Source organism: Schistocerca cancellata, chromosome 7, assembly GCF_023864275.1.
Source record: "Schistocerca cancellata isolate TAMUIC-IGC-003103 chromosome 7, iqSchCanc2.1, whole genome shotgun sequence".
Taxonomy (NCBI): Eukaryota; Metazoa; Arthropoda; class Insecta; order Orthoptera; family Acrididae; genus Schistocerca; species Schistocerca cancellata.
In genome coordinates, this window is record NC_064632.1 from 164,385,767 (window position 1) to 164,529,945 (window position 144,179).

Here is a 144,179-nt window from a genome sequence, read left to right on the forward strand (position 1 = left end):
TGCTGGCCACTATACGTCGCGGGTTGACAGCCAAAGAGCAACAGAAGATCCTGGAACCGAGATGTTGCGTCGTGCTTCTAAAAATTGATAAATGAAAATAAGTAATTTTTTTGTACAACAATGATATCATAGGAAGTTTAATCTTATTGAAAAAGTTAGTTTTTGTCTCATCAAGGCTCAGGTTCACGTCTGTATGTAGGAAGATAATAAACTGGTGGATGCTATTAAAGTTGAAATACGTGTTCTGAGGATTTATTTATGAAGAATTATGTGAATGAATTAATAATATATTTGACGAGATTATTGAATTTTGACAGTGTTCATCGCGACTTTGAATCTCAAAGTTTATTTAATGTGGTTCTAATATCGATTAAATCAAGATAAAGTGTATCAATATAATTTCTGAGGAAAAAAAAACGACATCTAAAATCGAAAAAGTTTATGCAAACCAATTGGCCCGAGTGACGTAATTCTGTGCATACGACTCAAATGATGTTTTACAGTTTCGTTCAAGAACCATTCTGAGACAATTTAAAAAGAATATAAATAATTTTGAAGTGGGTTGTAACTGACGTAGGTGTCGAAGTATACACATGGTCATATGTCGAAAGAAAATCATTTATAAGAAACTTACGTTGTTACACCACAGCAGGAACTGTCAATTAAGAATAGTTAATAAGGTAATTTAGGATATTATCAGCTTCACAGGTAAATTAAACCCCTCTGTATGATCATGTGATTCTGTTGCACTGAAGAGACTGTCAGTTTATACCTACAGTAATTTGGACTTCAAGAACAAATTGAGTAGCACTGGATGTCAGGAATAACGCAAATTGAGTAGGCATAACTTTCACACATTTATTTTTCTTACATTCCATACATACTGTACATTCACTTTTTCTTCTTCATGAGAAATTTTATCATAGATGTGATAATCATGATACAAAAATATAATGACAATATTACAAGTTGCAAAACATGAAACACTTTACTCATCTCACATAATATACAGTTTTTAAAATACCAGTATAAAGATACCACACAGACAATGGTTAAAAATTACTGAAAAAGGAAAACTCTTATTATCAAAGATAAAAATAGTCACTGTCTGCTTCTGACCAGTAGCACACTGCAACAAAAATTTTACAGACAGAAGCACACAATGACTTCTTACGAACAATTCGTTATCACTGCGAAACCACATTCAAAAACTGTTTTAAAAGTTAACCTAATATCAAGCATTTAAATGGTAATAAAGTTGCTGATATTAAAGACAATTAGCATACATTAATGGGAGCTTAAAATTTAAAGACAAAGTCTTCACACCCGTATATCACTTTACTACTTATTAGAAAAAAGTACACTTTTATTCACTCAAAAAATCTCTCTTTTCACTCACATTAAAAAGAATCACTTCATTGGATAATATCACAGTTATCTCATATACACATGGCAACTTTCTTATTTGTTTCAGGTAATTGGTATGTGAAAAGTTTCTGAATCACTTGAAATTTACACAAAATCTAAACTGCCAGTTAAGCTTAAAGAGCTATAGGTAGTGTCAGTTACGAGATATCTCTATGATTTATGAGCAATTTCATAGCCCTTTTCTAACAGAGCAATGGTGTTAACACACCTAACGGTACCGTGCATAAGATTTCACTTCCTTTTTGAGTCATCAGTCTTCTGACTGGTTTGATGCGACTTGCAACGAATTCTTCTCCTGACCTTTTCATCTCAGGGCAGCACTCACAACCTATGTCCTCAACTGTTTGTTGTACGTATCCCAATCTCTGTCTTTCTCTTACTGCTTTTACCCTCTACAGCTACCTGATGTCTAAACCCATGTCCTATCATCCTGTCCCTTATGCAAGGAACCACCTCATTCCTTACCTTATCAGTGCGCCTGATTTTTTTTCACTAACATGGCTTAATAAAATCTGACAAATAATAGAAGGATTAAGGGTTGACAAGGCTTTGTATGTACCTGCAAAACAGAACAAGCACCACAGATAGTATGTGGAAATCTACACAGTTACTTGTTGACATTATGTTCAGGTAGTGGGAGACACACACAGTATTCTCGGACTACTGGCTTTGACTGGTTTGCAACCCAGTAGTCAAATCTGTATGAATCTACATCAGTTTACTTCCTTGATGGACCAAGAACTCTTTGCCAGTGGTTGCATCAACCATGTAATCACCACAGTTTCCAAACACAACTACTATTTAGTGGGTGAAAATAGTTTTGGAAACAAAATAAATAAATAAAATGAAGAAAAAAGGGTCATAGGTGTCAGCAGAAGTCAAGTGAATGGGAGAACACTAAATCACAGCACTTTAATAGAGAATGTGGGGTTAATTCCATGTTTACAAAATCTTGAGTGTGTATCAAACGTTCTGTAGTTTTGACTTGATTGATGCCCTATAAGCAATTTTCTGGTTTGATTTTTAGGCAAAACAGAATTAAATAAGAAGTATCTGAGGAGATTCCAGTCTGAGCTGCCGGAGTTGACAGTCACGTGTGCATGAGGTGTGGTTGTTTGTGTGAATGAAAGTGTGGGTCAAGAAGGCTTTCGCCGAAATCTGAAAGTGTAACAGTCTTTTCGGTGTGCCTGTCCACAGTTCAAGGTATCACCTTTACAGTGAGTAGCAATCTATCCTTTTCCTTATATTGTTGACATTCCAACATGGAGTTTCCATTGTCTGAGTATTTGAGAACAGTGCTAAAAAGAAATAACTATGGTGGTCGTCTTCAATCACCTAGCATAATAACATGCCAAATATCTTGGTAGTCTAATGTATTCTGCAAACACTGAAAAATGCAAATTTGAACATGGTCTAATCGTGCAGAATTTCATTCATTAACATGACATTTAAAGAACGAAGTATCTCTGGCCCCTGAAATTTCTATCAGTAACAAACCGAGATCAAGGCAGTTAAGCTTACCGGAGGAAAACTGCATAATAATTTAGAAAAACTATCACAGTATCATTAAAGAATGAGTGTAACATAGTATAAGGTGACCACTTCTCCATCTCTGTCTTTGATCTAATAAGAAGCAAAGGTACCTTGGCACCTGTGAGGACACCACTGGTCAATCTCGTTCGATACAAGAACACGACGTCTGCGAGGCACAACAACACACAATCAAGCATCTCAGGGCCCAATAATGAATTTTACTGCTGCTTCTTTTTTATCACACATCAGCCATTATAGTGAAACCTTAGGTCATCAACTCCCAATCAGAAAAGAAAAGTAATGCCTTGGATTGTATGATAACGTGTAGCTGTAAAGTAATTCACATGTAGGGACTGTCATCAAAGACTGAAGTTTCATTTGAATGTCACAGCACGATTTTACTACTGCGATTCAGTAACACCTTTCGAGAACACATACAATAAATCAATAGTGGGTATCTCAATCCATCGTGCTTCATTAACTCCACCCAACTCTTCATAACAAGAAGTACTGCAACTATCAATGGAGTAAGATATTGCAAGCAGAAGCCTTACAATTGGCAACGTGTGTGTTGTACCGCGACTTCATCGCAATCAGAAGAAGTGCACAGCATTCCAGCATAGCAGTGCCTTGTTTTGCTACAGACGGCATTGGAAAGGAATGAAAATCTGAACTGTAAACTTTGAACAGGTGTGACTTTTAGAAATAATAGGCTATGAGCTAGTCTTAACAATGAATGCTAACAGTTCAGATATTGCCATGGGTGTAGTAGAAAGAGTATGCCGTACAATTCAGTTCTTAACACTGATTATGAAAACTGCAGAAAGTCTAGGATGGAATAACAAGGTTATTGAAGGGATAGAATGCTACTCACCACACAGAAAAGGCATTGGGTCACCAACATGCACAGCAAAAAAGAATGCATACTTACGCTTTCAGACAATTTTGTTGTTCCGAGGTGTATACGAATTTCCGCTCCCGGGATTGGAGTGACTCCTTACCCTCTCCCTTAAAACCCACATCCTCTCGTTTTTCCCTCTCCTTCCCTCTTTCCTGATGAAGCAACCTTGGGTTGTGAAAGCTTGAAATTTGTGTATGTTTTTTTTATTGTGTCTATCGACATATCAACGCTTTCTCGTTTGGTAAGTTACAGTATCTTTGTTTTTATATATATATATAGGCACGCGCACGCGCACGCGCACACACGCGCGCGCGCACGCACGCACGCACGCACACACACACGCACACACACACACACACACACACACACACACACACACACACACACACACACACACGCGCGCGCGCGCGACCACTGTGTCTGGCTACTGGGGTCTGATTGTGACTATGAAGATGATGGTGATATGGAGGAGGCCTGAGGTGGGGAGTGGGAGAGATGGCAGGGTAACAGGCGGGCGTGAGGGAAGATGCTACGCTGTTTGTGAGAACATGCAGGGACATGGTAGGGACAGGATAAGGCTGCTAAGTGCAATGTAAAGAAGCTCTTATGGGGGAGGGGGAGGGGAGAGGACAGAAGTACAGAAAGGGAAAAGACAAACACTGCGTTGGTGGGACAGAAAGCATGTGTAGTGCTGGAATGGGAGCAGGGTAGGCATAGGAAAGTCAAGACAGGGACTAGTGACCCCTGAAGCAGGGGGTAAGGGGTGCAAGGGGGGTTATGGGAACCGAAGAGGGAGATAGGCATATGGAAATTTTTAGCAGAATGAAATAATTTAGAGGTAAAGGAGCCCACACACAAAATAGCAGTTGTGTAGAGCTATCCAAAGACACATGCACACACCTGTGCCCCTGCACATATGCTGGGATTGTGAAGCAGCCACTGAACTCCCTCAAGTTGTGCTCAGCAGCATGTTATGCCACTGGGTGGTCAATTTTCTTCTTGGCCACAATTTGGGAATGACTTTTGAATAAACAGAGGTACTGTCATTGAGCATGATGGAAAATCACACAAACTTACAGAAGAAGAAGAAGAAGAAAATAAATTTGTGTGTGTGTGTGTGTGTGTGTGTGTGTGTGTGTGTGTGTGTGTGTGTGTGTGTGTGTTGGTCATGCGCGCGTGCATTCAGTCATTGTCACCTAGATGATATTGTAGGCTTGGAGCAAATTAGGCATCAACAGAAACCCAATTCAATGACAAAACAACCATTAACAATGGGAATCTGTGTGTCTTGAAGAGTTGGCATTGACATGGGAAGCAGAGCATTTGGTGTGAGAACTGAGCCGAGAAAGTGATTGACTATGAAGTCTTCCCATACCCCAAGGCCCATCCCCATGTTGCCCAAAATACTGAAGCCCAACCTTCTGGGATACACAATTGGTGTTCTCTCAATTCACAAGCACCTTTCTGATAACAATAACTGAGGATATCTTTTTCCATGACAACTGGGTTTCACGACAGTACTGCATACAAATTTTGATGCTGTCAGGAGCACTCATATGTGATTTCTATGCCAACCTGTTTGCAGGTGATCTAGAGGAGTCTTCTAAAGTGATCCACAATCCTGAACAGTGCACTTCATCTAAATTCACTAATGATAGCTCATGATTAAAAAAATAAATAAATAAAAACAAAGGGCAAAAAGTGGGTTAAAGTGACAACTCAACAATGAAAGTTCAGTGAAGACAGAGTGGAAGCTCACACTGGAAAAGGATGGGGAAAGAAATCAGCCACATTCTTTTCAAAGGAACCATCTGTCATTTACCTCAAATGATTTAGTACACAGATGGAAAACTTTTGGTGCTACCACATGCTGACAGTGTCTTCACCATTGCACACTCTTGCTTGATTTAGGATTTGGAATCAGTAATTTATACTGTATTAACATTGAAGTATATTACTACTAAACTGTTTAATGCAAGCAAGGTCCTTACACCCTTTCCTTCAGAATCTCACTGTCACCTCTTACATTTCTTCTACTGGGTTTTCCTCAGTTCCTGAATGTTGACCTCCATCTTGTTCATGACTGTTCCCATTAAATCCACCAATCACAAACAGGATTTCCATTTTGAGAGCTATCACAAATACCCTGTCATATGAATCAAATGTTCCTTTCTTGTGACAACCTTACACAATCACCTCCATAGTTACATTCAGTTGACAGTAAGCTTTTGCTCCTTATTATTTACTACATTGTTGTATGACAAGTCAATTCCTGTTAATCACTAATGAACTTACAGGGTGCTTGCAATCTGCTAAGACAGTCTAGGCAATAAAATTTATTTTTCAGTGTCAAACTTATGCCATTGCTAAACAACTTGAATTATCATGTATAACCATTCTTCTTCTCCGGATTCTTTGGCAAATATTTAGAACCCTTATCTATTGGTAGATTTAAAAATACATAATAAATTGAGAAGGGTTATACATTGTTATCCCCAGAAATTACGCATTTCATCATTATGTGAAAAAAACCTATTCTGTCATTTAAAGTGTTAATGAAGGTTACCACATATATGGATTACACTTTAGTCCTAGTTTAATAAATAGCAATAATTAGAGGAAAGTTCATATTTAAAACATAAGACTTTAAATTGATTTCAACGAAGCACCATGACACCATTAATTTAGTCAACAGATAAGAACTTCCCTCAATATTGCCTGAAAGTACCCATAACGTTAAGATGAAAATGAAGAAAAGCTCATCGTAGTTTGTGGAGCTCGATTTCAGACACAGACTTATCACACTGACAAGTAATCACACATTAGCACACTATAATTTATTGAACACCATTTTGAATCAGGCTGTAAAAGTTGCTCATAATAAGCAAGCAGAGTGGCAGTATATTTACCTTCACAATGTAAATTATCTATGAATTTAATCAAACTTTTGTCTACATATTATTTTATGAAATAGTGTTAAAAATATAAAAAGGAAGTATAATTAATTACTAATTCTGGTCATAGTAAAAGAGTCAGAAATAATTATAACTATGCTTATGACTCAAGTGCAAAGTGAATTGCTGCACAGCAGCAACACAATGTGAGGATTAAAAAAAAAAATTTAAACAAAAATCGCAAATATAAACACATGTAATGTACATCATTCCCACTATGACTGTACAACATAGTACTTACAATATAAACCAGTTAATTGTAAGCTATTTGATAAAAAGAACACTACCACCACTGCAATAAACAGTGGCACTCAACATACAAAATATTATAATGTAAAGATATCACAGCTACGGCTGGCATTAAAAAATACTACTCAACAACACATAAAATGAGAGGCAAGAATGGTAGGGTAGCCAACTCCTCCCCCCTTCTGTCCCCCCACCCACCAAACAAAAGTCAAACATACACACATACTGATCTCTGGCAATTTTTAGAGGAAAGCAGGAAGATTAACCTGTATAGTCTCACAGTGTGAAGTGAACTTTAATTATTCAAGCACCCCCTCCCCCAAAACACACACACACACACACACACACACACACACACACACACACACACACAAACACTATGCAACACTTAAAATATCACAAATGCTTCATTGTTATCAACACTTAACATTTCTACCTTAATCAAAGGGGAGTGCCATTTATAGCTTTCATTTTGGTTTCGTTGCAACTGAGACGCAGGCACTGTGACCCACATGAGATGGCCAAAACTGCTAACAACTAGAATACTTATTGTTCAGATATCCTAATAAGTGGTATGAAGTAATAAGAGCTTTTGCCTGTAATAATTTGTTGAGGTCTGTTGGTTTACGGTAAAAATGAAAGACGATCACCCAAATTTGCACTCTGGCGACACTGATGATAAATATAAATAAGCTTTTATGCAAGATGCAGCTCTCATCACATTCTGAAGCACTGGAAGGAAGCTGGCAGCGTATTTTTCTCCATTACTGAAAGAATAAGTTTGACCTTATTAAAGGTCATTTAATCAGACAAATTAATTGGAGTTGAATAACGAGAACTCCAGTCTCTTTCAAATATTGCCTGAAGCTGCCCACGGATGCTGCTCTTTGATTCAGGTGAAGAGGCTTCTGTGGCATTGTCTCTCACAACAAGCCCAACACCACCAGTTTTTGTGAAGTAATCCCCAGACCAGTTTGATGTACCTGCAAGCATAAAAAAGTTTCAAAATAAAAAAAAAGGCAGTACTATACAATATCAGCATTATTACATTTCCTTTATTTACAATGACAAATTACTTATATTTATACTCCACAATATATACATGTTGTTGCTCATTTTATTTAGGTTACTCATTTTATTTAGGTTGCTCAGTAGTGTGGTCACAGTACTAGTATTATTAGAACTGGCAAATAACAAACCTTAAACAGAAATCATTTCATAGAGTAGCCTGTTGGCTTTTGTCTTGGGATCTTCAGCAGACATTTGTGATGGTCCTGAGACAAAAGCCAACAGGCAACAAGTCAACAAGTGACCACAAAAGAACCAAGAATCCTGTGTAAAAAGATTGACCTCTGCTAATCAGTATTAAAAAGTGTGTGAACATTTTTGAATCCTGTAACTGAGATAGGGTGTGGATAGCAGCCCAGTACTCACCTAGGCAGGTGTCGAAACCAGCTAAAAACCACATCCAGGCTGGCTGGGACACCAGCCCTCATTGGTAATTCACTATGCAGATGCAATCTGGGGCCGACATGTCCCAGGTTCCCAGAAGTGTCATGCTAACATGCACACGCAAGTGACAAGTTGGCCATCTGGGTGACAAGGTGGCCAAATCATTTGCTCAAACTGTCCACAACATTCTTCAAACCAGTCACAAACAATTGTGGGCTAGTGACATGGCACATTGTTGTCTGTACAAATTCCACTGTTGTTAGGCTGCAAATGGTGTTTCAGTAGCCAAACATAACTGTTTCCAGTCAATGATCAATTCACTCAGACCAGAGGACCCACTCCATTCCATGTAAACACAGCCTACACCATTTTGGGGCCACCACCCGCTTGCACGGAGCCTTTGCAACAATTTGGGTCCATGGCTTTGTGGGATCTGTGCCACACTCAAACCTTACCATCAGCTCTCACCAACTGAAACTGGTACTCATCTGACCAGGCCACAGTTTCCCAGTTGTCCAGGGTCCAATGGATATGATCACAAGCCCAGGAAAGGCACTGCAGGTGGTGTCGTGCTGTTAACAACAGCATTCACATCAGTCGTCCACTGCCATAAGCCATTAAGACATATATCTGACATTTATTTCTACAATAATTTCATGCTGGCTTGTCTGTTAGTAATGATAACTCTACACAAACACTGCTACTCTTGGTTGTTAAGTGAAGGCTGTTGGCCACTTTGTTGTCTACGGTGAGGGGTAATGCCTGAAATTTTGTATGCTCGGCACGATCTTGACACTATGGATCTCAGATATTTAATTCTCTAATGATTTCTGAAATTAAAGTCCCACAATTTTAGTTCCAACTATCATTTCACATTCAAAGTCTGTTATTACCATCATGCGACCATAACAGCGTGTGAACCCTTTCCACATGAATCGCCTGAATAAAAATGACAGCTGTGCCAATGCCCTGCCCTTTTATAACTTGTGTACGCAATACTACCACCATCTGTATGTGCATATCACTATCCCATGACTTGTCACCTCAGTGTTCAGTATAACCTTGTCAGACGAGAAGCATGAGAAAGCGAAAGAACTGAGGTGCAAAGGGAGGGTGCAAAGTTGACAAAGGAGAGAGTGTTTCACCAGTAAAGGAAAGGAGTGGGGGAGATGGGAAAGCAAGACAACTGGGGATGAAGGGGTAGAGCAAGAGAGGTGGGGGAGGGGGCATGGAGGGGGGAGACAAGGTAGAGTGATGGTGGGGAGCTGGGTAGAGGGAGAAAACTAACTGTTGGCTCTTACCAATATAGGCTGTGTTGTCAGTCACCATATACTTATTGTGATTCACTCTTGCAAATGGTATTTTGGCCTGCTCAGCAGTGCTCGAAACCTTGAAGTGTTTCTGAAAAAAAATTAAAAATTCCAAATGTATCATCAACATACGGCAAAAACCTATAGCAGATGTCACACAAAATGGAATGTGATGTACACAGGTACTAATAGTGCAGTCATGGATCAAACAATTTCCAAAAAGAACAGTTTAAACATATTGGATAAACATAAATTATGCTGTTATGAACATATGAAAGTATAGAAATTATCTAAACCTCTATGAGGTACAAAATTCAGCAAAGACAATAGAAATTTTTTCTCTCAATGCTGTTATAACGGAACAATTTTTAACATAATTCTTATATTATGAATGTGATGTGCGTAAGTTAAAGCTCAAATATTGTGATTCCACTTACTGTTAAAGTAATAATGAAAACTCATAAAGGCTCTTGACAAGGAGAATGTATCACACGTAGAATTTTGTGAAGATACACGAACATTTGGAAGGAGATAATCCTTTGCCACATGTAATTTTTAATGACGAAGTAAGATTTCACTGAAGTCAATAAATGCAATTTACACATTTGTGGACTGCAAGATTACCATGAAACATGCTAACATAAACATGTATCTACCTAAAGTGAACAAGTTTTGAGTCATGCCACTAACTAATGTTTATGGCCCTTGTTTTTATTAAAAACACAGTTATTGGCATAACATATCTAACAGAGCTGTAAAACAGGCTTAATATCCAAGTCAATATGGATTCAATGCACTTTGGTTTAAAACATAGGCAGGCTTTGCCCCATTGACAGCAAAATGTTTGTTAAATTCTGAACAAATTTCTACCTCAACATGGAATATATTAGTTTGAATACAGGAAGCAGACTTAAAACACATATCCTGGTCACCTACCTCTTCTGCTATCTCATCTCACAATTAACTTGTGGGAGCTATTTATTTTTCACATCTAGCAACAACATTGGAAAACCTAATAATCTGTTTAAAAGTTGCTGCTTACTCAGTACTATTATATACTAGCCACTGAACATGGGATGAATCCAGCTACAATCAGGCTGTTACCAGTGCATCAAGAAGTGAGCATACTGAACATTTATAAACTTCCATGTCCCTATGATCAAATATAAGTTACAGCACTGGCATATGATGTACAGTTCATGAAATGCCAAAGCATAAAACTGAGTCCATCATTTTGAATTCTGTCACATACATGACAGTGTCCCACTCTCTCTCTCTCTTTCTCTCTCTCTCTCTCTCTCTCTCTCTCTCTCTCTCTCTCTCTCTCTCTCTCTCTCTCAATTTCCTTCCTACATAATTAACTTATAGAAAATTATATGCCACTTCCCTATCCCAATTTCAGTATATTTTGTTACGAGAGTTGTTCTTAAACTAAATTACAATGACGTCTGTTAGCTGGCGGTGTGTGGATAGTGGAGGGAGTTCAGCACCCCTGTGTAATTCAATTCAGTAATTGCTGACATTACTGAACTACCATTTGTGCGATAACTGTAAGCGAAACTGGCCACTGTCATCAAAAATTCACCTGTTAATTACAAGCTGTAATGTATCTTTTACATGCAAAAAACATGAAAGCCGTAGGAACTCATAGTGAACTTTGTGCAATGTGCAGACAGAACATTAAATGCGGTAGTGCTGTAAGAAAATGGTGCCACTTGTTAACTATTTGTTGCAACATATAAACTTCTTGCAAATGTTAATGGTAGATTTGGCAAAAATTGTTGAGTCAGAATTTTCAGTCATTTCTCTCAGATAGCATGGGCAGTATTGTATGAACTTACGACTGATAAGCTTGGTTACTACAAAGTCTGTCAACAGTGGGTCCCAATGCTTCTGACTGATGTTCACAAAAAGAAAAAGTTGGGAATTGCATTACTGTTTCTACTGCAGTACGATGCAGATGGCGACCAGTTCCTCAATCACTCTCTGACAGGGGATTAAACATGGATTACATGCATCAGTGTTGAAACAAAACACAAATCAATGGACTGGAGCTATACCAGCTTGCCACCTAAGCCTTTATAGTGCTGCCAAACTTTTATTTTTATTCACAAAAACTGATAATTATGTTTTAGGGCATAAAGGGAGTACTCATTGTTACCTTGTTAATTTTATGAAAAGGGGCAGAATAAAAAACTCAAATTTACTGCAAAACCCTAAACAAATCCTTGATAGCCATTAAGAACAGAAAGTGTATGGTGTTGAGTTCTGGCATCATTTTTGTGCACAACAACATTAGGCTGCACAAACACATATGTTGCTTAATAGTTTGAATTGGGCACTGTTTGATCATCCCCCATACATCCTTGACTTGTCAGTCAGTGATTTTCACCAGATGGGCTTGATAGCAACAAGTTAAAGGAAAATCTCCAAGCATTGCTTAGCTCACAAGTCTTAGAATTCTATGAGAGTATTGAGAGGTAGTTACAAAGAAATAGCCGACAGTTGTAGCTTTAAGTTGCACATAATAAAATTCATTTTAATGTACTGATATGTTATTTAAGAAAACAGAATCTTGTTTCTGAATAGTCCTCATATTTACATGCTGAAAAGGAAATTGTATCCATCACTATCCTGTGCCTTTTGTTGAACTATTACAAACAATTACATACCACTCTAACAGTAACACCATGGTAAGAGCCGCTAATGGCAGCCAGAGATCGCAGGAAGTAATCCATCGACGGCTTTGTGCTGTTCCACTCACTGATCAGCAACCTTATCTCCACACGGCGGTTGACTGCAGCTTCTCTCAGAGCGTCATCAATGACTTGCCACAGCCTGTAAGACACACAGGTACTCTACTGTACTTATCTGAGATACGAAACACAAAACAGCAGCAAATCCATAATTTATTTATTTTATTTACTCTTTCATTTATTTATTTAAGCTGACAACTTAGGGCTTACCTTATATGGGACAAGTGTTTCATGCATATAGCATTTGTTTTACATCACAGTCATCCACAAAATAACAATAATTTTAATATGGCAAATAGTAATGAAATGATTTGAGGGTCAGTACATATAGAGAATATGAATAGCAAGTACTGACTAAGAACTACTAAAGTTAATACTGTCAGTACTACTGCTACTGTTGTTGTTGCTGCTGCTGCTGCTCCTCGCACTAACAATAATAATAATATTGATGATGATGATTATGTTGTTGATGATGATAACAACAATAATAACAGTGTCACATTAAAAAAATTGTAGGTGTACAAAATAGTATTTTCTGATAGCGCAAGCTCTGGGGAAGGAAAATTTACAGAAATAGCACTATCTAAGAACACTGGGAAATAAGGAAAGTCTGGTTGGAAACAAGAATGTAAAGGGCTAACGAGTGTGTACAGGGACAACGGTTGTTGTTACTGTTGCTTCAGTGGTACATCATTAACTGCCGTTTGAAACTGGAGACATTATTCAGTTCTCGAATATAATCAGGGTGTTTCTGCCATGTTTTTCAGACAAGAGCCTTAAGATTGAGGAGAGATATGAGAGACAGTGTTCATTGATAAGGCAGTAGAGGAGACAGAGTGTATGGAAATCTATGCATTTGTCTGCATGCAGCCAGAACAATTGTGCATATAATTGTGAAATGTGAGAGTCAAACATCACATATATCTAAACAGGCATTCATAATCAGTTCCAGGTGCTGTGAGCTTTCCTGAGAAAGATCTTGCAGGATATCATCACTGTAATCAATAAACCAGTAATTGGTAGTTAAGTGTTTGTGCAAGTTTTTATATTTTTGTAGGGCATGGACAGATGTTGATGCCTTCTTGCATACTGCAGTTACACACTCAGTTAAGTTTAGATTTTCATCAGTTATCACTCCTGGACCATTTGATGTCACCACAGAAACAGTAACTGTTATGCATTTGATACCGATTGAGTCATATAATCTCAATGAAACCGTATTTAAATACCATACTGCTTGCTGTGAAATCATATTTAATATGTATCAGCTAGATTCATTATGGGGTACACAACCTCTAAATAGTATTCTAAAAGTAGGGCTACACCATATTATCTGCACTGCCACAGACTTTTACTACTACTTCCTTTGTGACTACATCTGATGTGATTGGATTAGCCTGTCATCTATAGCAATGGCAGAAGAAAGAACATTGCTGAAAACTTAAAATGCACAGCCACAGAGAATAAGGAAGGGGGAAAGAGGGAGGGGGGGAGGGGCGGGGGAGGGGCGGGGGAGGGGCGGGGGAGGGACGGGGGAGGGACGGGGGAGGGACGGGGGAGGGGTAGGGAGTGGGGGAGAATCTGAAACACACTGCTTATTCACTGTAGTCTTCTCATGCATTTCTTGAAATGGTTGTTTGTGACTAATAAACCACAGGTTAAATATATGCTGGATTTACATTATCGAATGTGATCAGGAATACTGAGGTGTGTGAAATCACTGCATAATTTAGGTTTGTCTGCTTGACAAATTGTTTGCAATAACTTGTACAGCATCTGTTATCTCCGTAGTGGTTTAGGTGCTGTCCTACAATGAAGGTGGAAGTGAACCATTGCTGAACAGTGTCAAAATAGCCCATCACATTGGCTCATGGACACACACACACACACACACACACACACACACACACACACACACACTATTTCCCTCCCTTCCCCAAAAGTACAACAGAATTTTGGATGTACCCTGCCTGACAAAAAATTCAAGCATTCAGAAGAGGAAAGAAAATCTAAACTTCATAGACAGAGGGTATGTGATGTTATCCAGTGATTACAAAGTCCGAGTCCGATCTGTCTGAGTATAGTGTCAAAGTGCTGACACAAGCTGACCCACTACTGATGTAATTTGAACTTGATAAACTGGCACTTGTAGGGAGTTGACACCCAAGCTGGTCCCACACATCTATCTCTACATCACGCTAGATGTACTGGGTGTTCAAGCATTGGCCTGCTGAAAACTGGCATCATGATATTGTCACATGAGAAGGAACACACAAGGACACAGGGTGTCTGTGATGAACCATTGTGCTGTCAGAGTTCCCTCAGTCATTATCAGCATTGGTCAGAAGCTATACCCAATGGCTGCCCACACCATGACAACATGTGGAAAATTCTTTGACTTTCCAAAACATTAGAAGAATGGGACCATTCTCCAGGACACCTTCATACTCACTACCAATGATCATCCAAGGTAGCAGAGAGCCACGATTCTTCACTGAACACTATCTATTGTTTCTTTATTATGGGACCTTCAGCATATATTGTTTAACAGGAGGACATTATGCAGAGAACTTTACTGCCTTCATCAGCACATGTTCTGATGATGTAGATGGAGATATTCCAGCTCTGAGTAAACCGTTACTGCTGTCTGTACTAATTGGTTGTAATGTATATCTGCTTCAGGACATGTACTGATGAAGGCACTAAAGTCAAAATAAGCTTATATGCTAAAATAAAATACACTCCTGGAAATGGAAAAAAGAACACATTGACACCGGTGTGTCAGAACCACCATACTTGCTCCGGACACTGCGAGAGGGCTGTACAAGCAATGATCACACGCACGGCACAGTGGACACACCAGGAACCGTGGTGTTGGCCGTCGAATGGCGCTAGCTGCGCAGCATTTGTGCACCGCCGCCGTCAGTGTCAGCCAGTTTGCCGTGGCATACGGAGCTCCATCGCAGTCTTTAACACTGGCAGCATGCCGCGACAGTGTAGACGTGAACCGTATGTGCAGTTGACGGACTTTGAGCGAGGGCGTATAGTGGGCATGCGGGAGGCCGGGTGGACGTACCGCCGAATTCCTCAACACGTGGGGCGTGAGGTCTCCACAGTACATCGATGTTGTCGCCAGTGGTCGGCGGAAGGTGCATGTGCCCGTCGACCTGGGACCGGACCGCAGTGACGCACGGATGCACGCCAAGACCGTAGGATCCTACGCAGTGCCGTAGGGGACCGCACCGCCACTTCCCAGCAAATTAGGGACACTGTTGCTCCTGGGGTATCGGCGAGGACCATTCGCAACCGTCTCCATGAAGCTGGGCTACGGTCCCGCACACCGTTAGGCCGTCTTCCGCTCACGCCCCAACATCGTGCAGCCCGCCTCCAGTGGTGTCGCGACAGGCGTGAATGGAGGGACGAATGGAGATGTGTCGTCTTCAGCGATGAGAGTCGCTTCTGCCTTGGTGCCAATGATGGTCGTATGCGTGTTTGGCGCCGTGCAGGTGAACGCCACAATGAGGACTGCATACGACCGAGGCACACAGGGCCAACACCCGGCATCATGGTGTGGGGAGCGATCTCCTACACTGGCCGTACACCACTGGTGATCGTCGAGGGGACACTGAATAGTGCACGGTACATCCAAACCGTCATCGAACCCATCGTTCTACCAATCCTAGACCGGCAAGGGAACTTGCTGTTCCAACAGGACAATGCACGTCCGCATGTATCCCGTGCCACCCAACGTGCTCTAGAAGGTGTAAGTCAACTACCCTGGCCAGCAAGATCTCCGGATCTGTCCCCCATTGAGCATGTTTGGGACTGGATGAAGCGTCGTCTTACGCGGTCTGCACGTCCAGCACAAACGCTGGTCCAACTAAGGCGCCAGGTGTAAATGGCATGGCAAGCCGTTCCACAGGACTACATCCAGCATCTCTACGATCGTCTCCATGGGAGAATAGCAGCCTGCATTGCTGCGAAAGGTGGATATACACTGTACTAGTGTCGACATTGTGCATGCTCTGTTGCCTGTGTCTATGTGCCTGTGGTTCTGTCAGTGTGATCATGTGATGTATCTGACCCCAGGAATGTGTCAATAAAGTTTCCCCTTCCTGGGACAATGAATTCACGGTGTTCTTATTTCAATTTCCAGGAGTGTATCAAGCAGCACACTGTTTTCCAATTCTCTGCACAATCGATGTCATCCATCAGCAGTCCATGCTTTCTGGCCATGGCACCACTACAAACACAGCCATTTGTGTTGTGCTGTTAATTGCAGCCTACTCGTGGGACAGTAATTCCTAAGTCTGGCTGCTGCTTGTCTCTGACCAATGGTACGGAATGACAGAATCTTGCAGAAATTCCATAACCTGTTCTCAGGTGGCCAGTGCAGCTGTCCTACAAAGTGCTTGTGTACAATACAGTGATACTTGTGGTAGTGAGACATTTGTATATCATTGATCGACAGTCCACAGGTGTAAAGTTGGTTCAATGTGTTCAACAAGTGCAATAGGTTGGCAACCAGACATGTTGCCATCAACAGGCTGACAAATTGAGTTTCTTGGGGTGTGCAGCTGACTGAGTCGTTCTCTATGCTGTTGCGCACCCGTGCCATGGAGGTGACGACATGGGCAATTGTGGCAATGCAGGTGTAGTTACTGTGTCTGCCCTGAGCACCAGACTGTTGTACTTGCAGGGTGCATCCTTAATTAAATCCAGTGTTGGTTGTCAAGCCTTGCCAAGATTATAGCCGCAGCCCCTAGAGCAAAGTTTGATGGCGTCTCTAACAACACTGCCCCAGCATTTTGAAGTCTGTGCTAAAATCCTGGTACATTTGTATTCCATCGCAAATCTCAGACAAACAGGGCTCTGTGACAGCTGACATGTTGGGATATGCCTAATCTGCCAGTATGAGTAACTGCTTTTTTTTATGGGACAGTGCTCTGAAGTGTTCCAGTTCCTAAAGCAAACAAGCTGTGTCTGAGGTGGAATCTGCCCTGTGCACTAGTGTGTTCAGTACCCCACTTCTCTAGGTAGAACGGTGGCAGCTGTCTGCAGGTAAATACAGGTCAGTGTGTATTTTCTTCCCATACACACTGCTATTCTCTTGGCCATGATGTTTAGGAATGGTACTCTTTTTTTTGCTCCTGTCTTTGTAGTGAATTTGATGTTGGGATATATGGATTTTAGATGTGCACGGCATTAAAAGAGTTTGTCCTGTACATTGTGCCAGATGACAAACTTGTCATCCAAGTAACTCAAAAGCAAGTGGATATCCATTTTTATGACTCCAAGGCTTCCTGCTCAAAGTGGTGCATACTCAAATTTGCAAGCAAGGTGAGATTGGGCAGCCCATTGTGACTCCTTCCATTTGTTCACAGTATTCTCTATTAAACAGAAAGTATGTGGAGGTCAGGACATGCCTGAAAATGTGGTGATCTTCCTGTCAAATTTCAGACCACCAGAATCAAGTGACACTCACTCACAGAGGTACCCTGGTGAATAACAAAATGTGAAAGCTCACCAGGATATCCGAGTCCCTCAGCCTGAAGTTGTTGAAGCAATTAACAAGATTCACACTGTCAATGTAATGTAGGCATTTACCCATATAAGGGCTTAGTGTGTCTGTCAGGTATTTTGGAGCAAATCGGTGGCAGACTACGCTGCTAATAATGGAGGTGGGCGGGGCAATGAACCACATCTTTGTGCACCTTAGCACGTTCATATAATCTTGGTGGGAACAATTTCTTGATGACCAACCTCCTGTAAATGTGAGTCCTTGAGAAGCACCCTGGTCCTCTTCTTCATCTTCTTTGTGGGGGTCAGCACTGATCTTCCTGTAGGAGTCACTATCTAGCAAGCTGTGAATCTACTCAGTGTAGTCTTTGTGAGGGAGAACAACAGTTTTGTTGCCTTTGCCAGCAGGTAAGACAAAAATGTAAGAGCACTGTCTCAGATCACAAAATGGCTGCCCTCTTTATGCTGGTAATGTTGACTTTATAGCCTTATTCTTGTCAGAGCACAAGTTTCAAATCACACTTCTTCAGCTGCTTCAGGCAGTAGTCACACTACCACCTCTTCAACCGCACTGACAATGTCCATGACCGGTGTGAAATTGTTAATTCCCCTCTTCAGAACTGAAACAGCACCACCACTCAGCTGCATGTTAGTCAGACTGATGGCAGTCTTGCAGGGGGCCTCCAGTGATAGTTTGTCAGTGTGATGTAAAAATTTTGATGTTTACATCCTGTGGCTTCCAGTGTGCAGAATAAGCTGCCACCCAGGTAATACCATCAATCTAGTCCGTGGTCCAGAAGTTAAAATGATTGGCCAGTCATAAATGCAGTTTAAATAGTTTCTGAGAGTTGTACTTAAAACTCCAATGGGTAATGTGTACCCTCTCACTTACAAGGTAAGGCTGGCCTGCTTCTTTATTCTCCTGGCTGCTGCTCAATTGACATGCTATGTGATCTTAGCAACATTCATCACAACACCTCTTCAGAAATGCAACAGCACTGCACAAACAACATCTTCAGTTGCCACAGCTTTTCTTCATGCTGTGATACATCTCTTCCCCTTAAAGGTATGACGTGTTGTTCTTCAGTTTCCCCCTGCGTATTTGTTGATAAAAAAAGTCCACGAGTGTTCATGATGTTCAAAATCGTGTCCAGTGCTTCAGTTATCAGACACGTCACCACTGTCAGGTGTGCTGACAAACTGAGCCTTTGGGAGCATATGGTTGACTTATATCACTCCCCACCCCCCCAACCCCCACCCCCACTCTTGTGAGTCACACACTATGTGGCCTACACCCAGGCACATGTGTTGGCAACTGCCAAGGTGATGGCACAAGAATCACAGCACTGATAAATATTGTGAAACTGAATGAAATAAGTGTTGCATACTTCTTTATCAGTCAGAAGAGTGAGAGAGATGAAAGTTCACCTGTTTTGCATGTATCTCCAAAAATGAAGTATTCAGTGACAAACAGTTCGTAGACCAGTTTTCTTTGTACACTAGCACTCCTCCATAAGGGAATACTGAACTATGACTGTTGTTACTGCAAATACTAAATAAATAGAAAACAGAAAATGTTTTTTTAACAATTAAGAGCGTTACCTGGCCTAGCCATTCCAATTTTTGTTTTGCCAAATAATTTTGAGCAGTCCTGGGATGATTCCCAACATTATGCTACCTGCTTCCTCCATTTCCTATCCATCATTCACAATTAACTATTTAACATGTCATATGAACACATGAATCTGCTCAGAATATGCTGTGTTTAACCTCTACAGCTTCTGCACTAATTTTGCCGGGTTCATATACTCATTTTGTCCAAGTGCTTCCAGTTTCCATTAACAAGTGCTTAAGACTGAAGGTTGCAGTTCATAGTTGGTACATTGCACAATACAATTAACATACATATATCATCAAAATTACACAATGATCATGCTAACATGAGAAAAGAGTTGCCCGCAGAATTCGTATGGTGTGTTTGGAAGATCATAAAGACTATCCTGAATTCAACGAAACATAAATCCCTGTGTTAGTTTATTCATGCGCTGTAGTCAGTACTGGAGCAATGTTAATGCTCAAATACAAAAATAAAAATAAAAAAGTAGAGTACAAGCTCACCAACATCAAAATTCATTATTAGTACAAGGCCACACTTAATATGCATGTGACTGGCAGAGATCTTACAGATGTCAACAACGAACATAAAAAGTCAAGTAATCAATCTGAAATATTTTTCTTCATACAATGGAAAATCCAGGATGGAATGTAACAATACGAGAGAAGGAAAGTTGCTACTCACCACATAGCAGAGATGCTGAGCCGTGATAGGCACAACAAACAGTTCACACAATCATAGCTTTCGGCCATTAAGGCCTTTGTCAGCAGTACACACACATACATGTGTGTGTGTGCGCGCGTCTGTGTATGTGTGTTTACTGCTGACAAAGACCTTAATGGCCGAAAGTTATGATAGTGTAAACTTTTCATTGTGCCTATCGCAGCTCAGCATCTCCGTTATATGGTGAGTAGCAACTTTCATTCTCTCGTATTGAAATATTTTTCTTTTCTAAATAAAGTTTGACACTACCGCAGCATGCAGTACTCAGAAACCAACTGAGACCCACATCTAACCCCACACACAAATTTGAAACATCAGTAGTGCCAGCCAGAAATTTTACCCATGGAGGAGAAAATCTCTGCTTGGATGACAATACAGTAGTATACCTTTTGTTCATGCACAGCCCAGATATTTGCAAGCTTGTTCAGATTACATGAGATTTTGCATGACAAGAGAGACTGTAGTAGGTATTTGAAAATCGAACAAGAGTAGAAATTTCTAAATCGGGAAGTAACACGGAAGTATACAAACTCTCACAAAAAATTACAGATAATTATCAGCAAAAGGAGACTGGCATTTTATCAACATATATGAAGACTGAAACTTAATTTTAAAAATTGAAAGGCAAACACATCTGTTTTAGGAGAGTGCATGAAGATCTAGATGAAATTGGCATGAATAAATACGAAAATCTTAGACTGAATAAAATACCGAAACAAAAGTTAGACCTTTTGAAGACAAACAGTCCCAAGAAGGCACAGATGAAAATGGACTGTAGTAGAGAGGAAAGAAGAAAGTGAGAAGATGAAGGAATAATGGAGAACACATGATACTAACTCATCAGTTTCAACAGGGTCCTTAATTGATCTGTAACAAAAGAAAAAGGAAAAAATACAGCACTGTAAATTGTAATCCTGCAAATATCTGTACCTGAGAATGGACACAATCAGTATAGTATTAAGGTAGTCATCACCAAGTGACTTTACAAACCTGAATATAATTAGGACTATGTTTCATGCATAGTTGTAATCTAATACACATACAACATTATTAATTACTTACTGTACTTTTGGTTCATAGATGATGAGTGGAAGATAATCCATAACAGAAATATAAATAAATTTTTCAGCTGTTCTGATGACTTCCTGAATAGTTAATAAATCTGTTGAACGACCATCTGGGCAGAAAGAGGGTGGTGAACTCTGCAAAAAATGTTCATTACTACTACTTGGAAATAAAAAATTAAATATAACAGGTTCTGTTAATTTTGGTTACTACGTAATACATATAGAAAATAAGAACCACTATAAAGTATATGCTACTTGGACAAAGACTACTACAAAAAATGCAAATAATTAATTTCTCCAAATGTAAGCAACCACCTTCTTGGACATGGAGATGTAGTCAGCACAAATCTGTTATATAACAATCTATGGCAACACTAACAAAGCACTTACTCCAACATAAGTGAGTGCCTCTGTGCCATTAAATGGGACACTCATTGGATGAAAGATATTGTATGCAGTGTCAAAAATGTCAGGCCATTCACCAGGGATTTCAGACTCTGGTAAACCCAGGAACCAGTATATCTGGAACAAAAACATTTTTAAAATATTACTGCAATAAAGTACTTTTATTTTACAGATTTTTAATATCTACCTTATTTCCGTATGTTTCATACTTTCTCCTTCATGGCATGCCTTCCCAACATGTTGCTTCTTGTTTTTTCTTTTTTAAAATCATCTACAGCCAAATACATATGTGATGTAATCAAAAAGTAATGGGAACTTTTGTTTTTCTTAAACATCTTTATTTATTCATCAACAGCAACTTTGTCCTATTTGAAGTAATTTTCCCCTCAGATATCATACATTAGTGCTAATGCTGTTTTCAATCTTGGAAACTCTTCTGGAACTCAATTTTCGTTATGACATACAGCTAATTCAACAATTCTGTTTTTATCTCATCAATGGTGGCAAAACTGATGTCTCATCATGGTCCTGCCGCAGCTCATGGTCTCGCAGTCGCGTTCTCGCTTCCTGAGCATGGAGTCCCGGGTTCGATTCCCGGCGGGGTCAGGGATTTTCACCTGCCTCGAGATGACTGAGTGTTTGTGTTGTCCTTATCATTTCATCATCATTCATGAAAGTGGCGAGATTGGACTGAGCAAAGATTGGGAATTTGTATGGGTGCTGACAACCACACAGTTGAGCGCCCCTCAAAACCAAACAACAACAACAACAACAACAACAACATCTGGTCCTCTTCAGCCTCGGGAACAGAGAAAAGTCACTGTGGGTCATGTCCGGTGAATCCAGTGGCTGACAACATAATAATTTTGTATTTTTGCCAAAAAATAAAATACACACACCGAGGGGTGAGCAGGACCATTATCACGATGCAATTTCCATGAGTGATTTTGCCACAGTAGTGGTCTTTGGATTGCTTCACACAGAAACAAAGCCTAACTTCCACAAAGGATTTTTTTATTGACTGTACCACCTCAAAGCAGGAACTTGTGATGCAGTACCTTATTGTAACATGTGAACGGACTTGTCGAACTTTTTTCGGTCTTGGCTGTTCAGGTAGTTTCCCTTGGAACTACTGTGTCTTTGTTTCGACATCATACCTGTATACCCATGTTTTGTTGCCTGTCATACCTTTTAAATAAGTTCTGGATCATTGTGGATTTCATTTAGGAATTCCTGAGCATGTCTATGTGATGTCACTTTTGATCAGAATTCAATAATTTCAGAATAAACTTTGCTGCTACACATTTCACGCCCACAACATCAGAAAAAAATTGCTTGGCATAAACCAAAGGATATGCTGACTTCATTAGCACCTTCTCGGATGGTGATTCGGCAATTTTCCAGAACCATTATCTTTACTTCTTCCACATTGTCAGTTACTGATACGCTAGGGTATCCAGGGCAGTCGTCATCTTCAACGTCTTTTTGACTCTCTTTGAAACATTTATACCACTTGTAACCTCGTGTGTTACTCATAGTGGATTCACCAAACGCCACAGTCAACATTTTGGATTTAGTGCTGCACTATTCCATTCTTCGAGCAAAATTGAATGTAAATTCTTTGATACATCTTTTTTGAAAGTAAAAGTTCACCAAGCACTCTAAAACATGTATAACCTTTTCAACTGTCAACAATAAACTGTATATTCGAAACAGCTGAAAATGCAATCATACATTAGGGACATGTGTACCATAAAGATAATTTTTGAAAATTAGATGCACACGATTGTCCCAAATAAAGCTGATATGCCTCACCCACCAGTTAATCATCTCTAGTCAAAATGCTCATGAAATGGCAACAAAGTCTTGAAATGTCTGTGGCCACATTTGCAGTGTCTCTTATAAACAGGTAACTACATGTTTCTTAATGTTACTATTATCTTCTTTTTTGGTTAGTTCATTTTTACTTGAATCTCAGGCATGCAGCATACTGGTTTGATGGGGGACACTCTGTATTAAGCCTGTTATATTAAAAACATTCCCATTACTTTTTGCTCACACCTCTTACTCTATAATTAGTCTGATCTTACTCTCATATTCCCTGTGGGAGCGATATGTAGGGACTGATTGCAACATGTAATTTGACATGCTTGGGCAATATTAAATTATATTTACTTTGTGTAAAATTAGGGAAAGATAACATTTCAGTCGATAATACTGTCTGTCAAACTGCAGTATAAAAGGTAACATAGTCCTGTACTATTTATCACTTATTAATGGTTAGCAGAACTTTTTGCCTGTAATGTCTATTCTTCTCAATTCCAAGGTATAGTCATAACATGGTAAGACACTGATTAACGTCCTTCTTAAAAGCTTCTGCAGTCAATGTTGTTAGAGCATTCAACAGCGTATTATTCAACTTGCCAAATAATCCTTAGCTCAAAGTCTCTGTCAGTGCTAATCTTCTGCTTATACTGTAAATATCTCATCTGCAGCTGGTAAAAAGACAATGAATTCAAAATGGGAGAATTCAGTTGAGAGAAAATGAAGCTTTTTAAAAGTTGGGGGGCTGAATGGTTTGCTAGCACTTTCAAGAAACAAAATTTCAGGTACTGGCAGTAAAATCACCAATTTTCATAAAACTTTACAAGTTCCCAGAACTTTTATGTTTCGTCATCATGGAGAAAAGAGGGATTGGTCAAGGAAGTTGGAAGGTTTCCACTCCTAAGAATGACTGAACTTTCAAGTGTTTTGTCAGCAGTATAGATGTTTCATCTGCTGAAAATAAGTACTGAAGAATCATTCTGTCTCCTTGTTATAAGAATACACTGATTGGTAACTGTTACCGTATTTACTCGAATCTAAGCCACACTTTTTTTCCGGTTTTTGCAATCCAAAAAACTGCCTGCGGCTTAGAATTGAGTGCAAAGCAAGCGGAAGTTCTGAAAAATGTTGGTAGGTGCTGCCACAATTAACTTCTGTCATCGAATATATGTAGCGCTACACAGGCATGCTTTGTAGGCACAGAGATAAATACTGGCACCAAAACCTCTGCGTCATTAAAAAAAAAAGGTGGAAGACGAGCTTTTTTTTCTCCGCCCCGAGTTTCAACCACTGCATTTTCATACATAATCCAACGAAGTAAATACAAATTCCGTATTGTTCATCTTTGAATGTAGCAGAATTTCAATGTACTACGAAAATCCGACTGGCAAGACTGTTAGGGATGTTTGTCAATATGGCCAACTCTACTTTCTGAATTTTTTTCCTACCTGTGAGAAGTGATGGTTGCTAATAGAAACCTGATGAAATGTGAATCACATGCAGTATTCTCTTCACCATAAGAATAATACGAATATAAACATTTTGCCATATATTCTTTCGTGTTTGCTGCTATCTCATTTAAATCCTGTCTGCCTAATAAACTACGAAACTAGAGTGAGACAACAGCAAACGCGGAAGAATATACATATCGTGTCATGTTTATATTCGTATTATTCTTATGCCTAACAGTGATACAGTCAGAAATGGAGCACGGCAACTGACTAGATTTTTAAATCTAAGATGACTAATTTCTGTGCAGAATTTGATGTACTAAAGAAGCGGTCGCAAAGATTTTCAAATGGAGAAAAATTTTCGCCTAACTCTCGTTCAGAACATGTTCTATCATACACAGTCTATTATTTGGTTCTTGTTGATCATTATCAAAGAAAGCAGCAGTGTAAGTAACAACAAATAGCAGTCTCTTGCCATTGTTTCTCTAATGAGATGATTCCTCTCCTTTTTGTTTTTGTTTTTATTGTAAGCGGCGGTAGCGCGCACAAAAGCAAGCCATGCCGTGAGCGGCGACAGGTCGTAAACACACACTATCAGAATGCGACAAACAATGCATGACGCAGTACAGTAATGCATTTTCAGCTTAGAGTGACAAACACCTATAACAAAGAAAATGGCACTTATCAGATCAAAGCAAAATAAGCAGTCAATTCAAACCAGACGAAGCACGTGAAAAAGGAAGAGTACCCTTATAAATATGGACGGAGCGCCTGACGCATAGCAATGGCTACCTGGTAAAGCTTAACTGCTAAGCTTACGACTCGAACCAAACTGCTGTAGCTGTATCGTTTTTCATTCGACCTAAATTGTGTTTCATATTACAATGGACCAACTTTGTTTCGATCTGGAGGTGCGGCCTAAAACTTTTCTCTCCCCTTTATTTCGAGTCTCATTTTTCAGGTGCGGCTTAGATTCGAGTGCGTCTTAGATTCGAGTAAATACGGTAGTTTATTTGGAGCAACTGCTTTAAGTGAAGGATGTTTGTTTTTCCTAAATTTACTCTGAAATTTTCTTTTGTGAAAAAAAAATTCTGTGTTTTCAATAAAGTCTTACATGTCTCTACCTGCTGTTAGGTCAGCCCAGTAGCTACCAGAAGTATCACTGCAGTGCCCAGTGATTGCAAGTCCTACCATCTTACTGATCCTCTGCAGTTATACTAATTCCAAGTGTTAATAGTGTTAGCCATTTCAGGTTGCACCTTTTTTCAAGTGGAACTTCTTAGCAAAAGTCCAAGCTATAAAATGACTTTCGTTTATATTGAGCTATTAACAGAAGTGTGGATCACAAATGAATCAATGTGCAGTAAGATATGTGTATGCGGGAGTGCAGGGTTTGAGGAGGGAGGGGGGCACAAAGCAATTTGCTAGTATCTTCTGCTCATTTGTTTATTTTGATGTTGTTCATTATGTGTGTAAAGAGAATACATGAGAGAGCACAGGGGGAAAGTGTATAATCGAAGTTTAGATGTATCTGTGGACGAAACTTTTTACAACGCTAACAGGGAAAATTAATGTAATACCCAACAGTTACTTCCTAGAGAGCTCCATTGGAATTTTCCCCATCTCTTCTCATTTCAAAGTTTGTATTTCATCTACTTTTCTCCATAAGCTTATCAACAGGGAGATTATTTGATTATATAAATGCAAACAAAGAGACACTTTGGAGGCCTTCAAACTACAGGATAACAAATACTGTGTGCACAGTTATCTTACTTAGTCCATTACATGTTTTCTGAGCTCCCATATAAATATTATGATGCAGGACGCAGCATCTGAAAAAATTTGCACATATTCCTTAAAGCAAACAGTGAAACTTCAGGTTCAAATATTAAGAAAATAGGGAAATATAAGATTGATACACACTGCAAAGAAGACAAGTTGAGTTGCAGACTGGCACAACGAAAAGATAGTTACACATTAACTTTTGGCCAAAGCCTTCTTCAGACACAACACAACACAACACAACACACACACACACACACACACACACACACACACACACACATTCACACAAGCACGCACGCCTCATGCACACATGTCCGCCACTTCCAGCAGCTCAAACCAGAATGCAACTGTCGTATAGAACGGAAACAGCAATCTGGAGGGGAAAGAGGAATGGGAAGGGATAGCAGGGTATGAGTGAGTGTGTGTGTGTGTGGGGGGGGGGGGGGGGGAGGGGGGAGACAAGAGCGGTGTCTGGCGGAGTGTGCATAGACTAAAGTGTCAACAGGTGCAGTGTTGGGGGATTGTGGGGCAAGGAGGTGAGGGGGAGTGAAGAGGGGATTTTTTTTGGGGGGGGGGGAGGGGAGACAGAGAATGGTAAAGGAGAAGAGTGGGGATCCAATTGCTGCTTAATGTATTAGGCCCTTCTCAGAACCTCTCTCCTGAATCGACTCCATTAGCCTCTTCACCCCTTCTACACGCTCCCCAAATTCACAAATCCAACAATCCTGGACATCCCATTTTAGCTGGTTACTGTGCCTCCACTGAAAGAATTTCAGCCCTTACTAACCCATCTTCCCATATGTAGCCTCCCATGCCAAAGACACGAACCACTTCCGTCACTGACTCTCCCTCTGGAGCCCTATTCATCACTGTTCACACCACTTGCCTATACACCAACCTCTCTCATGCCCATGGTCTTGGCACTACTGAACACTAACTCTCCGTACATCCTTCAGACTCCAAATTCACTACCTCATTACTCAAACAATCGCAGCACAGCTGTGGGTGCCATTATGGCACCCTCCTATGCCAACCTGTTTACGGTCTAAGGTCTAGAGGAGACCTCCTTAGCCTCCCAAAACACCAAGCCCTAGTCTCATTCAGATTCATTGATGATATCTTTATGATCTGGACTCAAGCCCAAGACACCCCTATCTTCATTCCTTCACAACCTCATCTCCTGCTCTCCCATCTGCTTCACCTATTCCTCCTCAACCCAGAGTGCCATCTTCATGGACATTGACCAACTCCTTTCTGATGGCTCCATCCACACCTCTGTCATTAAACACAACAACCATACCTGCATTTTGACAGGTGTCACCCCTTCCACACCAAAAAATCTCTCCCACATGGTCTAGCCACCTGGGGATGGGGTATCTCTATGACAAGAACTCACTTGCCCAGTATGCTGAACGTCTCACAAAGGCTTTCACAGACAGGCACTATCCCCCAGATGTAGTCTGCAAACAGATTTCCTATGCTATATTTCTGCACAACCCCAATTGTCCTACCAACCCCAAAAACCAGGTACAAAGGAGTGCCCCCTTCGTCACCCAGTACCAACCTGGACCTGAACAACTGAACCACATTCTTCGCCAAGGCTCTGATTACCTGTCATCATGCCCTGAAATGAAGGACATCTCAACCAAGATCCTTTCCACCCCTCCTAAAGTGGTGTTTCATCACCCACCCAACCTCCACAGCATCCTAGTCCATCCCAATGCCACTCCCAATCCCAACCCCTTGCCACAGGGATCACAAAAGAAGTGCAAGACCTACCCAACTGTTCCAGCCAGCACTTCCTTTTCCAGTTCTGTCAGAGGCTTGTCTTATCCCATCAGAGGCCAGGCCACCTGTGAAAGCAATCATGTTGTATACCAGGTCTACTGCAATCATCGCATAGCTTTTCATATTAGTATGACTACCAACCAGCTGTTCACCAGGATGAACAACCACAGTCAGTGGCCAATAGCAAAGTAGACCACCCTGTGTCACAACATGCGACTGAACATAACATGCTCGATTTCAATGGTTGCTTCACTACCTCTGCTATCTGGATCCACCTGTCTGCCACCAGCTTTTCTGAACTGTGAAGATGGGCGTTATCCTTACAACACATTCTATAATCCAGAAATTATCCCTGCCTCCATCTTCATCAACCTACTGTTTCACACATTCCACTCAACAATTTCCACCCCTTTGTTTTATCATTTCCTTCCTTCTCTTGTCTGCTCACTCTCCGTGTGCCACCCTCTGCCAATGCAGCCACCTTCCCTGCTCCTCTCCTTTTTCGTTCGCCACTCCCCACCCATCCTATAGCCTCATAAGCTGTGCCTGTTGGCAGTCTAGCCCCCACATGCTCTGGCAGAGAGCGCTTCTCTCTCCCCCGCAGTATCCTGCTAACCTTTGCCATTCCCCGCCCCCTCCAGATTGCTGCTTCTGTTCTATGTGACAGCTACATTCCGGTCCAAGCTGCCAGAGATGGCAGTCGTGTGCACATGATACATGCTTACTTGTGTGAATGAATGTGTGTGTGTGTGTGTGTGTGTGTGTGTGTGTGTGTGTGTGTGTGTGTGTGTCCATCCTTTTCTGGAGCAGGCTTTGGCAATAGCTAATGTCCTCATCTCTGCCCAAACTCTTTGCCTCTGTATATGTCTGCTTCTGCCTGTATATGTGTGGATGGATATGTGTGTGTGTGCGCGAGTGTATACCCGTCCTTTTTCCCCCTAAGGTAAGTCTTTCCGCTCCCGGGATTGGAATGACTCCTTACCCCCTCCCTTAAAACCCAAATCCTTTCATCTTTCCCTCTCCTTCCCTCTTTCCTGATGAGGCAACCGTTGGTTGCGAAAGCTAGAATTTTGTGTGTATGTTTGTGTGTGTATCGACGTGCCAGCGCTTTCGTTTGGTAAGTCAAATCATCTTTATTTTTAGAGATATATATATAACACACACACACACACACACACACACAAACACACACTTTTCCGAAACTTGCTTCCCAGAGGAAGATCGCTTTGTAGTTCTCAAAAGTATTGTACGAATGACAAAGTAACAGATATTGAAGTAAGTGACCAAGGGGGTAGAAAATCAAGTGAAATTGCTCAATAGAGGAAAGGTCACTGGATCTGATGAGGTACCAATTCTTCTCTACACAGAGTATACGAAAGAGCTTGGCCCTCTCTTCTAGCAGTAGTGTACCATAGGTCCCTAGAAGAGCAAAGCATTCCTAATAAATGGGAAAAAAACACAGGTCATTCCCAATTTCAAGAACAGTCACTGAAAATACATACAAAATTATAGGTTTCTATCTTTGACATTGGTCAGTTGCAGCATTTTGGAATATGTTCTATGCTTGCATATTAAAACATTTCTGAAAACCAAAAACACCCTCAGCACAAATCAACATGAGTTCAAAAAATAATCACTGTGTGAAACTTAGCTCACTCTGTTTGTCCGTGACACCCAGAAAGCAGTAGATATAGATGCCCAGGTAGCTGCCGTGTTCCTTCACTTCTGGAAGGTATTGATACTGTTATGTACTGCAGAGTTGATTGCCTTCTCTCAGGCTTTGTGGTATGTCAAATCTCAGGTCACGACGAACTTTCCGTTCTGTAGTGATCCCATGAGTTGCTCAAAAGCCATAGCCCTGTGCTATCCCAAAAATCTTTTGGTTGCAAACATCCAGGATCTACTGGCTGACCTCTAGAGCTCTGGAAAGATGGTGAGCTTCATCTGGATACCGAGTCACATAGGCATTCCAGGAAATGAACTTGCTGACTCTCTGCCTAAAGATGCAACTACAGAAGATCAACTTGACTTTAGGATACTGGGCCCTGACTAAAGATTACAACACTGACTCAATATTTTGAGCTTCTGGAAACTGGAATGACAGTTGAGAGCAATTAAATGGTTCACTAAGGTATGGCATACATCTTTCCAGGCCTCTCGGAAAGATGCCATTGTGTGGTGCCAACTATGCAATAGCCACACGAGACTCCCAGTCAGGATGATGCTCCTCACTGCAGCTGCGCTAGTCTACCGATGATGGTGCATGTTCTTGTTGAGTGCACACTGCTGGCCGACCTGTGGCACACTCTCAACTTGTCTACCTCACTGCCTCAGCTGCTTGTGTATGATGTGACAACCACTACCAAAGTGTTGCATTTCCTGAGGGAGATGAATTTTACTCTGACCTATATAATACTCTTCCAGTTCCAGTGTTAGGGGCGGTTGTGGGGGTGAGAGCCTCCCCCAGTGGCAGGTACCGACCAAGCAATCGCAGATTACTTTCTTCCCCTCTCACCTTCTTGTGCTTTTAGCTCCTCTTGTGCAAGATGCTGCCTAGTTTCTCTGTTTTCTTTACCTATTATCGCACAACTCTTGTCACGCCCTTTTAAACTCTCCAACTTGCTTATGTAGTTTGACCAGCCTAGTCCTCATTGCTTTTGCTTTTTACCTTTTGACATGTTTCTCTCATGCTACGAAGGGACTTATGACCCCTTTGTTAAATCCCTTAAACACATAATGATCATATGCATCTATATCTGTATCTATACTCTGAATGCCACCTTACCGTGCATGGCAAAGGGTACTCTGTGTACCACTATCACTTCCCCCTTGTCCTGTTCCAGTCACGCGTAGTTCGCGAGGAAGAACAATTTCCTGTAAGCCTCTGTAGGCTTAGATCTCTCTAATTGTATCCTCTTGCTCTTTTCATGAGATATACTCAGAAGGAAGCAATAGGAATGTACACTCTATAAACTTGAACAGCAGATAACATCGGGATGTAGAAAGCCTCCCTAGCAGCATCTGCCACTGGAGTTAATTAAGCACATCCATGAACCTGTAACAAAATGTGCTGCTCTTCTTTGGATCTTCTCTTTTTCCCCTATCAGTCCTACGTGGTGTGGATCGTAGACAAATAACACTAAGTACTGCTCAAATGAGTGTTTTTTGAGCTGCTACTTTTGTTGATGGACTAAATTTCCTGAGGATTCTTGCAATGAGTCTGTCTGGCAACTGCCTCACTCAGGATTAATTTCATGTAGTTGTTCCACTTCAGATCACACTGTACACATGCTGAGAGATATTTTATGGAAGGAACCACTTCCAGTGATTGTTTTGCAATCATCTACCAATAGAATAGTCTCTCTGTTTATACATTTGCAATGTGGTAAGTTTGTTTATGTTGTGGGTCAGTTACCAGTCTCTACACAAAGTGCTGTTTCTCTACAGGACTCCCTGCATTTTGCTACAATTTTCTAGCATTGTGACTTCTCTGTATACATCATCATTTGCAAAAAAATGTAATGGAACTTCTGAAGTTATCTACTAGGATATTTACATGTAATGTTCAACTTAATTGTCCCATAGCACTTTCATGGGGCATGCTTGAAGTTATTTTAACATCGGAAGACTTCTCTCCATTGAGAATGATATGCTGAGTTCCATTTACTACTTCTTCAAAGCTACTGGCTACAAAAGCTTGCAAATTTCCTTAATCTTTATTTGTGTGTGTGTGTGTGTGTGTGTGTGTGTGTGTGTGTGTGTGTGTGTGTGTAGATTTTTTTTTTTATCCCTCCAGTTATATTTTGCATGAGCATGAGAGACGTCTGGTTTTAAATACATAAGTCCGAACATAATTTTGAGACTAATGCCTCCATACATAGTTTAGAAGTCAAGAGATATATTCAATATAATAAGTTACAACAGTTGCCCAGAAAGTAATGCACCAGATTTTTTTCTCAGCCAAAAACAATGCTACAAACGTGAAACGTTATGCATGCATTATTTGAAGTCTCCTGAGTGAGTGTACCAAGTTTCTGTCACTTCTGACAGATACTGTATCTGCAGGACAGTTTCAAAATGGCGTCTGTAGGTGATGTACGTTACAAGCAATGTGCCGTCATTGAATTTTTCAATGCAGAAAAAGAAACTATTGGGAATATTCACAAATGTTTGTGCAAAGTGTATGGAGCATCTGCAGTCAACATAAGTATAGTTAGGTGCTGGGCACGGAGGATGAGGTCATCAGAAGGTGGTTTGGTGGAGCTGCATGATTTTCAGCCATCAGAGAGACCATCTATGGCTGTCACACCTGACATGTTGCAGCGAGCTGATGATGTCATTCGCGAGGACACACACATTGCGAATCGGCAATTGACACTGCATCTGTCAATCAGCAAAGGAAGTTCACACAGTGAAGTGCTGGCTCTGTCACTGTGACAAGTATTGGTACTAACAGGACATACACGCCCATGTTTCACACTGGAGGAAGGCCATAGAATGGGATGGGATGGGGATTATGTGGAAAAATATGGTGTGTAGATAAAACACCATTCTTTCGTGTGTGTGATTCTCATTATGTTCAATAAAGAATTGGTCAAGAAAAAAATGCGGTGTATTACTTTCTGGGAAACCCTCATAATTTTTTTAAAATTATGAAAGATGTCTTTTTACTGATGTATCTGCATTTGGCACTATGTACTTCTCCTTTTGCCACATAAGAACTATTCTTTACAGAGAATACTTACATCAAAGATCTTCCCAAAGTCGGCAGCTAAGCAACTGCAGTTGTAGATTGCCGCACCAAGCTCTTTCACCTGGGTGAAAATAATTAAAACATGCATAACAGTTATAAACTATCTCTGAATGTCCATTTTTTAATGGACTTATTATCTATCAATTCACAACTCAGTGTTTGAGCACTCTACACTCATAATACTGACAAAGAAATGAATGGAATAAAAAAATTGTTTAACAGCTAACCCTGTCAAAATATTCAATAATCATTTCCAGATGAACAATGAAATTCAAAAGAGCCATTTCATAGTTTAAACATAAGAGCTTCTCTGTTTAGATATTGACAATAAAAAATGAGAGGAGAAAATGATATAGAAATTTACAGTGTCATCTCGATCTCAGGTGTGTTACCAATGCCCCCAACTGTCTCTAACACATCCTATAATACATGGCTCCACTCAATAACTGAGTGACAGCACTAGTGATGTGGGCCGGGCAAACTCCCAGTGAGCAGAACATTTATAAATGGGCATTTGCCAAAAGCAGTTTTAAATGTCCAAAATCTGGGCATCTAAAAAAAAAAAAACAATACTTTTTAAAGGTTTTACTATTAGAATGTATAATTTAACAATTAAAATAAGGGATGAGACGAAACCCCAAATATTAAAAGTTAGTAAATGTTTACACTTAAGCCTATGCATATCATTCATGCCTTTATTACTAAGAATGAAACGATTTTTTTAAATTTTTTTATTAGCATTCCAACTTGCTGCACCATGGAAAGGTGCATATTGCTGACAACTGCTCACAAACATGCGTTCAACTGTGTAGTGATAAGCAGGTACATATTTAAAAAAAATGTCCTTAAGCCACTGCAGTGTAACACAATGTATAATTCATATCAAATCTCTGATTATTGAAGGACGATTACTGATAACAAAATTATTACTGAAGTTATTAAACAGCTGGCATGTGTTTCTTGATGCTAAATGTGTCATTAAATTCTTGAATGTTAAAGTTTTTTCAGTGGGGGGGTGGGGGGGGGTGGGGAGGGGAAAGAGTGAGTTGAGGGGAGGGGGGTGTTTTAGATGTAACATTATTTGAGACAGACTACAGTTTTTTATTCTGCTACTTTCCTTATCTACTTTCATATGGCTACACTGCTTCAAATATAAAATTACAAAGAATCGCTGCCCAAGATGCTGGAATCCTTCGATTCCAATACTAATTGATTCCCGGAGAATCGGCAATTCCTGGAATCATGAAATCAGAATCGGCACATGACACATCCCTAGTTAAAATAAAAATTGATAGACTTCTTTTACTCTAATTCCAGTTATTCTAAGTAAATATTAGAGCTATTGCTGTTATTGCAAATAGTAGATCAATTTTGAGTGGGTGGTTGGTAATGACAGGTAATTCATGCAAGTCTATGAGTTATTTATTTAATTGGAACTGGCAATACTGGCCTGTCCATCTGACAGCCATTAAAATATATGTGGTTGAGTGAGCAGTAACATAACCCCATCTTTAAATAACACAAACTTTTATAGACAATACACTACTGACTAATTCCAAAATGGTTAAGAAAAAAAATCTTTTTGGGACTTTTTAAATTTAAAAGGGAAAGGAATATCTTTTAAACATTGTTTTAAAGAATACAAATAGACACATTTCAATAAAATGGAAAAGCATATCAAAAAGTGTTTCAAGTGCCTTGAAAAAAGTGCATCAGTTAGGTACAGTGATTGAAAAACCTGTTCCGAGGAAAAGCCCCATGAAATATCAGCTGAAAAATATTCAAAGAATGGGGTTTCACTGAAGTTTCCTGGAGAGGCAAGATATGGGAAGCCATCTTTTTTTTTCTTTAAAATTTGCAGTCAAACAATGTTGTCTTACAAACCTCAGTTGTAAATGAGAAGTGCAGTCACATTTGCATCCTGAAATAAAGAAGACAGTTCTGGATGGTGACGTTTTCTTCGTGAAAGCTGAGAAAATGATGGAGCTCATGAACCCAATCATTCATTTGATTACAGCTTTGGAGTTAAGTGAGCCTAAAGGACACAAAATAGCCACAAAGTTCGATAAGTTGAAAAAAGTTATCAAGAAACTACCACCCTCTCCACTGTAATCTGCAGAAGGAAAGTCAGTTGCATCTAAATTCCAAGCCAGGAAGGAATTTGGTTATCTTCTATCCAACTTACAGCTAATCTTCTTGTTCCAGCAGTACAAGATAGTAATCTAAAGCCTACTGAGACACTTGATGCAAGAAGATTTGTTTGTGGCTCACAAAGAACATTGGACTAAATGTTATTCAAGTTAAAGAGAACTTCACTGATTAGAGAGACAAACAAGGGATCTGGTCCAGACCATTTGTGCGGGAAGAAGTACATCCTCACTCTCACAAAAATGATCACGTACATCCTTTACTGTGGTCACATGGTTTAAGAGGAACTGGTCATTTGGCAGAAGCTGCCATAAAAATTCTGGGCGAACGAACTGCATCTGCTGCTAGTGTGTTCCTTCAGTAGTTTTGAAAGGATCCACGGGAGGGGGGGGCTTGCATCAGAGAGAGCTGGAGCAGGAACACTATAATATGCCTGTTGATCCCAACGAAAAACCCACACTCAACAGTCCAAGCAAAGACAAAATAGAAAGAAACCCAGTAGCCAATGAGTAGTCAGATTCAGGAGAATCTGAGGCAGAGCCAGAGCTTAATGGTTCCTCATCAACTTATGAAGCTCAAGAAACTGATTGAGGAAATTTTTTTTGCAGTAGTAAAGTGTAAGTAAAAATACTACACATGCTTGCTACTTACTGTAATCTATACTTTATTTCAAAAAAATACTTTTAAACTTGAGTGATGTTTTTTTTTTCATTATGTACTACACGAAGAACTGACCTGATTAAAGATGTAATGCCCAAATTCATAGATGCCCAAGCATTTTACACCACTAGACAGAACAGGTTTCAGGAGTGTTCACTCTGAATGAAATGGAATTGTTCAGGCTTCTACCTACCAATACAGTCATTTAATTTGAAATTCATTCACAGTCTCCTCAAAAGTGACCATAGTTACAGCCAAACCGTATCCAAATCACCGAAATTAACAACAATAATGATAATATTTTGTCAGGTCTGCAGCAGGATCGTACAACCTTCTTGACAATACTTGAGCAATCCATTTAGCTGCCATCTTCAGAAGAGAACACTGTTTGCTAACTCTTGCTGGCACTGATTGCTATTGTGAACAGTGGCTCTTTTATAAAACATGGAGAACCAACAGCACCTGTGCATGAAATAATTACTGCTGCCCCTATCACGAAGTGAAGGTACAACACCCCAGTGGTGAAAGCCAGTAGACACTAACTGCTACAGGGTCCACAGCCAGCAGAGTCAAAGAGCACTGCTTTTTAAAATTCTGCAGTTTTCTTACAGAATAGTACTTATCTATCAATAGAAACATGTAGGACCAACTATCTGTGTGTTGTCATTAGGGAGCAGAAATCTTAGCATCTCTTTTTGACAAAATTCACATTTATTTTATTTATTTATTTTTTTTCCACAGCGGAGATGCTGAGTTGCAGATAGGAACAACAAAAATGCTGTCACAAATAAAGCTTTCAGCCAGTAAGGCCTTCATCAAATACACACACACACACACACACACACACACACACACACACACACCACAGACTCTCAGGTAACTGAAGCCACACTGCAATCAGCAGCACCAGTGCATAATGGGAGTGGCGACTGCGTTGTGGTAAGGAGGAGGCTAGGGCAGAGAGGGGGAGGGATAGTAGGGTAGGTGCGGCAGACAACAAAGTGCAAAAGGGAGCGCTCAGGGACAAGGTGGAGAGAGGGTGGGGAGCAATGTGCAGTCAGGAGGTTAGATGGAGGGCAGGGGAGAAGTGGAGATAGTGGAAAACGAGAGAAGTAAAAAGATTGGGCGTGATGGTGGAATGAGGGCTGTGTAGTGCTGGAATGGGAACAGGGAAGGTTCTGGATTGGTGAGGACAATGACTAATGAAGATTTAGGCCAGGAGAGTTATGGGAACGTAGGATATTTTGCAGGGAAAGTTCCCACCTGTGCAATTAAGAAAGGCTGGTGTTGGTGGGACGGATCCATACGGCACAGGCTGTGAAGCACTCATTGAAATGAAGGATGTCATGTTTGGCAGCGTGCTCAACAACAGGATGGTCCACTTGTTTCTTGGCCACACTTTGTCACTGGCCATTCATGCGGACAAACAGCTTGTTGGTTGTCATGCTCACATAGAATGCAGCACAGCAGTTGCAGCTTAGCTTGTAGATCACTTGACTGGTTTCACAGGGAGCCCTGCCTTTGATGGGATAGGTGATGTTTGTGACCGGACTGGAGTAGGTGGTGGTGGTGGGAGGATGTATTGGACAGGTCTTGCACCTAGGTTTATTACAGGGGTATGAGTCATGAGGTAAAGGGGTTGGGAGCAGGGGTTGCGAAGGGATGGACGAGTATATTCTGTATGTTTGGTGGACAACAGAATACCACTGTGGGAAGGATACTGGGTAGGACATTTCTCATTTCACGGCACAACGAGATGTAGTCAAAACCCTAGCGGATAATGTGATTCAGTTGCTCCAGTCCTGGGTGGTACCGAGTTATGAGAGGAATGCTTCTCTGTGGGCAGATGGTGGGACTTTGGAAGCTGGTGGGAGACTAGAAAGATAAGGCACGGGAAATTAGTTTTTGTACTAGGTTGGGGGATAATTGTGGTCTGTGAAACCTGCAGTGAAACCCTAGGTAAATTTTGAGGGTGACAGCTCATCACTGCAGATGCGACGACCACAGGTGGCTAGGCTGTATGGAAGGAACTTCTTGGCACGGAATGGGTGGTAGCTGTGCTGTGTAGGTTTAATAGGGATGGATGTACTGATGCAGCCATCTTTGAGGTGGAGGACAACATCTAGAAAGGTGACTTGTTGGGCTGAATAGGACCAGGTAAATCAAATGGGGAGAAGTTTTTGAGATTCTGGGAGAATGTGTCCTCACCCGCAAGCCAGATCGCATAGATGTCATTGATGAATCGGAACCAGGTGAGGCGGGTTTAGGATTCTGGGTGTTTAGGAAGGATTCCTCTAGATGACACACGAATAGGTTGGCATAGGATGGTGCCATGCGGATGCCCACAGCTGTGCCCTGGATCTGTTTGTAGGTAGTGCCTCCAAAGGAGAAGTAATTGTGGGTGAGGATTTAGTTGGTCATGCTAACTACGAAGGAGGTTGTCGATCTGGAACTCGTTGGGCATTGGGAAAGGTAGTGTTCAATAGAGGTAAGGCCATGGGCATTAGAGATGTTAGTGTGAAGGACAAGAGCCAAGAATCTCTATTTGGGGGAACAGTAACCCACTACAACTGGGAGTCCTGGGTTTATAGTCTTTAGGAAGTATGTAGAAGATAGGAGAGAGGGGGGAGTGGTAGGGGGAGTGGTAGGGGCATTACCCACCCGGGGTATGGCTATCGGCACCCGCATGGCACCATCCTATATCAACCTATTCATGCGCCATCTAGAGGAATCCTACTGCAGTCCTGTCACCCATCCTATCAAAGGCAGGGCTACCTGTGAAACCAGTCATGTGATCTACAAGCTAAGCTGCAGCTGCTGCTCTGCATTCAGTGTGGGCATGACAACCAACAAGTTGTCTGTCCACATGAATGGCCACCAACAAACTGTGGCCAAGAAACTAGTAGACCACCCTGTTGCTGAGCACTCTGCCAAACGCATCCTTCATTTCAATGACTGCTTCATGGCCTGTGCCATATGGGTCCGTCCCATCAAACAAGCTTTTCTGAATTGCACAAGTGGGAACATTAACTGCAATACATCCTACGTTCCCATAACCCTCCTGGCCTCAACCTTCGTTGATCATTGTCCTCACCCACACAGCCCTTTCCCTGTCCCCATTCCAACTCCACACAGCCCTCATTTCACCATCACACCCAACCATTTTACTTTTCTCCTTTTCCACTACTCTCACCCCTCTGCACCTCTCCCCTGCCCTCTGTCTAACCTCCCACCTGCACATAGCTCACCACCCTCTCTCCACTTCGTCCCTGCATGCCCCCCAGCAGCACTTCACTGCCCTCCACCCCCTACCCTACCATCCCTTCCCCTCTCTGCCCTAGCTTCCTGTTTACCCCCACCCAGTCACCAATCCCATCATGCACTGGTGCTGCTGCTCGCAGTGTGGCTTCGGCGAGTACAACTTTCCTTTTCATACTATTGTTACATTCCATCCTGGATTTTCATTGTTCAATTTGTTTATTTCTGTCAAAATTAATTCTTTTTTATTTGTAAATAATTAGATACACAAATCTGGAAGGTGGTAAGGCTACGTGAGGGAAGACAATAAAGCCTTAGTTATTTGAAAATGGCTATTAAAGAAAGAAGTGCTGATGGGGAACTATTTGACAGGACTGTTTGCTTTTGCAAAAATTTCAAGATCAGTTTCTTCCAAAATGAGCTTCGTTTTCGTCATTTGGCTGTATTCAAGCTTTCAAAAATGTTTGTTCTCTTGAAAAGCAGCGGCATTTTCCCGCCAGTGAGCCCACTGTGATTCTGGTTTAAAGTGTTTCTGGGCATTATTTGGCTTTTCTCACCCAATTTGATAATTATAAAATCTGCAGACTATTAATTTTGACCTTTCATGAGCATTCATAGCCATGTGACCCACACTTGACACTACAGATAGAGCTTACAGGACACTTAGTGTAGAAGTAGAAATGTAATAAACTCCGTTTTAATGTTACACAAAAGAATTTTGGTGCTGCAAAAAAACATTACAGGTTTTGTTTTCCACTCACTACAGTCCAGTGTGAGGGCACTATAGGATACAGTTACAGATGGCTGCAAGTGTAAAGAAACTAGAATTTTGGCAGCCAAAGGGGAGACAAGCTGTGCTGGGACACAAGCGTCACCTCCCTTTCGCTGGGCAGCAGTGTACAGCAGAACTTATACATTGTCACAGGAATTGCCGATATCTTCTGGAGTTGTAACAATTGTAATCAAAATTTGTGATGAACCAGGATTAGTTGTTTCACTTATTTCAAAATAAGAAAAGAAAACAATGAGCAATCGACAACACAAACCATTTGGGAATGGCTACAGTGTTATTGCTTGTTGAGGTTATCAGACTATTGTTAGCGATGTAGTTCAGGCTCCATCTCTAGTGGTATAACAGGCAACTACAGTTCAAAACATCCACCACCCAAATCTGTCATATTAACCCCTTAGCTCACAATGTCGTGTGAGACACACAGCATGCCGACCTGGCCAAACATCACCTAGACGTATCAGAGACGTAATATGTTTACCGCGCTGAACAAGCGCATGTCATGTGAGAGACGTCGCCGGTCAGCCATGACAAATATAAACAGAAAGTCTCTGACACATTGTGGAGCTGATCGAGTACATGAAGCATACACGATGTGTTCTTCGCTGCATTTGGACCTGCCGATATTACAAAAATATGGCATAGCCAACAATGACTTTGCAGGATATTTTGACAGCGGCAGTGACAGTGGTAGTGGCATTTTACCTCCTGTACAAAAACGGTGTAAGTGGCTGGTGATTGAAGGTGATACTGGCGAAGAAGAGCAAACCTACCACCAACAATAAAAGTCTTGGATGTGGCAAAAGGAAGACAATGAACCAACAATCTGGATGTATACGGAAATTCCTGGAATAAATGAAGCAGCTTTACAGCACACGAGTACAAGCATAAGAGAATTACACGTTTTCTATGCAATATTTAATAGTACATTTTGGGAAAACATCGTAACTGAGACAAATAGATATGAACAAGACGTACTCAACAATGAACAGAAGAGATGAAAAATAGACCAAAAGTGGTCTCCTATCGGCTGTAGTGAAATAAAAATATACATTGCGCTAAGTATAATCATGGCTGAAGTACGGAAGCCATCGATTCAGATGTATTGGTCTAGGAGGACTGTTATAGAAACACCAATATTAAGGAAGACGATGCCATTCAGGAGATTTCTGCACATAAGTAGATTTCTGCATCTAGCAAATAACAGTTTAGCCAGCAACACAGATATGCTGTACAAACTAAGGCCAGTCACTGATATGTTAAATCAAATATTTAAGGAAGTGTACACTATGCAAGAGAATATTGCCATTGATGAATCATTAATGAAATTTAAGGGGCGCTTATCCTACAAACAATTTAACCCATCAAAAAGAGCAAGGTTTGGTATTAAAATTTATAAATTGTGTGAGTCAAGTTCAGGATACTGCTATGATTTTAGGATATACACGGGTAGTGACAAACGTGATGCTAGAGGTAGTGCCTCAAAGTATAGTTCTAAAACTATCACAGTCAGTATTACACAAAGAGCATACTAAGTAGATAACTGGTTTTCTTCACCGAAACTCTTCAAAACTCTCCTCATCAATAAAACTAACGTGTTTGGAACAATGCGCTCAAACAGAAAATAATATGCCCACAGACTTCCTGAAGACAAAATTAAAGAAGGGAGAATATACAGTGAGGAGTTGTAATGGAATATTGGCACTAAAATGGAAAGATAAACGAGACGTTTACATGCTTTTCACAACACATTCAACAGCAGAAATGATTGCCACAGACACACCTCTTCACAATGCGTCGTGGAAACTGAAATGTGTCATCGAATACAACAGAGGCACGATTGCAATTGATCACAAAGATGCTCGCATGCTTCCCTGTGATGATAAAATGCACGAAAGGATACCGCAAGATATTCTTTTACCTATTTGATGTTGCTTTATTTAATGTGTATATTTTGTATTACAAAATACATTGCGGCAAATGACATAGCTATGCAGAATATAGGATTCACATTGCAGAATCATTGTTGAAAAACTACACCTTTACTGGAATATAATCGGAAGGGACGATTAGCATCCGGCAATATACCACAAAGATTGCACGCACAACATTGGGCACATTTTCCCAAACATATTGATCCAACACCATCAAAAGTAAATCCTGCGAGAGCTTGTGTCGTGTAAAGAAAGCATAAACGACACAGCGAAACAACATGGGAATGCAAAAAGTGCAGGGGTTGCATTACATGTGCCAGATTGTTTTGAATGATATCATACAATCTAAGACTATTAAATTCGTGTACACATCATTGTGAAGACACTGCATTTGAAAATATGTTTGCCAACATACTAACGTAACAGGTCCCAGAATGTTTTGAACAAAGTATTATACAGTCTTAGATCATTGCACTGCTGTGAATATTATTATTAAGATGTATCTCATCAATGTATGTTTGCTTATAAAGGGAAATAAAACGTTTGTGAATATACCGTTGTGTTTGAGACAATGAATGTTTCGTTTCCAATGGGCAACTAATCGTCATTATTTATGATACCTGTAGAAATGTCACGTTACTGGTATCTCACACACGTACTTACAAATCCCGAGGGCGTCTGCACAACATTGGATGCCACCAGGCGTAGTGCACCGCAGCCTTAGTGTGTGTAAGCACAGGGAATCGTAAGGTGCATCCGTACCTTTTAGCCACTTATGGCTCACGTTAATGGAACTTAAATCGTAAGGCAAAGGGTTAAAAGTCTTGCATTACACCATCTTTTGAACTTTACCTAACAAACTGACATACACACTTCTTCACTATAAAATGCTATGTCCCACAGCCGAGTATTATGCTGCATTATGCAACATGTATCTTAAACAGACCATTCAATCGCCCAAAACTGGCATGGCACCAGATCATTGAGTGCATTGATACATCACTGAGTTTGTAAGCTTTTTATTTTGCAAACAAGTTTTTATGCACATTATCGTTCCTTATCATGTTTTGCCTGATGACGTACAATACCAATAAGTGAAAATTTGCTACATTTTCATTTTTTTTATTTTTTTTATTTTTATTTTTTTTTTTTTTTTTGCAGAAAATAAAGCTATTTCAAACTATCTCTGATAAAATAATTCATCTGTATACAATATGCTATGAAATAGTGTCTATTAAATAATTTAGAGTTTTCACATTTTGAAATAGAATTCGCATCTATTTCGCATTTATTGCAAAATACAAATTTTTCCAGTACCTATCATCATACATCACCATTCTGTGTTCCTCACTTTAACAGTGCTCCACCACTGTAGATTTTTCAGATAATAGTAATCGTGTGTGAGGATGGTGCTCAGCACATGCATCATGAATGGTGCAAATCATCTGGCGAATATATGTTTTTTCACAATGCCAAGGTTTTCTGTAAGCATTGGATTTTCTCAGTATTATATCATCTTCAATAAATCCAAAGAAAGCTTTCATATTGCCTGGTGGATAACACACATTTCTTGTGGCGTTATCCAAAGAGCAAGGTCCCAAGGCGAGGTTGGTACCTCATGATGGAACCATGTGTAAATATAGCCATTGCCAGAAGCAACGACGAATGAGAGATGGTGGCATAGACATGCCAAGAAGAGATTCCATATGCCACCGCATCAGCTCCTTTACTTACATCCGAGTGCAGTACTCCTCAGTCCACTCAGCAATTATCAACAAAGACGACAGCATTGCCTCCCTCCCAAGCCAGTAGTCTGATAACTGTATTAGAAAAAACTCTTAATAAATGTTTATCGTCAATTGTACTCTGTGAGAAGAGACTAGTATCTTTTCCAGTATAAAGTGATGCATAAATGTTGAGTGACAGAGTTAAGTACTTCATCTTGTTTTAGTTGTAACAAAGTGATCTGATATTTTGTGTGTTGCTGTAACCTATGGGCCCTCTCCAGCAGTAATTAAAGCTAAGAACCCTCCATGGTACCTACGAGTATTATTTTGTCCAGTACAATACTTTTTATACTGTATCTTTTTATAATTCTTCCTGTCTTGCAAGAGAGGCTACCAACATATGGTAGGAGTCATTTCCAGAGAGTTTTAGCAAACAGCGTCCTTACCTGAAGATGGTGCCTAAATGGACTGATGAAATAGCTTGTAAAGGTGATTGCACGATCTGGTTGCAGTCCTGACAAGAATGTTACCAGGTGCACACTGGGTTAAGTTTGGATAGTCATATCAACTAACAACTAATTTCTCAACATTGCAAAGTTCACTGTTAAAATCTTTTCTATGTTAATCTGCCACAGGTAAATGTGAGGCATGTGAATAGTTTGTCTATGGAGAGACCAACAACACAGTTTTACTGATTGACAAATAAAACAACAACAAATGACATGGATAAAAATAAAATTCAATTTTTCCATTAGTAACTCTTTGGACTTACCAATAGTCTGCTGATTGTTACTGCAAATAAATGAATTTCCTGTCTTGAATAGCGCTGTTTAATAACGGTAAAAAGACCATTTAATGCTAAGATATCTATTGTTTAAAAGGGAACTACAGTTTGCCATTCATATTGGCAGCAGATATTTCCCTCTTCCATTCTAAAGAGAACAGGCTCACTATACAAATGTGAATAAATTTTCTCAAAAAATAAAATTACAACAACATACCTGTGTAAGTGATCTCCAGTCCATGTTTGCACTACCTATGTACACATGTTTCCGGTCCACAATCCAAAGTTTAGTGTGCAGCACACCACCGCCCACAAGACGAGGGAAGTTAACACTTCGCACCTGAATGAGAAATGTGTAATAACTTGACTGAAAGAAATACAACTTATCAACAAATTTATTTTATGATGAATATTTTAAGATATTTTAGAAGAATTGTTAAACACTAAACAAAAAATAACATACCATAACTCTTGACTTTTAACATCAGAACTGTAAAAAAGAGAGAATCCAACAGAATTACATCATTTACAAATACAGTAATCCTATCAATTTCACAAATTAGTGTAGGGGAGAATTACTAACTCTTTCACAGTAAAAAAGGTTCTAGCATAACATAAATATTTCAGGAGTAAAGGAGACCATTCACCAAAAAACAAAAGCACTTAGTCACTGACAGCCACATACAAAAGACAGAGAAAACTTGCAAGCTCTCAGAATAAATCCTTTGATGAGCTAGATCACATGCTGCCAGGTAGGGGCAGGATTCTGGACAACGTGTTGTGGGTGGGTAGCTAGTGGCTAGGATGGAGGCAGTCAGTCTGCTGTGTAGGAATACAGTGTGACGAAGCAAGCTGGGATAATTTTAATTCACCTCTTGTTTTTGCCATTTGCCTCCTTAAATTCGTTTTCTTACTTTTAACTAATCATCATTAACATACTTGAATATAATCTGCAGTTTCATAAAAGAGAAAGATTGGCCCTCAGTTTTAAAGAGTATAACACCAGATCTAATTTGGTGCTTAGTTTTATGTATGTAATTGATTTTTTAAATTTATTTTGACTATTCCTAGTTAGTATGTTTTGCTATAGAGTGAAATCAGTGATTGTTCCATATCTTAATATCCTATTGTTGACATATAAACAAATATAAATTCTGCACTAATTATAAACGTTTGGAAGATGAAATGCTAGTAATATTAAAGTATCTATTTAGCTCTATTCAAAAACATATTAGCAAAACCAGCTCTTCATTAATTCCAAAGTAATTAACAGTTTTGTCAAAAGTATTGTTTGCATAACTATATTTGTTAATTTCATGATGTAAACAAATAATTTGGCCTACACTTCGTAGTAGAAGAAATTGTTAAAAGACGCAATTTTTCAATGTATTCAATTAATTGAGTGAGTTAAGTTTTAATTGTAATTTCTGTAAATTTAACTTCAAACAATGCATAGTTTCAGCACCTATAATTGTGATGTGCAATGCTAATGCAATTATGAGTATTCTGAGTGATATGTATATGAAAGAAGACATTAGTGATATGAATATAATAGAGGGAAACATTCCACTTGGGAAAAATATATCTAAAAACAAAGATGATGTAACTTACCAAATGAAAGCATTGGTATGTTGATAGACACACAAACGCACACACAAAATTCAAGCTTTCGCAACCAACGGTTGCTTCATCAGGAAAGAGGGAAGGAAAGGATGTGGGTTTTAAGGGAGAGGGCAAGAGGCATTCCAATCCCGGGAGTGGAAAGACTTACCTTAGGGGGAAAAAGGACAGGTATACACTCGCGCGCACACACACATATCCATCTGCACATATACAGACACAAGCAGACATGTGTAAAGGCAAAGAATTTGGGCCATTAGTAGTATTAAAACTGACACGACTAACTTAAAAGATGAACTGAAGAAAGAAATTAAAAAGGAAATTAAGGTAGTTAGCTCTAGCCTTTTAGAATTAAATAAGAAGGTTGAGGGAGTAGTAAAGATTGTGATGAAAAGGTAAAGGCAGTAGTTCATAACACTAATGAGAAATTGACATTGATGAGTAGTATATGTGTAGAAGAGAGAAAAAAAACTGTCATGACTATAGTAGGAAGGTGGAGGCTTCTGATAAACAGTGTAAGCTGGAAGCCAAAGCCGCCAGGAAATTTTGTGCTGAAAACAGGGTCAAACTTGAGAACCAAATAGATCAGGTCAAAATTATTTTGAAATACAGGTAGAAACCAAGTGTGCAGTAGTGATAGAAGAAAAAATGGTAAAAGTAAATAAAACTGTTGATTTAAAATTGGCTGAAATAGAGAAAAAGATGGAAGAAGTACAAAATCTAAAGCATAAAGTATGTAATGTCCCAAACAGTCCTTCATTTGTCAGCTGTAAGAAATTTAATAATTTTGAACCATATGGGGAAGAGCATTCACTGGATTTCATTAGGGAATCTAATGATTTGCCTGAAACACGTAATGACAAAAAGAAAATTTCATTTGTGAGAAGTTTTTTCAAGAGGGATGCTTATGGATGGCCAGCTCAAGTAGCTGATGGATATACTTCATGGCAAAGCTTTGAGAAATTAATTTTTACATGAATATTGGTCCAAAGAGAATCAGAAGAGTATTTTGAGTGAATTTTGGGGTGGAGAGAGATTTGACTCTAGGAAGGGTACGGTAAAAGGTTTCTGTCAGCTTTGGATAAACAAATTGAGATATTTGGACAATACAGTATTTCTTAAATAATGTTGATAAAGTGGAGAGGGTGAAGCCCTCAGTGGAAGATCGTAGGACGAATTTTGATGATAATAATCAATCAGGGCCAAATGGCTAAGCAGAGATGGCTAGAGGACGAATGTAAGGATGTACAGGCTTATCTCAGTAGGGGTAAGATAGATACTGCATACAGGAAAATTAAAAAGACCTTTGGAGAAAAGAGAACCACTTGTACAAATATCAAGAGCTCTGATGGAAACCCAGTTCTAACCAAATAAGGGAAAGCAGAAAGGTGGAAGGAGTATATAGAGGGTCCATACAAAGGCGATGTACTTGAGGACAATATTATGAAAATGGAAGAGGATGTAGATGAAGATGAAATGGGAGATACAATACTGCATGAAGAGTTTGACAGAGCACTGAAAGACCTGAGTCGAAACAAGGCCCCGGGAGTAGACAACATTCCATTAGAACTACTGACAGGCTTGCAAGAGCCAGTCCTGACAACACTTTACCATCTGGTGAGCAAGATGTATGAGACACGCGAAATACCCTCAGACTTCAAGAAGAATAGAATAATTCCAATCCCAAAGAAAGCAGGTGCTGACAGATGTGAAAATTACCGAACAATCAGTTTAATAAGTCATGGATGCAAAATACTAACGCAAATTCTTTACAGACGAATGGAAAAACTGGTAGAAGCCGACCTCAGGGAAGATCAGTTTGTATTCCGTAGAAATATTGGAACACATGAGACAATACTGACCCTATGACTTATCTTAGAAGCTAGATTAAGGAAAGGCAAACCTACGTTTCTAGCATTTGTAGACTTAGAGAAAGCTTTTGACAATGTTGACTGGAATACTCTCTTTCAAATTCTGAAGGTGTCAGGGGTAAAATACAGGGAGCAAAAGGCTATTTACAATTTGTACAGAAACCAGATGGCAGTTATAAGAGTTGAGGGGCATGAAAGGGAAGCAGTGGTTGGGAAGGGAGTGAGACAGGGTTGTAGCCTCTCCTCAATGTTATTCAATCTGTATATTGAGCAAGCAGTGAAGGAAACAAAAGAAAAATTTGGAATAGGTATTAAAATACACGGAGAAGACATAAAAACTTTGAGGTTCACCGATGACATTGTAATTCTGTCAGAGACAGCAAAGGACTTAGAAGAGCAGTTGAACGGAATGGGTAGTGTCTTGAAAGGAGGGCATAAGATTAACATCAAAAAAAGCAAAACGAGGATCATGGAATGTAGTCGAATTAAGTCGGGTGATGCTGAGGGAATTAGATTAGGAAATGAGACACCAGGGTGTCTACGTGGACAAGAAAAAAAAATTCCCAGATTTTTCCCGTATTTCCCGGTTAAAAACACAATTTCTCCCGGATGAAATTACGTATAAAGCGGGTGAAAATACATCCGTGTTAAGCAACAGTATACTTTCCCTGGGAGCTGTAAAACCTATCAGTCCTTTGAATCGTAAAGGTCTTATACCGGCGGAGGACGTCCCAGCACTTTAGGAAACTAAATCCAGGAAAAACAATGCGTTTGGAAAGTCGTCTGATGCGAGACAATATGCACAGAGTTTATTTTCGTATTGCTAAAGTATATACACAAATTCCACAAATTACAGCACGGTAGCTTCCGAACCTCTAAAATAGAGATTGCGTTGAGGGATGCACTTTTATCAGCCAGTCATAGTTCATGTCACGTGATCTCGCTAGCGAATGACGGCAGTTATTCTGAGCACGAGGCCTACGAGAAAGACAGGCCGTGGCGCGTACGTTACGAACGTGGACCGAGCTCGCTCAACTCAGCAAAGTGCGTTTCTACAGCGGTTAACTCGCAAATAGATGTGTATGTACGAACGAGAATTGCATCGTCTATTGGCATCCACTGATATTAGTCCACTGATAGGAAGTCCGTAGGCCTAGTAACAGGCTCTAATTTGGCAATTAAAATCGTGCCAAAATGATTATCAGTTGCGTAGAAAAGTCGAGGTGTTCTGGCATGAAGAGACTTGTGACATTACCCAGTAACACATTATGCACATTTTTTTGAAGGTCAATTACACTTTTTGCCATCGATCGCATAATTTTTTATCTATGTAAAAACAACATTAAATATGAAAACTAACTTGAAGCTCGGTCTTTTTTTGGCGTGTATTACACGTTAAGTCATATCAAATACAAATGTGCCGGTAAAATTTTAAATAGTGGCATAAATGAGTTATCTTCTTGGCCCGACATTTTTCAAATGGCTGATCCTCAAAGTGTTACGTTTTGAATGAGAGTTATAACGCCCTGTGATTTAAGAAATTCACTGCACATTCTCACACGTAACATAAATCATCTTGCGTGGAAATTTCCTTTGAAAGTAACGCATCTCAAGCCACTATTCGTAATATTTTCTGGTGATCTGTTAGAAATGTAAACAATTGTGACGTCACACACATCGAATGCACGTTACGGACATACTGCATAATCTTCGACCTAAAGCCTTTGACACTTAACGGTGTCAGCAAGCTGGTCTGTGCATTGTGTAAATTACCCATTTTCTATGCAACTAAACTTTTGTTTTGGTGTTATTCTCTGATTTGTGTTTCATTGCTGCAATATTATTCAGCAGTAGTGGACTAAAGTTCTTTGTCAGCGTATCAGATCTTACACGTCACACCTACAAAACTTTAACTGAAATCTAAAACAACGAAAAATCCCGGAATTCTAATAAATTCCCGGATTTGTCCCGCATGAAAAAATTCCCGGGGTTTTCCCGGAATTCCCGGATGTCCCGGGCCGTATACACCCTGGACACTTAAAGTAGTAAAGGAGTTTTGCTATTTGGGGAGCAAAATAACTGATGATGGTCGAAGTAGAGAAGATATAAAATGTAGACTGGCAATGGCAAGGAAAGCGTTTCTGAAGAAGAGAAATTTGTTAACATCGAGTATAGATTTAAGTGTCAGGAAGTCGTTTCTGAAAGTATTTGTATGGAGTGTAGCCATGTATGGAAGTGAAACATGGACGATAACTAGTTTGGACAAGAAGAGAATAGAAGCTTTCGAAATGTGGTGCTGCTGCAGAATGCTGAAGATTAGATGGGTAGATCACATAACTAATGAGGAAGTATTGAATAGGATTGGAGAGAAGAGAAGTTAGTGGCACTACTTGACTAGAAGAAGGGATCGGTTGGTAGGACATGTTCTGAGGCATCAAGGGATCACCAATTTAGTATTGAAGGGCAGCGTGGAGGGTAAAAAACGTAGAGGGAGACCAAGAGATGAATACACGAAACAGATTCAAAAGGATGTAGGTTGCAGTAGGTATGGGGAGATGAAGAAGCTTGCACAGGATAGAGTAACATGGAAAGCTGCATCAAACCAGTCTCAGGACTGAAGACCACAACAACAACAACAACAGCAACAGCAACAACAATCAGGGGAGAATTTCAGGTAAATAGGATGAACAGGACTAATTATAGTAGAAATTCAAGGAATGGTTGGGTGGAGAATAACCAGAATGGGCATGGAAATGGTAGGAGAAATTCAAGTAAAATAAATGGAGGAGATGATTTTTAATTCTGGGTCAAACCATTTAAACTGGATAACGGTCCAGTTTTGGCTCACACTAGCGCAGGTAGTGATGAAGAGCCACTTGTATATAAATGTGCTATAATCACAGGTAAGGGTAAAGAAACTGATAGTGGTAAGACGAATGTAATTTCTAATTCTAGTGAGATGTTGAATGATAGTGTGGGTAGCAATGTTTATCCCATAAAAGGTGAGGAGGAACTTATTAAAATAAAATTAAGTGATGAAACTGTGTGTTAATGTTGCTCAGGATGTCCAAAGTGTCGAAACAGATGTTAAATTTTTAAGAGAACATAAGGAAGTCAGGTGGTTTGCTTTGTGGTCTAATACTGGAAACAAGGATTAACTATATGTGATTGCAGTCTTTCTCGGCATATTCCACTGATGAATTCTTCTTGGGCGTCATCTTGTTGCAACGTTTCGATGAGTTTCGTACCCATCATCTTCAGGCAATGTGTCGGGATGCTGTGTTCAGCATATCTATATAGCTGCTTGGCTGTTGTCTGCTTCTGTAGGCCAGCCAATCACGTTCCTCCAGAAAGAGGTACAGCATCGGTTATAGTGGGGGGCCATGGCACAGCCTGGCATCCAGACACAGTGGCTATCCAATCTGTCTGCTGACGTGGCTTCCTTCAGATCGGAGCGTTCCTGACGTATTTTGTCAATTGCGGGATTCCATACTGCACTGAGCTGAAAACTGCTATCCCTGTTAACTAAATTGTTGTGCAGACGTATCTCCAATGTCTCTTTGAAGATCGAGTCCCAGAAACAATTGGCACTGCACAGCTTCTTCATTTTTTCGATTTCGAAGGTGTGTCCCTTGGTAATGCTATGTTCTGCTATCACGGACTTGCTTGCCTGTCCTAGTCGTATGTTCCTGATGTGTTTAGTACAGTGCTGGGAGATACATCATTGTGTCTGCCCGATATATTCCATCTCACATTCGCACTCAATACTGTAAACGTCTGGTGTCTGCAACCCCAGCTGGTCTTTGGTTGAGCCAAGTATATCTAACTTTTTGCGGTGTGCAAAAGATGGTTGTTATTTCGTGCTGCTTTAATATTCTTGTGATCTTGGCTGTCGGCAGTCCAGCAAATGGCAGAAATACCACACATTTTGCTTCGTCTTCTTCTGGTTTCTCCTCTCTCCTCTTGTCTGCACACAATGCACGTCTTATCAACTAATTAGCCAAATATTTGAGGATAGTGAAAGTGACAGTGGGTCTGATTCTGACAGCAGTTGTAATGATGATAGCAGTGACAGATCCAGTAGTGATGAGGATGAGGTATTTGAATTTATAATTGATAATGATGGCCAGGAGGTAAGTAAAGAGTGAATGGAGGAGGATAATATTAGGCCTAATGAAGAGTTAGAGTTTGAGAGGGGTAATGAGGAAGAGAACCATGCTATCTGTCATTTGACTGTGTCTGATAAACAATTTGGTAAGCAGCGTGATAATTCTTCTAGGGAAAGGATTAATGAGGATTTGTTGTATGAAGAAGATCACACTGTAAGTAAAAAGGAAGTGTGGCACCCTGTAGTAACAGCAAGTGTACAAGGTATACATGTTACGTGTTTACTTGACAGTGGTAGTGATTTGAATGGTATTTCACAGGCATTTTTTTTAATCTATTAAGAACACAGAGGGTACAGTAGTAATGTCTGTTTCTGGAATAAAAATTATTGGTGCTACTGGTAAGCTCTCAAAAAGTGTGAAACAAGAGGAACAATTAACTGTGGAATTAGCAGAACAGCTGCTGGAGTGCAAATTCTTGGTAATTCACAATCTTAGCATTGATGTAATATTTGGGACTAATTTCTTGTGCAAATGGTGTGTAAATATTGATTTTGCTAGTGGTAAATTTATTTTTAAATGCAATGGAAGTAGATTGTTGGGTTGTTTTTGGGGAAGGAGACCAGACAGCGAGGTCATCGGTCTCATCGGATTAGGGAAGGAAGTCGGCCGTGCCCTTTGAAAGGAACCATCCCGGCATTTGCCAGGAGCGATTTAGGGAAATCATGGAAAACCTAAATCAGGATGGCCGGACGCGGGATTGAACCGTCGTCCTCCCGAATGCGAGTCCAGTGTCTAACCACTGCGCCACCTCGCTCGGTGGAAGTAGGTATGAAGTATCATTTCTGAAAGGTATGGACAAGTGTGTGCTAGATGAATTACATTTGCCATTAAGAGTTTTAACCACTGAGCAGGTTACTGATGAAGAAGTGGGGAATGGAGTGTGCATTGAACCGGAAGTAAGACCTAGCAGCAAATAGGGGGCTTCAACAATCTGTGTTGAATTCATTATGTGGCGATAATGCTTACCCCAGCTGTCTGTCTCGTTTTCATGTTTAATAGGCAGCCGAACTCTTCTCCTATCCTATCTGTAGTTCATAAGTGAATCAGAAGAATGCTTCAAATTTCATGTAACTTTGTACAGTAGCATGCTTTAGTATAGAAATATTGTAGAAAAGGTTGTTATAGGGTTATCTATGTGTGTATACAGATTATATTGTGTCAGTTTTAAGTAATAGAATCATAAGAGGATGTAAGGAAGTAAAGTGGTACCATGGTTAAGGAATTTCTGTAACTCAAAGAGGTAAGGTAAACTGAAGATGAAAGGTGTCAGCATATGTCAATGATAATTAACATTTGAAGTAATCAGCTCACGTGTGAAATTAGGTAATTTGGTGTAGCAGCAGAGACAATGTGCAGTATAAACCATCTTGAATACTAGATCTTAATATTAACTGTGGTATAATAGAAGTGTTTATGTTCAATGCCATCAGTGGAGATAACTATCAATATCTGTGTCACGATACAGCCTTTTCTAACATTAAAGAATTCCAACATTAAACATAGTTGCCTGGAGTAATGTGTGTAGAATGTATTAGCAAGACTTGTATGTATATTGCCGTTCAGGCTAGAATACAGTGAAATAATAGTTTGTCTAAGTGATAATTTTGTCTGATCAGTAATGAGAGTTAATTTAGCCTTAACATAAGGATCTGTTACAGTGGAGTGTTTTTCAGTAGAGTCAATTTTGCATTAGTTAAGCAGAGCAGGTCATTATTTATTAGCTAATGAAACAATACTGAAATATGAAAATAATGAATAATGTTAGGGTCTTACTGGTTAGGGAGCCCGTCTCTACAGTCGGGACAGTTTTTGAGAATGTGCTCCACTAGTTAACAAGATAAGAAATGTAAGTGAAATAATGGTGCTGAAAGACATGATTAATGCAAAAGATAACTGTCTACAAACATATGTGTTGTAACTGCATTGATGATCTAATTTTGAACTAGGCAACATTGGGTACTGTGTATATTGTGCAATTCATGACACTGCAGCTGGGAATGAGAGCTTAACAGAAAGAGAAATATTTTAGTGAGGTAAAAGTTATATAATGCTGCATTATTGGACCTAGATGTTATCTGAAAACTTCTATTATGAGCTTAAAGTCATAATACTGGAACAAAGAGCAATAATTTTGCTGATTCACTGATAACTGTGGTGCTAGACTGAGGTGGATATTCTGACAGGTAAACTATGTAGTAACATGTTGTGAGGATTTAATTTTCTAGTTGAATAAGAGTAGTGCTCAGAGTTGAGTGGAGAAGTAGAGCAATGATTTGGTACAACTTCCATCCCCTTAATTTTGATTTGAATAGTAATTAAGCTATGTGATGGAGACTATTCCTTTTTCATAACATAATGATTAGTAGATCTATGCTACTGCACATCTTGAGTATTTACTAGAGGTAATGCACATCTTGAGTTTTTGCTGTTTTGCAAATGGAAAAGAAACAAAAACATTTCAAGTTTAACCAGTTTCAGACAGTTATGACTTAGGAGTAATACCGGGTGATCAAAAAGTCAGTATAAATTTTAAAACTTAATAAACCACGGAATAATGTAGATAGAGAGGTAAAAATTGACACACATGCTTGGAATGACATGGGGTTTTATTAGGGGGGAGGGGGGGGGAAACGAAGTATTGCTAGACGCATGAAAGATCTTTTGCGCGCGTCGTTTGGTGATGATTGTGTGTTCAGCCGTCACTTTCATCATGCTTGGCCTCCCAGGTCCCCAGACCTCAGTCCATGCGATTATTGGCTTTGGGGTTACCTGAAGTCGCAAGTGTATTGTGATCGACCGACATCTCTAGGGATGCTGAAAGACTACATCGGACGCCAATGCCTCACCATAACTCCGGACATGCTTTACAGTGCTGTTCACAACATTATTCCTCGACTACAGCTATTGTTGAGGAATGATGGTGGACATATTGAGAATTTCCTGTAAAGAACATCATCTTTGCTTTGTCTTACTTTGTTATACAAATTATTGCTATTCTGCTCAGATGAAGCGCCATCTGTCTGACATTTTTGAACGTTTGTATTTTTTTGGTTCTAATAAAACCCCATGTCATTCCAAGCATGTGTGTCAATTTGTACCTCTCTATCTACCATTATTCAGTGATTTATTCAGTTTTCAAATTTATACTGACTTTTTGATCACCCGGTATTTTGTAGTGTAATGTGCAATTGATTTTAAAATTTTTTTTAGTCCACACCTTTCATACTACAGCCAAATTTAGTGCTAATTATTGTAATGCTATGCACACCATGTATTTATTTATCATGTAATGAATATCATTTGCCATTAGTGTTAAACATATTTTTTCTCAGACTTGAATTAGAAGCACAAGTTTACTAAAGCAGGGCATTTTGTCTCATTTTTTCATGTACTGTGGCACAGGAGAACCACCTCCAAGGGAACTAATTGTGGTGCATTTCCTTGCTAACTGCCACTTGGACCTGTTTAAGGCATGGACAGCTTGGTGAGAAAGTGTGTTAAAGCTCATTGAAAAAGTGAAAGTGATTGCAAAACATACTAAACACTGAGCAAGTGAAATTTTTGCCTGAACATGAACTGCAATGTGCAGTGTAATTTAAACTTTTTTTTTTTTTGTTCAACCCATGAGGATTTATTTTGTTTAGCACGACAGGGCTTGTACAAAGTGGTATGTGTTTTAAAATGTAATCCTTGTTTAACCCAAAAAGGACATAACTGGTTATGAATATGCTTAAATTTTGTTGAAAGTACCGTATTTACTCGAATCTAAGCCGCACCTGAAAAAATGAGACTCGAAATCAAGGAAATAAATTTTCCCGAATCTAAGCCGCACCTGAAATTTGAGACTCGAAATTCAAGGGGAGAGAGAAGTTATAGGCCGCATCTCCAAATCGAAACAAAGTTGGTCCATTGTAATATGAGACACAATTTCGGGCGAATGAATGACGATACAGCTACAGTAGTTTGGTTCGAGTCGTAAGCTTAGCAGTTAAGCTTTACCAGGTAGCCATTGCTATGCGTCAAGCGCTCCGTCCGTATTTATACGGGTACCCTTCCTTTTCCACGTGCCTCGTCTTGTTTGAATTGATTGCTTATTTTTTCTTTGATCTGATAAGAAAATGCATTACTGTACTGTGTCATGCATTGTTTGTCGCATTCTGGTAGTGCGTGTTTACGGCCTGTAGCCGCTCACGGCAGGGCTTGCTTTTGTGCGCGCTACCGCCGCTTACAATAAGAAAAAAAAAGAGAGGATTCGTCTCATTAGCGAAACAATGGCAAGAAACTGCTATTTGCTGTTACTTACACTCCTGCTTTCTTTGATAATGATCAACAACAACCAAATAATAGACTGCGTATGATAGAAGATGTTCTGAACGAGAGTTTAGCGAAAATTTTTCTCCGTTTGAAAATCTTTGCATGCACCTCTTTAGTACATTACATTCTATACAGAAATTAGAGTCATCGTAGATGTAAAAATCTAGTCAATTGCCATGCTTCATTTCTGACTGTATCACTATTAAGCATAAGAATAATACGAATATAAACATGACATGACATGTATATTCCTCCGCGTTTGCTGTTGTCTCACTCTAGTTTCGTAGTTTATTAGGCAGACAGGACTTAAATGAGATAGCAGCCAACATGAAACAAAATGTTTATATTCGTATTATTCTTATGGTGACGAGAATACTGCATGTGATTCACAATTTGTAAAAGTTCCTATTAGCAACCAACTCGTCTCACAGATAGGAAAAAAATTCAGAAAGTAGAGTTGGCCATATTGACAAACATCCCAAACAGTCTTGCCAGTCGGCCCGTATTACATTGAAATGCTGCTACATTCGAAGATGAACAATACGGAATTTGTATTTACTTCGTTGGATAATGTATGAAAATGCAGTGGTCGAAACTCGGGGCGGAGAAAAAAGCTCGTCTTCCACTTTTTTTTTTTTAATTTATTTCCTGATGCAGAGGTTTTGGTGCCAGTATTTATCTTTGTGCCTACAAAGCATGCCTGTGTAGCGCTACATATATTCGACGGCAGAAGTTAGTTGTGGCGGCACCCACCAACATTTTTCAGAACTTCTGCTTGCTTTGCACTCGATTCTAAGCCGCAGGCGGTTTTTTGGATTACAGAAACCGGAAAAAAAGTGCGGCTTAGATTCGAGTAAATACGGTATAACTTGTAGATACTTTGTGATCTGTATGTATATATTTTGTACGGGGATTTTCGTATGGCCAGTGTATATAAGTATAAATTTGAAAAACATATGTACTGTAGTCTTGATAGGATTTCTTATGTAATATTTTTTGTGTGTTTAAACCCAATTTCTGGGGTCATGAGTGGTCATTGAATATTTCAGTTAGCTATTTGCAATACCTATCTGCTCAATCCAATTAGAGGGTGATGTGACGATGCAAGCTAGGCTAGGATGATTTTAATTCCGCTCTTGTTTTTACCATCTGCCTCCTTAAATTTGTTTTGTTACTTTTAACTAATCATCATTAACATACGTGAATATAATCTGAATTTTCAGATGAGAGAAAGATTGGCCTGTTTTAAAGAATATAACACCAGATCTAGTTTTGTGCTTAGTTTTGCATATGTAATTGATTTTCTAATTTATTTTGACTATGCCTAGTTAGTATCTTGTTATAGGATGAAATCAGTCATTGTTCTGGATCTTGTATTCTATTGTTGACATATAAAGAAATATAAATTTTGCACTAATTATAAATGTTTAGAAGATGAAATGCTAGTAATATCAAAGTATCTATTTAGCTCTATTCAAAAACATGTTAGCAAAACCAGCCCTTCGTTAATTCCAAAGTAATTAATAGTTTTGCCAAAAGTACTATTTGTGTAACTATATTTGTTAATTTCATGATTTAAACAAATAATTCGGCCTAAACCTTGTAGTAGGAGAAACTGTTAAAAAGACGCATTTTTTCAATGTATTCAGCTAATTGAATTGTTTAAGTTTTAATTGTAATTTCTGTAAATTTAACTTTAAGCAATGTGTAGTTTCAGCACCTATTATTGTGATGATATATAAGGGCCCAATTTTTGGTCATGAGACAGTCAGTCCATGGCCGACTTTCAGATGAGTAACCTGTGCTGGTTATAACAACAACAATGCTTCAAATTAACTTAGGAATAAGTGTTAAACAATTAGGCCATGTGTAAAAACAGTGACAGTGTCTGCTCCATACATAGATGATCATTCTTCAAGAACTGTGAACTATGTTGTTTGGTTTCACTGTTTGTAGACGTTCGACAAGAAATTACTGCAGTAGTATGTGGAGTTTTACCTGCAAACTATTAATGAGGCTCATGGAAAGTTTAAACAATAGTGCACTGGCCATACACATATAACTGTGTATTATTAGGGGGGTGCGCGAAGTGAAAATTTAAGTACTGTAAAACATAACTGTGCATCTATCATCTACATCATTTAGTCAGTGTCTGAATCCGCAACCGATTTTTCAGCCAGTGCAGCAACACAGTACGAAGACACCGAGAACAGTCAACAAACAAGGATCAACAAAGATAAAAGCAGGCAGAACAGCCACAACGGGAGGGAGGGGTAGCAGATGCGTGGGATACGGATGTGATATGTCAGTGTGAGCCAGCGGTGCCTGAAGAAGGTGATGTGGAGATGTGGATTGGGAAGGAGTGACAAGACAGAGGAATAGGGAAGACAGGACAAAAGAATGGGGAACTGTTGGGTCGAGGGGGAAGGGGCAATGGGTTAGTGGACATTAAGACCAGGAGGGTTATGGGAGCAAGGATGTGTGGCATTTGCGAAGTTCAGAGAAGCCAGTGGTGAACGGAGGGAAGGATCCAGATGGCCCAGGTCATGATGCAGCCATTGAACTCTAGCATGTTTCCCTAAATTACCTGAGGCAAATGCCAGGATGGCTTGAACTATTAGGTATCAGTCAATTTCCTGTCTCATACCTGTCCAACTAGACCTGTAGCTGCGTAGATGCCTGTGTATATATGCATTAAACTACAACATCATGACATACCCAGTACCCTAATAAGTGATCCACAGATGAATAAAACTATTACTACTACCGCTGCTGCTGCTGCTACTACTATGGTGTTACAAAGATGAAAGTCAAATGTAGGTAGGTAGGTAGGTAGGTAGGTAGGTAGGTGTGTGTGTGTGTGGGTGTGTGTGGTGGGGGGGGGGGGGGGGGAAGGGGGCAGTGGCAAGAGGGGTGGAAAAAGGTGTAATCCAGTGGAGCCTGTCAATTTAGCACAAAACAAGTTCTTAAAATGAATGATACCATCACAAATGATGACCCGGGCGCTGATAACCACGCAGTTGAGCGCCCCACAAACCAAACATCATCACAAATGATGACAGATGTGGTATCTTCTGAAACACTGTAAAATGTTAAGGTATTTTCTCTGATGGAACCAAACATTCTACCATTGTAATGGCAATTTTCCCCATACAGTTTAGTTTCACACTAAGCAGAAATTATGGAAATACCTCAGCAGCTCCATGCCTTATGAGATCTTCAGTGTCCAAGTTTGGCTGTTTTGGATTTGGAAAATTTTGTGCAATCCTCAGAGTAATACTTCTATTAGCACCTGCTTCCATTAGAGCTTTGAACACATCTTCTCCCTGAAATCACAGAAACCACATTCATTACTTACATATAATTTTTCTGTTTTATTGTAGTCAGTTATTAGCTGATAAGGTACTGTTCAGACATTCATTAAGTACTTTGCTTTCTCAAAAGAAATTTGGAGGCCACATTTTTCTGCTTGTTTCGTCAGTGTATTTACCTGTTTCACAGCTATCCCCATGTTTCTTGGCAAGATTGCCAAGGCTTGGGTGAATGCAAGGCAGCTGACTGACATCACTCCTTGAACCTCTAATGCAAACTCTGTACAGTAATCTTTCTGTGGCTACTTCCTTTTCCCATTCCAGGATTACCTCTTCTAACACATTCCATCACCAAGCTAGATCCCAGGTAATTAAAATTGGATAGGTATTAAATGTATTTATTTATTTACAATTGCAGTTTCAGCTATTGTGCTGTTTTCAACAAACAACTCAATGTGAAATATGTCAATGCATATCCAGTTCTCCTTAATAGGAAATCATCCTTTACATGTTTCCATCTCATATGCACAATGAACAGGAAAATTTGTCATGCACAGGGTGTATACAGGGACAAGGAAAAAAAATTCCCGGATTATTCCCGGATTTCTCCCGGATATCCCGTTTAAAAAATATGCTTTTTCCCGGGCGACCTACTGTCACTTAGCACAGAAAAAGTTCCCTCAAAACTGTAAAACTTATCAATCCTTTGAATGGTTAACGTTTTATATAATCGCGTAGAACTTCCCGGAAAAAAAAGAAAAGCCGGAGCAGAGAAGTTTTGGAAAGACCTTTGATTTGCAGCAACATATACGCTGCATATTTTCGTATTACGAAAGTATAAATTCGAATTGCACCAAACACAGCTTGTTAGTTTCCGGAGCGTTGCAACCGAGGTTGTGATGTCCTTTTGTAAGCGAGTCATATCTCAAGCCACGAGATCTCGCCAGCCGATGACAGCAGCTATTCAGAGCATAGGGCACGTGTTATAGTCAGCCACTAGCAAGATTACTGGTTACATAGCGCTAACACACAAGAGGAAAAGTCAACGGTTTACATTAATGTACACAGTACCGTATATCTACAAGAAAAGCTAAGCTTTCACGTGTAATATTGGTCTTTTTTTTGTGTGATATACTTTAAGATACATCACACAAATGTGCCAGTAAATTTAAAATTGTGACATAAATGCCTCAGCTCGAAATTCTTGAAGTGTCTGGTCCTCAAACTGTTCAGTTTCGAACGCTCTGTGATTTAGATATCCATCCCACTTTCACACACATAACATAATTCATCTTGCGTAAAAATAAATTTACTTTGAAAGTAACGCTTTTCTAACCACCGTTCGCAATACTGTTAGTTATAGGTTCGATTTACCAGTTGCCAGAGAGCGCCAAAAACGAATTATTGTGCGTGTGCAACTGCAGTGGTGTAGGAAGCCCGCATGTTCGTGTGTATAAAGCACTAAGAGAGCTTACACTACACCATAAAAGAAACAGGGCATCAGAGGATACTCCAAAAGTCATCAAAATTTCGTGAATCATACTAAAATGCATAATTCGGCTTGAAGTGCACATTGGTTTTTTTTCCAGATTCACAATGAAGTAGGTCCCATCTGATATTAAGCTTTTCAGTGTGGTTTTTGGGATGTAAATTTTCTTGGAGTACCAGTACTCTACGATCTCATGTTTGGTTCTTTATTATGGCATAATGCCATACATGGCAGAAGATGATAACGTGCACTTGAAATTCACCGAACAGTTGGAAGTACCCAAAATTGTTAAATGAAACACTTCGTTTCAAATAAAATGATTGCCTCAGCGGAATTTCTTTAGCAAAATTTCAAAAATAACTTCATTCTTCTGCAAGACGATTAATGCTTGACTGCTACTAACTTGGAAAGAAAATAAAATCAGAAACTGAAATTAATAATATATTTTTGCCCTCTGTAATTATGTGAATGCATTTTAATTCACTTGATAGCTCCCGGCCACAGAAATCCGTTTTGTTTTCATTTGACGTGGGAGCTGTACACGAAGAGAAGCATCGAAATCACTTAACGTAAACACGGGTCACGTGGAGACTAACCCCCTCCCCACTACAACTCAGATAACTCTGTGCAAGAGCGAATCTGGCAGTTAGGGCGCGTGAGAAAAATTTTTCTCGTTTGCATCTGGCTGCTTGCCGCTACTACCGATGCAGCTAACAGCCAAACTTCAAGAAGCGGGAAGCGAGAGAAGGTACTGCTTATACGCGAGTCAAATGCGCATGCGCAACAGACCGCTGGCAACTGGTCAAACGAACCTAATGTGAACAGTTGTGACGTCATGCTCGTAGCAAGCAGTTTATTGTTACGAAGAATTACAGTCTGCGCCCTACGGCCTTTAACATATTTTTGCTATCTGTAGACGCTTGTGCGTGCACGGTGTTTTGTTGTCGTAAAATGCACATTTCCTTTGCCACTACAGTTTTATTTTTTTCCCTCTCGTTTATATTTTATTGCTGCAGTATCATTCTCCAGTAGCACGATACAACAACATTCTTTGCTAGAGAATCAATTCTGCAGTCAAAACTACAAAAATGTAACAAAGCTAAAACAATGAAAAATTCCCGGAATTCCGAAAAATTCCCGGGTTTTTCCCGGTTTTCTCCCGGATGAAAAAATTCCCGGGTTTTTCCCGGAATTCCCGGTTGTCCCGGGTCGTATGCACCCTGCATGCAGCACTTCATATAACAATGTCTATCAAATTCATGTCAATGCTGCACTCTTACTGTTCCCTATGCATGCACCAGATGTGACATTTGACCAATGTTCCAATCACCTTCTGAGGAAAAGTAAGTACCAATGTTTCTGCCCATTGTTTTAACAGTTTTTCCTCTTCTTTTTATGCAATAAACAGCGTAACATTAAGAACATGTTACTGTACAGCAGACAACTAACTGCGGCAACAGGATGCTGTGAGGAGCAACTCTCTGCTACCATGTATCCATCAGATCACATAGCATATCTATTACTTTACCTGCCACGCCGAAGGGTGTTTATAGATGTCCGATCCTCTTAACGTCCAGTAAAATGAGGCAATTTCTATTGAATTTTCAGCATTCTCTATCATTGTCATCCAAGTCTGATACGTAGAAGGGTGAGGTGTTGAACCAGGAGGGTAAGTTAGTCCTTCTGGTATACTTTCCACTAGAGTGAACCTAAAGTGATACAAAATTTAATAATCAGATCAGCTTCAATACCATTCAAAAAGGAGATAAACCAAATTACACAAGAAAAACAAATAAAGTGTGTCTATCTGAAATAAATGATATATGTGATAGATCAGTTGTATTTTATTTGTGTCAATTACACTTTCAACAAACTACAATGATAAACTATAAATGAAACAGTTTTCTGCACTAGTTACTCTGCTAAATACTGTGTTTCAATTATAAAAAAATACATACTTTCTATTGGTTCTGACAAGCCTAAAATATTATTTACGTAACTCTCTGCCTGATTATGATGGTGTGTGAAACACAAAAATTGCTAACTCAATCTGTATATCTTGTTTTCATTTGGGGGGGGGGGGGGGGAATTATAATTATATGGTGATATTTAGAGTGCAAACAGATGTACAGTGTACAGAGTGCAAACAGATGTACGAGTGTAAAATGACGTGTTCCACATCATGTCGATTTATCGTGCAAAGTGATCCATGGAACATGAAAGTAACTAAACAGAAAATACTTTCATTTAAGGCTTAATATTTAGTCACTGTCATCACAATGCAATCTATTATGGACAAAATAAAGTTCACTGGTTCATTAGTTCCATTTTCCATTGATCATATCCACTGTAAATGGTATGTCAATTAAACCAAAATTAAAAGTAAATGAAATATGCCAATCTGGGAACCAACCAATTCTGGAAGTGTGAATCTAGAGCTACATAAGTAATCAGCATATCACCACATAGTACAGGACAATAAAATGGTGTACTGCAATAATCACTGCTTCTTTATTTATTTATTAATCCAGGGATCATACTACAATGATATAGGACTTGTCATCACAATACATTGAAAAATAACCCAAAAATGTAGACATGCACACAATAGACAAGTATGTTTTTATGAGGATTGCACAGTTGGGTGGTTGTGGCCTGTAAGGAAGCATCCCAGCATATGGCTGAAATGATTTAGGAAAACCATGGCAAACCTAAATCAGGATAGCTAGACAGGGCAAACTCCATCTTCGTGAACATGAGGTCGGTGTCTTAAAAATTTCATTCAACTGGCCTCCATTTCACAATATCAATTAATGTACTGCACATCCCGTGCACTAATTTCAGTCCATTTGGAAAGATGACTTCAGCCCATAAAGATTCAACTATGACTAATGCTTGTTTTCTTCATGTTCTCCACTCACATCACCTGAAGAACTGAGTCTGCAACCCCTTCACCTGAACACATGATTTTAGAATGTCAGAGAGAGATACTGGTAGAAGTACAGCTGCAAGAGTGGGTTGCGAGTCATGATTGGATAGCTCTAAGGGGGTGTCCCGATACTTTTGATATGACAGTGTACATTATCTGGTGCTGAAGCCCAACCGTCAGAGAATGGTACTTAAAATATGTATCACATTGTGCATATTGAGGAGTCAGTTGCTCATAGTCTCAAAGAGTTTGTAACAGACTTTAATCAAATACAACTGAACGACAAGCAATTTCCAAGATACATAACCAAGGCCCCCCCCCCCCCTTTCTTTCAATGCAATGAGTCACAGAAACACAGTTGCAATATATGGCTTTAAAAAAATGCCTTCTTCTTCTTCTTCTTCTTCTTCTTCTGTCCACAGACTAGTTTGATGCAGCTCTCCATGTTACTCCAACCTGTGCACGCTGCTTCAGCTTCAAATAACTACTACAACTTTCATCCATTTGGATGGTACTATACAATGAGTAAACTTTCACCATTTGCATCACTTAACCACATAAATAACTACTTTGCTTACCTGCAGGAGTCTTCACAGACAGACGAGTTAGATGAGCTGCCACCTTTTCCGTGGTGACTATTCTGGTGGTCTAGAAGAGGCAGCAGCACAACCAGTACTATGAGGATAAGGATGATGGTGATAGGAATGCAGGAAGGTCTGCACCAACCGCGGGGACCCCACCTGGAACACACACACATCATGCTATTACTTTCAATTTTGAAGACGAAAGAAAGAGTTCAATCATATAGCGAAAGGAGCAACATGGAAAACAAAATTAAAATTATTTTACTTCTTACTAAACACTAGTGTAGACCTAATAACCATTTGTTGGGTTCTTAAAAACAATCCCTTTGAAAAAAATTTATTACACATTACTTCAGATATGACAGACTATTTATGTCTTCTCTTTCTATCCACTTGCATCTGAGAAATCTCTCTCACAATAAAATACCTTAGAAAACGAAATTCTGCAAGAAGTTCTTGTATTCATAATTTTCAAAACTTATGTCCTCAACTCTCTTGAATGGATCCTTCAATGCATTATGAAAACTTCACTTGCATGTCACAAGTCTTGTCTCCAAATTCAAGATTCTGTAATCAAGTTTCCCAGCTGCACTTCAAGTAGTTTGAAGCTTGTGTTATTACAGTGCGTGTTAATTCAGGATCCTTCTAACATGTGATGTTATACTTCTTTGAATGGCAAGAGAGTAAAGGTTTTCACCTCATGTTTTACACCTTTCATGGGCATCATCCCACACCACTCCAACTGAACAGCTGTACCTTTTTTGTACACTACACCACCACTCACTAGCAAAAGTGTAAAGAAAACTAGACTCAAACTGCAGAGTAATACATCTGTGAATCATCATAAATACACAAACTTGAAGGTAGTATTCCCCTGGCAATGAGTAACGCAGGACAATAAGGAAATTACTTGGCAGACTGCGAGCAGTGATCAAGAGCTGTAACAGTAATGCAAAGCAGTGTGGTAGCCTGTAAGAAGGATGTTTTGGAATAGACAGAAAATACATGTCCTAGCTTTTTAGAGTCCATATTTCACTTCTGTACAAGATGAATAAAAACTTGAAATGACTGTATAAGAATCCCTTCGGAAAACAATTTGAGAGAGTGGGAAATGAAAACAGAAATTCCACTTGATCTGTAACGATAATTCTACAGTGAGAGAGTAGCATTGTATACCTGCAATTATAACAGACAGTAGAAATTTTGAATTGTTGGCTGTATTATCACATAATATAATAATGGAAACAATGTATGTTGAGATATATTTACATCGACATAATTAAAAATCTTGTCAGATCATTGGCACTTGCACAAGCTGATGCCATGTTGATCTGTACCCAACCAAATGGTGGAGTGGATGTGGCTAGTAGGGGAGGAAAAAAGCATCTGGAAGACAGGACAGGGCTGGACCTGGGTAGCGAGTGTGAGGTGATTCAAAGACTGGAGAAGACAAAGAGGCATGTGTTCCAAACAGACTCTGCCAATGGGGGCATACTGTGCAAGGTAGTGGAGGTGGTAGTGGTGGTATTTATGATGATGGTTATTCCTCGAAAAGGAATTCAGATGGCCAATTTTTCTTCCCCTTCATTGCGCTCTCCATTTTATTACTGTACTTCCCAGCCTATTTTTTTTTTTACATATATATGCCACTAAGTATTAAACTTTTGCTACTTGTTTCATAAGTGCCTAATCACTGCCGTGTGTTTCTAGTTGAGTGTCACTATTCTTTACCAGATATGATTTTTTTGCTAGACTTATTTGTAGTCCCCATTTTTCAAGTTCCTGATATAAATGTTGTATCAAACTCTATGTCATCTTCATTTTGTGCTACAACATAATCATCTGCAAAACTTAATGAAAACAACCATACATCATCATTCCTTGCAGCTGATCTTTGGTTTTCAGGGAGCCAATTCCATGTATACATTTACCAAGATAGGGGATATACTACAATATTGTCTCGGTTGTTTGTGGTGCAGGAGTTTATTAGATGAGGTAGTACCCGAGGAGATATTGCTCTATTTCCTAGCAAGCAGATATCTTATGTGCACCCACAAATCTGCAGCTGGCATCAGCCAAGTGAATGTGGAATGATTAAATGCTCCCCTAACTAAATTGTCAGCCAGTTTATTCCCTGGGATACCCACATGATTTGGCACCCCATGAAAGACAACTGAACAGGCAGCACAACAAAGGTCAGTGAGAAGATAATCAATAGCGAAGACCACAGGTTGGCAAGAATAGTACCTGTCAATAGCCTGGTGACTGCTCATCAGCTCAGTACATATTAAAACATGGTCAAGGATGGCCCATTTAATAAAATGGAGATCTCTTCTAATGCCTTTCAGCTCTGCCATAAATACACTACATGTTCCCAGCACCAAATGGTGTTCCATACTGGCAGGAGATGTAAAAGCATATTCCATCAGACCCACAGTTTTTGAGCTGTTGGCATAAAAGATACTAGCACCTTGGAACTCTTGAAGAACAGGACATACAGATGATGAAAGGTCATGTAAGCGGCCGAGGCCTTAGAACCTAATAAGAACTGGTTCTAACCCATGGCATGAGCACCATCCAAGGGGGAGTGAGTGGGAAAATAGGGAGCACAGTCCAGGAAGAGGAGATGGAGATCTTGGCAGAGGGAAACAAGGCGCATTCCAACTTTAAATCTTACTCAAGGGCGGGAATCAGGATGATGACATGCCTTGTATGTAAAGAGAATGGGTTACATGGGATGATCAGGGAACTGTCAGTTGGTGATTGGATGGAAGCCCAAGAACTGATACCATTGAATCTCAAGAGGGAAGACAGATGATTCTGCAAGGACATTGCCTACAGGACAAGTCAGATAGGCACCAGTGGCCGGAGAGACCCCATGATGGTGGACTTAGTATAACAGTTTCAGAGCTGAAGGAGCTGTCAAGCCATAAAACTGGCAACCATAGTTGAGTCAGGATGAAACCAGTGTCCTGTAAATACAAATAAGAGTAGTATGATCCACACCCCAGGATGTGCTGGGAAGGAAGCAGATAGCATTAAGCTTCTGAATGCAGCTAGTCTTCAAGAGACGAATATCGGGAAACCAAATCAGCTTTTGATCAAACGTGAGGCACAAGAAATGGGACTCTGCTACAATGTACTAGTTCTGGGTACCTAAGTAGAGTTCAAGGTCAGGATGGACAATGGTACGGCTGCAGAAATACGTGACTCATGTCGTCGTAGAAGAGAACTGGAAACCATGGTAAAAAGAAAATGCAGAGGCCCACTGGATGGCACCTAGTAGCCAGTATTCAGCAGAGACTACCAAGTGAAAGTCATACCAAATGCAAAAACCATTGTCGTACAATGCAGTAGTGACCAGCAGTCCAACAGGGTCACTAACCCTTGATGGTGATGAAGAATTATACTCAATACGGAACTCTGTGCACCACTGTTCTCTTGGAGCCATAACGAGCTGAAAAACAACAGTTGGGATAAAAACTGACTAATAATAATCAGTAGGGTGGGGTTTGTAACACCCAGTCATGGAGGATGAATAAAATTTGATGACACCAAGTGGTGTTGTATGCCACAAGGTGCAGTCGTTTAGAAACAGCCTGTCAGATTGCCATTTCCAACCTAAGCGGATGATCAGTTTGGGATCGAACTCCCAGAAACGAAACAACACTGATTGTGGAGGAGGGGGGGGGGGGGGGGGGGGCAAAAGGTCCCAATATTCATGAACCCAGCAAGTACAATCTGTGGACAATAACCCTTTCAAGTATGCATGTCATCTGCTAAAAGGGAAGATATATCAGGCAACAACTGTAAATGGGTGTGTAGTGGATTAAAATAGGGGCACTGAAGTAAAAGGTGTCTCACTGTCCATGGTTGAGAGCAGTGAGAACAAAGCAGGGGAGAATCACCACTTAAAAGATGTCAATGGCTAAAAAGACAGTACCCCATCTGGAGTCTGGTTAAAATTACCCCCTCTCGACGAAGAGGCTCAGGGGAAGAGGTCTAAGCATAGGGAAGATGTTTTACATCCTGTAACTTATTATTGGGAAGTGTAGACCAATGTGTGTGCCATAAAAGAGTAACACCATGACAAAAAATGCTCTGTAGATCTGCAAAGGGAACCATGTGAACAGTGGGCTGAGGAAGAGAGACTGCAGGCTTGGCTGCTTTATCAGCTCCCTCGTTTCTGCGGATACCAACGTGCCCTGGGATCCAGAGGAATACCACAGAGACTCCCCAAGAGGAGGCTGCCCTGAATGTGATGGACCACAGGGTGGACAGGATTAAGAGCTTGGAGGGTGAGAAGAGAGCTGAGTGAATCTGGGCATATAATATACTGTAGCTGCTTATGGTGACGGACGTATTGGACAGCCTGGAGAACAGCATAAAGCTCTGCAGTAAAAACCGAACACTGGTCGGGAAGCCGAAATCTATTAGTGGTGTCGCCAACAATATAGGCACTCCAAACACCAAATGTGGTCTCTGAGGCATCAGTGTAAATGAATGTGGCATCCTCCATTTGTGCGCATAAAGTATCAAATGGCCGACGATAAACTATAGGGGGGGATATCATCCTTGGGAAGCTGACAAAGGGCATGGAGAAGGCAGGTCTGGGGACGAAGTTAAGGTGGCACTGTACTCCAATTTGTCAAAAAAAGTTTTAGGAAAGTGAAAGGAAAGGCAACGCAATAGTTGACGGAAGCGGACTCCTGGTGGTGGTAGGGAGGAGGGGTGGCCTGCATACCCTAAATCCAAGGAGGCGTAAAAAACAACAACAACAACAACAACAACAACAACAACATAGGTCAGATGGGTGGGCATGGAAGACAGATGACAAGCATGACTCAGTAGGACAGCTTGCCGATTGAACAGCAGAGGTTCAGCAGTCTCAGCGTAAAGGCTCTCCACAGGGCTGGAATAAAAAGCTCCAGATGCTAAGCGCAATCCATGGTGGTGGACGCCAGAGAATAGACAGCTGTGCAGAGGAGTAAAGTGGGCTTCCATAGTCCTATTTTGAGTGCACTAAGGCACGATATAGGTGAAGGAGGACCACTCGGTCTGCTACCCAGCAGGCACCACTCGGAACACAGCGGGTGTTGAGGGATTGCATACAGCGAGCTGAGAGATATGAAACGTGAGAAGACCAGCACAGTTTTCTATCAAACATAAGTCCCAAGAATTTGGTGACATCGGCGAATGAAAGGTCAACAGGGCCTAGGTGTAGGGAAGGAGGAGGAAACTCTGCATGATGCCAAAAATTTACACAGACCATCTTACTGGGTGAAAAGCGGAAGCTGGTTTCGATGCTCCATGAGTGGAGACGATCGAGACATCTTTGAAGACGTCATTCAAGATGGCTGGTCCATTGAGAGCTGTAGTAGATTAGAAAATCGTCGACAAAGAGGGAGCCCGAGACATCGAGAAGAAGATAATCCATAACTGGATTTATGGCGATGGCAAACAGTACAACACTCAGCACGGAGCCCTGGGGCACCCAATTTTCTTGGGTGAAAGTGTGGGAGAGTGTGGTGTGCACCCGCACCTGACAGGTGCGCTCTGTCATAAATTCACAAATAAAATGGGGTAGCCAACCTCAAAAGCCCCAAGAGAACAGTGTGCGGTGGATGCCTGTCCCCCAACAGGTATCATATACTTTCTCCAGATCAAAAAATATTGCTACCATTTGCTGTTCCTGAGAAAATTGTTCATGATGTAAGTGGAGAGAGGAACAAGATGGTCAACTGCAGAACAATGCTTTTGGAAACCGCATTGGGCAGGTTTCAGGACTCCAGCCACCAGCCTAAACGGCAGTTCACTGTACACTCCAAAACCTTACATACACTACATGTGAGAGATATGGGGCGATAGCTAGAGGTGAGATATTTGTCCTTTCCAGGTTTCAGAATAGGAATGACGAAAGCTTCCCGCCATCTTCTGGGAAAGATACTGTTGGTCCAAATTCAATTATAAAAGCGAAGGAGATAACACAGACATTTGAATGTGGATGCCATCTAGTCCCGAGGCGGAAGAGCAAGAGAAAGAGAGTGCAAGTTGGAGTTCCCGCATAGAGGTAACAGTATTACAGCTTTCGCAATTTTGAGAGGAGAAAGCAAGAGGTCGCACTTCCACTGCTCATTTCATTGGGCGGGTAATTTGAAGAGCTCGAAATCTCAGCAAAGTGTTGACACAATTAGTTAGAAATTGCGACTGGGTCCAAAGATATCATGTGCGACAGTGAGCTCAGAGATCGGAGAGAAACTAGACATGCCAGATAACCGTCGAATTCAACTCCACACTACAGGGTGAACAGAAAAGGGAAAAATCTCACCACAGTTGTCATTAACTCAATGACCGCTGAGAGCCGGCAGCCGATGGTGTGGAACGGCATTCAGCCAAAGGCAGAAGATCCTGATCCGTATGTTGCTCAGGGGCAGCTCCTGCCGCCAGTGATCGGCTGGTGGATCGGCCACCAGTGGTGCGTCTCAGTGACACGGAAGACGGCCGAGGGCATCTACCACTAAGTGGTGCTGGACATGAGACACGCTGTGGCGGAGGAGGAGAGGAACTTTGTTTCTTTTGAGCCTTCTTGGAAGCAGAGTGGTGAGAGGAGGGAGGAAACGACGGTTGGGAGGTCAGGGCACGTAAAAAATCTTCATGAGTAGGCTCTTTTTTGGAAGTCTGGGTGTCCGATATTGGGGACCGCGATTTTGCAAGAGCCCATGAAGGGTGAGCATGAGAGTTAGCAGGCAATAGTGGCGAGGATGAACGGGCGATCTTTGGGCTGGCCAATCTGATGACTGTAGCACTAAAGGTGAGATTACAAGCATGTGTGGCTACCTCCTTAGTAGGCCGAGGAGATGCAAGGATAGTGCTATACTTACCTGCTGGGGGCACAGTGGGCTTTCTACTGGTGAATAACTTACAAGTAGCGTATGTGGACACCTTCTCCTTCACTCAGATTTCCTGAATAATTCATTGATCTTTGAAAATAGGGCAATCTCTAGAAGAAGCAGCATGGTCACCCATACAGTTGATGCAATGAGGGGATGGAGGTGGATGGTCATCCTCATGGGTATCCCTGCCACATGTAATGCATCTGGCCAGACTGGAACACAACTGGCTGGTATGATTAAACCACTGCCACTTATAGCAACACGTAGGGTTGGGGATGTAATGGTGAACTGAAATGATCTCATATCCCGCTTTAATGTTCAATGGAAGGTGAACTCTGCCAAACGTCAAGAAGAGAGTAGAGGTCGGTACCAAGTCCTTGTCAACCCTTTTCATGACTCGATGTATGGCCATTATGCCCTGGTCAGACAGGTAATGTTGAATGTCCTCATTGGATAATCTGTCGAGTGAGCATGTATAAACCACCCTGCATGTTGAATTTCATGTACGGTGCGCCTCCACCCGGACAGGAAAGGTGTGTAGCAGTGTAGTGTGCAGCAGTTTTTGTGCCTGGAGGTCACTGACTGTTTCTAACAACAAGGTGCCATTTCGTAATCGGGACCAAGACTTTACAGGACCTGCAATTGTATTGATGCCGTTCTGAATAATGAAAGGGATGATTGTGGAGAAGACTTGACCTTCATCAGACTGAGAAACAATTAGCAACTTTGGCATTGATGGAAGAATTGTCCCTGGCTGAGACTCATCTAGCTTTCTCTTGTGGGCAGAAGTTGTAGACGCAGAGGAAACCATTGCGAAAGTACGCCCCCATGATTACCGGCATCTCCGATGGCATGCTCCTTCCTCCCGCCTTAGGTGGGGTCCACACCTTAGGTCACACCTCTCGAGAAATGGACGGAGGAACCAATCAACACATTTGGAAGGTATCAACTCGGGTAATCACCCTTCCCTGGGCCTGACCTTTACCACGGGATACGTACATATCATACTTGTCTATCTGGGGTGGGAAATTACGCGTTACCCTGTCACCAGTTACATGAGGGAATGCATGGGTCGGCCTTCAGATGCGCACAGGAAGGAAAGAAAGAGAAAAGGAGGAACAAAGAAAAGGAAAGAAGAGAAGTCTCAAACACCGCAGCGGAGAAGAAGAGGGTAAAGAGAAGAAGCAAGGAAAATAGAACAAAAAGAGGACACAGACTTTCCAGCAGAGAGAGCAAAGAAGAGGAACTATGTATTAAAGTTAGAAGTGTCCATCTCCAGATGTAGGCACAAAACATACTCCCAAAGAGAGGGAGAAGGGGAAGGGAAGAGGTGGGGGGAGGGAGCGAGGAAGGATGGGGGGGGGGGGCGGGGAGGGATGTGGAAAAGGAAGGTATGCAGCGCGGAAAGGAAAGAGAGCGGCATTAACTCAGGGTCCTGTGTTCGCCACGCACATATCCACAAAAGGGTTGTGGACCCACTGGGAGGTTCTTACTGTGTTTGATTAGATAGTGAGTCTTAGCATGAAGTCACTTAAAAGTGATAATGTTGATCTGTGTAGCATGTCATTTGAATCATTGCAGGGCTAGCCGATGATCCTGAATAGGTATTGCAACAATGTCTTTGGTCAACCAGGGCACTAGTTGATACTGAGGGGGGGGGGAGGGGGGGGGGAGAGGACCTGCAGAATGGGAAATACCAGTTACAGCGATGTGAATGCTTATGTCAGACATCTTGTATAAACTCATCAATACAATCTGACAGAGAGGCATATGAAGGCAAGGCGGCTCTGAAGTGCTCAATGTAGTAGTAGTTATGTCTGGTGATGGCAAGGAACTGACAGCATCACAGGAAAGTGGTCACTGTAACACAAGTCCTCGAGTAGTGACCAATGTAGTAAAGCCACAAAATCAGGGGAAGAGATCATATTAGATTGACAGCTGAATATTAGCCATGGGCGGCACTGACATGTGTAGGAGAACCACTGAGGAGGCATAGATCATGGTTCGTGAAGCTGGTCAATCAGAAGGGACTTACCAGATGAAGTGACACTCCCTTACACAGGGTGGTGTGCACTGAAGACACCTATGTCAGACATCTTGTATAAACTCATCAATACAATCTGACAGAGAGGCATATGAAGGCAAGGCGGCTCTGAAGTGCTCAATGTAGTAGTAGTTATGTCTGGTGATGGCAAGGAACTGACAGCATCACAGGAAAGTGGTCACTGTAACACAAGTCCTCGAGTAGTGACCAATGTAGTAAAGCCACAAAATCAGGGGAAGAGATCATATTAGATTGACAGCTGAATATTAGCCATGGGCGGCACTGACATGTGTAGGAGAACCACTGAGGAGGCATAGATCATGGTTCGTGAAGCTGGTCAATCAGAAGGGACTTACCAGATGAAGTGACACTCCCTTACACAGGGTGGTGTGCACTGAAGACACCAAGCAGGAGAAAAAAAAGGGGGGAGGAAGGGGATCTGCTAGATTAATGCAGTCAGTTCAACTTCTGTAAGTAGCCTGGATGGAGATAGGTAAACATTGTAAATAGTGAATAAAACGTTCTCGGGTTTCCAACTGCATCAAGTTATTAAAATTACATGACCTTTTGACCAAGCACACTCTGGCCATTGCCAAGTGGTATAACTGTCATAAAGCTGCTGGTACACTATTATACACTGAAGAGCCAAAGAAACTGGAACACTTGCCCAATATCGTGTAGGCCCCCACAAGCACACATGGACTCAACTAATGTCTGAAGTAGTGCTGGAGAGAACTGACACCACGAATCCTGCAGGGCTGCCTAAAATTCATTAGAGTATGGGGGGATGGAGATCCCTTCTGAACAACGTGTTGCAAGACATCCCAGATTTGTTCAATAATGTTCATGTCTGGGGAGTTTGGTGGCCAGCTCGTCCTGTAGTCGACAATCTGCAGTGCATAAACGTATGTGTGGTACTTTTACAATAATAGCGAACAACGTTGTGTCAGTCATGACTATTATACTATACAGGACTTCCAGTAAGTTTTAAACATGTTCAACTTTCTCATTCATTATTTACGACTATGTTCGACATTACTGAATGATTTACATTATTGAGACTTGTTTCTTCGCTTAATGAAGGTTTCTACATTTTACTGGCATGTTACTGGTGTATGTACAGCATAAACAAGAAAACATCCTCTTTCAACCCTCTTCACAAATACTGATACTTTAGGTTTACTGTATTTCTGCCACTTTTTGAAGATTTAACTCTGTTGCAGTCTAAATTTTACAGACACGAAATTTTTATTGAAAAACTGCAAAAACTTTGTTTTTTTCAACTATCGGCTGTAAAGACCGAAAACCGTCGGTCCCTTCGACATCGTTATAAACGGTTTCGATTGTAATTCATCACTGCTTGTTAATGACTAGGCATTTGTGCATCTAATTTACCCTTTTTAATATAAAAGGTAGTTTACGGATAACTGAAGTGGATACGAAAGTGAGCGCAAGAGATATTAGAACATTCTACAAGTATTATCGACAGAATCTGAAACGGCAAAGAAATGTTCAGATAGGGCTTTCATAATAAGAACAGTCGTGAATTAAAATGCGTGCTTTGTGAACACAGCCACCGTACGGCGCACGCTACGTGCTGAAAAGCCCAGCAACTTTCTGCACAAACAAGTTCTCCATGCAAGGCGCACACGCCGACGCTTCACTACTGGCTAATTTGTTTAACTTTGCTCACTTTACGTAGGAAACACGGATAGAATATGTCCTACCAATGTTCCCAGTTCGGTTTCGTAGATAGGTGGTAGTGATGGTGGTGGTGGTAGGAGGAGGAGTAGGAAATGTTACCACCGATTCAGAGCATATTTTCACAGAATTTTTATCCATGCTCGTCAAGGAATGTCACGATTGGTATCTACGGCATTAATTCATTAACTTAACGTTTTCAAAACTCATTACGGGAAATTTGATAAAACAGTGAAACGTGTTGCGGCATGCTAAACATCTGATTTCTACCCGTACTTCGTAAGAAGATGAAAGTAATCAAATGCACCCCCTCTGGCGATTACTAGCGAATATGGTTAGCTGTACGCCTAGATTACTTCAGCTATGCTTTCACTACAAGCTTCATATGCGCCACCTTAAATAACCTGGGATACTTTCGTGGTGCTTTAAGAATACTATTATCTACAGACAAAGACTTCGTCCACACTACACGAAATATAACATCCATGTGACGTACTACAATATAGTTGCTAAAGCAGGACATATTCCGTTCGATTTACCGTTCATGAATTCACGTGCTAAACACTGCTTAAGGTTGTAAACTTTAGTCCCATGTACACAATTACCTGTTTCCACCCTGAAAGGTGGAGAGGGCAGGGCAATATCATATTTCAATGAGAAGTCAGATAATTTTAAATTTCCAGAAGTGGGCAGATTCAGAGTCTCCAAAAAATATTGAAAAGGTGATAAAAGCTGGCACAATAATTAGAGCACTTTTACAAGAGCTGTGATGTTCAAATTTTCGACTAGTCATCGCGGATCACGTTTACCACTTTCATTTAAGACGAATGCTGGGATGGTTACTTAGATGGTGCCATCCTTTTATTTCTTTCCACAGCTTTGTCAAACTGAGACAGCGCTCCGTCTCTAGGGTTGGAGCATGTAACTCTCACCTTCCTTTCTTAAAAGCTACTTGAGTTATCAATAACAGGTAATTCAAACTCCATATTTTTTGGTCGAGTAGTCACGGCCTAGTGGTAATTAGTAAAAGGTGTTAAAACAATGACGGTAGCTATCACTTGACAATGCATTTGCGGCATTATGCATTCGAAAACCGGACCGCTTTTCCGCCCTCCCGGGAAGGCAGTGTACAACATGATACCACTAAAGAAAATTATCCATGCTCCAAATGTCACAAGTAAAAACTGATACTACCTAACTGCCCTTCCGATGTAGCTCCTCCATTAATGGCAATTTTTCACATTCTATGCGTGATTGCTCCTTTTATTAAGATATCAATAATACTGCTTGTGTGGCAATAGCGCTGAAATGTTATGTTAGCAGTTGTTCTTCCGATAACCTCTGCAAAAAGATAAGTGCCCTGATGAATGAAGTGTAAACTTCCATGACAAAATTCGGTTGATTACCAATCGCTCTCAGTGAAATGGTCCAAATCGTAAACCTACCAAAGGCAGCGACATACTGCATATCTGGCGCGATACATGTCCTTCCTCTACTCACTTGGCAGAATATTTGCTGGCTACGTCAAGTATGTAACGTCCCGATAACTCGTTAGGCGTGCCGGTATCTTTGCAGTAAGAATTGTGTCACTGCCAAGTAAGGCAGAAATATAACATGGATACCCAAAGTACATACCAGCTATTTGTTGGTACGGCATGCAAGTGACACACAATTTATATTTCACTCCAATACCTCAATGTGGCCTATAATTAATCGGCGGCACGTCTTAACCTTGAACTACGATATTATCGATAGACGTTAATTTTACTATACCAACCTTACTAACTCTCATCAAACCATGAGGATCTTTCGAGTAACTGATAAAATTTAATTCCCAATTAAAATAAGTAAAATCACTATCTTCAGTTACAATTACTACCTTCAAAATAACGCTGACAGCTTTAATATGTTTGGACAATACGAGACACGTTTGGCACTGAATGTATCCCACTCCCAATCAATTTCCGCCTTTCCCCGCAATTTTTCTAAATACAGCTGAAGTTATTGCAATGACAAAGTTTCCATGGCGACCTCTCAAGATAGTTCTCTGGAGCTCCTCAGTTTTGTGTTCTGAAATTTAAAGAACATGTGCTGAAGAAACAATTCCTCCAACCGTCACGCTACTTTTGAAGTAGCTCGTCTAAAAAGTATACTAGTATAGTACGGAATTATTTGTAGTGGCCTATGTCTGCAGAATCCCGAACACCTCCACCGCCCACTCCGTTAGTCTCTTATTAAAGGATGTTTGATGACAATTTTGGCAGTGGCAACAGCGCTTCGCTTTCACTAATGAATTTCACTTTGCGTGTGAGGCAACTAGTTATTTCTTCTCGTGCCATTGCCACTTGCGGTGATACACAAGAAGTGTCGTCAATGTAAAGGCTCACACAGTTCTGATAGTTAAAAAAGCGGTTTCTCTGAAGAGGGCAGGACGCCTATAAATCAGACAATGGCTGACTCCCCAAGGGGCCCCTGCCTTGGTTACTGAATAATAAATCAAGACTATAGCTTCGTGTGACAAATGGGGCTGCTTTAACTCTCGGGCACAACCTGTTGGCGATCAGCTTCAATCTTTTTTTTCTCCTCTTTCATACAAACGGCATCCTTATGCCACCAAACTACAGTTTTTGTGCCTATCAAGAGATATCTGCTCGTAAATCCAAAATGATAAATTCCATTCTCTGGTGGCTCGCTGGGAGTCTGGCGACAATCAGTCTATCGATTTTCATGCACACGAGGAGAAATCCATATAGCATTATTTCAATTAGACTTGTTAGTTTGTACACCGCCCATTTAATTATTTAGATGGACCAGTTCTTATGATTGAAGAAGGATCATGCTTGCTTAGTTGTCGTTCGTGCGTTGGCCATGAGATAGGAGAACCAGAAAGTAAACAACTAAAAATATTCAGTGCATCGTTAATAAACAACTTTTCATGCTAAAATATGTTCACTCGTCTACTGTCTAATAAAACTGAACCAATATAGATTTAAAATTTAACCACAAGAAACTTATGAATACTCCACTATTAAAGCGTAAGAAGAAGCGGCACACTGACAGCAGCTAAGCTTTACCAGGAAACAAAATCCTGGGCACAGACATGAGGGGCGCAACAAAAATAGCCGCCATAACTTGTTTGTGCGACAACTCCTTTGTTTGGTGGGTTCTCTCACGATGACAAACGCCAGCGCCTTTTTTTATTTGCAAATGGAAACTGCATTAGTCACGAGCGCCTTGCAGCGTCCTACTGCCGAACTGCTGCCTCGGACAGACTTCTTCCTCCTCGCTTTCGCCACGACCTCACGACAACAGAGATTGCGTTTTGCGAAATGGCAAAAGTCGGTCATGGAGACTCAGGGCAGTCGCGAACTTAAAACTGTAACGTGTGATATCAGTTAGCACCATTTCACACGGCCACGATGTACTGAACAAAACAAGTGTGGAAGCCTTGATGGGCTCAGTCGTTATCAGATGGTGGGTTAAGTAATATTTACTGTTCAACGGAGCGAAAGTTTAAGATTTCGATCCCGTTAAGAATACAGCTCCAAGTCGACGGTGGCATTTTTGGTAGTTATACTTTCGTATACACGTAACTCTTGCCCAAAGTTAACTTTGTAACTGACGCCGAGAGCGTAAAACCATTATCCTGTGCACGCTTTGCACAAATGCAAATTCAGACATCAAGGATGCTAAAACGGTTTTTATTCCCACTGTTGGTCAAAATTTTTATGCAACAAACTCTGTTACATCATGAATTACATTATTGGCCAGTTTCGGCTTGTGGCCATTAGGAAATGTGTGTCGTCATATTTAATTGTTTTGTGCTTATTTGAATGGGGACAGGTTTCTGTTTCCGTGGGTTACTAAATACAACGACCTACATTTAATCGACGCAGTTACATTTGAAAATGGTTGTGTAATAACCATCAGCGTAAACGATTTCAGATAGTTTACGGTGGACATAAAAACATTTACAAATTATGGCGGGGCTATGGATCCACATACGTTAAGATCGTAAGCATCACTCGGGGGTTGCGCTTTTGGCTTGTTTCGGCTGGCCGATGGCTGTTACAAAGCAGATCGAGGCGCGATCTATGATAGTGGAACATGTGATCAACATGTCCTCTATTCCTCCAGCCGTTACTGCCAGTAGATGAATCCTGACTATGTCGCTGCTACCCTATTCAAGCAGCTACACATTTAGCCTCACAAGGTCTGAATGGATCCCGTATGAGAACACACTACCTCAAAAAATTTGGGGTGGTATCAGGAATCTAAACAAATTCCTTCCGCCCTGAAGGTAGTGAATCATCCGGCAACTGAGACGGTTACACATGAAGAAACTAAAAATATTAAGCTGTTTATGGTTACGTTAAGATTTTTGCTGTTTCACATGCGAATTCTTGTGTTCACGTTTGACTGACATTGCAGTTTGTGTCACTTTTTTATTTAAGAAATCGTTTTATCATCGCTCGGAGGCCCCACAGATTGTTTTCCTTTGGTCCAACATTAGAAACGTCCCTACCACTGCTTTCCTTTTTTGTTTTGGCTTAGGGCGCAAAAATAACTACAGCCGCTTTCGTTACAACAGTACTAAGGACAATATAACAGTAAAAGGACAGTATGAATTGTCGTCCGATTCTCACAGTGCACGATGAAGATCCATACGTGATACTCAGCGATAGCACTGTACTGACAAGGGAACCTCCCCATCGCACCCCACTCAGATTTGGTTATAAGTTGGCACAGTGGATAGGCCTTGAAAAACTGAACACAGATCAATCGAGAATACAGGAAGAAGTTGTGTGGAACTATGAAAAAATAAGCAAAATATAGAAACTGGGTAGTCCATAAGCAAGATAGGCAACAACAAGGGTAATGTGATCTCAGGAGCGCCGAGGTCCCGTGGTTAGCGTGAGCAGCTGCGGAACGAGAGGTCCTTGGTTCAAGTCTTCCCTAGAGTGATTAGTTTAATTTTTTATTTGCAGTTTATGTGACAAACTTATGTTTTCATCACTTTTTTGGGAAGGATTATCACATCCACAAGAAAACCTAAATCGGACAAGGTAGAAGACTTTTTTTTACCATTCGTCAAGTCTACAAGTTAGGTGGGTCGATAACATATTTCTGTCATGTGACGCACATGCCCTCACTAGTGTCGTATAGAATATATCAGACGTGTTTTCCTGTCGAGGAATCGGTTGACCTATGACCTTGCGATCAAATGTTTTCGGTTCCCACTGGACATGCACGTCCTTTCGTCTACTAATCGCACGGTTTTGCGGTGCGGTCGCAAACCATAGACACTACATTTATTACAGTGAACAGAGACTGTCTATGAACGAAGGGACAGATCATAACTTAGCGAAAATAAAGAAAGTAAACTTTTCACTCGAGGGAAGACTTAAACCAAGGACCTCTCGTTCCGCAGCTGCTCACGCTAACCACGGGACCACGGCACTCCTAAGCTCACACTATACTTGATGATGCTTATGTTGCGCATGGACTACTCAGTTTGTATATTTTGCTTATTTTTTTTTTCATAGTTCCACACAACTTCCTGTTTTCTCGATTGATTTCTGCTCAGTTTTTGAAGGCCTATCCACTATGCCAACTTATAACTAAATCTGAGGGGGATGCGATGGGGAGGTTCCCTTGTCAGCTTGCCTTACCATTTTGTATGCTCCCTGCGATAATGCAAAGCCGTCAGTGGACGAAGTACATCAAGTAGAGAGACAATTCCTTAAGGGCAAATCTCTCAAAGTTGCGCTCTGCAAGCAGAATTTCAGTGCATGTCTAACAAATACAATTTCCATTTGATATAATTATGCTAGAACTTACAACTGTTGCCATTCCAGATATTCTGATTTACGGGGGTTGCACAAGTAACGTGGCAGTGCGGTTTTTGAAGCAGCAGTTATAGTCACCCGCAATGGCACAACGACGTGGCAGTACGATGTTATGCGGGAACGAACAAGATACTATGCAACTTTGACGGGTACACGCCACACATCTGACGACCGTACCCAAAGGGCAGGTAAAATCAGTCAGTTGTGCGGAAAGGTCAAAGCAATTTCTCGTGTAATATCTACGTTACTACAGTTTGTGATATAGTTCGGTGCAGTGGGTAACAGATTGTAGACTGGTAGCCATGTAAACTGCCCACTGTCTAAAGACTGCCGTCTGAGAACGTTGTATCATCAACGGGGTTTGCAGAATAGGGGGATGTTACTGGGCTATTCAGCATATAACACACCGAGATAAATGGTGCAGTGGTTGTGTATCCTCACTCGCTTTTAGGAGCAGCAGAGTTTGAGACCCTCATAAGCTCGTTTAGAATTAGATTTTCTGTGGATTCCTAAATTACTTCAGGCAATCAGGAGAATATCCCTAATCGCCCCGTCCAGGTTTGTAAACTCAAAACATGGGCTACCATAACGTCTTTTAAAATACATATCCACATGAACAGTCAAGAATGCAATTTAGTGATTTCTCTGCTACAGCATAAGGAAGTGAAAAAGCAAGGCTACATGTATCAACAAGTTCACTAATATTCTCCACATAGGTAGGAGAAATGTGTTTGGCGTTAGCTGGCAATTTTTTTTATTTATCATTAACATTAATCTCCAAAAATCCACCAGTTTGATTCCATTCTTTAGAAAAGGTTGTCGGAAACTATAATATTTACAAAGAACGAATTCTAAAGCTTTGCATCATTTTTCAAAAGCAAGCGAGGGGGTGCAGATAACATACGTTTCATTTAATCATTGTGAGAAGAACTGAAATCCCATACGGCCACATTGATTCACGTTTTCCGTGCGAATGCTGGGATGGTTCTTTTAAGTACCATTTGTCCGTTGGACACTAGCACAACAAATCTGAAATGAATTAAAGTTATTCCACGGGAATAGGACCAACACAACGAGCACCCATATGTGCTGTCGTTGACGTTCATAAGTCTTCATCCTACCTTATACTGAACCATGTTTCAGTTAAGACATTACGAGGTGCTGCGCTACCGTAATAACATGCATCTTAATCCACATTATGTAATGCAACGGAGGTTAAAGAAAACGGACAACAGGGTTGAGGTGACCGAATTCATTCCTGGCCCCCTGCCCTACTCAGCTGCAGCCGTGGAATGCTAGGAAGAAACAAGCATTCTTGGCTTTCGTCCTACAACTGCTTTTTACCCAGAGCAACACACAACTCTGCCATCCACTTTGAGCCACACATCTGGACGCTGTCTTAAGATGGATACAGACATTCGTCTTGTTGTGCTGCAGTCTTGGAAACTAATGTGCAAAAGAGGCTTCATACTACACAAAGCTTTTTAAATGTGGTGCTGCAGAAAAATGCTGAAGATTAGATGAGTAGCTCAAGTAACTAGTGAAGAGGTACTCGATCGAATTAGGGAGACAAGAAATGTATGGCACAGCTTTACTAACAGAAAGCTTTAGTCGATAGGGCACACCCTGAGGCATCAAGGAGTAGACAATTTGGTAATTAAGGGAAGTGTGAGGAAAGACGTAAAAACTGCAGAGGGAGACCCAGGCATGAATACAAAGCAGGTTCAAATGGAAGTAGGTTGCTGTAGTTATTCAGAGATGAGGGGGCTGGTGCACGATAGATGAGCGTGGAGTTGCAGCATATCAGTTTTCAGACTAATGACTTACTATGGAGACATTTTATACACGTATCACTACGATAAAATAAGGGAAATCAGATCTCGTACGAAAAGATATAGGTGTTCATTCTTTCCACGCGCTATACGAGATGTGAATAATAGAGAATTGTGAAGGTGGTTCGATGAACCCTCTGCCAGGCACTTTAATATGATTTGCAGAGTATCCATATAGATGTTGAACTTAACATTACTGTTCGATAAAGACTTCCTCTGGACTTTTCCTTATGTATATACCAGTTACAAAAGACATTACAAAGATATGATAAAGATCAGATTATCGACCCCTTTATCAGCAACCTATAGCTTAATGGGGTACTAGTTGTTTTCTACAGGCTTCAGATACTCACGTATTTAAGCGGGATTAAAGTTCATCTGTGCCTTCGTACGCATCGACAAAGCGTTTTACTAAATTGGGCGATGATAAAGTGTACGACTATTTGGAATGGCAAGAATAAGAGCGAGTTTAAAAGAGAGGAGAGAAAAAATGCGAATGCACTGCCAAGGAATATATGCTAAGAATTATGTTCGCCTTATTGTTACATTACAGGTTCCAACAACATAAAACACCTCCGATACTAATTTTACGTTAAGGTGACATGCTGATGTTACATGACAAGCATCCTTTCACGAACAATCATTCGAAGACTTCTCAACGGCTCGTGGTGCTACAGTTTACGATGTTTCACGGCAATACAGACTGATTTAGGAAATAGAATTAACACCAGCAGTTGAATCTCTAGCAAATACTGCACAATCAGATGACTGGCTTTTGGCCAAGTCAGTTCTGCTTGCACATTGCTATAGTGAACGACAAGCCCAAAGACTTTCTAAATGCGCGCGAGAGCGCGTATGCGCCCCCCCCCCCCCCCCCCCTTCCTCCTCCTCCCACGCACGCACATAGTTGCTCTAGGAGCACTTCCTGCGTGCGGAAGATGTAATCAAATAGCTTCCCTTCGCTTCCATCCTTCATCACCCCCACTTCTCTTCCAACCAATGCTACCATCGTCAGTGAAGATACGAAACACATACTGATTATTTCATAGCTCGTACAATTATCTATGCGACCTTTAGCTCTCCAGGAACATTTGGTATAAAGGAATAACGTCCTTAGGGCAGAATTCCATCACATGGGATTTGAATATAAAACTTGATAATTTTACTTCATCGCTCTGGCTAAAAGTACTTTAAAAATGGATTAAAAACAGTCTAGACCGCAATAAAGCATTTATTTACAAGGTTTTCGGTTAGAAGGTCAGCATTTTCACCGCAGTGATGATGAACGGAGCAGGTGTTACTACTCCACGAAAGTCAACTACTAACTTAACTTTCGTAGAATCTTAATACCTGTTTCGTCCACCGTCACCAGTCTACCATCGTGGTATAAATGGCCTGGAGATGGTCACATTCTGACCAAAGCCAATAACCATGGTAAATAAATATTTTATTGCGATCAAGGTCGTTTTTAATCCATTTTTACAATAGAAACTGAATTATTCACAACTATCATCCGAAGAGTTCAATAATTTACAAAGTGGCTGTGCGTTGTCGTGAAGAAGACATATGTATCTGTTTTACCAGTGTAGTTAATCTCTGAAAATATTTTTGGCTGTGGTGAAATTTAATCACGCCATTACAAGGTTTTGTATTTAGAATCCAGAGTGACATAAGCTCACGCTGAGTTTTGGCCACATCATACGGATTTGCGCGTAGAAATCTAATCACTAGTTAATTCACAAACTGTGAATAGCTTTTTTTGCGCAGCCGTTGCGAAGTGTTTCACATATCAACAATGAAAAATTGCACGCACTCGCGCAGTTAGGATCTGCGCATGGTACTATGCAAGTGAAAGGCTAGTTTTTCAGCCAACCTGTTAGATTTGAAATGCCCTCTTACCTTCGAAACTTCCGGCATTAACGTTGCCCCAGGATGGAATCCGAAACAGGATCCTTACTGCGTGTAATGCTGTTACCAATTGAGCTATTCGATCATGTGCTACTAAAAAAAAAATTACGTCAAGACGTTATCATATCGTTCGCTATGCTGCAAAGTGAAGCCAATTCAGTACTTATTTTCCTGTAACTACAGACATAACGAAATGAGCACTTTTTTTTAACTGCAGCACCTGCATATAGGAATCCGAGTGATTACACTGTCCATTCACAAATGTTACCACCTGTCAAAAGCCTGAATAAACACATTTTGCAGTGCTGCAAGACGTGCAGGAAGAGAGTAAATCAGGTTGTAAAAGGAGCAAACAGGCATGTGGAGCCATGCCGACTGCAGTGAAGTGGCCAGCTGTGCTAGGTTTGTCAGTTGAGAATCCATGGCGCAAACAGCCCGATGGAGGTGGTACCTTAGATTCTCGATTGGGTTTAAGTCTGGAGAGTTTAGTGAACAGGGGAGTACGGTAAAATCATTCTGGTTGTCTTCAAACCACGCACATACACTGCGAGCTGTGCGACAAGTCGCACTGTCCAACTTAGAGATGTCATCGTGCTGAGGAATAACAAACTGCATGCAGGGATGGACATTGGTGCCTCAAGGATAGATGCATACTTGCGCTTATCCATGACGCGATCACGCAGGGAATGCCCTCCGGTCTGAACACTACCGACGATTCTTTTAGAATGTGTGCTTTGATATGTTTCACGCTGTACGTGCCAACGTCTATCTAACTGCTGGAGCATAAAACGCGATTCATCTGCAAAGACCATCTGTCATCACTCACTGGACGCCAGCTGCGGTACTGGAGTGCAAATTCCAGCCTCTGTCGCCCGTGAAAGAAGTCAGCATGGAGTAATGCACCATGCACCTACTGCGGAGAAATGTGCAGCAACTTTCGCTAAAGAGTCATTGAGGAGACACTGTTGGTTGCCCCTTCGTTCATATGGGCGGTCAGCTCTCATCAGAAGAGAGAGAGAGAGAGAGAGAGAGAGAGAGAGAGAGAGAGAGAGAGAGAGAGTGTGTGTGTGTGTGTGTGTGTGTGTGTGTGTGTGTGTGTGTGGACCACACGTTCCAAATAACCCTGACCGAAATGTGTCAAGGCATGGCGGAGGCGTGTATTAAAGTAAGCCAAGTCTGTAATCTGTTCCGACATTCGCGCGAAAGCCTCTAACTGATAAGTAGAAGCCACCACTCCTGCGGTGTCAGGCGACCTTATTGTCGCAGGCCTCGCAGTCTTATCCGCTGGGTCAGAGGCTGCAGACCACACGGACGCGGATCTGGCGAGCATTATCTCCCAACTCGGCCAGCAGCGGTCGGCGTTTTATTCCATGATTTACTGTCGTCCCGGCTATCAGGCACTCCGATTAAGCAGGGGTCGCTGCCATATGACCAGGTCATCGCCACACCTCCTCGCCCGCGACCCAAGAAAGTCAGCAATTTTAAAGTAGACTGAGGCTTTATCAAGTGCTCCACTACTAACCACGCTCTTAGCTCAACTAATTACGACGGATTTTGTGAAACTTCTTGCAGATGACAATCTACATCAGTGCTCTGATAACTAGAAATTTAATTGTTATCACACAGGATTTGCAGTATCTATATATAAAGCTAGGGCCAAGTCATGGTACTGAAGCGGGTACAGTGAACATTTAATTTTTGATAATTGTTGACTGACTCCTTGAATACTCAACATACACGAGCAAGTAGTCTGATACTAAAAACTCATTTCCCTGTAAGTTTAATTTGCACTCATGTCATCCGTGCATTTGTTTCTCATCCGACCCCACCATGACAAGTTTTTTTAATAGATCAAGCCTTTGTTAGTTTGCAACATCCAAAGATCGGTGAAAGTTACTTAAATAGAGATTAGCTTAAAAAATTCAATGTTTTTTTTTGTTATGGTTTTAGGGCGCAAAACTGCTAAGGTCATTAGCGCCCGGTCTGTGACTTAGGAAACAGTAAAAAAACGAAAACGGAAACTAGCAGCAATGGGAACGAAAGTCATAAAATTGGAGAAACTAAAAGCAGAAGGAAGGCTTAAAAATTCACTACAGAAGGGGGTTGGTTGTCCCAAAAAAAACTTCAAATGTCTGACGACATTTCACTGGCACAAATGAACTCTAGAACGCGATCGGCCGATCGCGTGTCATCTGCTAAAATTGACGATATATCAGGCGACAGCTGTAGACGGGCGCGTAACGGAGTAAAATAGGGGCACTCAATTAAAAGGTGTCTTACCGTCCACAACTGAGAGCAGTGGGGACAGAGTGGGGGAGGATCGCCGCTTAAAAGATGTCTATGGCTAAAACGACAGTGCCCTATCTGGAGTCTAGTTAAAATTACCTCCTCTCGACGACGCGTTCGGGAGGAAGAGGTCCAAGCACAAGGAAGAGTTTTCACGTCCCACAATTTATTTTGGGGAAGTGTCGACCAGTGCGCGTGCCATAAATGAACAACACGACGACATAAAACGCTCCGTAGATCGCCGACGGGAATCGATGGAATAGCTGGCCGAAGAAGAGAGACTGCAGCCTTGGCTGCAATATCGGCCGCCTCATTTCCGCAGATACCAACGTGTCCTGGGAGCCAGAGGAACGCCACCGAGACGCCCCCCAGGTGGAGCAAGCGCAGACAGTCCTGAATCCGGTGGACCAGAGGGTGCACAGGGTAAAGAGCTTTGAGGAGAGAGCTGAGAGAATCGGAGCAGATAACGTACTGTACCGCTGATGGCGGCGGATGTAGTGGACAGCCCGGAGAACAGCGTAAAGCTCCGCAGTATAGACCGAACACTGGTCGGGAAGCCGAAAGTGATTTGGGGTGTCGCCAACAACATAGGCACTCCCTACACCTAACGATGTTTTCGAGCCATCGCTGTAAATAAATGTGGCTTCCGTCATTTGTGCACATAGAGCAGCAAATGCCCGACGATAAACAAGTGAAGGGGTACCATCCTTGGGAAATCGACAAAGGTCACGGAGCAGGCAGATCCGGGAACGGAGCCAAGGCGGTGCTGTACCCCAAGTTGTCAAGAAGGTTTTCGGAAAGCGGAAGGAAAGAGAATGGAGCAGTTGACGGAAGCGGACTCCCGGTGGTAGTAAGGAGGTGGGGCGGCCTGCATACCCTACATCAAAGGAGCCGTCGAAAAAAATGTCATGGGCTGGATTAGCAGGCATGGAAGACAGATGGCTACCATAACGACTCAGAAGGACTGCTCGCCGACTGGACAGCGGAGGTTCAGCAGTCTCAGCATAAAGGCTTTCCACAGGGCTGGTGTAAAAAGCTCCAGACACTAAACGTAATCCACGGTGGTGGATAGAGTCGAGACGCCGAAGAATAGACGGCCGAGCAGAGGAGTAGACTATGCTTCCATAGTCCAATTTCGAGCGCACTAAGGCGCAATAGAGGCGGAGAAGGACCACTCGGTCTGCTCCCAAGGAGGTACCATTCAGGACACGGAGGGTGTTGAGGGATCGCAGACAGCGAGCCGAAAGATACGAAATGTGGGAGGACCAGCATAGTTTTCTGTCAAACATAAGACCCAAGAATTTAGCGACGTCTGAAAACGGAAGGTTGACAGGTCCTAGATGTAAGGAGGGTGGAAGAAACTCCTTACGTCGCCAAAACTTAACACAAAATGGGAGAAAAACGGAAGCCGGTTTTGATGCTCCAAGAGTGGAGGCGATTGAGACATCCTTGAAGACGTCATTCAAGAAAGCTGGTCCGTTGAGAGCTGTAGTAGATCGCAAAATCGTCCACAAAGAGGGAGCCCGAGACATCAGGAAGGAGACAATCCATAATTGGATTGATGGCAATGGCAAACAGTACAACACTCAGCACGGAGCCCTGGGGTACCCCGTTTTCTTGGGAGAAAGTACGGGAGAGAGTAGTGTTCACCCGCACCCTAAACGTGCACTCTGCCATAAATTCACAAAGAAAAAGGGGCAGCTGACCTCGAAAGCCCCAAGAGAACAGAGTGCAGAGAATGCCTGTCCGTATGCTCTCTCCCGATCAAAAAATATTGCTACTGTTTGGTGTTTCCAGAGAAAATTGTTCATGATATAAGTGGAGAGAGCAACAAGATGGTCAACTGCAGAACGATGCTTTCGGAATCCGCAATGGGCAGGTGTTAAAAGACTGCGGGATTACAGCCACCAAGCTAAACGGTAATTCACCATACGCTCCAAAACCTTACAGACACTACTCGTGAGAGAAATGGGGCGATAGCTAGAGGGGAGATGCTTGTCCTTTCAGGTTTCGGAATAGGAACGACGATAGCTTCCTGCCATCGTCTGGGAAAAGTACTGTCGGTCCAAATTCGATTATAAAGGCGAAGGAGGTAATGCAGACTATGGGTTGATAAACGCAGCAACATTTGGACATGGATACCATCCGGTCCTGGGGCGGAGGAGTGAGAAGAAGAGAGTGCATGTTGGAGTTCCCGCATGGAGTAAACAGTATTGTAGCTTTCGCGATTTTGAGAGGAGAAAGCAAGAGGTCACACTTCCGCTGCACGTTTCTTTGGGAGAAATGCTGGCGGGTAATTTGAAGAGCTCAAAATCTCAGCAAAGTGCTGACCCAATGAGTTAGAAATTGCGACGGGGTCCACTAATGTATCATGCGCGCCAGTGAGCCCAGAGACCGGGGATAAACTAGGCGCGCCTGAGAACCGTCGAAGCCGACTCCAAACTTCCGAGGAGGGAGTGAAGGTGTTAAATGAGCTAATAAAGAATTTCCAGCTTGCCTTCTTGCTATCACGGATGACACGACGGCATCGCGCACGGAACTGCTTATAGCAGATGCAGTTGGCCAAAGTAGGATGGTGGTGGAAAACGCGAAGAGCACGTCGCCGCTCACGTATTGCGTCACGGCATGCCTCGTTCCAGCAAGGAACTGGGGGGCGCCGGGGCAATTCGGAGGTGCGTGGTATTGGACGTTCCGCAGCTGTAAGAATAACGTTGGTAATATGTGTGACCTCATCGTCGATGCTGGGAATGTGACGGTCATCGAATGTCACTAGAGACGAAAAAAGTGTCCAATCGGCTTCGCCAAACTTCCAGCGTCGCGGGCGCATATATGGCAGTTGAGGCTGCAGTCTAAGGACGCATGGAAAGTGGTCACTCGAGTGTGTGTCATCAAGGGCGAACCATTCGAAGCACCGAGCTAGCGGAACAGTACCGACTGCAAGGTCCAAATGAGATAAATTTGTCGTGGAGACAGACAAAAATGTAGGGACCCCAGTGTTGAGGCAAACTAGATCCACTTGGTGAAAGACGTCTAGCAATAGTGAGCCATGTGGACAAGGATGTGGAGATCCCCAAAGTGGATGGTGGGCACTGAAGTCCCCAACTAGCAAATAGGGGGGTGGAAGCTGACCAAGAATATGAAGGAGATCAGCTCGTGCCATTGGTGTGGACGATGGAATGTATACAGTACAAAGAGAGAAAGTGTATCCAGAAAGGGAAAGACGGACGGCAACAGCTTGGAAGGATGTGTTTAAGTGGATTGGGTGATAATGGAGAGTATCATGGAGAAGAATCATGAGTTCTCCATGGGCTGGAGTGCCTTCAACACAGGGGAGATCATATCAGACGGACTGAAAATGAGGGAGAACAAAGCGGTCATGGGGACGCACCTTTGTTTCCTGAAGACAGAAGATGACCGGCGAGTAGGATCGTAAGAGGATCTACAATTCATCCCGATTGGCTCGAATGCCGCGGATATTCCAGTGGATAATGGACATAGGGTGAACAGAAAATGGAGGAATGTGACCAAGGTTGCTGTCAACTCAACGACTGCTCAGAGCTTGCAACCGACAGCATGGAATGGCATTCAGCCGAAGGCAGAAGATCCTGATCCATAGGTTGTTCAGGAGCAGCTCCTGCCACCAGCGATCGGCCGGTTGATCGGCCGCCAGCAGGGCGCCTCGGCGACACAGAAGACGGGTGAGGGCGATTTCCGCCAGGTGGTGCTGTAGATGGGACACGCCTTTGCGGAGAAGGAGATGAACTGGGTTTCTTTGTAGCCTTCTTGGAAATATGATGTTTAGATGGAGGAGGAACCGATGGTTGTGAAGTTGGGGTACGTAAAAAATCTTCATGAGTATGCTCTTTTTTCGAAGTCTTGGTGTCTGACTTTTGGGCTCGAGATTTAGCAGAACCCAATGAAGGGTGAGCCATAGAGTGGGCAGGCGAAAGTGGTGAGGTTGAACGGGCGATCTTCGACCTGACGACCGTGGCACTAAAGGTGAGGTCTCAAGTCTGCGTGGCTGCCTCCTTTGTTGGCCGAGGAGAAGCAAGGACAGTGCTGTATTTTCCTGTCTGAGGTACGGTGGGCTGTCGACTGGCGAATAATTTTCGAGCAGCAAAGGTCGACACCTTTTCCTTCACTCTGATTTCCTGGATGAGCTTTTCGTCCTTAAAAACGGGGCAATCTCGAGAGGAAGCAGCGTGGTCACCCATACAGTTGATGCAGTTAGGGGATGGAGGTGGACAAGCACCCTCATGGGCATCCTTGCCACACGTAACACATTTGGCCGGATTGGAACAGGACTGGCTGGTGTGATTGAACCGCTGACACCGATAGCAACGCGTAGGGTTTGGGACGTAAGGGCAAATGGAAATTATCTCATAGCCTGCTTTGATTTTCGATGGAAGTTGAACTTTGTCAAATGTCAAGAAGACAGTGCGGGTTGGAATGATGTTCGTGTCAACCCTTTTCATAACTCTATGAACAGCCGTTACGCCCTGGTCAGACAGGTAGTGCTGAATTTCTTCGTCAGACAATCCATCGAGGGAGCGTGTATAAACGACTCCACGCGAGGAATTTAAAGTGCAGTGCGGTTCAACCCGGACAGGGAAGGTGTGGAGCAGTGAAGTACGCAGCAATTTTTGTGCCTGGAGGGCACTGACTGTTTCTAACAACAAGATGCCATTCCGTAATCTGGAACATGACTTTACAGGACCTGCAATTGCGTCGACACCTTTCTGAATAATGAAAGGGTTGACCGTGGAGAAGTCGTGACCTTCGTCAGACCGAGAAACAACTAGGAACTGTGGCAACGATGGAAGAACTGTCTGTGGCTGAGACTCAGTGAACTTACGCTTGTGAGCAGACATAGTGGAAGGTGAGGAAACCATTGCGGAAGAATCCCCCATGATTACCGGCATCTCCGATGGCGCGCTCCTCCCTTGTGGGGGACCTCTCTGAGGGCACTCCTGCCTTAGGTGATTGTTCACACCTCAGGTCACACCTCCTGACAAACAGACGGAGGGACCAATCGGCACTTTCGGAAAGTATCAGCTCGGGTAATCACCCCTCCCTGGGCCTTGCCGTTACCAGGGGGTACGTACGTGTCCTACCTGTCTACCCGGGGCGGGGAATTACACGTTACCCCGTCACTGGCTACGCACAAAAATGCGTGGGTCGGCCTTCAGACACGCACAGGGAGGAAGAAAGAGAAAGGGAAAAACAAAGACAGGGAAAGGAAAGAGGAGAGGTCTCAAATGCCGCAGCGGAGAAAAGGGTAAAGAGAAGAGGTAAGGAAAAGGAAGGACAAAGGAAGGGTTAAGACATACAAGCAGAGAAGGCGAAGAATGCGGTACATTTACGAGCATCCGTCTCCGGACGTAGGCACAAACCATACTCCCAGAGGGGGAGAAAGGGAAGGAAAGAGCCAGGGTGAGGGGAGGAGGGACGAAGATGGGGGAGAGGGAAGGATGCGGAAAAGGAAGGTATGCAGCCTGGAAAAGAAGGATGGCCACATTAGCTCGGGGCCTCGTGCTCGCTACACACGTATCCACAAAAGAGTTGTGGACCCCCTGGGGGGACCTTGCAAGTGTGGCAAGTCTTACACCGGACAAGCTGTTCACACTATGGAACAATGCAGGAAGAAGCAAGAGATACTTTTTTTTTTTTTTTTTGTCTACACTACCCAGAGAAATCAGCTTTAGCTGAAAATGCTCTTTTAAATGGCCATCAGATACAATTTGAGGAAATTTTGTCATGGCTTGCACTAGTGGTTTCTGGGACTGTGTAATTAAAGAACCCTTTGAAACGAAAATTACCACTAACACCCTAAACAGAATAGGTGGCCTGAGCTCAGCACAGCGTGGGATCCAGTGACGGCGCAGATGAAGCAGGCATATCAAACACCGAGTCAATGTATGTCCACATATGGCGATGCCGTGAGCACCAGTGACATACAGCCGGCAGCTGGTGTATATAAGGGTGTACGTAACTTTCACTTGACATGGCTGGAAACCTGATAACTTTTTATTCAATGTCACCACTTATAATCTTCCCCCTCCTTCCTTCTTCCATCTACTGCTCATATTAAACAATGCCCAGTTCTAGTAATTAATAGACAAAGTGTTATGAAGATTTGAGAGGAGCGAAGATTACATTAAACTTTCAAGTTTACTCAGCCTGTCAAGTTGACATGGCTACAGTTCTTCTTATCTATGGGTGTGATTTTTGAAGCTGAAAATCTAACATTAGGTCCTCATGGTTAGTTTGAACTAAACGAATTGGAAGACTGAGATAAATATATTTTCCACTGATTTTCTCACATTTTAGTCTATCATACAGTATTTTGATTTTTCTCAATAACGAAGCCTAAATTACATTGTTCGCACTTATTATACAAAAATATGTCTAATCACATCAGAGGCAAGCTTATGACACACAAACTCTGTGGGAATAACAATATTCCAAAGAGTTTACAATTTTTCTTAACAAATGAATTCCTACTGGTTTTTGTTACATTATTAATTTTGATTATTATTTCGTAAATGAATCCAGAAATAAACATAGTAAACAGAACAAGATTGTCCAATTAATAATAGAAATTTGAAATGTGCAAATAATTCGCGATTTCCAATGTTTCTAAAAAAATAATAATAAAAAATAAAAATAAATAAAAAAATAAAAAAAATTTTAACTGTATATTCAGAACTAGTACTTTTCGATTATAACATTGAAACTAAAATATTTTATACAGTAATTCCTTTTCATAAATTTTAGCCTGAAAGATAACATACTGTGTCTTAAATTATATCCAAATTTCAGAAAAGCAACTGAGATTATACTGACCTGTCCAGAATTTAAAAAATACTGATATCAACAATTACTCTTGAGGAAAAGTAATGTAAGAGGAAGATGTCCTGTCACATGCTGCAAGATTGCATTCTTACAGTCGGAAATGGTAAATACTGATGTCATTTGCACCTGCACCACTATCGCCTCCAGTGAGGAATGAACAGATCCATTCATTCACTGATGACATCCCTATGAACCAAAGTACAGACCCCTCAAGATGCCTTCTCAGTAACAGCATGGTTTTGACAGAATGCATGATGACCATGGGGTGTTGGGAATGCCCATCACTGAAGGACTTTTCCTGAAGAGCAATGAAAGCAACAGAAGTGGAAATAAAAAGAGAAGGAAGGGTGAAAAAGAGAGAAAGATACAAAAGGTGGAATGTGCGCCACATTGGACAACTTGGAAAAGGAGTAACCAAGTCAAATCCAACAAGGGAACCACATAGTTAAGAATGAAAAGTCTTATTATTTTCCTGTAGAAGGGACGAAAATAAGTGTCCAAATCACAAACCAGAACCATGCACAATCAGCACTAAGAAGACCATCCAATGAAAAGCCAGAGAGGAAAAAGAATAGTAGATGGAGCAACTTGCAGCATGACAAGAAAATTATTACTGCAAGGGCTGGGGCCCCATGGTGGCCAAGCACATACTTCTAAAAGAGATGTGAGCCACTGGGGGAAAATGGCATTCTTCCATTGCTCCAGGTTTTGTGGATTTGGCACCATGTTCTTGCACTACAGGCATTGGCATCACTGCTGAGTGGTTTTGGAATCCCAGTGCACCCTGCAGCTTCCTGTTTTTATGAGCTCCCTTCACATTGTTTTGGTGCCAATAGGGTTTGCAAGTATGACATTGTTCTGTCAAAACCGTGTATGATGACTGTCACAATCACGCAAAAAACATTTTTATCTACATTTTGACTAATGTGTATATATCTACCTGCTTTCCTTACAAGTGGTATATATCTTCGATACACTTTGGCTACCTTGGGTACGGAGGCATCTACCATATGAGCACCAACATTTGCCTGTGTTTGACTTAACTTAGGTCCAACATAATGCACTCAACTGCACAGAATACTGTTCTGACAATGACAGACACAATGAATGCATTATGGACATTGCACAAGTGTTATTTATGGTCAAACAGAACATTGCAGTCAGCAGGCTTGCCTACCATCTGCAGTTATGAGCAAGCACGCATTTCTCACAGTGTTTCCACATTTTTGTCCATTTCTGAAGCTACCTGTTGCTTACCTTGAGAATATTTACTTAACATTTCTATTGTCTCATTGATTAACACGATGTGCCTTTACCAGATGGAAAAAAAGTTGAAAATTGACTTTGTTACTGAAAGCTTTGCTTGTGTCAAGTGAGCTACTCTTTGCAGTTCCATTCCCAATGCAGCACTGTCAGTCCCAATTGCATTACCTGGAGTTACCAAAGGCTCCGTCCGCACTGTGTTGGTCCCCGCGGAGCATGTACCGGGAGTCCCACAGCTCAAGGTCCCCCTCCTCTGCGACAGCATCGTCGCAGCCTCCATCCAGGCCATTGGCATCCACACTCGAAGCATCTTCTATCACTGGCTGATAAGAGAAAGAAAAAAAGAAAGTGTACTTTGCTTGTGAAATGACAAGAGGTTTACTTATGGGGTGATAGGCAGCAGTGAGTGTTTCAACAGCTTGCAGCAGCTAGCTGCCCAAGCAAGGTATGTGAGGAATGGTGTTGGCTGTGTGCCAAATGCATAGTTTATCACTGAAAGTGGAGCAGACATGAATACTATATTTTCAATGGAACAGCATTACAGACAACAAACATGATACAGAAAAATTAAGTACACCAGAAAAGTCATGGTGATAAGATGAGCCAATTGTGATTTCCCATATAATTGTGGGATAAATAATATGGAAATTGCTATTGTTTTACTTATGACAGATTATAAAATTAACAACTGAACCACCACAGCAAGCTAATCACGTGAAGCATAAAATGAAAGTGGATTGTGTCAGTGAACACCGCAACAAATTCAGATCTTGCAGATGTATAAGGAATTACAAAAGGAGTTGATTTAAAAAAAAAAAATTATATGCTTGTGCATCAGTACTACAACTCCCCCATAATTACACATAATATGAAACAACATTAATTTCCTAGATCTTTACCAAATCATCATACTTTGAGAATACTCCAAATATAGGTACCATTCAATATGTATCTAAATTTTTAATTTTATGTAATTTTTGTCACACTGCAAAATTTAACATAGGCATGCTTTCAGAACTTTGTTCATAATTTGTTCAATGCTGCATTGCTTTTTAATAACAGGTGGCAAAATGATCCTCTAATTTTCTGTATTCCAATATCTTATATGTATGTGCTATCAGCTTTAAATTTTAATAGAGGTAATTAAGTGTCCAACTTAGCTTCCGTAGTGAGTGACACCATTAAAAATATTGAAGGCCAAGTTATAGGGCGTGCAAGGACACCTGCCTTCATTGTGTCTTTTGTCTTTGTTTGTTGCTTTTAAGTCTGTCATGTGACTGTGCAGCCAAGCAGCTGCACGAGTTACATACTCTAACCACTCACTGGACTTTGAATAATTTTTTGAGTACAAGTTACAGATTAACTTTTCACTTATGTTATTTGTGTTTTTGATGGGGAGGGGGGAGGGGGGAGGGGGAGGGTGTGGGGGGAGGGGGAGGTGGGAGGGGGAGGTGGGAGGGGGAGGTGGGAGGGTGTGGGGGGAGGGGGGAGGGGGAGGGTGTGGGGGGAGGGGGAGGGGGAGGGTGTGGGGGAGGTGGGAGGGGGAGGTGGGAGGGGGAGGTGGGAGGGGGAGGTGGGAGGGGGAGGTGGGAGGGGGAGGTGGGAGGGGGAGGTGGGAGGGGGAGGTGGGAGGGGGAGGGAGAGAGGGGGGTGGGGAGTACGGCATTTCAGTGTTCATCATAACTTCTGATCCAGAGTAAGAGCCAGTGTCTGCAATTTCATAATTTTGGCCCCATGTGACAATGAAGCTCAAACTCACTAATGGTAGTGTCAAAGTTTCTTCATGATGTGTTTGGTAACCTAATTAATTACACAACCCATTAGTCATCAATATAAGGTGCTTGCACAGATTGTGCACAATAGCCTTCCTGTAAAAATGTTGTGTGAGACCATGGTCTAATGTAAGTCTTTCAATGGAATGCAACCCCAGCAATTTGCATGTCCTTAAAACCAACGGCAGCCTGTTTTTCCCAATTGGTCACCCATCCAAGTACTAACTGGACACAATGTTGCGTAATTTTGGTGATCGGGCAAGATTCCTGAACCTTTTCTATTATAATTTGTAGCTGTGTTGCATACCAGCACAGCAATTTTGGTTGGCTGGTTTGGGGTTAAAGAACTAAAGAGCAAGGCCATCAGACCCTCAGCCAAGAAGTAGTTTATCAGCAGTTTGTGACATCTTCCAGAAATGTAATCTGAAGGAAGTACATAGTCGTGATAAAACTGAGGCACTGAAGGCAATAACGATGCCAGAGCTGAGAAATAATTTATGGAGAGGTAAAACCACATGGTTCATACAGGTACGTAGGTCAGAACAGACCATTGGTCTCCTAGGGCTCATCTACGATAAGAGAATTGTCACTCTCTTCCATTCCCTTGTCAACCCAATTAAGGGCGGAGACAGTTACACGGCAAAGGATGCTTTCTAGCTGGGAGATTCATAACAGTAAAAGTGACATGGATAAAAATGTAATGGACATCAGTTGGCTCATCAATAATGAAAGAAAGTGAGAGAAATAATCAAGGTAGGAGTTGGGTGACCCCTATGGCTCTGCATGCAACAGGAGCCATCCCTCCCATTGCCTTTCCCTCCCCATTCCATTCTAGACAAAGTTGAAAGAGGGGAACAGCACCTACTCTTCAACTGAGTGCTATTCCTAAAATGGGAAATATGATGAGGCAGAAAAATGAGCAAACCACATCTAAAATAAATGTAATTTAAATGTGTAAAAGAAGGATGACAGAGGCAGCCCCCAAAGAACGTGTGTCAAGGAACCCCAAGGCCCAGCACAAGGCACTGCAACCCCAGCCAGCTTCCCTCGTCCCGAAAGCAGTTTCAAATGTTACATTTAGGAATAAAAGGCACTTTCACAGAGAAAATGGAGAACCAGTTCAACTGCCAATATTTAGCACAGAGAACTGGAAGGAGGCATTCCACCAGCATCTGAGCTACTGTCTGTAAGGCTCCACAGCCACAATGTGAAGATGGCTTGTTACATAAAATAAAACTATGGATTAGTTAGGTATGACCAATGTGGAGGCAACATAAGAGGGTTAATTCCTTCTAGGAGGAACAGGAGGAGGAGTTACATGCAGCAGTTGTCTCCTACATAGTGCAGAGTTTATCAGGGGGAGCAGTAACCCATCATGTCATTTCATCTCTGAGTGAGGAGATGTCATTACCACCCGCAAATCCACACCTGGGATTGTTGAAGTGAATGGTTGGTGAGTAATTGCTTCTTTAGCCAAACAATCAGCCAGTTCATTCCCTGGGATACTCACGTGACTTGGACCCACAAAAAGACAATTGAAGAGGCAGTACGACTATGGACAGTGAGGTCATGGATACCACAAGGTAACAAGAGTAACATTGATCAACGGCATGGAGACTGCTCACTGAGTCACTACAAATTAAAACACTGCCGAGGGAGGTCAATTTAATAAAAAGTATGATTCTGTTACTGACTATCAACTCCCCATAATGACACTAAACATTTCTGAGAACAAATGTTTCTGACGAGCAGGAGAAGTAAAAGCATATCCTCTCCTATTCAAGGTTTTAGAACTGTCAGTGTAAACAAAGGTAGCACCCTGATACTCCTGAAGAACTAATAGAAACAGATGCTGAAAGGCCATGGGGAGACAATTCAGCACGTACAGACAGACCAATCTTAATTTATGGTGAAGGTACTAAAAAGGGGTGAATGTGTGGGGAAGCGCAGGAAGCATATTCTAAGGACATTAGTCGAAGGTACCAGCAGAAGGCCTTGTGCCACAATCCAACTGGTAATCACACCCAAGGATGGGTGTCTGCGGGTCGATATCCCTTTTATGTAAAAAGAATGTGATAAATGGGATGATTAAAAAACTATCACATGATGATTGGATAAGTGAGCAAGAGTTGGTATCATTGGAACTGAAGAGTTAAGATGCCCACTTAGCAAGAAGACTAAGGCATTAATTCAAAGCAACCAGTTGCCAGCGTTACTCCACGATGATGGACTGGCTCCAACAATTTCAAAGCTGAAGGTTCCACCAAGCCACTAACCTGGCAACCACAGTCCAGTCAAGATGAGATCAGGCCTTGGGAAATATGGATAAGAGTAGCACGATCTGTACCACCAAGAGATGTGAGCATGAGCATTAAGCTTCAACATGCATATCTTTCAAAAAAAGGAAACATTTCACAGGTGCGAATTTTGACCAAGTTTTGTTTATGTTGTTATATCCTGTAGGTTATGTGATTATTTCAATAAAGTACAGTTTGTGTTGTTAGTGTATTCTTTCATGCTATCCATCTGATTCTCTAGCAAGTAGGCAAAGTAAAAAGTCAGGAAATAATTGAGAAGTTCATATAGTGCAGGCTCAGTTTTTTGTTTACTTTTGTTTGGTCTAGTAAACAATAGAGATTTAATTGTTTCTATCTCCCCAGGAGTTTTGGATTTGTATCCAAACTTTAGGCCTAAACTATCTAAGAAATTTAATATATTAATTCAGTTATATAGGAAGTTATTCTTGTTCAATTTAGACTAAAGCTAAAATTCATTTGCCCTAAGTCAGAAGTGTATGGCTTGCCATAGGACTGTTCCAGGATGTGGTGTGCAGGTTGTTGCAGTCTCTTTCATGTGGGTGACTGCAGCAGTGTGGGAATTGAGGAAATAAACAAAGCTAATGGGTTGTGTGAGATTTGCTGTAGAGGTAAGAAGATAGTGGAACAGGAAGAGAAGATTGGTTGCCCTTCAGGTGCAACTAGATCAAGCAAAACAAGATCTGCAAAGGTTAAGGAGGAGAAGGGAAATGAGAGTGACAACAGGAAAAAAAAAAAAGGGGAATAGCACTTTCTCAGACATTTTCTTTGTCAATGTAGATACAGGTTTGATCTGGTGTCACAGTTGGAAACTGATGAGCCACAAGCAGATGCAGGAGTAGACAGGACACAAAAACTTTCAAAAAGTGTTTGAGAAGTAAGTAGTCAAGAAAAGTTGTGAAGAATAAGAAAAAGAAGAAAGTTTTGTTGTTAGGTTGTTCACATGATAGAGGTGTTGGCCAACAGTTGCAGACTGAACTAACATCAGGTTACCAGGTCACAAGTTTTCTTAACCATAGTGCAACTCTGGGTCACGTGATAGAGGATGAAGGTTACTTTGCAAAGACTTCACAAAAGAAGACACCATCCTAATGGTGGGTGGGACAGGCAACAGCCGAGACAGGGACCCTAATTACTCAATTGAGGGTGACCTGGTAAACATACCTTCAGAAACGACACATAATGGGGTTGGGCTTGTATCTGTTCCGAGGCACCATGACTGGCCTTATTTAAACTCTTCTGTTAGGAAAGAGAATTTAGAGCTGGTATGGTTGCTTGGATCAGGTATGGGGGTCTCGCATCAGTGTGGTTCCTATTGACTACCAGTAAGTGGGATTATATCATGCAAGGCCTTCACCTCAAGAGGAAAGGGAAGGTAAAACTGTCTGGACTAATTGCAAATAACTTAAGGGGGAGGGAGGGCACTACAACAAGTAGTAAATTACTGGTGGCTACAAGTGACAGAACAGCAGCTTTTTTAAGGCAGAGAGAGCAGATTGAAAATGACATTCACATTGATGATGAAGTCTTCTCAGTTACCACTAGAGTCAAAGCATTATTCTGCAGCAATGTTCCAACAAGTTTCCTACTTGTCATCTTCAGACAAAGTGTTGGTTTCGTGTCCTGTCTGGTTCTTTATAGCCACTGGACCGCAGGCTACTCTGCATCGTCTGCATCAGCAGCATCAATCATATGACTCTGGAAGGGGTGTTGTAGTCTGTGGTGGTGGTGGTGGGGGGGGGGGGGGGTAGTTGCAGCTGGGGGTGGGGGGAGGTGCCACCTTGTGTGCTGGCGGGTGAGGCAATCGCGTCCTTGTGGGACCAGTCCATTCCATCTGCTGCCTTCACTGGGTTTGCATTGGAGCATCCCTGTCATGTTCTTTTTATCGTTGCATTCCATACTGTGTTAAGGTGGAAAATGCTATCTCAGATGACAAGGTAGTCATGGACTCATGTCTCCACAGTTTCTTTAAAGACTGAATCCCAGAACCTGTTCCACCAGCACAATATTTCTAGTTTACCCTTCACTGGGCTCAGAATATTTTTGATTTTAGGCAATGAGTGAAATGGGGTTTTAGTGTTGCTCACTTCTATTATCCTAGCAATCTTTGCCATGGACAGTCCAGTACACGGAAAGAATGCCAAGCACTTAGTGTCTTCTTCACCTAAGACTTCTCTCTTCTTCTTGCTCAATGGGAAAGCGTGTCTCACCTCAGAAGAGCCATTCTCATGAAAGGCTTTTTTCAAGTGTTGCAGTTCAGCAGGTAGACTCTCCTTGTCACATATGTCTCGCACTCTGTGCACAGATTTGCATTGCGCTGGATGGTGGTAGGTACTGACATTAAAGTACAGGTCAGTATATGTTTTCTACCTGTAAACAGAATAACCTAACATGCTGTCAGTCTTTTTCTTTATCATGATGTCGAGGAAAGGCAGACATCCGTTTTCTTCCACCTCTATGGTGAATTTAATATTATGTATGCTGTTGAGGTGGTTAAGAAATTCTTGTTTATTTTCTTTGCCATGCAACCAAATCAAGAACATGTCGTCCATGTAGTGGTACAACACCTTCGGTTTCAGGCATGCCATTTTGAGACCCATGTCTTCAAAGTGTTCCATGTATAGGTTTTGGATACATTGTACCAGGGGGAAGCCCATGGGCGCTCTGTCTGTCTATTGATGATCTCACTTTCAGGTACTGCGACTGGAACCAGTGCAAAATTTAATCCTCTCGACAGCACAGCATCAATCAAATGTATATGAAATGAACTGCATATGCACAATTAGTGGGACTCCGTCATAAGTTCACATGAGCGTGTAAAGGGCCTGAGTTTATATTCCTAATACAACACTACTGAGAAGATGACAATGATACAACACAAATGTTAATGAATAATAATTTAGCTCACACACCACAGGGAAAAAAACTAGGACCTGAGGTACTGGCAGAAGTAAAGCCGTGAGGATGGGCCACGTGTTGTGCTTGGGTAGCTCTGTAGGTAGAGCACTTGCCTGTGCAAAGGTCCCAAGTTAGAGTCCTGGCCTGGCACATAGTTTTAATCTGCCAGGAAGTTTTGCCTAATAGGGGAGAGACCCCGGTGTAAAACCTGTCCCATGCACCCTCCCACCACCACCTACTCCAGTCCTGTAACCCAGAAGGTGTACACGATCAAAGGCAGAGCCACGTGTGAAAGCACCCATGTGATTTACCAACTGACCTGCCTACACTGTGAAGCGTTCTATGTGGGAATGACCAGCAACAAACTGTCCATTTGCATGAATAGACACAGGCAGACAGTGTTTGTTGGTAATGAGGATCACCCTGTGGCTAAACATGCCTTGGTGCACGGCCAGCATATTTTGGCACAGTGTTACACCGTCCAGGTTATCTGGATACTCCCCACTTACACCAACCTGTCAGAACTCCGGAGATGGGAACTTGCCCTTCAGTATATCCTCTCTTCTCGTTATCCGCCAGGCCTCAACCTCCGCTAATTTCAAGTTGCCGCCACTCATACCTCACCTGTCTTTCAACAACATCTTTGCCTCTGCACTTCCACCTTGACTGACATCTCTGCCCAAACTCTTTGCCTCTGAATATGTCTGTCTGTGCCTGTATATGTGTGGATGGATATATGTGTGTGTGTGCGCGAGTGTATACCCGTCCTTTTTTCCCCCTAAGGCAAGTCTTTCCGCTTCCGGGATTGGAATGACTCCTTACCCTCTCCCTTAAAACCCACATCCTTTCATCTTTCCCTCTCCTCCACTCTTTCCTGACGAAGCAACCAGGGGTTGCGAAACCTCGAATTTTGTGTGTATCTTTGTGTGTCTATCGACCTGCCAGCACTTTTGTTTGGTAAGTCTCATCATCTTTGTTTTTATATATATATATATATATATATATATATATATATATATTTAAAAACAAAGATGATGTGACTTACCAAATGAAAGTGCTGGCAGGTCGACAGACACACAAACAAACACAAACATACACACAAAATCCAAGCTTTCGCAACCAACGGTTGCCTCGTCAGGAAAGAGGGAAGGAGAAGGAAAGACAAAAGGATATGGGTTTTAAGGAAGAGGGTAAGGAGTCATTCCAATCCCGGGAGCGGAAAGACTTACCTTATGGGGAAAAAAGGACAGGTATACACTCGCACACACACACATATCCATCCACACAAACACAGACACTAATGGATATGTGTGTGTGTGCGAGTGTATACCTGTCCTTTTTTCCCCATAAGGTAAGTCTTTCCGCTCCCGGGATTGGAATGACTCCTTACCCTCTTCCTTAAAACCCATATCCTTTTGTCTTTCCTTCTCCTTCCCTCTTTCCTGACGAGGCAACCGTTGGTTGCGAAAGCTTGGATTTTGTGTGTATGTTTGTGTTTGTTTGTGTGTCTGTCGACCTGCCAGCACTTTCATTTGGTAAGTCACATCATCTTTGTTTTTAAATATATTTTTCCTTCGTGGAATGTTTCCTTCTATTATAACTATATATATATATATATATGTGTGTGTGTGTGACTTGTGCATCTTTCTAACCAGCCTGCTATTGACTTAACATCACCATTGCTGTTTACTGCATCCAACACCTCACAAAACCTCCTCTGCCCATCCCCTTACCATTACCGTCATGACGTAGGGCCTACAAATTAATTTATTCTCCTGTCATTCTGTGGTAGAACAGTTGCATGTAGGCATAGTCCATAACAATTCAGACAGCTGGGAAAAATCTTACCTTCATAGTCTCGGCTGTTATTGAATTTAGCGTGTGTTGAAATGAAGAACTAAGTAAGGAACACATTTTTTTGTTTCTTCCAAAATAATTTCTGTTCTGAGATACAGTCCTCCAAAGATGACACTGTGCATACCATTTTGAAGATGCAAAATTTCGAAATTTTTTTAAATGCTGTATCTCTGGAACAGTTCTAGTTATTTTTTTTTTTTTTTTTATTTGAAATATAATTGCTTTATGCTTAGAAAGAAAACTTCACTTTTGACTTATCTGTCAAAGTCCCTTTACTATAGCGTTCTGAACATTTTCATAATTTACGGGAAAACAATTTTCTTTCAGAAATGTCAATCCATAAAATTTTGATATTTTTCTGTTGATTAGTACCATATAGTTCTACATTCCATGGAAAGGAGAGCTTCCACTTTTAAGTTGAACAGGTTTTATAAACAACTGAAATTTTTGCCATACATAAAACCTGTTTTATTACCACATTATCACATACCAGGCTCAAAAAATCAAAACCTAGCCTTATTTAACATAATTTTAATTTTGAAAGATGAGTAAGAGACTCATTTTTCAAGCATTTTAAATGGTTGCAAAATGTATGTGAAAGGTCCAAAGACTTAAAGGTTTCAATTTATACAATTTCTGACCACTCTGTTTTGTACTGAAATTAGCCAGTCAATGAACTAAAAATGTTTTCCACTGCTTCAGTATCTTGCTTTGATATAGAGTGATGCCTTCCTGTTGAACCTAGAGGAACTGGAGCACTTACAATCTTCAAAACATTGTGAACAGGAAGTGAGCACTGATGGCATTGTTGCTGTCCTTCAGCTGGAAACCTATATCCAGCAGCTGGTCCACGTGGTAGCATAACGTTCACTACAATTTTGTTTAACTCATAACTGACACATATAATCTCTGCAATACACTAGTCACAGTCATACACACACGCCACATACATGCCCCTTCTCAGGTTGTGAATCTGAATATTGTCCTCCTGTTTCTGAAGTGTTGGCAAAACGAACAAAATTTCTTCTCTCTTGCTCCTTAGAATGCACGCAATATGAGTTTGCCCTTCACTTTGAGTCCAAAAATGTGTCTTCTGAATTCCTTTGACAGGAACAGTTTGTTTGGACCATTCTTCTTTTTTCTGCTCATGGAATTCTTAGAGTTCCTCTTTGGACAAAAGAATGAGGGCTGTGGATGTGTAAGATTTCATGACTCTCTTAAAATACTCAGCATTCTGAATCTCAGCTGTATTTGGGCTGGAAAGATTATATTTTGTAGCATAGTGCTCCAGCAGGCCTCCTACACCATCACAAGGCCCCTTTTCATGACCAGTAGCACTGCATACCCAGTCAGATTTTTAAAATGACTAGGAGCACCATCAGAAGTAATGATGATCTTCTCTGCCCCTGTTGGCAGTTGAAGAATTTTGTGCACTGCTAGCAAAGCATGTGCTGAATCATGTCCTGTGTCATCACTTTTACCTGCAACACTAGTGGTCTTGTTTTGAAAATATGTCACTCCTGTAAAATTTGAAACCTGGTCATTACTCCAATGATACCCTCGTACTTCTTGTAGGTGAATTCCGGACCAGTTCTCAGCAAAATCACAGTGAAGCACTAAACATAGTTCTTCAGCTTGTACACACCCTTTCAGTTCTGCAACATGTTGTTGCAATTTCTTCAGAGGCTCGCGTGTTACTGCTTTCACTGACCATTTACCACATTCATCAAAGAAACTGTCACAGGCAACAGTTTTCTTAATTAGTTTAATTTCCTCCAATGTCACATGTAATTTCTGCAGAGTTATCTGCTACGTCTTCCAGGCTAAGTGTCTGTAAAGACAGTCTTCCCTTTCCTGGGCAGTCACCACATTCTCGAAACAAACAAGTCTCACCTTACGTCACAGACTACTAATGACTTCACATGCCCTACCAAGGTGTCATATGTCACATGCTCCAGTAATTTCTTCAAAGTTACCACACAAAGTTCACAATTCACGCACTACACACAGACAGACATCTCTAGGTGGGTGTATAAAATTTTGATCTTCCAATACGTGGAGTTGTGTAATTGCTCTCATAAATTGAGAAAGCTTCTTTAATACTGCGAGTCACGTACCTCTTCACTTTCACAACTTTTTTACCTTTAACTGCTTGGCACTCTGGTGAGAACAGTCCCATTTATCTTCCACATAAAATGACTACACTATTTGAACTTGAGCTGCTTCTACAAGACAACCATAATAGGGGTCTGGTCTCCTTTTACAGACCTCACATTTCTTGATTTGTCTACCATGTACTTTCATACTGATGGAATGTGGTTCAAAATTGTATTCTTTGAAAATGTCTCTGCAACAACTGTTAAAACTTGCACCTTTTCACTATAGGCTGCACAATAATCAACAGCTGAATTTATATTTGTGAAAAAATCCTGGCAACAGGTGCAGGAGAGCTTTGGTTCATTTTCTTCTAAAGACAGAATTTCTACTTTGAACAGTGTGGTTAGTTTTGCTGTATTGTATTCATCCATAGCTTTAGTAATTTCTCTGGGCTTTCTTGATGCGAAGAGCTTATGACTCGACTTCACTGACTACGTTTTCATAACAGAGCTAACATCTATCTCTGTAGTTGACTGATTCAAGATAATTCTTCCTCTATTGAAGCAAAATCTGCATCATCTGCACCATGGGAGGCTCACCTTGTTCAGATATTATCATTGTTGTTATTCTGTCAAAACATTTAGAACACAAAAAGTTGTCACTCGAAACATCTTCACTTTGAAACAGAGTCTCCAAGTGAGAACACTTATTCCCAAGGCGAACAATGTCCTTTCTTTTTGTTTGTCTTATATATCACTCTTTTATGGACATGCAAATAGTCAGCACACTTCGTTCTCATGTGGCCCCAGTCAGAAGACATTTCAAACAGTCCTTTTCACAAAACACACAGCGAATATGTCAACTGGCAAGTTCCTCACGAAAATACAGAACTCACCAGATGGTCTCAGGTTTCTTAGAAGCCTCTTCAGTAAACAAATTAGCACTGAACAACTACAATACAGAAACCTGCAATGAACAATCACGACAAAGAAACAACAACAAAGTGTAAGAATTATCTGCAACAAGGAAAGTGACAAGAAATAACTGCAAAAAAAAAGAAGGTGACAAGAAATAACTGCAAGAAAGACAATTGTAATAAAGAAATTAGTAAGAAACAACTTCAGTGAAGATGTACATTAGCCTTGAAAGTTAAAAAAAATGATTTTTAAAAATATAACCTGTCAAACTTAAAAATGGAAGCACTCCTCTACAGAGAATATAATACTACAGTGTACTAACCAACAGGGAAAAAAATCTTAACTTTTCTGGTTTGGCATTTTTGAAAAAAAAAAAATTTCTGCAAATTATCAAATTATAAAAAAATTCAAAATGTGACAGTAAAAAAACTGACAGATATGTCCAAATGAAGGATAACATTGTAATCACAAAGCAATTATCTTTCAAATAAAATAAAAACCCCTAACAAAATATCTAAAACTGTTATAGAACTGTTTTAAAATTTTTCCGAAATTCACATCTTCAAAATGGTGTTCGCTGTGTCATCTTTAGAGGCCTGTATCTCGGGGGGCAGGAATTTGTTTTGGAGGGAGGGGGGGGAGGGGAGAGAGAGAGAGAGAGAGAGAGAGAGAGAGAGAGAGAGAGAGAGAGAGAGAGAGGCATGTTTCTTACTTGCTCCTGAATTTTAACATATGCTAAATTCAATAACATCCAAGACTATGAAGATAACCTCCCTGCCTGAAGTGATACAGATTATGCCTATAGTATAAATGAAAATGCAAAAGGTAATGTTCCATAGCAATTTATTTATCTAAGGTGGCTTACTAAATACTTTTCTTCCCAACAAGACTATCATCAGACAAAAACTTACCATGCGAACCAGAAGAATGTAGCACACTAGTGAACAGCTTTAATAAAGAAATTATAATTTAAAAGAGTTCAGCAAAATTTCCTAGCTGAAAAGACATTGGTAATTCCATGTATAAAGTTCAGATACACCACTAGGAATTTCAATTGGTGTCACTGATACTATCTACACGTTTCACCATCACAACCTCAGATATCACATATTCCTTCATACATTTACATTTGTGGCCACATCACTAGAAAAAAGTCCTGCTCCTGAACTGTCTCTAGTTGTGGGGCAGAATTCTGTTTCACAAAGAAACACCCAATCCCCTTAACTGATCTTATGACTTAGAAATAAATGTCTGCAGTTAGCTGAGTCCTGTTGATTACACAACCCTTGTATTTTTTGTTATGTACGTCTATTTGTTCATCACTGATCAGATGTATCACAGCCAGTCAACCACGGATAGATTACACTTCAACAATGCATTTTGGGAGTTTTTCTATCTGGTATAGTAATTTAAATGAATGACTGGAGTAGAAGACTGCTAAATTTGCACTGGACACTAGTTGAACAGCAAATGACAAATAATCAAATGTGTACACTTCACAGAGTTGCTATCTGCCATTGTTCCTCTGATCATGAACCAAGTTATGTGCTAGAATAATGAGTTATTTAGCTCCATTCTTGGGGCTAGCAGCAGTATACTACATGTAGAAAAATTTTAAGAGAGATGTGACATGCATCAATTGCCCAAGGAGAATATTCAGTAGGCCTCAGCGCCACACAAGAAGTTATAGATATTGTGTATATGAATACACTGATTTCAATTGCAAATCAGTCAACTGAAGAAGTGTGGCAAGTGGAATGAGTAGGGAATAGTAGGTGTCACAGACTAGAAAAAATCCCACCCTCAACATACATCTCTCATCACCATGACAATCTCTTAATATATAGCCTGCAACACCATAACACAGGTAGGGGTCTGGCATCTTTCCCAATATTTTTAACATTTTCATGGTTACAACTTTCACAATGGAACTTCCAATTTTTGTTTCATACAGTTAACTCATAGAAACCCTTACTTACCTTTATCTGCAAGTAATGTTAATCCTATTCTCAACATGAAAGGAAAGACACCATCTAAAGAGTGTGAATCCCTCCAGGCATGAAGGTAAACTTATTCTGTTAAGATTTTGACAGTAATCTCGCCAACTAGCTAAGATTCCACTCTTTCTTGTTGCAGTTTTCCTTTTCTTCATGTTTTCCTTCTAAGAAAGTGGAGTACATGGCTTGCACATTGTTTATAACATTTAAATGTTGAATATTTGTTGAGATGTATTTTTTTCTACATTTCTCTTCACTCTTGGTAATCAAGAGGGAGTTGGAAACCGGCACACAATTCTTAAAATTATTGGCTGTGGGACTAACACGTGCGTGTGTTCATCATCATATCTTTATAGACAAAATAGCTAAAAACTGTTTGTACACACTGGTGTGGTCTACGATGCAAAATTCAGCAGAAAACAGATAAAACATGAAGAGAGGAACTGAAATTGTCATGTTCGCCAGCATTTTCCTAGTCCAATAAGTTTTGTTATAAATGAAAAACTTGTGCATTTGTCGAACAAACACCAAAAAGCCACCGTTCCTCTAATGCATTGCACTGCAATGATTAGCCATGAGTTACGTCCTCTGCGGAAGTTCATAAATCAGATGGACACTTGTTCTTACACAATAAAAGACTTCTTTGTGGTTCCAACATGAAATCTGAACATATTCAATTGGTGCCAAGAAATGGAAAAACTGAAAATCACACGACCATACAGCGTGATCAAGTTTTATTTAAATACGAAACCATTTAACATTTTCAATTAGCAACGAAAAGCACACAGTCAAAACCTGTACTGTTAGGTAACTATTTCAGGTAGAATTCATACACAAATATGATGCTAACTTAGTACATAATGATACATCTGTGAAAATAATTTTCTGATTTACTTTAACATGCACATGCAACACAATCAAAAGAGTCGCGGTTCTACACTGCGCTTACCTTCATTTTCTTCGTGAGAGCAATGTTATTTTTATCTTTCAGCGGTGAATACGTTCCCGGACGCACCATGTTTACGGGTAAACTGACACTTCAGCACTGATAAACAAACAAATGTCAGATCTCAGCTGCTTCCTTATCTCTACAGGCCTTGAACAACTAAAGCAACGAGACACGACCCCCACCACGCACCAAAGACACTGTAATCGATAACTGGCGACAGGAAACAGCGCATTACGGATGTATATGAATGTGCATATTTCCTATTGTCCTCCCGGAAAGTAGAATGTAATATCAAGAAGGTTGAATGAACGATCTCCTATACACAAAGATTTCCGTAAAAAAGTAGGTACATTTTGTGCTGACAGCATTGGCTGGATTTGTTTTTTACTTTGCTTTCTTCTTATGCGCAATGCAGTTCGATCCGATCTTATTTCACAGTACATAACGTCACGTTCTTATTATTTTAATGCATTATGAACCCGTTTTCGTTCTGTCCATACATTGGCCCTGAATACGAATCAGTTTTGTACGACCATAGACCGAAAATTTCGTGTGATTAAACACTGCCTTATTGCAATTTACTGAGTCGTTTGCTCTAGTGATTGATTGTGATTTTTGTTGACTTTGAAAATTACCTTTTCTACAACTATGCAATTGTACCACAGGATACATCATTGTGACTAGTAGCTACAGTCTTATCAATATTGATGAAAAAATTGATCGTTTTTGTTAGTTTTTTCTGTACGTGCCGCTTCGTAAAAATCTCAGTGATTCCCTGATAATCTGGTCTGATAGAAATAATTTCATTTATTTCTTAAGTATGACACACAAAGTAATGAATCTGAATAACAGCCACAGCGACAACTGAAAATATGCCTATAGAGCTTTTAAGTTTAGCATACTTATAGGACCTACATAAATTATACGCAGTTGTTTGAATTCACCTTATGTATAGCTTCATGCATGTCGCTATATTTGCCGTTTCTACGTACAATTTTAAGATAAAAGCAGAGTAACTTCAGTTTTAGTACTTAGATTGATAAAGTGTTAAACTTAAATTCTCAAGCACGTTCTTAACGCTTTGAATGAAGTTTTCTAAATCTATTACTCTCATTTTCAGTTGTCTCTTCACAACTACAAACTAGATACAATTCATATACAGCTACTAAGTCTTTTCTTCATCTGATTTACAAGCTCTTCTTTCGTTTCATGAAATACGTTTTAATCTGTGATCTCATAGATCACTGGTTTCCATTTATTTATACTCTCTGTTCGAGATGTATCAATCTTTACACATCAGTTCAATTAAGAACTACTTTTTTGTCATATTTCTGGAATACGAAATACTAAATTGAGGAAACTTTAAAACGCATTGTCTACTCCAACAGCACATTTAATTTCAACGGTGTTACGCAGTCTACTACCTGACATGGTTATCTGCCAACTGATAGACATTTTGATAGCATAACTTCAAAATTGGATGCCATTCTCATCCAGTTGTGCCAATTTTCTCATTTGGAGACAGTTTCACGAATTTCTTTTTAACTTCTGATCTCAGAAACAACAGTCTTAAATTATTCTTAAGCCATGGTGGAGATGAATTAATCTTTGGTTCTTTAACGGAATTCTTGCGCGGGAATATCTAAGACGTCCACACTCTACAATTAATAAAGCTCTTAGTGGGGGATACGTTTCTGGGTCTGTTGCATAGTGTAGGAATAATATTAAAATAAATAAAAACAACTTTTTGTCGTGTTTCTGGAACCTGAAGCCGATTAATCGCACCAACAACAGATTTAATTTCAACTTTGTTACAGAATCTAGTGCCAGACTTTGTTATCTTCCAAGCGATACATTTTTCGCTAGTACTAATTCAAACATACATGAATTTTCTGATTTAAAGAGACTTTTTTTGTTTTCGACCTCATACAACACCTATTTTGTTCTCCGTACTTGCATTTCACCCTGGGCATGGTAGGTTACACAACAATTTACTCTCTTGAGTTGCTTTCACGCCCGAGGCGCATTTCGGCATTGATAGATTATCGTGCGTTAACACAGTCAAATGCAAAATGTTATGATTAATGATAGTAGACAGCCGCAAAGTTAGAGCATTCATAAGCGAAGCAGTTACATACCTTCTTTCCTGGGCATGACGCGAGCAGCAAAGCGCACGTAGATGCACAGATTGCTGATTTTTTTTCACTTGGTTGTCAACAAACCTCACCGCGTTCTAACGAGCGCTCGAAAGACCCGCTGTTGACAGATCGAAACTCAAGTGCATTAAGGACTGTGTTTGTTTTTTGTTTACGGCCAGAATACTACCGGTGTTGTCTACTTTCCGCCTCTCACTGTCATGACATCCGTTCCAACGCGGCACGGCGCGACATCTGATAGAAGAACGAGTCCGCTGGAATTATGTATAACAACGCAGCCAAACAGACCTTCTCGTCTGCTGAAATATCGATCGACCGCCTGCGCTGGTGCATGTTACAATGATATAACGCTGCCGGAATATCTCTCGGAAAATTACCATAGTTCGTGGCCAGAACAAAGAGTGGCCAACGCGTGTGAGAGTTAGGAAATTACCAAATTAGATGAAAAGAACTATTTTTACTTTTGATAAGATGAAACAGAGGTCAGTGCCGTCACATACAAGAAAACTGTTAACAAGCACTCTCAGAAAATCTGTAACTTGTTCAGCTCTTTTATTCAAGCTAAATCCACCTTTTTTGTGTCCCATGTGCTGGAGTTAACACATGCATATTTTATTTATTAAATTTATTTTTATTCATAAAATAACAGCTTATAAGTTTATCCTTCATCAGTATAATTTTGAGCACTTGAGAAACAGACTGATAGGTGATAGATAACAACAGAGTATACAATATCTAGAACTGGAAGAGTAAAAGCATAAACAGATCAGGCAAGAATATGGAAGCTGTTCTAACATGAGTAACATCAAGCGAAATATATATTACACCAGTGACCATTAAAATTGCTATACCAAGAAGAAATGCGGATGATAAATGGGTGTTCATTGGACAAATATATTATACTAGAACTGACATGTGATTACATTGTCACGCAATTTGGGTACATAGATCTTGAGAAATCAGTACCCAGAACAACCACCTCTGACCGTAATAACGGCCTTGATACACTTGGGCATTGAGTCAAACTGAGCTTGGATGGCGTGTACAGGTACAGCTGCCCATGCAGCTTCAACACGATACCACAGTTCATCAAGAGTAGTCACTGGAGTATTGCGACGAGCCAGTTGCTCAGCCACCACTGACCATACATTTTGAATTGGTGAGAGATCTGGAGAATGTGCTGGGTAGGGCAGCAGTCGAACATTTTCTGTATCCAGAAAGGCCCGTACAGGACGTGCAACATGCGGTCGTGTATTATCCTGCTGAAATGTAGGGTTTCACAGGGATCGAATCAAGGGTAGAGCCACGGGTCGTAATACATCTGAAATGTAACGTCCACTGTTCAAAGTGCCGTCAATGCGAACAAGAGGTGACCGAAACGTGTAACCAATGGCACCTCATACCATCACGTCAGGTGATACGCCAGTATGGCGATGACGAATACACGCTTACAATGTCCGTTCACCGCGATGTCGCCAAACACGGATGCGACCATCATGATGCTGTAAGCCGAACCTGGATTCATCCGAAAAAAAATGACGTTTTGCCATTCGTGCACCCAGATTCGTCGTCGAGTACATCATCGCAGGCGCTCCTGTCTGTGATGCAGCGTCAAGAGTAACCGCAGCCATGGTCTCCGAGCTGATAGTCCATGCTGCTGTAAACGTCGTCGAACTGTTCGTGCAGATGGTTGTTGTCTTGCAAACGTCCCCATCTGTTGACTCATGGATCGAGACGTGGCTGCACGATCCGTTACAGCCATGCGGATAAGATGCCTGTCATCTCGACTGCTAGTGATGCGAGGCCGTTGGAATCCAGCACGGCGTTCCGTATTACCCTCCTGAACCCACCGATTCCATTTTCTGGTAACAGTCAATGGATCTCGACCAACGCGAACAGCAATGTCGCGATACGATAAACCGCAATCGCGATAGGCTGCAATCCGACCTTTATCAAAGTCGGAAGCGTGATGGTACGCATTTCTCCTCTTTACACGAGGCATCACAACAACGTTTCACCAGGCAACGCCGTTCAACTGCTGTTTGTGTATGAGAAATCGGTTGGAAACTTTCGTCATGTCAGCACGTTGTAGGTGTCTCCATCGGCGCCAACCTTGCCAACCTCTGGAAAGCTAATCATTTGCATATCACAGCATCTTCTTCCTGTCGGTTAAATTTCGCGTCTGTAGCAAGTCATCTTCGTGGTGTAGCAATTTTAATGGCCAGTAGTGTTGTACCAGAATTCAGGCACACTCCGCAAGAGGTGAGATGATTCCTTACTCATGAAAATGGATAGTTCCTCACGTAGTGGACACAGAGCATCTTTACAAGGAACCCGATCGTGTAAGGTTGGCTAAAAGAAAGCTATTTCGAGATTAATGTAGAACGTCCCTGACAAGTGATTAGGAAGAATCTGAACATTGGTGGAGGGCTACACTGCATGTGGTACTCGGGACACGAAGATTATACAAGATCTACGTCTGCCCTATCCTCATTTCAGCAAATGTGGCATACAACTCTCCTAATCTCAATGTTTTTCCTTCCTCCAAAATCGCTTAGCCACAAACATTCCACTCGACTCCATATCCAGCTTCCAAAACACCTAGTACACTTATCCTGACACTACGCCCCACGTAAATCCAAATTTTAATGCCTCAGTCATAGGGCACTGTAACCAGCTGCTGGACATATATCACCGCACTCCGCCTTCCATCTCGTCAAATTCTTTCCCATGGTAATTTTAATCACATTTATTTTTCATGCTGTGAGTGATCTCCTGGCATCTACTCAACTCACCTATAGTTCAGGCCTCATCCCAAATGCAGACTCCCAGTTTTGTTCTGAGCTACCATATCCTTCTCTCATATACAGGGTGGCCCATTGATCGTGACCGGTCCAAATATCTCACGAAATAAGCGTCAAACGAAAAACTACAAAGAACGAAACTTGTCTAGCTTGAAGGTGGAAGCCAGATGGCGCTTTGGTTGGCGCGCAAGATGGCGCTGCCATAGGTCAAACGGATATCAACTGCGGTTTTTTTAAAATAGGAGCCCCCATTTTTTATTACACATTCTTTTAGTACGTAAAGAAATATGAATCTTTTAGGTGGACCACTTTTTTCGCTTTGTGATAGATGGCGCTGTAATAATCACAAACATATGGCTCACAATTTTAGACGAACAGTTGGAAACAGGTAGGTTTTTAAATTAAAATACAGAACGTAGGTACGTTTGAACCTTTTATTTCGGTTGTTCCAATGTGATACACGTACCTTTGTGAACTTATCATTTCTGAGAACGCATGCTGTTACAGCGTGATTGCCTGTAAATAACACATTAATGCAACAAATGCTCAAAATGATGTCCGTCAACCTCAATGCATTTAGCAATAGGTGTAACGACATTCCTCTCAACAGCGAGTAGTTCGCCTTTCGTAATGTTCGCACATGCACTGACAAAGCGCTGACGCATGTTGTCAGGCGTTGTCGGTGGATCAAAATAGCAAATATCCTTCCACTTTCCCCACAGAAAGAAATCCGGGGACGTCAGATCCGGTGAACGTGTGGGCCATGGTATGGTGCTTCGACGACCAATCCACCTGTCGTGGAATACGCTATTCAATACCGCTTCAACCGCACGCTAGCTATGTACCGGACATCCATCATGTTGGAAGTGCATCGCCATTCTGTCATGCAGTGAAACATCTTGTAGTAACATCGGTAGAACATTACGTAGGAAATCAGCATGCATTGCACCATTTAGCTTGCCATCGATAAAATGAGGGCTAATTATCCTTCCTCCCACAATGCCGCACCATACATTAACCCGCCAAGGTCGCTGACGTTCCACTTGTCGCAGCCATCGTGTATTTTCCGTTGCCCAATAGTGCATATTATGCCGGTTTACGTTACCGCTGTTGGTGAATGACGCTTCGTCGCTAAATAAAACGCGTGAAAAAAATCTGTCATCGTCCCGTAATTTCTTTTGTGCCCAGAGGCAGAACTGTACACGACGTTCAAAGTCATCGCCATTTAATTCTTGATGCATAGAAATGTGGTACGGGTGCAATCGATGTTGATGTAGCATTCTCAACACCGACGTTTTTGCAATTCTCGATTCTCGCGCAATTTGTCTGCTACTGATGTGCGGATTGGCCGCGACAGCAGCTAAAACACCTACTTGAGCATCATCGTTTGTTGAAGGTCGTGGTTGACGTTTCACATGTGGCTGAACACTTCCTATTTCCGTAAATAACGTAATTATCCGGCGAACGGTCCGGACACTTGGATGATGTCGTCCAGAATAACGAGCAGCATACAAACACACGCTCTTTGGGCATTTTGATCACAATAGTCGTACATCAACACGATATCGACCTTTTCCGCAATTGGTAAACGGTCTATTTTAACACGGGTAATGTATCACGAAGCAGATACCGTCCGCACTGGTGGATTGTTACGTGATACCACGTAGTTATACGTTTGTGACTATTATAGCGCCATCTGTCACAAAGCGAAAAAAGTGGTCCAACTAAAACATTCATATTTCTTTACGCCCTACACTAATATGTAATAAAAAATGGGGGTTCCTATTAAAAAAAAAAACGCAATTGATATCCGTTTGACCTATGGCAGCGCCATCTAGCGGACCTACCATAGCGCCATCTGGTTTCCCCTTTCAGGCTAGACGAGTTTCGTTCTTTGTAATTTTTTCGTTTGATGTTCATTTAGTGAGATATTTGGCCCGGTCACTATCAATGGACCACCCTGTATATCGCACACCCCATTTCATGTAACATGTTCAGTCCTACCGCAATCCTATTTCTAGCCTAGTGTTACCAGGGGCCTTCCCCAGCATCGTACCCAGAGGTCACAGAACTGTGTGCATCGCCAACATCAGGTTGTCTTATTCAATGCGGCCAAAATAAAGTTCGAACAAACATTGCACACCAAATACCAAACTTAATATTTTGCTTCATATTGACGACGTTTTTATGATGTATTATGGTACGTGTTCTGTGAGTCCATATATTTGGGGAGACTGACCGAGATCTCATCTGAAGAAATGAAATACTGGGGATAAAAATGAGCTACAGTATAACATTTCATTTATAGGCTACTGATGCAACTGAACATGTGCAGGCTGCTCCACGAGCATGTGCAGGCTGGTCCATTAGCCTTAACTCATGCGCAACAGAAAACTGTAAGAATAAAGATGCAGGTCCTGTTTGACAATGTTCTGACATAACGAGCGTTTAATTCTGACTTGCACACCTAGCCAGTGTCGCGTTTTAGTCTAACTACAGGTTATCTTCCACTCGAAAATTCTTCTCTAATGTTTGTAGTCGTTTTCGATAGGTTTCTAACGACCTCTTTGCTCTTTCCATTATGTTGTTACAAAACGTCGGAAACACTTTTATACATAGTTTTGTTTTGTCGGTTAATTTAACTTAGTATCATAGGCCTCCTTAAGGGGAAGGGGATGGCGCAATTTCCCTCTCCTGGAATCTGAGTACAGCCTCTTTACTCATTACAGAATTAGCAATCATTTTTTGCGACTCCACTGAACTACTGAGAATGGCGAGAGATGCTCGAATTTTAGCAGTCATTATGTGTGTTTTCTTAGTTGTCACTCTGTTCAAGGAAACTACGTCGATTCTCCGGTGGGGCTGCGATTTCGCCGCTGATCTGTAGAACTGTGCCGAAATAATGTGTTCAATCTTTACTCTGCACCGAGCGAGGTGGCGCAGTGGTTAGCATCCTCGACTCGCATTCGGGAGGATGACGGATGAAATTCGCGCCGACCATCCCGATTTAGGTTTTTCCTTTCAAAGGCCACGGCCAGCTTCCTTCCTCGTCCATTCCTAATCCGATGGGACCGATGACCTCGCTGTTTGGTCCCCTTCCACAAACCAACCAACCAACCTTTTCTCTGTCGCTTCCTCATTCAGCTCTCAGTACGGAAAGGAGCCGGTCTAACACCCTGGGGTACGGATTCCGTCGTCGATTTTGAGCACAATAAATATTGCAGCTGTATTCGCTCCAGTCACCAGAGCCCCTTAAGGGGAGTAGGACGTCAAACGGGCCGACTTGGAGCAGGAGAGGCACCACACGACATTTTAATTTCCACTGTCTATACCTTTACAAATAAATTCATAAAACTTTGTCAGCATGACCAAGAAGTATTCAGAATTCACACTCATAGCAGTGGAAGTTCGAAAACAAAAAGAAGTAATTTTTTTACATGTAAAATTTCATCATTTTTTGCACTTACTGATGGCAGCACTTGTTGCTATATGTACACTTTTATTCTTAAGTAAGAGAGATGGTTCGATGAATTTTGCACAGCATACAAACCATACTTAAAGGTGTGTAAAACTCTAGAATTTTCCAAATCTATTGAAAACTGTGGTAAAAATTGAGGTAATTAACTACAAAATTTGTGTTTTTTCTAAACATGCAGTTTAAAATACAACAGATCATTCGTTTTTTTCATAAATTAAATAACTTCTATAGTTTCATACACCTGGAAGTATAGTATGTATGCTGTGCAAAATTCATCGAAGAATCTCTGTAACTTATGAAGAAAAGTGTACCTATACCAACAAATGCAGCCATTAGTAAGTGAAAAAATGATGAAATTTCACACGTAAAAAAAATTATTTTGTTATGTTTCCGAACTTCCACTGCAATGAGTGTGAATCCTGAATCCTTCCTGGTGATGCTCACAAAGTTTTATGAATTTATTTGTAAAAGTACAGACACTGGAAATTAAAATGTCCTGTGATGCCTCTCGTGCTCCAAGTCGGCCCTTTTGACGTCCTACCCCCCTTAAGGGTTCCCCTTCCCCTTGGTGCACAATAGAATCACAACAATAATTTACTGTATATCCGTGGAAAAATAAAATCCATATTGGGTCACTAATTCTGCATTCAGCTTTACAGGACAGAGCTGTTGTAGTACACTCGGAAGAACACAAACATACTGTATGGTGGGTGTGTAGACCTATAATTAGCACAAAACACATCAATCGAAAAAACAAAATACTATTTTCTGCGCTAGAAGAGAGAGAAAACTGTTGAATTTAGAGCGCGTAAAAATGTGCCCTTCAGTACTGGGACCTTTTCAAAGTCTGCGGATGCAACACAGCGCCACATACATTCACAAAGCTACGAATTCCGCATTCCAGTTTGCGTGCTTAACAATAATATGGCAAAGTGGAGTAGCGAGGTTTGCCTTGGTCAACTCCCAGGTTGCTAATGTTGATTCTAGGAGTCAATTTGAGAATGCTTTGGAAGATTTTCCACGTTCATTTAGTTATATACTGGCACTGGGCTTCATTTTACCCAACCAACCTAAAAAAAGACAGCTTTCAGAACACTTTTGTGCAACTTCAGTTGCCTCTGTCGATGTGTTGTTGTGGTCTTCAGTCCTGAGACTGGTTTGATGCAGCTCTCCATGCTACCCTATCCTGTGCAAGTTTCTTCATCTCCCAGTACCTACTGCAACCTACATCCTTCTGAATCTGTTTAGTGTATTCATCTCTTGGTCTCCCTCTACGATTTTTACCCTCTACGCTGCCCTCCAATGCTAAATTTGAGATCCCTTGATGCCTCAGAACATGCCCTACCAACCGATGCCTTCTTCTAGTTAAGCTGTGCCACAAACTTCTCTTCTCCCCAATCCTATTCAATACTTCCTCATTAGTTATGTGATTTACCCATCTAATTTTCAGCATTCTTCTGTAGCACCACATTTCGAAAGCTTCTATTCTCTTCTTGTCCAAACTAGTTATCGTCCATGTTTCACTTCCATACATGGCTACACTCCATACAAATACTTTCAGAAACGACCATCATCAGTTATTTTTCTCCCCAAATAGCAAAACTCCTTTACTACTTTAAGTGTCTCATTTCCTAATCTAATTCCCTCAGCATCACCTGACTTAATTCGACTACATTCCATTATCCTCGTTTTGCTTTTGTTGATGTTCGTCTTATATGCTCCTTTCAAGACACTATCCATTCCGTTCAACTGCTCTTCCAAGTCCTTTGCTGTCTCTGACAGAATTACGATGTCATCGGCGAACCTCAACGTTTTTATTTCTTCTCCATGGATTTTAATACCTACTCCGAATTTTTCTTTTGTTTCCTTTACTGCTTGCTCAATATACAGATTGAATAGCATCGGGGACAGGCTACAACCCTGTCTCACTCCCTTCCCAACCACTGCTTCCCTTTCGTGTCCCTCGACTCTTATAACTGCCATCTGGTTCCGTACAAATTGTAAATAGCCTTTCGCTCCCTGTATTTTACCCCTGCCGCCTTCAGAATTTGAAAGAGAGTATTCCAGTCAAAATTGTCAAAAACTTTCTCTAAGTCTACAAATGCGAGAAACGTAGGTTTGCCCTTCCTTAATCTAGCTTCTAAGATAAGTCGTAGGGTCAGTATAAGCCTCACGTGTTTCAACATTTCTACGGAATCCAAACTGATCTTTCCCGAGGTCGGCTTCTACTAATTTTTCTATTCGTCTGTAAAGAATTCGTGTTAGTATTTTGCAGCTGTGACTTATTAAACTGATAGTTCGGTAATTTTCACATCTGTCAACACCAGCTTTCTTTGGGATTGGATTTATTATATTCTTCTTGAAGTCTGAGGGTACTTCGCCTGTCTCATACATCTTGCTCACCGGATGGTAGAGTTTTGTCAGGACTGGCTCTCCCAAGGCTGTCAGTAGTTCTAATGGAATGTTGTCTACCCCCGGGGCCTTGTTTCGGCAAAGGTCTTTCAGTGCTCTGTCAAACTCTTCACGCAGTATCGTATCTCCCATTTCATCTTCATCTACATTCTCTTCCGTTTCTATAATATTGTCCTCAAGTACATCGCCCTTGTATAGACCCTCTATATACTCCTTTCACCTTTCTGCTTTCCCTTATTTGGTTAGGACTGGGTTTCCATCTGAGCTCTTGATATTCATACAAGTGGTTCTCTTTTATCCAAAGGTCGCTTTAATTTTCCTGTAGGCAGTATCTATCTTACCCCTAGTGAGATAAGCCTCTACATCCTTACATTTGTCCTCTAGCCATGCCTGCTTTGCCATTTTGCACTTCCTGTCGATCTCATTTTTGAGACGTTTGTATTCCTTCTTGCCTGCTTCATTTACTGCGTTTTTATGTTTCCTCCTTTCATCAATTAAATTCAATATTTCTTCTGTTACCCAAGGATTTCTACGAGCCCTCGTATTTTTACCTACTTGATCCTCTGCTGCCTTCACTACTTCATCCCTCAGAGCTACCCATTCTTCTTCTACTGTACTTCTTTCCCCCACTGCTGTAAATTGTTCCCTTATGCTCTTCTTGAAACTCTGCACAACCTCTGGTTTAGTCAGTTTATCCAGGTCCCATCTCCTTAAATTCCCACCTTTTTGCAGTTTCTTCAATTTTAATCTGCAGTTCATAACCTATAGATTGTGGTCAGTTTCCACATCTGCCCCTGGAAATGCCTTACAATTTAAAACCTGGTTCCTAAATCTCTGTCTTACCATTATATAATCTATCTGATACCTTTTAGTATCTCCGGGATTCTTCCATGTATACAACCTTCTTTTATGATTCTTGAACCAAGTGTTAGCTATGATTAAGTTATGCTCTGTGCAAAATTCTAACAGACGGCTTCCTCTTTCATTTCTTACCCCCAATCCATATTCACCTACTATGTTTCCTTCTCTCCATTTTCCTACAATCGAATTCCAGTCACCCACGACTATTAAATTTTCGTCTCCCTTCACTATCTGAATAATTTCTTTTATCTCATCATACATTTCATCAATTTCTTCATCATATGCAGAGCTAGTTGCCATACAAACTTGTACTACTGTAGTAGGCGTGGGCTTCGTGTCTATTTTGGCCACAATAATGCGTTCAATATGCTGTTTGTAGTAGCTTATCTGTACTCCTATTTTTTATTCATTATTAAACCTACTCCTGCATTACCCCTATTTGATTTTGTATTTATAACCCTGTATTCACCTGACAAAAAGTCTTGTTCCTCCTGCCACCGAACTTCACTAATTCCCACTATATCTAACTTTAACCTATCCATTTCCCTTTTTAAATTTTCTAACCTACCTGTTCGATTAAGAGATCTGACATTCCACGCTCCAATCCGTAGAACGCGTTTTCTTTCTCCTGATAACAACGTCCTCTTGAGTAGTCCCCGCCCGGAGATCCGAATGGGGGACTATTTTACCTCCGGAATATTTTACCCAAGAGGACGCCATCATCATTTAACCATACAGTAAAGCTGCATGCCCTCGGGAAAAATTACGGCTGTAGTTTCCCCTTGCTTTCAGTCGTTCGCAGTACCATCACAGCAAGGCCGTTTTGGTTAGTGTTACAAGGCCAGGTCAGTCAATCATCCAGACTGTTGCCCCTGCAACTACTGAAAAGGCTGCTGATCCTCTTCAGGAACTACCCGTTTGTCTGGCCTCTCAACAGATAACCCTCCGTTGTGATTGCACCTACGGTACGGCTATCTGTATCGTTGAGGCACGCAAGCCTCCCCACCAGCGGTAAGGTCCATGGTTCTGTCGATACCAAAAATAAAAATCATGAAACTAATGCGAAAAATCCTTTTCCATGAACAGCGGTGAAGTCTTGTATGTTATAGATAGTGTCACAGTCGATAAGCCTTATTTATAGTGTTTCCTGTTTTCTCCACTTCTAGGAGTATTAATGTGGTATTTTTGTTGATATCGAACAGGATTTTCTCAATCATTGTCATTTTGTTCCGTGTTCAGGTTTTTACTTTTCAACCTAACATTATGGGGGTATGAAAAAGTTATTTTCTGAATATTTTCTAGTTTTGATATTCTGGATCATATGAGGCTGTAATTTCAGAGCGTTGAACAAAACAAAACAAAATCAAATGTGTGTGAAATCTTATGGGACTTAAATGCTAAGGTCATCATTCCCTAAGCTTGCACACTACTTAACCTAAATTATCCTAAGGACAAACACACACACATCCATGCCCGAGGGAGGACTCGAACCTCCGCCGGGACCAGCCGCACAGTCCATGACTGCAGCGCCTTAGACCGTTAATTTTTTTTTTAATTCTCATTTTGTTCGTTTTCGTTCGTTGTATGTGCTCGGGGTGGACGTCGTAAGACATCCGTTTAAGTTCGTCTTTGATCGGTTAACTCAGTTTTTTTTTATTACAGAGGGCTGCTAACCATCTGACCGAACACGATTTTTTGTGGGGGATAGGGAATGGGAAGGAATAAGGCTTATACTGGATTACCCGCACTTAAGTGCAGGCAGGGAGGAGGAAACATCTGTACATTTTGCCTGACCGCTCGGCTAAACTTGCGCGGCTTGAACAAAACAGGTGGAGTCCATATTCATAGGGTCTACCATTGACAAAACGATGTACTTTGCATTTACTATTTAAATATGTAGGTAGGAAAGTAATGTACTTTAAAAATATTCGGTAGATAATGTTCAGACTGTTGATAAAGAATAAATTTTGTAAACTTCGTTATACATAATTTGGTAAGTTTCGAATATTGCCCCCACACTGGAAAAAAATTCTGAAGACGCCCGTGTTTAGTATGCTCCATTATGGATGAGGAGTACAATGCAGGCAGTCAGCTGCTGAAGATACCAGCGTATAAACGATTATCCTTGCAGCGGTATTCTTTTTGTTTTGTTTGTTTTTTACTGTGCTTGTGATATTGGGGGTCATATAATTCCTTTCAGGCTTCTGTTGTAACTATAGAAAGCAGGTAGGAGTAACGATGTCTACATATTTGCGTATAAGGGAAGATTACATAGCGTGTTTCTCATTCAGAAATCGCATTTGAATGTTGTTTATTTGTGAGGAGATATGGCTACGCCTCGGGTAAGAAAGAGATACATATACCACCGCGTGTCATACTTGGACAGTGGCAGAAAAAAGGCGTATTGAGACTGTGACTTGTCATTACGTGATACTGCTGCTTACACTGGTCGGAATCCCACAACTGTTACGTGAATATGGAACTGCAGAGTTCAGTAAGCCAGTACCCAGCACCACATAGGATTCCAGTGGCCCCACATAACTACCCCCTGAGGGAACAGACATATTGTTTGCTCCGCCTCGTAGGATCATACTACCACATCACATACCTCTAGTCTGCAAACGGGTTGTTTACAGTAAGACATGGAACCTTTTTTAGTGTGTCAGTGATAGCTCACTGCCTGACTATTATGAATGAGTTCTGTACTGGCTAGACAATAGTACTTTTCTACATCCACTTCTACATGGCAGGTCTACATGTTATTACAAAGTTAATTAAGATACAATTGTTGGTTCCTTCTTTTCTACTTAGCCTCTCAGGACTAATCCCAGAGAGCTGACTGCCCCTGGCAAGAGGAAGGGGATCGCTACTACCAGGTACCGCTGCCAGCTACTTCTAACTCCCACCACCCCAAACAGTGTTTGTCTGAATTGGGTTATTTACAACACTAGTGTTTTTAAATAGTGCTACTGTGTTAGTGTTTACTTTCGTCATAAGCAGGTGGGTGGATGGGTGGGAGGTAAACATCAGTGGCTACGGAACCTGACTTCCCCTTAGCTAATATAGTCAGGGGGGCCAGCCCAGGTCTTCTTCATGCCTCTTTCACTGTTGTGAAATGGAGGCAGCAGACCAGATCATAAGGCTCTCAAGCCGTGGAGATGGACTCACCTCCCACCACAGTCTGGTAACTGTTACTCAGCTTGGCCGATGCTGGTTCAGGTTCTCAGTCGATGGCCCCTTATTAATGTCCTATGTTCTGCCTGGGTTGCATTAGCTGGAGGTATTCCATCTGCTTCAATGCTTTACTGACTGTCTTGAAAAACATTTGAAACTGTTGCTCGTTTTTAATATCTGTCTCTTATGATTTGTCGTTAATGCTTGTCTCTCACCAGATATAACGTGTGCAAATGCTGGGAATTCAGACATGACATTCCACAAGATTTCGGGATTGCAGCCGGATCTCGTCGGCTGACAACCTTACATCCATCTTCAGGCGAGTGTTTGACACTGGAGATTGCTAGTTTTATTTTATTTTATTTTTTTTTTCCTTCATTGAATTTCAATTCCCCCCGAAGGGGGCGGGCTGGCAGCAGCTTAGTATGCCGCTCTTCAGCCTACAGACTTTGTGAGAAAGATCAAGAGAATAAATAACAAAAAACAGGCGATAAAATCGGAGACTTAAAGAGTAACATGGCGAAAAGAAATCGTGGAACTTAAAACAAAGAACAGAGGGATGATGATGCTAATAAAATACATACGAAGCAGACAGGTAAAACAATAGACAGACAATTAAAAAACACGGCGACAGTCTGGATTCTGTTCGCAAAAGACATAAAATTCACACCTAGCGACAGCAGGGTTTCTGTTCGCAACACGAGAAAGACAAACAACACTGAATAGTCACTGGAACACTGCACTAAAAAGTTGGCAAATGTGACATACCACAGTCGAGAGCAGGTGGGGGGAAACTGGACAGAAGATGGGAAAACAAAAAAAGGGGGGAAAGGAGAGTAAAAGCGAAGGGGGGAACCGGGAAAGGAGCTGATGGAGGATGAGGACCCATAAGAGGGGTGGGGGGCAGACGCGACAGGGAGTGGGGTAGGCAGAAGAGGGGAATACAAAAGGACTTGGGGGGGGGAGAAGGGAGGTAGGGAGAGGTTTAGTGGGGAGAAAACAGGACGGAAGAGGGGGGGGGGGGAAGAGGGAGCCCAGGGAAAGGACAGAGGAAAGGAGGGGGAGTGAGGATCAGAGTTGAGAGATTGCTAGTGCAAGTCGCTCTATTTATACGTAAAAGTGCCGCAAGACGCGCATGCGCAAGTTACCGTTGCATGCGCGCCACCTGTCGATTCCAAGGCCCTCTACAATATTACTGCATCTATGGAGCACAAACGAATGCGTGATACAAGTAAAACATGCACGCAGACGTGTCCAAAACAATAAAATGCAAAATTTCAATATTAAAATTAAAATTACTTGTCGCTCGACATGTCAGAAGCCATAAAAAGTTTTCTTTTGGTTGATATTAAAGAAATCAACGGGTCCCAGGCCTTATTCAATTGAAAGCCGCCATCACGATTAATGAGATTCTCCGCCAAACGTATTTCCACGGATTCCTTAACAACTGAATCCCAGAAGGATCTCGATGGGGCCAAGATTTTCGTGGCAGAATAATCCATAGTATGTCCTGTGGAAATACAATGTTCGGCTATGGCCGACTTACTGGGCTGTAAAAGGCGAGTGTGGCGCTCATGTTCAACGCAGCGGTCGTGTACTGTGCGTGTGGTCTGACCAATGTAGGCTTTCCCACACTCGCAAGGTATTTTATAAATTCCAGCCTTCCGTAATCCCAGATCATCCTTGGCTGAGCCCAGAAGAGCACGAGTCTTTGTAGGTGGCCGGAAGATTGCTTTCACACGATGTTTCTTTAAAATTCTGCCTACTTTTGATGAAATGTTACCGACATTTGGAAGAAATGCTCTGGACTTAAACACCTCCTTATCCTCTTGATCTTGTGGGTGGTCACGTTTTTTTCATCCTTAAAGCAGTACTGACCTGATGTGCAGAATATCCATTATGTTGAAATACAGGTTTCAAGTGCTCTAATTCGTCTGCAAGGCTGTCTTTATCAGACACGACATGTGCCCTATGCACCAACGTTCGAAGGACGCCCATAGTTTGTGACGGGTGATGACAGCTTGACGCCTGCAGGTACAGGTCCGTATGCGTGGGTTTTCGATAGACAGAATGCCCCAATGACCCATCCACCTTGCGATTAACCATGACGTCCAGAAATGGTAGGCAACCATCCTTTTCAACTTCCATCGTAAACTGAATGTTTGTGTGGATGGAATTCAGATGTTGTAAAAACCGTGACAGCTCTTCTTCACCGTGAGGCCACACTGCAAACGTATCGTCCACGTATCGCCAGAAGACTGTTGGTTTAAACATCGCCGACTCGAGAGCCCTCTCCTCGAAGTCTTCCATATAAAAGTTTGCTACCAGAGGGGACAGAGGACTACCCATGGCAACCCCGTCAAGTTGCTCAAAATATTCATTATTAAATAGAAAGTAAGTAGAGGAAAGGGCATGGTGAAACAACGCCGTTATATCGGTCGTAAACTTATTGGCGATAAGTGACAATGAATCCAAAAGATTCTTCACATCTCTGACTCTCACTTGCGACAGACTGCCACGCCACCCACGTCCAGCCACTAGGATCGATCAACTCTGGCGTAGAGTTGCAGAAGTACGGAATGTCGTGCCAGCATCTCTAATCCAAGCTCAGTCACCCCCCATTTCCCCCCCCCCCCCCCCTCACCACTCGTATCCCCATCTCCAATTGATGCTGCTACTAAATCTCGCACCCTGTATACTGCCAAATCACCTACAAATTTAGTGACGTATTCTTCATACTGTAATGTCTATGCCCACTAACAAGGGGAGGCCACGAAGCTGAGACACGGATTTACTTCAAACTTTGTACACTTTTAGTTGACCGTTAAAACAACAGAACGTGCAAGTAGGAAGGTGCACCACTCTGGCACTTCCAAGAATACCGCAAGAGAAGTTTTAATCGTCTCGAAGAGGCCGGCTGCATGAAGTTTTTGTGATCAAACGGTTAGCGTTCGTGCGCTGCAAGAAAATCGTGGACGACGCGACGGTTCGGGTTCCTCTGACACTTAATGTTTTAATCTAAATTTTTTTCATCACTGGTCACATTATTTAATTTATATGACATTTGAGCGATAATATAATGAAAAAAAAACCACATGAATTTTCATGAAATTGTAGTGAATTTCATAGGTTTTTTGACTATTTATTGTTTGTAATTAAATTTTCAAGGACGAGGGACAGGCTTGAAAAACCTAGTCAAACTTCAATAGTGAAGCGTATGACGTTATTCACAATCAGTAATGAAGTAAGTCACAATGTGCCAGACCACAATAGTAATGTACAATTAATCGTCAGATGTGCTCTCGGCATCACACGTTGCGGGATGGTATTTGTCGTACAGACATGTAAAACATAAATTGAAACTTCATGCAAATACTTCATTCAAACACACGGGGCTTTTTTTCGGCATGTCACCTCTCAAGTGTCATATAAAACAAATAATGTGACCAGTGATGAAAGAAACAGAGATTAAGCAATAAGTATTAACGGGATTGCGCAGTCACCTTGTCCACGAACTTCTTGCAAAGCGCGAACGCTCACCACTTGACCAGAACGGTTTCTTGCGATATACTCCGTCGCACAGATGCATCAGTTACGTGAAGATGCGTAAAACTTCTCTTGCGATTTTCTCGGAATTGCCAGAATAGTGCACCAAGCTACACTCCTGGAAATTGAAATAAGAACACCGTGAATTCATTGTCCCAGGAAGGGGAAACTTTATTGACACATTCCTGGGGTCAGATACATCACATGATCACACTGACAGAACCACAGGCACATAGACACAGGCAACAGAGCATGCACAATGTCGGCACTAGTACAGTGTATATCCACCTTTCGCAGCAATGCAGGCTGCTATTCTCCCATGGAGACGATCGTAGAGATGCTGGATGTAGTCCTGTGGAACGGCTTGCCATGCCATTTCCACCTGGCGCCTCAGTTGGACCAGCGTTCGTGCTGGACGTGCAGACCGCGTGAGACGACGCTTCATCCAGTCCCAAACATGCTCAATGGGGGACAGATCCGGAGATCTTGCTGGCCAGGGTAGTTGACTTACCCCTTCTAGAGCACGTTGGGTGGCACGGGATACATGCGGACGTGCATTGTCCTGTTGGAACAGCAAGTTCCCTTGCCGGTCTAGGAATGGTAGAACGATGGGTTCGATGACGGTTTGGATGTACCGTGCACTATTCAGTGTCCCCTCGACGATCACCAGTGGTGTACGGCCAGTGTAGGAGATCGCTCCCCACACCATGATGCCGGGTGTTGGCCCTGTGTGCCTCGGTCGTATGCAGTCCTGATTGTGGCGCTCACCTGCACGGCGCCAAACACGCATACGACCATCATTGGCACCAAGGCAGAAGCGACTCTCATCGCTGAAGACGACACGTCTCCATTCGTCCCTCCATTCACGCCTGTCGCGACACCACTGGAGGCGGGCTGCACGATGTTGGGGCGTGAGCGGAAGACGGCCTAACGGTGTGCGGGACCGTAGCCCAGCTTCATGGAGACGATTGCGAATGGTCCTCGCCGATACCCCAGGAGCAACAGTGTCCCTAATTTTCTGGGAAGTGGCGGTGCGGTCCCCTACGGCACTGCGTAGGATCCTACGGTCTTGGCGTGCATCCGTGCGTCGCTGCGGTCCGGTCCCAGGTCGACGGGCACGTGCACCTTCCGCCGACCACTGGCGACAACATCGATGCCAGATCGGTATACGGGCATACTGTCTATAATCAGTGGCATCTGATATAGACCTGTGCTATCTACATCTACATCTACATACATACTCCGTATGGTGCGTGGCGGAGGGCACTCTGTACCATCGCTAGTCATTTCCTTTCTTGTTCCAGACGCACACAGAGCGAAGAAACAACGAGTGTCTATATGCGTCCGTATGAGCCCTAATTTGTTTTACCTTGTCTTCGTGATTCTTATCCGAAATGTACGTTGGCGGCAGTAGAATCGTTCTGCAGTCAGCTTCAAATGGCAGTTCTCTAAATTTTCTGAATACTGTTCCACGAAAAGAACGTCGTCCTTCCTCCAGTGATTCCCATTTGAGTTCCTGAAGCATCTCCTTAATATTCCCGTGTTAATCGAACCTACCGGTAACAAACCTAGCAACCGCCTCTGAACTGCTTCGATGTCTGCCTCTAATACGACCTGGTGAGAATCCCAAACACTCGATCAGTACTCAAAAATGGGTCATTCTAGTATCCTATATGCGGTTACCTCTGCAGATGAACCATACTTTCCCAAAATTCTCCCAATCAATTGAATTCCACCATTCTCCTACACTGCTACTGTCCATACGTGACCCCACGTATTTCCCCTCCTAGAGAAAATGCAGATAAAATTTTAGAAAGACAGCAAGCAGGTGTCACAGATGCGTAGAAACTGTCATTTCATCCACAGGCTTTCGGGAGAAGAACAGGACAATACCTTAATGTGTGGTACAACAACGTACTTCACAGTGATTCACAAAATACAGATGTAGATATAGGAAGCGAAACCCGAACTCCACCGAAAAAAAATTTCGGAACTTGTTCGAGGATATTTTCTGAGTATTTTGTAATAAGAGATCCCTGGCCTAGAGTGGCTCGTTACAGAATAATAATATACTTATCATTTATATTATTTACTCGGTCTTTTACCTCAGTTACAACAACCTTCAAACAGATGCAAAAGTACTGTGGTGCGGTTGCTTTCGTTGTGGGAGCAACTCTTCCATTTAGTGAGTCCATACACGAGGTGTACAGCAGTCAAATCTTCATCAGAAAACCTATCCCTACTGCTGTGTATCACTATTAACGTACAAATAATAATTACGGAAAACAAACGCGAGACAGAGGCGAGCACCTCACAATGCAAGCTTGAATGCAGAGAATAAATTTGTCTTTACTATTATCAACAGCAAATAGCGTGATAGAATGGAACAAGTTCATTTCCAAATAAGACAACCAGCGCTTACCATCGACATTCGTACTAATAAAACAAGGGCGTTTCTCATTGCGGCCAGATCTTTTCACGAAATTTCAATCACCAACTTTCTCCTCCGAGTGCGAAAATATTTTGTTGACTCCCACCTACATAGGGAAAAATGACCTTCGTAACAAAATAAAAGAAATCGGAGCTCGTACGGGAAGGTTTAACCCTTTCGGGTCCTCTGGCTGCAACTATGCACATTAACTGTGCCTTAGTTTCAACAGAAGTATTTTTTCCCAGTGGAAACCTGAGGCACACATTCGTGAATATTCAAGCTTTTCATCATGCAAAGGTGCTGCCAACAGTTGGGCATCACTATGAAAATATCAGCAAGTCATTGTAGCATTGCACAGCAGTTCGTGACCACCAGAACAAACGGATGTGGCTGGTTTCCTATATTTCACTGTAAAATTGAATATTGTTATTTTGTATGGTAATTATCGAATGGCCATTTTACTATTTATTACGATAGAGAATATTTAGTAATTATTTATTTTAGTCCATAAAATGAAGCCAAGTGTACAAAGTATGTTTTGAAAACGGTACATACTTTTGTATAAATCTTGCGTCTAGAATCATTAAAACGTCACCTAAGAGCATTACCACATAAACAAAAATTTTTCTTCCTCTAGAAAAAAAATCAGGTCTGAAAGGGTTAAGTATTTATTTTTCCCACGTGCTGTTCTAGACTCGAACGGGAGAGAAATAATCTGAAAGTGAATTGCAGAGTAGTTATATAGATGCAGATTAATAATACACTTCAAGACAAAGAGAGACGCACCACGAAGGTATTATCCGAATGGGAGGAAAATTAATAAAAATTATGTACATGGCCGGCCGGAGTGGCCGTGTGGTTCTAGGCGCTAGAATCTGGAGCCGAGCGACCGCTACGGTCGCAGGTTCGAATCCTGCCTCGGGCATGGATGTGTGTGATGTCCTTAGGTTAGTTAGGTTTAAGTAGTTCTAAGTTCTAGGGGACTGATGACCACAGATGTTAAGTCCCATAGTGCTCAGAGCCATTTGAACCATTTTGATGTACATGAACAAAGAAATGACTAAAATTTCAAATAAATTGGACGATTTATTCAACAGAAAGAGATTCACGCATTGAGCAAGTATATAACCTGTTGGTCCACCTCTAGTCTTTATGCAAGAAGTTATTCGGCTTGGAATTGATTCGTAAAGTTGTTAGATGTCCTCCTTAGGGAAATCGTGCCAAATTCCGTCAATTTGGCGCGTTAGATCGTCAAAATCCCTTGCTGGTTGGAAGGCCAGCCTATAATCCTCCAAACTTCTACAGTGGGGAGAGATCCGGCGACCTTGCTGGCCAAGGTAAGGTTTGCCAAACACGAACACAAGCAGTAAAATCTCTCGCCGTGTGCGGGCAGTAATTATCTTGCTGAAATGTAATTCCAAGATGGCTCGCCATGGAGGGTAACAAACGGGGCTTAGAATAACTTCAACGTACCGCTGTGCTGTTAGTGTTCCGCGGATGACAACCTAATAGGTCCTGTTGTGAAAAATGACACCCCATACCACCACTCCTGCTTGTTGGGCCGTATGCTGGCGGCAGTCAGGTTGGTAACCCACCACTGTCTGGGGCGTCCCCAGACACATCTTCGCTAGTCATCGAGGCTCAGTTCGAAGTGCGACTTAGCATTGAAGACTGTTCTAGTCCAGTGAATGACATTCTATGCCGAAGACGTGTCTGGAGACGCCCTGGACAGCAGTAGTGCACCAACATGATGGTCGACCGCCATACGGGCCGACAACCTAGAGAGATGATCTGGCTTGCCATTTCTTTTCATAGCGGGACCACTTCGGTTGTCATTCGGAGCACTCTTACAGTACAGAGGTACGCCGACGATTTTCTACGCCCCATTTTGTTGCCCTTCATGGCAAGCCATCCTGGGCTTACATTTCAGCAAGATAATGACCGCCAGCATGGGGCGAGAGTTCCTACTGCTTCTTTTTGTGCTTTTCAAACCATACCATGGCCAGCGAGCTCACTATATCTCTACCCAATCGAAAACGCCTGGAGCATTATGGGCACAGCCCTCCAACTAGTTCGGGATTTTGACGATCTAACGAGACAATTCGACAGAATTTGACTCGATATTCCTCAGGAGGACATCCAAAAACTCTACAAATGAATGTCAAGCTGAATAACTGCTTGTATAAGAGTCAGAAATGGACCAACGTTCATGTTTGAAGCTCTTTCTCTTGAATAAATCATCCAGTTTTTCTTAAATTGTAGTCATCTGCTTGTCTGTACTTTGTTTTGTCTTAGAGTGAAATTTCGTAACGCTCGATAGCCTGGTGCAAGTCTTTCAATTGAAGGCCATATCGACGATTTCCGTGTCCCTAACCTACCCCAGTAACTCTACCTGGGAACGGGACCTACAGTTTAACGTGGAATCCGAACCACATATCCTTCCTGGCGAATTTTCACATCGTTGTCCGTCCCGATAGCTGAATGGTTCACGGTAGCTCAGCGTGTTCGGTCAGAGGGACTCTGTAATAAAGGAAGAACTGAGTGAAGGAATCAACGATCAACTTGACCGGATGTCTTGTGAGGTCCGCCCAGACCAAACGCAACGAACAATACCGAACAAAATGAAAAAAAAAAAGAAAAAAAAAGTTAACGTGACGGACTGCCGTCCTAAGGGCGCCAGGTTCGATTCCCGGTTGGGTCGGGGATTTTCTCCGCTCAGGGACTGGGTGTTGTGTTGTCTTCATCGTCATTTCATCCCCATCCGGCGCGCATGTCGCCCAATGTGGCGTCTAATGTACTAAGACCTGCACCAAGGCGGCCAGACCTGCCCCGTAAAGGGCCTCGCGGCCAATGAAGCCAAACGCTCATTTCCATTTTTGTCACATTGTTAAGAGGTCCAGCCTCGATTAAAGGCATACTGAGAATATCAATGCTCACACCGCGATTCGATCTTTTGTTTCCAGGTACTATCTTTTACCACTAGAACAGCAGGCTCGACGACATTCGCTTATTGTGGGAATATTTCCATTGCAATACCCATACAGAGATAAACGGAGAGCAAGAAATTTAACGAACGGCAATTGTCTTCGCAGTACAAAGGTCCCTTATACCATGATACTCAGAAAACATCCCTATATAAGTTCAAAAATGTAGTAGGTGGTATTCGGCTTCACATTGTAGTCAACACCGAACAGTTGAGAGAGATGGTCATCCAAAGTCGGCGACTTTGTCTGGGAGTGCTGTTGCGGTAACTGCGAATTAGTCACAATGACTGACGAAAGTAGAGGACCTACTCCTAGTTTGTGAATCACCAGTTGACTAACTGGTGTAGATTTAAGTGACACTTGTGACAGAGATGCAAACCATTAGCGCAGGTAGATGAGACCTGAACGACCAACTCAATCTAGCGTTCAAGTGAGAATCAGGTGGATGATGTTAATCAGCTCCCCACATCCCAAATGTCCATGATTAAGGCGAAGATCGTTAGCTTTCTGGCAGAGCGGAACGATTCGCTCGGAATTAACCTCCAAAAGTTCAACTTTCAGCACCGAGTTCCTCGAGGATCTCCCTTGTATTACTAACTGTACCTTAAGAAATGCCTCTGTAGTTCAATTTTTACATTAAAATAAAATTATAACTGACCACTGCTTAATAGCTCGTTTTCAATTTTTCGTCACAATCAGTGGAAATACTAATGGTGAATGAAGCTAGTGTTGCAGCACTCCGCACAACGAGGCTGTTATATTTTCATTGGATCTGTGAAGATAAAGTAACCTGTAGTTGACGCTATCTCTAGTGCAATGGTTGTCATACCTTTTCGTTCAAGAGCCAAAACTGACATTGTGGGGTGGCATCTCGGGCTGCGTATGTGCCAATCTTATTATTGATTGGTGACCTGCATAAATTAGTATGTTGTGAGCTCCCAATAGACTAGCTACAGTAGTGGCGCGATAAGTACGCTACCGACCCTCCCCCCAAGTCCTGATTGTTAAAGGTCGGCACCATTCAGAAGATTTTGTGTCGACTTTTCTCCGTTTCAGATTGCTCCCATCTTCAGGGTCGCAAAGCTGTGATATTGTAATTACCTAATGGAGTGTTGTCCGCCCCTCGTGGTCTCGCGGTAGCGTTCTCGCTTCCCGAGCACGGGGTCATGGGTTCGATTCCCGCCGGGGTCAGGGATTTTTCCCGCCTCGAGATGACTGGGTGTTGTTGTGTCGTCTTCATCATCATCATTCATCCCCATTACGGTCGGAGGAAGGCAACGGCAAACCACCTCCATTAGGACCTTGCCTAGTAAGGCGGTGCGGGTCTCCCGCATCGTTCCCCTACGCTTTGTAAAGAAGCATGGGACTTCATTTCATTTCCATTCCAATGGAGTGTTGCTGTGTTGTATAAGCAGATGATTAATTCGTTAATGACAGTTATTGTGCCTGTATTTAAATGCTCTATGCAACATACAACACAATCATAAATATTTACTGAATGTTTTGAATGCCTTTGTTATCCTACTCATTGCTTTGTATTACAAAAGCCTTAATTAGTATCGTATAACTAGCTACAAATTCGTACCGATTCCGTGTTACCTCTGACTGAAATTTGCGTCATAGTATCTACTGGCACTTTTCTCACATGGCGTATGAAAGCTTTGGATCAGGAGAGTCAGACAGATGCAGTGTTTCTTGATTTCCGAAAAGCATTCGGCTCAGTTCCGCACCTATGCTTATTGTCAAAAGTACAATTATACGGGGTGTCAAGTGAAATTTGTGACCGAATTGAGGGGTTTTTGGTAGGGAGGACGCCGCATGTTATCTGGGATGGACAGTCATCGTCAGATGTAAAAGTAACTTCTAGTGTGTCCTAGGGAAGTGTGTTGGTACCTTTGCTGTTCATGTTGTGTATTAATGACTTTACAGACAATGTTAATAATAAAATAAGACTTTTGCGGTGATGCAGCTATCTATAATGAAATACTATCTGAGAGAAACTGCATAAATATTCAGTCAAATCTTGGTGCAGAGATTGACAGCTTTCTCTAAATGTTCAGAAATGTAAAATCGTGCACTTCACAAGACGAAGAAAACGTTGCATCCTATGACTATAACATCAATGAGTCACCGTTGAAATCAGCCAATTTATACAAGTACCTGGGTGTAACACTTTGTAGGGATATGAAATGGAATGGTCACATAGGTCCAGTCGTGGGTAGAGGGGGTGGTAGACTTCGGTTTATTGTTAGATGACAGGGGAAGAGCCATCAGTCTACAAAAGAGATTGCTTACAAATCACTCGTGCACTCAATCCTAGAATATTGCTCAAGTGTGTGGGACCCGTACCAAATTGAACATGTACAGTGAAGGGAAGCACGAATGGTCACAAGGTCACAGGTTTGTTTAATCCGTGGGAGAGTGTCACAGAGATACTGAAGGAACAGGACAGGCACACTCTTGAAGATAGATGTAAGCTATCCCGAGAAATTCTGTTAACAAATTTTCAAGAATTGGCTTCAAATAATTATTCTGGGGATATACTACAACCCTATACATATCGCTCACGTGGGGTTAGTGAGGACAAGGTTAGAATAATTAATGCGTGTAAAGGGGCATTCAAACAATCATTCTTCCCGTGCTCCATATATGAATGGAACAGGAAGAAACCCTAATAACTGGTAAAAATGGGACTACCCTCTGCCATGCAACGTCATGGTGGTTTGCAGAGTACAGATGTAGATGTAGATTGGTACGGGGTGCAGGCGGCCATGAGTTGTCAGCAATGGAAGATAAAACATCCCCCTCTCATAACCTCTAACCCTCCAACAGCTACACAACTTAATTCTCTGCCCGTGAGGTGAGCTTAGCTACCGGCCGAATTCAGAAACGTCAATTAAAATAGAGTACATCTTAATATATTACCGTCTGTAAATATTTTTATTTGTTACTAAGTGTGAGCAGGAAAACTACTCTTGTAAGAAGCTCTTAGAGTTAGCTGCTGTTTACGGATTCAGCTGTTAGTTGCTAGATGGATATCATTATAAAATACAGCCGAGAACTGTGGGCCATGTGAGTACCTAAATTCGGGCTGCTTGCTGCCCGTGGGCTGGTTTGACGACCGCTACACTAGTGGTTTAAATATGCTGATCTAAGTCAAATGACAGTTCACTACTTGCACCTCCAACAAAAAGTATAAAACCAAAAAATATTTTATCTAGAATTTTGTTCTTAACCATCAATAGACTTTGGATTTTAGCATTGAATGTGTATTTTTTTTACATAAACAAAATTCTCTTGTTCTTTTGCGACACTGTAAAACTGCCCTCTCTAATTGCAGATGTTATTCTGAGCTCGAACATAACGAGGTAACTCGAAGAGAATAACCTGCTGCATGCAAACCAGTAAAAATTCTGAAAACATCGATTCTCACTTGACATCCTGAAAGCCATGGACCAAGGAAATTAGGTAGATGAAGTACTTCTTGGTTTCCCAAAACCATTGGACTTAGTACATGCAGTAGTGGGGCAAGGCCGCCAGCATCCGATGTTGCATTGTTACCAAATGTATTCAAGATGGGTGATCCAAGATGGCGGCGGTGGATATTGCAACATCACAATGATATTACAGTGGGAATTCCAAATTTTGGCGGGAAAATAGGTCAATTGGGCTACCTCCTCCAACCTAACTCCACCCCTCCCCTCCCTCTCCCATCCCCCAGAAATTGGTGGGAAGTTCAAATTTTTGCAGGAAAATGTCACTTAGGTTACCTCCACTAACCTAAGAAAATGGTGGGAAAATAGGTCACTTTGGCTACCTCCACTAACAAGAGTCATCCTACCGCCACCTGATCCTTGGAATTGGTGGGAAAAGGACTCAGCCTGTGCTGGGCTGCTGGATAGGATGGACATAAATCTTTATTTTGCAATCAGTCTTTATTTAAAACATTTGAGGCAGTAGCTTAATCCAGTGTGCTCACCATGAGGTCCGGAGTCCAACTGACCTAGTACATAGTACTGCCACCAGAGGAAGCTGTTATCCTTCCCATGATGTAATACAAGATGGCGGCCTAGGGGGAAAATGGTGGGAAAAGGAGTCATCCTGTGCTGGGCTGCTGGAGAGAGGAAATAATGTACTTTATTTATTTTGGAACAGTTTATTTAGGGATGGATTTCACGTAGTTCATTTATTACATTGCTACAAAACACTCGCCCTGACATGCTTGATGTCACGCTACATAACCTACAGACCTGCAAACTACTCATAAATTATCCAAATAATGCAGTACACTGATGTACAGACACACAAACAACCTGTAAATTATCGAACTAATGGATTAAACAACATACAGAGCTACAAACCACTCTGGATCATCGAAATAATGCATGTAAAACGCTCTGCAGACACACTCACTATCGAAATAATGCATTGCACAGTCTACAGACACGAAAGGAACTCAAAAATAGTCAAAATAATGCATGTAAAACGCCCTGCAGACACGCTTGCTAATCTTAAACTGTCGAAATAATGCAGTACATAGCCTGCAGACCTGCAAACTACTCGTAAGTCACTGAAGTAATGTAGTACACTGACGTAGTGACACACAAACAACTCGTAAATTGTCAAAAAATAATGCATGTAAAAGGTTCTGCAAACACATTCGCAACACTTAAATAACTGAAAATAATGCAGTGCTCAAACACTCATTGCACGTGAAAAATGCTTCTGAACTATCCTCAACCGCAGTATATCAGAGGGTCCAATACATGCATGCGCCGACATCACTGCGAGCCACCTCCGGACAGATGAATGCTTGGGCGCTAGCTATTGCGCTCAGGTCACTACAACATACAACCAGAAGGTGAAAGTTGCATCTATTTTCAGGTACACAGTTAGAATTCTCTGAGTGTTATAATGACATCACACATCTATGTAAATAAGAGCCAAGTCACACTCTGGATGCACTCAGATTTACCATTGCTGGTGCGATGCCCCTCTACATACAGTCCAGTGAAGACCTAACCACCAAGTGACTCACCCTCGCAGAAACAGCTGAAACGTTTTCAATGCTATACTGACAGATCTCGCTGTAGGGTAAACATTCTCGCCACTATGTAGCGGCTTCTACGTTCCAGCACAATGGATGTCTTGCGAATGAATGGAGCCTTTTGATCGGTTCTTACTGAATTTGTCTACCAAATTACTGATGCTGCCAGTGTGGAAGCACTGTCCACTTTTTTCTCTCTTTCTGCTGGCAAGAATTTCAGCGGCAAAACTATTTTGTACAGATTGCCATATTGCACTGACAGTTAAACCCTGCAAAAGTGATCTATAGATCGTCAAATATCGAAAGATACTTGTTCAATTACTCTGCTCCGCCACCGAGAGTGGAAGCTCGAATATTAGAGCATGAAATCAATCTCTAACCCAGTACTATATCACTGTGTAATGCGCCAATTCATATCCTGCACCATACAAAATCGTCCATTTTTCATCATGCATATAGCTATCCACTGTCAGACACTGATACAGATACCGTGAAGACAGACAGCATAAGCACATGAACCGTAGGTATACTCCTTGCAGTGCTATATATTTCCCTAGAGGTCGGGTGGTCATCCACCACAGCCAACAGTCACAAGTCATCTGCTCCTGATGCGTGACTAGAGCGCCCTCAGCAGACCGAAGTCACTCTCAGAGCTGGTGTATAAAGTCGGGGTCGGTTCCCTTACTGCTTCTGGCCCTGACCTGGTTGCTTGCATTCTACACCCATCTGTGTCGCAGATCTACTAAGTTCTACTGTGGGTCCTGGGAGCCATCAGCAACACATGCAAATACACAGACCTACAGAAAACAGAGCAAATGCTCAGCAAATGTGGAATATGTGGGGTGGAGGCGACTGGATGCAATCGAGTAAAATGCTATACTATGCCTACCAATCATAAAAATAGCGTATTTGCGCTAGGTGTTGGCAGCAAGCAATTTTAGAACACAAGCAATTTTAGAACACAGAATGAGAGAGTATGTCATGATCGCATGGGTAGAACTGACATAAAATCGATAGAATTGCGAAAAATGAGGGGAAAATATGTATAAATTGAGGGAATATACACTGAAATCCGGCGGAAATTGAGGAAGTACTTGCGAGTCTGGTTGGCGCAGAACAATTCTTGTACATGGGAACAAGTGTGTGACAGGAAGAGGAATTCGAGAAAACGTCGATATGGAAGCTAAGGGAACTAGGGAAACAGTCACTTTTTTTTCCATCGAAGCAGCATTCTACTGTATGTCTATGGAGGTAACAGTGATACATGCGAGTTGACTACTGTTTTTGACGCTTTTCAGGAAGATGGAGAACCATTTGCCTCTAAACGTACATGCATCTGCGTTAAAGGATAACAGAGAGTGGATGGGGTGATCGATTGAGGTGGATTTAATGGCAGACAAATGAAGCATTCTAGAGAGGGAGATGTTGCTGCAGGTCATTTGACCATTTTTTCCGCTGTTCTGTCAGGATGCATCAGTCATGTGACAAAGCCTACATTTGACTTGTATACAATCACATGATCTGTATATGATTTAAAGCACTGTCTATTTGCAATCGTTAATGGCAAATCTCTCGGTCATCAGATGACTTCCATTTCATGTGTGATGAAACGTGGCCATCCTGTTTCGACACATTCCTCTAAACGAACGAAGATTTATGCAATATACTCCTTCCCCCTGTCGCATCTTGGGTGTAAAATCGAGACTTTAGTTTCATAACTAAGATGACTGTAAGTTAGTGGTAGGTGTGTAACCTCCCCCTCGCTTATCGACCTTAATGACAGTGAAAAATTAAACCGCATCCACCTAATGGAAATTTGGGAATAGCAATCGTCACCAAAGATAATTTGTCGGTAAAGAGGAGGAAAGGGTTACATCTAAATGAAAGGAAAAATCAAATGAAATTGGTGTATATTAATTTTGAGAAAATGGTAAAATTAATAAAGAAAGTAAATGTGCAGTCATTACGTTAACAACTAATTGACATTAATTAGATATTTGAGATTTGGGGAAAATTACGGTCGCCAGTCCTATGGACAACTACTATAATAACTGAAAATGAAAGATTAATGCACATATAATTAGCACTAAAGGTGTGGCAACTGAAGGTTGACACGTGTTGTGTGGAAACTGAATGTTGGTCAGAAGTAATAAATTTCGCTACACTCTGACTTAGTTTAGCAAAAGAATTAATAAAACCGGAAAACTGAAAGTTAATTTAGTGACTGAAATTAATAGTGAACTTTGTTTCTGAAGCACTACGAAATTCAATAAAATAAGGTTAGTCTTGGGCTACCTCAACAATCATTTCAAAAGCTACTTGAATATACGCACTTTAGATATAAGAGATTTAACTTTGAACTTGAATTAAATGATTCTGAACAATTAACAATAGTAAGATTTAGTACGTACCAAGCTGAGCTGCAGTCACAGGTAAGCTAAAATATGGTAACAAAACTCGCACTATTAATTTCTGCTCGTGTAATCTAAATATTGTAGCCAGCTATGAATACTTTAACTGAACTTTGAAATTGAAGCAGTGAAATGGAATGATATTACTTTAACGCTGGCGTATGAATTTAAACGACACTTGGGTTCATTCCAGAAAAGGAAGGGACCCTGCTTGGTAATGCAATTGGGACAATGAGCAACAAAGGTTTATGCTAAGTTGCTGAATTTTTTGATGCAACAGTCTGGAAAGCTGAGGTCTGCCATACAGTTCTAAAACTTTACGTGTTTTTGTCTTCCTTGCTGGTTGATTGAAGGTTTGAAGTCGTCGATCAAGGAGGTGGCAACAGTCACTCATTGTCAGCCATCGCTGTTGCAGAAGCTGGCTGTTGGCGCGCCTTCTTCTCGACACGGTCACCAGTTGAAACGGGCTCTTGATGTGCGCCAGCTAATGCTTCCCGTCTGCGACACTGTGTCATAAACTATCATAGCAAGTCGAGCGCAATTACATGCTGCCAAACCCCGAAAGCCCGGCAACTCGCGGGAGCGTCACACCACACACCTGCTCCACCGCCCTACTCCAGCCAGACCCAGCTATTCCCGCGCCCCACATGGCAGAGTTATCACTACCAAGGATCCTAAACACTTTGGTTCTCCACACGACCTATCGATTCAACCGTTCGATAGCATAGTTCTCCCTAGGCAAGACCCAGCGTAAAAATACAAATAGTATTTACAAAACAAACCAATTATACATCGACATAAGTGCATATATATATATATATATATATATATATATATATATATATATATATACAAAAATAGTAAAACAATTACAATATATAAAGACACAGAAATGTAACAAAATAAGGAAAAAGATTTAGTACGGTAGATGGAAATAGGAGGATACGCATTTCCGGCATTACAGGTGTTTGTGAGACACTGCTATTCCCATGTATACATCTGCTTGACAGATGTGCTGCTTACATAGTTAGAGGCTCTATGACTTGTATTTTCACGTGTCGGAGGCTGTTGCTATGCATTTATCTGTTTCCTTGTAAGAAGTATTCTCTGTTACTAACGATCATTTTATATAGGACTGATGTGGGCATAGTATAATTTCTGAACGGTGATCGGATGTGAACAGTGGACGCTACCCAACATCTCTGGAAAGTGATATTGTGCTTGTATCACAGAGAGCCAATGTTTTAAGGAAGTAGTTTTTTCGTTTTACAGTTCGTTACCATAGTTAATCGAAGTAACCTTGCAAGAAGGATGTATATCATCCGCTGAAAATATACTTCATATATTGGAATATTAACAGCGCTACATCACACATGACTGATAGGTCGGAAACTCAAGCCATCTAACATTATAGCCTGGATTAAGTGCAGAACCATGCAGTCTTAAGAGTGCATGTATTTATATTCTCTCTTCTGGCACTGATCCCAGACACTAGAACAATACTTTAAAATTGATTACGTAGTTGATTTACGTAAAATGCTTCGAACTCCATCCATCTGGTGCTCCATCATTCATAAAAATCACGCATTTCTTGTTCTTCTTAACCGTCTGCTATTACATCACAACACTTTCACAACTGTTACTATATGCCAATAAGGAGTGCTAACCTCCTCTACATGGGAGCATCTGGAGAAATCTTGTGCACTTGGATGGGTGAGGACTCGGCAAGATCTGCTTTGGACAGCAGTGCCTGTATGTAGTTTGGGTGCACACAACAATGCTGTAGCAAAATCCTCATCCTTCTCCCAGTTCCCATACTGTCTTTCCTGTTAGCTCATGTTGCAGGAGCAGGCTTCATTTGGCGCTGACCTTAAACATTGTACACTGTTGGTGGAGCTACGACAACTTGTTCCCATTTCCACTGAATGGTCAAAACACAGTCCTGTCGCATTAACTCAGGTCTCTCTGTTTCTACACGGGTTGCAGAAGGTGGTAGGTACAGCTGTCTCCGACTTCTGCTCAGTTCCGACTTAAATTGGAACGATCACATGCTGAAAGCTGCAGAAATAAGAGCAGTTGTAAAAGGCACAGGTACTACCTGAAATTTTACTGTTGCAGATAGGTTCGAAAAAGATGACTCATTTCGACATATGAGAATGCCAGAAATATGATTTACTAGTGGCTGTAATCATTAAAGGACTTCTTCATCAGATACAATGCCGGTATGTTGTTGAATGCAAAGACTCGATTCCAAATCATAGTTATCATTTCTACTGGAAAGCATACCACTAGAGATCTAAAAAGCTAGTGTACATTTCTTATGAACTCAATCAGCACACC

At 41.4% G+C, this 144,179-nt stretch overlaps 1 protein-coding gene across 1 annotated transcript; it reads right to left on the bottom strand.

Moving 5' to 3' along the window:
• Positions 1–6,005: 6,005 nt before the first annotated feature.
• Positions 6,006–110,674, bottom strand: LOC126092434 (5'-3' exonuclease PLD3-like). Its single transcript, XM_049908033.1, has 12 exons — positions 110,536–110,674; positions 95,902–96,056; positions 65,097–65,258; positions 63,118–63,298; positions 59,981–60,115; positions 45,033–45,155; positions 33,507–33,575; positions 21,899–22,030; positions 21,504–21,643; positions 12,500–12,665; positions 9,819–9,918; positions 6,006–8,048 (listed from the first exon to the last, which is right to left on the bottom strand). The coding sequence occupies exons 1-12, from the start codon at positions 110,602–110,604 to the stop codon at positions 7,867–7,869; spliced, it is 1,614 nt and encodes a 537-aa protein (XP_049763990.1). The 5' UTR covers positions 110,605–110,674; the 3' UTR covers positions 6,006–7,866.
• Between the last annotated feature and the right edge of the window lie 33,505 nt (positions 110,675–144,179).

What these genes read in the sequence shown, in the direction of transcription:
- LOC126092434 (XM_049908033.1), bottom strand. Translation starts at nt 110,604, where the DNA reads ATGGTGCGTCCGGGAACGTATTCACCGCTGAAAGATAAAAATAACATT. An exon ending in GGAGCCTTTGGTAACTCCAG is followed by an intron (nt 65,259 to 95,901) that starts GTAATGCAATTG and finishes TGTGTGTTCCAG; the next exon opens with GTGGGGTCCCCGCGGTTGGT. An exon ending in ATCTATGAACCAAAAGTACA is followed by an intron (nt 12,666 to 21,503) that starts GTAAGTAATTAA and finishes TGTGTCTTACAG; the next exon opens with GCTGTGGCAAGTCATTGATG.